We start from the raw sequence: 112,662 nt of genomic DNA, 5'->3' as shown, positions 1-112,662 counted from the left end.
TTCTCTCTTAAAAGCAACAACATTTTTAAAAATTCATTAACCAGGGTCTAATACACATATCAGCATGTGAGTGCTGACTGACACAATTTGTAGTACACCACAAAGATGTCTCTGTATCCATTACATTTGCCAACAAAAATGAGGCAAGTTGCAAACAGAAACCATGTGCTAGGCTAATTGAAACCAAGTATGCCCCAATTGCATCCAGTGTGCTTATTACCCACCCACCATCCCATCTATCGCTAAAGCTAGCCATACATAGGGAGATTCACTAGTTTGGCAACATTGCCAAACGAGCAGATCTCTCCCCAATATGTCCGCTTTTAGGTGGGCGATATCGGGCTGATTCTATCATGGGCCCTAGGGCCAAATGATGGATTCACAATGAGAAAAATATGGGAGGGCAGATCGAGGGCTGGATCAATGAACCGATACAGTCCTCGATCCAACGGGATATTTAAACCTGCCCAATCGATTTTGCCAGGATCAGGGAAGCGCATTGGAGAGGCCCATACACTGCCCAATAAGTTGGCAACTTAATCTGTTGGCAGTTTATATCCTGCCCAAGTATTGCGTAATGAACAATAGCCTCAATAGGCGCCGGATACTGCTGAGACCTATGTATAAAATGCTTCTTTCCTTTTATCACAGAGAATTTTGTTACCTTGCACCCGCATATTGTTAAAAACACACACACTATAGGAAAAGCACATTTCTCTCCTCACACCGTGAAGCTTTCTTAAAGGCCAATGCTAATTTGGTGGGTTTTCTTTCTGCCCTACAAACACTTTCCTACTCAGTTACATTTGATACATTAGCTGATTTGTCTGATGCTAAAAAATGTAGCAAGTAACATAAACAGATTTGAAACTCAGAAATTTGCCTTACTGAGCTGCTAATGGGAAATATGAGAGGAAGTAAACACAATTTTTAAAACTTGTATTTAAAAAAAATAGAAAATAGTAGTATTTTAAGATATCACATTTTTTGAAGGTGATATGCCATGTATATATTGGCAGTAAATGTATTATCTGCATGCACAGGAAACCTGGTGGGAATTATAATGAATTTAAATGCATCTAGCTTATGGTTGATTTCAAGAAGTTGACATTCATGAGGCTCTTACAATAATACATATAAGAGGCCCAGTGATTGTATAGTAAACAAAAAGCGCTGGAACCAAGTCTATTTAATGCACCTGCAGTAAAAGAATTGAGTCATTTAATGTACGAGCATTTATTCACTCATCTGTGAAATGGACCTGCAATTGATGGTATTTTATATACTGGCATTGTCACTTTACTTTCTAAAGGAATTTGTCTGATCAATTATATGAATTATATAATTTCACTAACATTAATATTTGATTGTGAAATATAATGATGCTTGTATGTAATATTCATGCATTTTTGTGGAAGAGGAGTAGTGGCTCTTGCCTCAATTACTTCGCCATGGGCAAAGTTTGCATGACCATTAAAATAATGGGGGCCTAATGCAAAATGCATCAGAACACTCCAATGCATTAACCACATCGAAAAAAAAAATGTTCTGTAAAGTTTATTGTTATTGCTACTTTTTATTACTCATCTTTCTATTCAGGCCCTGACCTATTCATATTTCTGTATGTTATTCAAATCAATGCATGATTGCTAGGGTAATTTGGACCCTAGGAACCAGATAACTAAAATCGCAAACCGGAGAGCTGCTGAATAACAAACGAAATAACTCAAAAAACACAAAATAAAATAAAAAGAAAACCAACTGCCCAATTTCGCGGAATATATCTTTCAATACCATACTAAAAGTCAACTCAAAGGTTAACAACCCCTTTGCATCTCACTATAAACAGGCTGGTAAGAGGTGGGTAGGCTTGCTAAACCTAGACTGTTCAAGTACAGGCCTACGTGTCTGATGTATGCTTCCAAGATATTTTTACTACTTTTGCCCCCAGCCTTCCTATGGGCTCCAAAGACTTCATTGTGTAACATTACCATTTTACTTAAAATCATTAGAATTGTTAATCAGTTTGGCACCTCTTTTGCCTACTGTGCAGACAGTATGTTCTGTATATATCTCTAGAGACTGTTGATATAATGGGCAAAGAGTTTTCTTTAAAGAAATTGAATTGGAAGCAATCCATAGAGTTTCTGAAACGCAGAGTTTCTGAAATACACAGTTTCTGATAGCAATTATCAGTAACACCCATATGAAAATACAGAAGTGCTAATTATCTGAACCTAAAAAAAGCTCTTTGATGTTATCCCAGTTTCACTGTACCTCCGCCTTGATATATAATCCCAGTGTTTGTGTGCTCTTGGTTGCTGTGATATTACAAGATTTTAATCTCAGACAACCTCATGGCACCAGTTTAACCAGGGTTGGGCTTTATCCCATTTTTCTTCCTGCTGTCACAAATATGTTGTGACGTTTGGTATTTGAGCTCTTAATAAGGTGTTGACAAACTTTTAGGCCTTGTTTACAGCATTTAAAATGATATGCAATTATCACAGTTTAGCTATCATATCATTTCAAAAGGTTAGTTTACACAAATTAATAAACTATTCTTAAGAAAGGACTCCTTAATTATGGCCAATTATTTTATTGATTACATTTTTTATATAAAGATTACTGCAGCAATTCTTGTTACTGCAGAGCAGTTACGACCAATTACTCATCTCCCATGTGTTTCCTAATTGGGAACATCTATGTTTAGCAGCAGTTCCAGGTAGTAGCTTTATAGAGGCTTATATAATACATGATTTTATTAACCTTTCCTTTCGATTAACAAACCAAATGCAGAATATCAAGGCTGATGATAGCGTGCAGGCACCTCCATAAACTAACATTAGAAGCACTGACTCACTACACAAGAACCTACAGTTACGCAGGACTTTGCTACAGACATGTCTTAATTATGTTCTGAAATAATGTCTGTAAGGAATAGATTTGAAATTCACATCCTACCAACAGGCCATAATCTCAGTGTCTGTCCCATGTGGCTTTATTGCTTGCCTCCACTGGCTGATACACCCAGCATGTTACTCTCAATATATATCTTCAAATGTGCCCTGATGAGGAGCACTGCAATTAAAAATTACTATGTATAACTGTCATGCCTTTTTAGAGCAAAGTGCCAGTATACCCAGCATGCCATGTTGCAGCAACTTCCTAGTGCAATCAGAACTTATGTGGCATGGGAGAGATAATAGACAAAAATAGAAGCCTTTAAAACAGTCTCTGGCCACAAATAATAGTAGTAATATTTGGTGGCTATAAGTGTGTGTGCTGGGGCGGAAAATTTTATATGTACTGTAAATGGGGACTGTAATATTGTGATCCTTTAATTACTATTGTATAAATCATTCTGCTTTATAACCAGTTTTCTTTGGGATGTAGAATAAAGTGAAACTCATGTAATCTCCTGGAATGTCAAGGCACATACTGTCAAGGACAATAGTCTGTGTCTTTATATAGCAGGTGCACTGCTACTATAATCATATATCCTAGATTAAAGACTAGGTATGGACACCTTTTTTCATTGTGTTCTTGGCTTTGCTTCTGTCTGAACTAATATCTTATGGGATTTGAAGATATATGTGTAAGTATATATTTATAAGTCATATCAGTGGTAATTGGGCTTACACCATATCATTTGTCACCTTATCACCTGAGCTGGCTTAAATATGTATAAAGCCCATCTCTTCAGCTTCTCTTCTCACAGCTGCACAAGCATTCAGTCTTTTTTAACCACTAGTATGGTCAAAGTGGCCTGTGAAAATACAGCTGCATTCTGAGTATTGTTGCTTATCTTTACTAGTATAGTTATATGGTTGAAAGGTGAAATTATATTTCCATTTGTCTATAAGCAAAACCTTTAGCCATAAAGGTCGGCTGGTGGTTTCCAGAGGATGAACACCATTGCTATGAATTTTATTTTCACACTATCAGGTGTTCACCTCCCTGTCAAACAAGTGGTGACTGAAAATGGGATGTCCTTCATCCTTGTTGTTTATTCGGTTAGGGATTCAGTGGCAGACATTTTATTTTGGATTTAAACAAAAACAGTTTTTAGAATTTGTCCACCCTCTTTCTCCCGAAATGTTTGCACTGTAGAAAAGTGCCTCTGCAGCCTCCCCTAGTTCAAGCTATGCAGAACACCTATCCCTATATTCTTGTTGTTTGTATTAAAGAGAGCCAAAGGAGAACTGTAATTATGGCCTTCTTTAATGCAGGACTACAGGTTATAATTACAGTAATTATAGCTCCACAGGACACTATGATTTATCAGGGGAAATATCTGGTATCTTGCCCGGGAACTTAGCATACTGCAACCCCCTAATAGCTAAGTCCTAACATTTATTCAAATGTTGGAAAATGTACATCAACTTTGTGCTAAATCAGGAGCTTATTTACATTTACTTAGCGAGCTGTCTTATATAGTCCAAGAACAGCCATCCTTTGTGGCTGAAATTTGTAGATAAATTAGAGGTGGTTTGCCTTTATGTTAATTTTTAGTATGTTATTATAAGTATGCTTTAATTGGTCTTCATAAGACTGTAAACTCTACGGGGCAGGGACCTCCTTCCCACTATTAATCTAACCACATAGCACTTAATCTCTTTGTCCTGATATGATTTCTGTGTATATTTATTATGTGATTTGTCTTCCCTGTGTATACTTTTATATATATTGTACTTTTATGCACTGTACAGCGCTGTGGCTTCTTAACAGCGCTTTACAAATAAAGTTATACATACATACAGTACATTATTTATTTTTCTCTCTATTTATTTTTCAAGCAAAGAAATACAATCGATAAGCATTTACTAATATCATTGTCATAAACTACTAAACTTTTAAGAGGTGCTGGGACTTCATTATTTATAATTTATTTAATTATCTGCCTTTTTCTTTTGACTCTTTCTAGCTTTTAAATAGGGGTATTTGCACAGAAGAGCAAACTGAAAGCCTGCTAAATAATAATAATCATAATGCGGGATCTGTCGAATGGGTATATACTGTACAGATTATTTCTATGAATGACACTTGTAAGCTTTAACAAGCAATGTATTCAAAAATGAGTAGAACAATAAATATCCTTTCACCTTGAATACTTATTGCTGACCCCAGTAATTCAGTTTTGAATTAGAAAACCACTGCACTTGTGGCCATTGACAAAAAATCTGGTGTATATACAGTATAATTACAGTGAAATGCAGAGCCAGACCCACAGCTCTTGTTTCCTTGGTGAGCTTCACTAACAAAGCACTTGTATTATTACTGCAGATAGGAATACAAGCACAGGAGAAAACAAAGTCCTATTGTAATCACTTTCCAATGTGAAAAAGGAAACCTGTTACAGCCACAGATAATAATACTCTTACGTTTGGGGAAAAAAAGCATAAATACAGAGTTAAACAGATAGTTCTATAATAGTAAACGGTTGTTACTTCTATTACAGAATATGCTGGCTTCAAGGGAATATTTATGGAAAAAAATACATTTAATAATGATGATAAGTAGCACTAATATGGTAGGTGATTTGCATCAGCCCTCTGACTTACACGTTTCGACAACAAAGTGGTATCCATCAGGGGAAAAAATACAATAGCAAGTAAAAAAAGAATTAATGAGTGCTATGTCCATGCAGATTTTATGCCTTCATAGTGTATGAGTAACATTCCTTTGGACCCGATCACTCGGTGATGTGACTTTATAACCGCTTTCTGTTTTACAAGTGGAGTGGAAGAGCTACATAGCTCATGCTGGAGGCTACCCAGTAGAATGCAAATGCATTCCATTTGTAGTAGCTCCTATATCTGAACTGGAATGCAAAAAGTCCTAGTGCATTCCAGAATGTGGTATCAGTAGAATTATACGCAGTGCCAATTGGTCTATAACTACAGTGATTTGTTCTAAATATTAACACATTACAAAACACAAAATGAGCGAACAGTAGCCAAATAATACACTTTGAAGTCGCTGATATAAAGTCACAAGGGGATGCTGTCCCAACATATATGTGTCTTTTAAATGAGAAATGCATAGGGCTTACTACAGTACTAATAATTTGTGATTCATTTTTTGAATAGAGTGTACAATCCTGTTTTCTTAATTGTTATTGTTCTCTCCAGAGACATTAATGGTCAGCCTCCACTGGATTTGCACCTCACTATCATTAATTTGAGTGTGCACCTTCTAACTCTATTTTGTCTTGTCCCTCTGACTTGAACTGAAAATCAAGAGCAATGCTCTTGCCATGTCCATCTCTGGTTGCTATGGTCTTTGCAATGAAACACAGGTCACATAAGATGCCCATCATCATCACTAGCTCTAAGTGGCCCAAGCTTGTGGTCTTAAGGAAGTGACACACAACATAATCAAGATAGCGTTAGAAGACAATCTTTGTGGATAAGGTAATGTGTATGACTTTAAAACATGGGGATAAATTCTACACTGACAATCAACATTTTATATGCTTGCTGCAAAATTTCAGATCAAGTGTACTCCAGTAGTCAATAGGTATGCTCCAGCATTTTATTTGAGTTTTATGTATTTTAGAAATATCTGTGATGTTAAAGGTAAAGGAGAGCACCATGTGGTACAGGAACCAGCATGTGCCTTTCAAATATGTCTCTGCCTTTACAATATACCTTGCTCTTGGAGTCCCCTCTTCTCTATCTTCAATAGGAGATCCTACAGAACACCATCACATTTCTCACATGCAGTAGCCTCCCATTTAGCAAAACCTCTGCCAATTTACTCATGGGTGATGCCTGCAGCATCTGTCATAGGAAGTATGTTTCCCATTCATTTGAATTAGAAATGAGAGCAGGCTACCAGGTATTGGTCCAATTTGGTTACACAAATATGCAGTAATTTGACCATGCAAAATTGCAGAGCAAAAGCCACTGGTTGAGTAGTGAGATCACGAGGTGAAAGCACAGACTTGTGTGTTCAGGGATCAACCCCTGAAACCTGCATCAAATTATCTTATTTGTGAATGAAGTTTATTTATTATTTTTTTGGAGCAATAATGGCTTCTACCAATAATATGAATGCATTCTAATTTGCAGGTAAACATAAAATGTATCAGAAAATACATTAAATTAGAACTAGAATACTTTTGACCCTTATAGAAGTGCTATACTGTATAATGTTTTAGGGTTCTGTACTGGTTCAAGGCAACCACTTTCTTTTAGCAGCGAAGAGCTCTGCCTCCAAACATGCCCCTATAGCTCCCATCTACTTTTCTGCTGATTCACAACACAAGCTCTGTTCTGCTATTGGTTACTGAGCTAAGGGACTGACTCAAAATATACTGTATATATGAATATAAGTGTAAATATACAAGGCTGATAAGTAATTTACTCAGAATGTAGTAATCAGTCCTGTAGCATCAGCCTCTATGACAGGTAGACCTAATTTTCTGTTTGATGATTTGCAACGACTGGTAGGTTTAGCTTCTCAAAAGCTGCCCAGAGCTCGCTGAGCAAGTGCACTATCGCTGACATTACTAACAAAAGATGGGGAGCTCCTGTGACAACATTAAAGACCTGAAGCATTACTGTTACAGACATTCTGAAGCTTTCATCTGCAATGCATATTTAAAATATGGCATACCTAGCCATATTAATTTATAGGGTTCAGTTCTGCTATCATACAAGTATGGGATCCCTTATCTGGAAACCCACTATCCAGAAAGCTCTGAATTCCAGTTAGGCCTTCTCCCATAGAGTCAATTTTAATCAAATAATTCACATTTAAAAATCATTTCCCTTTTCTCTGTAATGATAAATCTGCACATTGTGCTTGATGGTAACTAAGCTGCATTAAATCATATTGGCGGCAGAACAATCCTATTGGGTCTATTTAATATTTAAAAGATTTTTAGTAGACTTAAAGCGCCATTCCAAATTACAGACAGACCCCTTATCCATAAAAATCCAGGTTCAATACCTGTACACCCATTGGAACTTGCATAAGGTATTAATACCTAATAACACAATAATGCTCACTTTCATCTTATAGATATGACTTGCCTTAAAGTCCATGGCAGTTATGTAAGGCCAACTGTGTCAATGACACTGCACATGCTCAATGTATTCTGGACTGCTGTTGAGTTTAGGGGTTGTTAGTAATCATCCAAAGGTAAAAGGAGTGGTTACTGAAGGTTACTGTTACTGAAGGTTATTCTACAGGGCTTATTATTAATTTATTCTGATGCAAAATGTAGTTTTTTATGATGCATGTTATGTGAATCTTAATTAATTACTAATTAATCGTATATGGTGAATTGTATGTTGTATCTACACTTCATATTTCAGGTTGGCCCCTAAGCTCAAATAAGATAACTTAGTGAGCTTAAATATATACTCATGTGGGGTTATTGCATGTTTAATGACTTTTATGTGATTCCAAATAAATACACTGGTTTTTTTTGAGCAAGCCCTAAGGTAAAATTAAGGGTGCTTTCTTACATATCTTTGGGTCTTTAAAATAAATTAAGCAATTTTATATATGTATGCAGTCTTATGTAATATTAAGGGCACTTTGTCTTGTATTTAAAAAAAATACCTAGTGCAGCTTCCATTGCAAGAAAGTACATCCACATGCCTGTAATGTTTGAGGCTACTCTGGTATACTTCCACTTCTGTCAGACTGACTCAGCCAAGTACCGTGGCAAGGGTGAAAACAATGTACACAGCCAATATTTCACAAGAATGGTTCTGCTTCTACTTAGGACAGTTGTTGTATTGGTTACCACACGTTGGTAGGCAGATTCTGGATATTTGGATTACTACTAGCTACTTTGCTAAAGGTTGCCAAGCCTCTAAAGCTGGCCACATACAGGTAGATATAAGCTGTAATTCCGCCCCTTCACAGACCATTCGCAGGGCAATTTCAGCCCCCCCCCCCGAGGATGCCACATTGATGCCACCACCCACTCTCCCCCACTCTTAATCTTTAAACAGCCAAGTGATGCAAGAGGACGACACATTCTAGTGCAGAGAGAGCACATGCAAAATTCTGATTTAAAAATAGAAATTTAGCTCTTTAAGTTACCATGAGCAGCTGGGGGACACGTCTGTCTAAGTAAAGTTTCTCAACTTGTGTCATGGTTGAAGTGCCCAATCTCAACTGCCTCCCTGACTGGTTTGAAAAATCTTCCGGGTAAGGACTGCATCAACACGTAGATGCTCACCTCTCTTGACAAGCCTGCATAAGCCTCACTATATCCGCCCTTAGGACCAGCCATCAGAATGGCACAATTTGATGCCAAATAAGCATATCAAGCTGTGTATGGTCAGCTTAAAGTGGACCCGTTACCCAGACACAAAAATCTGTATAATAAAAGTCCTTTTCAAACTAAACATGAAATCCAATTTCTATTTTTTATTAAAGCATTCATAGCTGTTGTAAGCTCATTTAAAAATCTCAGCTGTCAATCAAATATTGTCTGCCCCGCCTCTATGCCATGGGCATAGAGGCGGGGCAGACAATTACTTTCACTTTCCATTCAGCACTTCCTAGATGTCACTGCTCTCCCCACATTCCCCCATTCTCTTTACGATTTAATTGTGTAACCAGGGCATCGGGATGGACATCGGGTCCCCTATTCTGGTGCACAAATAAGATTCTGAGATGATACAAGGCTTGTCTTAAAAACAGTGTCCACAAAATGGCTGCTGCCTGCTTGCTATCATTTTGAAATCCCAGACTGAAGGAAGCAAGATTCAAATAATTTATATAGTGTAATTAAAGTTCATTTTGCTTGACTAATGTGATAAAATCGGATTTTGAATAATTTTTTTGGGTGACGGGTCCCCTTTAAAAGTGTAAGTGGCCATTATCAGAACAATTTAAAAAAAAAATACTACACCATGTTTTCTTTAAAGGCGGGTTCAGCTTTGGTTAACTTTTAATATGTTATAGCATGGCTAATTCCAAACAACTTTTCAATTGGCTTTATTTGTATTCTTCTTCTGACTTTCCAGCTTTCTAATGGCGGTCACTGACCCCATCTAAAAAATGCTTTGTAAATCTAAAAATGTATAGTTATTGCTACTTTTGAGTACTGGTCTTTCTATTCAGGCTCTCTCCTATTCATGATTATTCCAGTTTTTTTCATATCAGTGCATGGTTGCTAAGGCAATTTAGGTCCTAGCAACCAAATTGCTGAAATTGCAAACTAATAAAAAATGAAAACCAATTGTAAATTGTCTCAGAATCTCACTCTCTACATCATATTAAAAGTTAATTTATGAGTGATCCACATTTATTTATATATTTAATTAACACTATTTTGGCTGATGGCCTGCTACCACTCTGGATTATTTTCAGATGATGAAACTCAAACTTGGCTGGACAAGTCACATCTCCCTGGAATTCCCTATAGCAGGGTTGCCAGGTTGGCGGTTTTTCAGTCAAATTAGGCTACTAATTTAAAGCCCAGGCAAGTTTTGAAAGTACAAACTAGCCAAGGTACGGATTTGGGCTACTTTTTGGGCCTTTGGCTGGTTTGTACTTTGGAAACCAGCCAAAGTTTTTTCTTGCCCTAATGTGCCAAGCCTGCATCTCCCAATGCATGTTGGATAATGTAGTAGTTTAACAATTTGCCAAATGCCAAGTTTAATGTAAGACTGCAATATGTAAGACTGCAATACCTAGCATGCAACGGGACTTGTGTAGAAGTCGGGAGTTACCAGATTTTGGATTCTGTACCCCAGTCTCCTGTCACGCTTAAGTATTCTAACATTTTCAGGTGACTTTAATCAACTTCAGGCAATTTTGGGGCAAAAATCTGCTGGCCACCAAAATGTCTAAAGGTTAACCTGTTGTACCAATTTTTATTGACATTGAATATGTATTACAGGCCCCTATACCTCCTGGGGCTACCTCTTTAGTTATGTCCTGGGTGAAGGGGTGAATCTGTCCCATTTTGCTTCATGGTAAATATTTGCAAAACAGTGAAAATTTGAAAAAGTTGTAATTAGACTTTTTTTTTTTACTGCACATATTGTGTTATTTTTGGCCTTTGAAGTGCTTCTTGACTAGTTTTGGCCTGGTTTTAGCTGCTTTTGAAAATTAGACCTGGCAACCCCTGCTCTACAGAGAACTCAGAGAACTCATTGCTGGGAAAGTCATCGTGTATTTTGCACTCATGCGCCTTGTCAGTAAAGTTTTCTCTGTCGCAGCGAATGACGTCAGTCTGTAATGGCGACTTCCTGCCAAACTACATGTGCTTGAGCTGCGGAGATCGACGGATTGCTGTACCTGTAAGTACGGATCAGTTTGTACTTGTTATATTTGGTAAGAGATCGTGCAGGTTGACATGGTGAACATTAGATTTACTTATGATCGTCGGTCTAGTCATCTAGTGGCAGCGGGGCTTTCTGCTTCGTCTCTGCGTGCGGCTGCTTTGGAGCTTCTGTTTCTAACCCTTATTGTAATTCTTAGTTTTTTTCTATACACTAAAAGCGACTGCAGTAGAGGAACATCTCTAACTATATTTATGTTTTCAGGTTTCAGAAAAATGAAGACGCAGAAGCAAAAGCCGCGCTTTAAGTATCGCCCTAAAGTCCAAAAGAAAGGAATCAAGATCACAGGACAGTGGAAACCGGTGACGATAGATCCAAATCTTTTTGCTGATGAGAAGCTAGATGAAATCGTCTGTTTCGAGGAACTCACAGATTATGAATTTGTGAAGTCTTCTAAAGAGTTAAAGAAAGGTTTCAAGAGAAAACATGGAGAAGTGGAAGAAAAGTTAGAAAGTGATGCTACTTCAAAGAGCAAGAAAAGAAAAAAACAAAAAGCAGCCTCAGAGCCCTTACAAGAATCCAAAACAGAGGATGCACTGCTGGAAACTGAAGATGAACACGAGGAGTTTGACGTGGGTGTTAAAAGTGAAGATGATGGTGAAGAGGTAACCAAAGATCAGCTCACTCAAAAAGTAAAAAGCAAAAAGAAAAGAAAAAAACGAAAGAATAAAAAAAATACCAGTGCTGAAGAAGATGCTCCACCGCCCCACTCTGCAAAAAAATCCAAGAACTGGTCTGAAAATGCTCTAGCCCACACATCTAGTAAAAATGCTGATGTTTCTGCATGGAAGAATCTGCATGTACCAAAGGTTGTTTTAAAAGCGCTGAGCTTCCTTGGGTTCACATGTCCAACTCCTATTCAAGCTTTAGCTCTGCCTTCAGCTATCCGGGATAAAATGGATATTCTGGGTGCTGCGGAAACAGGTAAAAAATAATGATATTTATATATCTCAAAAAAGTAATAGTCTGACGTTTTGGTCCTTATTAGGACCTCTATCAAGGATCGTACACAAGTGTTACACTGTTTTATAATGTATATTAACAAGTCTGAATGTTCTCCTGTAAATTATCTGTTTGCTCCTCACAGAGGTCTGTGTTTATTTTAGGCATCTGAAATACCTTTTAAAATTTCATTGCACTTACTTGCTCACCAGCGGAATTGTTTGACTTTAAAATAACCATTTGCAAAATTTCGATAGATGCTGTATATTTTTGTGGTGGTATACAGTTTAAAAACCCTTCATGTATATGCAGCTTCTAATCAAATTTTGGACCTCGAAAGAGAAGACTGAATGGAAAAAGTCCAACACATGTTAACAATATTTTTTAACTTAGATAAGTCGAGTGAATATTAAATGAAGTAGCTCTGACAGTCGCTGGGCAATTCTCTTGCAGTCTGCATATTTGCCTGTAAAAATGATTGCATGGTGTTGGAAAGAAAACCTTGCTTCCTGTATGTGACCAGAAAGGTATGATGAAATTGCGAGTACAGGGTGCATAACATTTGTATATTACAAACACACAAAGTAGTGCTACACAAACCTCACCACTTTTTGTAGTGTCGGGTGCCAACTGTGACTTTGTCTGCTCAGGTCCGATCCATACTTCCAAAAATATTTCAGCAGCACTCCGATATAGTGAAAATTCAATGTTTCAGTCTTAACCAGCTGTTTTTCAAGCTTGATAAAGGGCTAGTTAAGCCCAAAACATTGCTTCACTTGCTGCACAAATAAATTGAATTTTCACTGTATCGGAGTGCGGCTGAAATATGTTTGGAGGAAACATTTGTATATTAAATACATTCCTCCTTGCCTGGTTATGGTACTCCATCACATTATTTTTAAAAATATTTACTGGTGGAATTGTCTTTATAATAGTTTTACCAGAATTGTGCTGCTACATCTAAATATTTCAGCATCTCTAGGCAGTGGAAAGTTGCACAGCTGCCTGTGCTTAAAAGCAACTGCTCTGTCCATTTCTATTTATTTTTTTTCATAGGAAGTGGCAAGACTTTGGCTTTTGCTATCCCCATGATACATTCAATATTGGAATGGCAAAAAAACCAAGAATCTGGAGCAGCAGAAGGTGAAACCGAAGAGGAACCAACAACAAGTGATGTGAATAATGAGATTGATGCGACAGAGAAGCAAGAGCAGGATATGAGTGAGAATGAAGATGTGGAACAAGTAGAGGACAATGATGATGTTGTTGCAGAGAATTTTGATATTAACTTCAATGATATGTCCTCCAGTAAAAGTGGCACTTGGGGTAAAGAGAGTCCGTTGCTGGGTCTTGTGGTAACTCCTACCAGAGAGCTGGCTGTACAAGTTAAGCATCATATTGATGCTGTTGCCAAATTTACAGGTGAGTTGATGGATCTGGTAATGTTTGAAACACACGTCGAACTGCAGTGCAAACAGATCAATATAAATGCTATTAAGAAATACAGACAGTTGGCTCTTGTCAGTGACCTCGATAAACAAATATCTTTTCCACTTCCAGGCTGGGAATAGGCAGAAAAAGCACTACTAATTTAGAATGCTTACAAAAAAAAGTAGTTATACTAGAAGGTTGCATAGAATAGGTCTCTGTCTGAATGTCGCTTTTAAGTTTTTGGTTTTTAAAATTGCAATATATAGCATTGCATGTTGGTAAGAAAGCGAGGTCACTGGCCCACCCTACATTTACAGGGGGTCTCACCTATTTTCTCTTTACCTTGCTTTCAATTTTAGCCAGTAAATTTGGTGTATTTTAAATGTATACGTGCATTACTACATGCAGATGTGTGCCCTTGCTTTAATATCTTGGTACCCCACATAAGTGTCATGACATCCTTTGCAGTCAGAGTAGTAATGGATGACTTACAAGTTTTACTGTAAACTCATCTCAACCTTTCTTCCTTGCCTAGTACAGAATGCATCGCTACCCTCTTATTTACCAACCTATGCTGAATTAGTCATTGTGTAGTGGTTTTTTGTGTATAAATGCTTTATTATGGCTCGTTTATTTTATATAATACAGTATGTAATTAGACAGAGCAGCAGTGATACTGAATGTTGTTTTAGGCATCAAAACTGCAATCATTGTTGGTGGAATGGCCTCTCAGAAGCAGCAAAGGTTATTGGGTAGAAGGCCAGAAATTGTGATTGCAACACCAGGCCGCTTGTGGGAGCTAATTGGAGAGCGACACCCCCATCTGTGCAACCTTAGGCGGCTAAGGTATGATACTTTATTATCCCAATTACCCGCCCCCCAAATTTTTGATAAACATGGTGTTCAAAGGTCTGTAAAAATTTTTTCAGGTGTCTTGTTATAGATGAAGCTGACAGAATGGTTGAGAAAGGCCATTATGCTGAGTTGTCGCAGCTCTTGGAATTGCTGAGTGAAGTTCACTACAACCCTAAAAGGCAAACTTTTGTCTTCTCTGCCACTCTGACACTGATCCATCAGGCTCCAACTCGTTTGCTGCAGAAAAAAAGGTTCCAAAAAGTTGACAAAGACAGCAAACTTGTTTCCCTAATGGAAAAGATTGGCATGAAGGCCAAGCCCAAGGTAATTGATTTAACGAGGAAACAAGCAACTGTAGAAACACTAACCGAGACCCGAATTCATTGTGCCACCGATGAGAAGGACTTCTACCTTTATTACTTCCTGCTGCAGTACCCAGGCAGGTCGATGGTCTTTGCAAACAGCATTGACTGCATCAAACGTCTGACTTCTCTTCTTACGATCCTAGAATGTAACCCACTCCCCCTGCATGCAAATATGCACCAAAAACAGAGGCTAAAGAACCTGGAGCGGTTTGCTGAAAGAGAAAGGTGAGACCTGGTCATTTAAAAACTTGTTGCTAATAAATAAAAGGTTTGTTAATGTTTTTTGTGCTGTCGATAAACCAATATTGCAGCATACGTTTGAAACCATTATAGCCAGAGAAAGACTTGCTGACATGTCCAGAAGGGCAGTGAAATTCAGCATTTACTATGCAAGTGTTAACACGTCTAACTCGTATAAATTAAGATACTAAAGCGATTCTGACACGTTCCTATAAAAATCATAGGAACGTGTCAGTATGAAGAAAATGCTGCACACAAAATATTTCCTGCAAAGCCCCCCCCCCCCCTGCAAGGCCCCCCTCAAATACGCCCCCAGCCCTGCACACCTTTCTCAGCCGAATCCCTCCCTGCACTGACTGATCTTCCGGTTGCTTCACTGATGCAGTGCTGGGGGCAGAGCGATCCTTCCATAGGCTGAAGTCCTGTTGTGATACATAATCAGCCAATGGAAGGATCGCACCGCCCCCAGCCCTGCGTCAGTGAAGCAACCCGGAAGATGTAGGAAACAGTTGAAGAGATTTAGTCAGCATTTGAATTCAGTTGAAGAGATCTTTTAGGTGGGTCGGAGGGTCGGGTGAGTGCGGGTTTGCGGGGCTGGCTTTACGGGGAAATATTTTGTGTGCAGCAGTTCTTATGATTTTTATAGGAACGTGTCAGTATCACTTTAGGTAACAATACACAACAGTGGTTATATATTTGTCCCATGCTGCCCTCCTAAAAACCTGCATCTAGTCTGATGCAAAGAGCATTAGGCCAAGATCCTAGCTTACTCAGGCAACATGATTACAAAGTATGTCAGTTAATGACTAGGATTCATTGACGTTATATAACGGCAGCACAGCTGAAACAGCAAATAAAGCATGCATCCATTCTGCCAAATCTACAGTCTACCTGTGCTGCTAGGAAATATCCTCAAAATTTGCTTCATTGTGAGTCCTGAAAAAAAGTTAATAGATAATGGGGTCCTCATCATAATTTAATAAAATAGTGCAAATATCCAAAAGAAATGCTTGTTTTGCTTTCATTTCAGTTGTGTTCTGCTGACTACAGATGTTGCTGCTCGCGGCCTGGACATCCCCAATGTGCAGCATGTTATTCACTATCAGGTACAAGTGTTTGTTTCACTTTGTACAGATTCTAAGCTTATATACATATACAGCCCATGTAATTTCTTTCTATATTAACATATTTTCTATATAGATGCTCAGATTAAATATATATAGCCTCCTATATAACTTAACGTAAAACATTACATTAAAGGGGTTTTTCATCTTTGAAGGGATACTGTCATGGGAAAAACATTTTTTTTCAAAATGAATCGGTTAATAGTGCTGCTCCACTGAAATCCATTTCTCAAAAGAGCAAACAGTTTTTTTTATATTCAATTTTGAAATCTGACATGGGGCAAGACATTTTGTCAATTTCCCAGCTTCCCCAAGTCATGTGACTTGTGCTCTGAAACTTCAATCACTCTTTACTGCTGTACTGCAAGTTGGAGTGATATCACACCCTCCCTCCCCCCCCCCAGCAGCCAAACAAAAGAACAATGGGAAGGTAACCAGATAGCAGCTCCCTAACACAAGATAACAGCTGCCTGGTAGATCTAAGAACAACACTCAATAGTAAAAACCCATGTCCCACTGAGACACATTCAGTTACACTGAGAAGGAAAAACAGCAGCCTGCCAGAAAGCATTTCCCTCCTAAAGTGCAGGCACAAGTCACATGACCAGGGGCAGCTGGGAAATTGACAAAATGTCTAGCCCCATGTCAGATTTCAAAATTGAATATAAAAAAATCTGTTTGCTCTTTTGAGAAATAGATTTCAGTGCAGAATTCTGCTGGAGTAGCACTATTAACTGGTGCGTTTTGAAAAAAAAACATGTTTCTCTGTCGTCTTAGGGGGACACAGGGACCGATGGGGTTAAGCTCCATCCTCCAGGAGGCAGGACACTTGATAATTAATTTAAGGGGCGTGGCCTACTTGGCTTAACCCCGCACACTGTGCTCAACAATCAGTTTTTCAAGTGTCCTGCTACCAGGAGGATGGACTTCCCTAGAGTGGGAGATATTCTACGGTCAGATTCGCTGACACCCGGGGTGAAACCTGGAGCAGGGCTGCCTGCATCCTCAAGGTTAACCCCCATCATGGATAATTTCACCGGGGTCACTTTCTAGCGTAATAGCTATAACGACCATCCAGACAGTGCCTGCGTCCATTGGGTCGACAGAGGGTCTGGCCGCAGTGAAGGTACAGTAGGTGAATGGTTTCTACAATGGCCATTATGCTATTGTTGCTCCGTTTATCACAGGGGCCCCCCCCCCCCCCCCTCCTTCCCATTCCTTATCCGCACCTAGCAGCTGCCCTCCTAACAGCTTCACTTGTCTGCTTCACTAGGGGAGGATATATATATATATATATCTCTCTTTCCTCTAGTCGTTCCTCATAGGCAAGCTAAGCAGCATACCTTACTGGAGGAGTTCCAACAGAGGCTCCGTGTAAGAGGAGAATCATGGCGCATGTTAGGAGGAGGGCTGAGGTTGGCTGGCATCGCGGCGTTTTGGCGCTCAGCGCCATTTTGGATCCGGTCCGCAGTGGAACGCAAATGCGTTCCAGCGGCCATTTTGGTTCCACAAACGCTGCGGAACACGCTACCAGGAGCGCGCTCACACACTCCAGAGTGCTAGCAAGTGCAGGGAAGTGGAAACGGAACCATATTGGCCTGTTGTTATATCTGCTAAAGCACAGATATCTGCTGTTACAGTAGCTGCTACTTGTTTCAGCCCTGCACACTGTCTCACCTCTCAGGTGATTCCATGGCAGAAGGTAGGCCAGTGGGTCTATTTACCAGGGCGGGGGGGAGAGCACCCACCACAGCACAGGTAACCTATTTTACTTGTACAAAATGTCAGACAAAAATTGCGGGGGGTCAGAGTGAACCGCTGTGCAGACCTTGTTCAATGGGACAAGCTAATTCAGCAGCTTCAGGGGACAACCTTGTTCCAACTGGGGCACAAGAAGAGAACACTGAGTCAGGAACTCCCCCACACCAGCCAGGGCCCAGCCGGGTGCAAGATATGGCGGCCCCTCTCTGGGCAGTTCAGCTTTCACAATCCCTAGCATCTCTACAAGGGCTTCCAGCCATTGCAGATAATTTAGGAAAGGCTTTGGCTAAGTTCAGTCAGAAACCAAGCACCAAACGCAAACGCTCTGATGATTCCAAAGGCAATACCCTAGCGGATGCATCACCAGACGAGTCGTCTGTAGATCAGCCTTCTTCCCAGTCAGAAGGCGAAATTCTACCCTCAGATGTGTCCTCAGGGGAGGAAGAGGAGAATCAAGAAGGTGACAGAGATCGTGATTCCCAACATGATGTGGATAAAATCATTAAAGGGGTGATCGAAATTCTCAATATTTCACAAGCACCAAAACAAACTGAAACATCCAGATTATTCAAGAGACAACATAAATCCACAATAGTATTTCCATCACACGAGCAGTTGATGGATATGATACAAGACGAATGGAACAATCCTGAACGAAAGTTTCAAGCTACAAGAAAGTTCTCAAAAACCTATCCCTTTTCCAAAGACCTAGTGGAGAAGTGGACAAATCCACCTGTAGTGGATGCTCCAGTATCCAGACTGTCAAAATCCACCACTCTGCCAGTAACTGACGCGGCTGCTTTTAAAGATCCATCAGACAGACGGCTGGAGGGGTTCTTAAGAGCAATCTACTCGTCCTCGGGTTCAACCCTGAGGCCCAGCTTAGCATCAGCCTGGGTGTCCAGAGCTATTCAAGCATGGGCGGAATCACTGGTCAAGGACATCCAAGAAGGAGTACCCAGAACTGACCTAGTGTCTTCTGCTCAAACTATTGCAGAAGCAGCAGCCTATCTCAGTGACACCACCCTTGACACCTCACAGATCACTGCTAGAACATCAGCCCTGTCCATAGCGGCACGCAGAACATTATGGCTTAAAAACTGGTCAGCTGACCTAAGTTCCAAGAAATCACTAACTTCGTTACCATTCAAGGGCCAACGGTTGTTTGGAGAGGAACTTGAGAAAATAATTTCACAAGCAACAGGAGGGAAAAGCACCTTTCTCCCTCAGGCGAAGAATAGATCCACAGGAACAGCTAGACGTGGAAAATTTTTTCGTGGCCAAAGCGGACGTTACTCACGTAAAAGCAGTCCACCGCAACGTTCACACTTTCGGAGCAAAACCAATGATAAGGGCCGTCCTCCATGGAAGGCCAACAAACCCTTCAACAAACCCACAGGAGACAAGTCTGCCTCAGCATGACGGGGCATTCCTTCCGGAATCGCTAGAACAAATAGGGGGCAAACTACTACGATTCCGGGAGGTGTGGATCCATCACTCTTCAGATGCATGGGTCAACGAAATAGTCACAGAAGGCTATCACCTCGACTTCACAAAATTACCCCCCAGGAAATTCCTTATGTCCAGAGTACCATCTCATCCCAAGAAGGCTCTAGCCTTTCTACAGTGCATTACCAAGCTGGAAAACACTGGGGTAATTATACCAGTGCCACAGCCGGAGAGATTCTTGGGGTTTTACTCCAATCTGTTTATAGTACCGAAGAAGGACGGGTCCTTCAGGCCGGTCTTAGATCTCAAACAGTTGAACAGGTTTATTCGGTCCATTCGTTTCAAGATGGAAACACTTCGTTCAGTGATACGAGGAATGGAGCACGGACAGCTCATGATGTCGTTAGACATCCAGGATGCATACCTCCATGTTCCGATTTGGGCACCTCACCAGAGATATCTCAGATTCGCCTTTGCGAACCAACACTTTCAGTTTGCGGCACTTCCGTTTGGACTGTCCTCAGCGCCCAGGGTGTTCACCAAACTCATGGCGGTATCGGCAGCAACCTTACGCCTACAAGGAATATCGGTGACACCATACCTGGACGACCTTCTTCTGAAAGCCAGATCAGAAGAGAAGGCCAAGGAGGATCTAATCAAGGCAATTCGACTTTTGCAGAGCTTCGGCTGGACCATCAATTGGTCAAAGTCCAATTTACAGCCCAGCTACCAGATGATATTCCTAGGCCTGGAATTCAACACAATGACACAAATTGTATGTCTTCCACTAGAGAAACAATACAAGATCAGAGATCAAGTACAATCACTGATTTCACACCAGAGGCCGACAGTCCACATGGCGATGAAAGTACTGGGACTGATGGTGTCGACCATCGAGGCGGTACCGTTTGCACAGATTCACCTACGAGCCTTGCAAGAGAACATACTCTCAGCTTGGAAAGGAGGTCTCTTGTCTCGAGTAATACGTCTCTCTCAGACAACAAGGGAGAGTCTCCAGTGGTGGTTGATCACGGACAATTTGACCAACGGTCAATCCTGGGCGACTCCAAATTGGGATGTCATCTCCACAGACGCCAGCCTAAAAGGCTGGGGGGCCACATGGAACAACCTATCCGCACAAGGTCAATGGTCTCTCGAGGAATCCAAACTACCCATCAACATCCTAGAGTTGAGGGCCGTAAAGCAAGCGCTACTACATTGGTCTCACCGTCTTCACCAAAGACCAGTTCGCATACAAAGCGACAACGTCACCACAGTGGCGTACATAAATCGTCAGGGAGGAACACGCAGCAAAGCAGCACTGAAGGAAGCACAATTGATTTTGGGATGGGCCGAGACCAACCAAGTCCGATTGTCGGCCATTCACATTCCAGGTGTGTCCAACACAAAAGCAGATTTTCTCAGCCGCAATCAGGTAGAACCGGGCGAGTGGGAACTTCATCCGGAAGCCTTCATGATGCTAGTGGATCTCTGGGGCCAACCGCAAATAGATCTGATGGCCTCCAGAACAAATCGAAAGGTTCACACGTTTTTTGCTCGATCCCGAGACTCACTAGCGGCAGGGGTAGACGCCATGACTCAACCCTGGTCATTCAACCTGGCGTACATCTTCCCTCCGCTTCCAATGCTACCTCGAGTCCTCAAGAAGATCAGACAATCCGATATCACCGTAATCGTGATAGCTCCCTATTGGCCTCGAAGAACATGGTTCTCCGATCTACAAGATCTGTCGATAGACCAACCGATCCGGCTTCAGTGCAGACCAGACCTGCTCAGCCAGGGCCCAGTAACACACCACAATCCCGGGCTGTTCGCTTTGACGGGATGGCTGTTGAGGCATCCATCTGGCGAAGAAAGGGGATAACTGAAGAAGTTATATCAACAATGCTAAGAGCACGGAAACCGACTTCTTCCAAGTCCTATCACAGGGTGTGGTTTTCCTATTTCACTTGGTGTGAAGAACTCGGGTTTACTTTTCTGGAACTCAACATTCCTAGGATACTTTCCTTTCTACAGCGAGGCCTACAACTAGGCCTCAAACTCAGTTCACTGAAAGTACAGATATCGGCATTGTCTATTCTGTTCCAACACCGGCTCGCAACAGATGATACCATACGGACCTTTCTACAGGGAGTGACACATGTAAGTCCTCCATTTCATCCGCCTGTTGCAGGTTGGGATCTCAATCTGGTGCTAGAGGCCTTGCTTGATCCACCGTTTGAACCGATGCATTCAATTTCTGATACCTGGCTCACGTACAAGACTGTGTTTTTAGTGGCAATTTCGTCTACCAGAAGGGTGTCTGAACTGAGTGCTCTATCCTGTGATCCGTCATTTCTGGTATTCCACAAGGACAAGGCAGTTTTACGAACAGTTCCTTCATTTCTACCCAAGGTGGTATCATCCTTCCACATTAATCAGGAAATTATAGTTCCATCATTGTGTCCAGATCCCAAGAATGACAAAGAACGACGTCTCCACAATCTAGACGTTGTCAGGGCACTTCGGTGGTACCTTGAACGGTCAAAGCCCTTTAGGAAATCTCAAACACTATTTGTTCTTCCAGTTGGTCCTCGTAAGGGCCTTCCAGCTTCCAAGACAACCATTGCCAGGTGGATCAAACTAACCATCAGTCAAGCTTACCTGTCTAAAAGAAGGACACCACCACAGGGTGTCAAAGCTCATTCCACAAGAGCAATGGGAGCATCATCGGCATGGCGCAATGCCGCTTCCTTGGATCAGATCTGCAGAGCGGCTACCTGGTCCTCCGCTCATACTTTTACTAAATTTTACAGACTCGACTCAACATCTTCAGCTGAGGCCGCTTTCGGTCGCAAGGTGTTGCAGTCTGTTCTACATTAATTACGTTCATTGGCTCGTCCCACCCTGCTGTTCTGGGACTGCTTTGTTAAGTCCCCATCGGTCCCTGTGTCCCCCTAAGACGACAGAGAAAATTGGATTTTTTTGATACTCACCGTTAAATCCATTTCTCTGTAGTCGAAAGGGGGACACAGGGCTTCCCGCCCTCGGACGAGCCGTTGACCAGATGGTCGTGTCCAGGATAGTCCCTGGCTTTCATTCTGTCATAGTTATTAATCGGTTATAATGTTCAGTTACACATATAGTTAAATTTGGAACAAACTGATTGTTGAGCACAGTGTGCGGGGTTAAGCCAAGTAGGCCACGCCCCTTAAATTAATTATCAAGTGTCCTGCCTCCTGGAGGATGGAGCTTAACCCCATCGGTCCCTGTGTCCCCCTTTCGACTACAGAGAAATGGATTTAACGGTGAGTATCAAAAAAATCCAATTTTTCCGATGACAGGATCCCTTTGAGTTAATTTTTAATATGATGTAGAGAATCATATTCTGAGACAATTTGCAATTGTTTTAATTTTTTATTTGTGATTTGAGTTTAGCTTTTTATTCATCAGCTCCGGTTTGCAATTTAGTCTGGTTGCTAGGATCCAAATTACCCTAGCAACCATGCATTGATTAGAATAAGAGACTGGGGTATAATTAGAAGAGGGCTTGATTAGAAAGGTGAACACTAAAAAGTAGCAATAACAATACATTTGTAGCCTGACAGCGCATTGGTTTTAGATTGGGTCAGTGACCCCCATTTGAGAGCTGGAAAGAGTCAGAAGAAAAAGGCAAATAATGAAAAACTATATAAAATAAAAAATAATGAAGACCGATTGAAAAGTTGCTTAGAATTGGTCTTTCTATAACCTGCTAAAAGTTAAGTTAAAGGGGAACCACCACTTTAAATCTATATTTTATTATATTAGCAGTCTGGTGGCTGGGCATAACAGCAGAGGGTGCTCATGTGGCATTTCATATTGCTCATAAAAGCACTCTTAGTATAGTGTATTTCATCTCTTAAAAGAAATACAAAGTGTGAATAAATAGCTTGTAGTCAACAAAAACATAGTTCATGTATAAATAGTTTAAAACCACTAAATAATACATGGTTTAAGTGAGTGTTTTACTTCATCCCATGCACATTGTAGTTCCTTAAAAGTAATTCTGATTGTAACAAACATACATTCTCATTATTTTCCAAATGTATACAACTAGGATATTGCTGCCCATCAATTCATAGAAATAAAGGGGTGAACAGCACTTGTGGGGAACATATTTCTGATTGACATAGGAACAGGGAAAGTAAAGAAGTCTGAAAATGCCCATGATATTAGTCAGCCCTACATGTTCATAGTGTATAGCCAAGAAGTCTACAGAACTGGAGAATGAAAGAAATTTGTTTAAAATCTGCACTTTAATGTTTGCTGTTTAACATGCTTAAGCTGTGTTTTTTTTTTCCTGTAGTTTGATTACCTACGCCTGTAAACTTTTCTTCTAAATTTGTCATCTATCACATCTACACAGGTTCCAAGGACATCCGAAACATATGTGCACCGAAGTGGTAGGACAGCTCGGGCATCTAGTGATGGGCTTACCCTACTTCTTATAGGCCCTAATGATGTGATCAATTTTAAGAAGATTTTCAGGACCCTAGAAAAAAATGAAGAACTCCCAATTTTCCCTGTGGAACCCAATTGCATGTCTGGCACAAAGGTAAAATAAATCTCAACCGCTCAAACTATAAACCCAAATTTATAGTGTGGGGTGAGATTTTTGGCAAACCGTAAATTAACTCGCTATTATATTTACCAATAGGAACGTGTTAGCTTGGCCAGAATGATAGAAAAGATGGAATATTTCAACTGCAAAGCCAAACAACAGAATTCCTGGATCCAACAGGCAGCAGAAGCACTGGAATTAGACCTGGATGATGATGCTTTAATTGGTAAGGTTATATGCCATCTGCTAAACAAAGCTATGTGTTTATATCATGAAGTACTGACTTTCTGCAGTCGGACAGTTATTAATGTCTTGGTTGGTTCCTAGGGGGGCAGCAAAGTGAAGAAGATGAAAGGATTAAACAGAAATCGCTGAAAATCATGAAGAAACAGCTAAAACAACTCTTGTCTCAGCCGATCTTTAGGAACCTCTTAAAGACCAAGTACCCAACACAAACTGGGAAGCTAGCCCTGCCCATTCTCCCTGCAAGCCAGTTAGAAACTGCTCTACTCACCATCTCCAAACAGAAAGGGAAAAAAAAGAAAAGTAAATAGATGCTCCCTTTATTGTTTTAGGCTAAATAACCGTGTTTTGCACGACAATTTTTATGATCTCTGGAGCTGGGACTTAGACACATGAAACTGCTCGCCTCTGTTTAAAAATACATTTCCATTCAACAAAGGCTTGATAAATGCGCTCAGATCATTGCTGTAGTGGTGAACTGGGCGTATTGGGGTGTTTTGATGCAGTTTCCCACAAGTTTTGGTCACCACACTGCTGAAATCTCCCTATGCCCCCATTGCCGTCTTAATTGTGACAATTGTGTGTAATAATGTGACTGCTTTTTCCAATTCAAAAAATGCCTTGGGCAACACACAAAAAAACCTTTTCATCATTTTTATCTTGTTTTGATAGAGGAAATGAAGATGTAATTGTATGTGTCTGAAGAACTTTCTCATGTAAATCAACTGCAGTTCTACATTCACATATTGCTACAAAACAGACTGGCAGATTTCATCTATGAGGATTTATTCTTTAAATGCTTAAGTTTAGCAGGTGGGGAGTATTCCTGATCCTATGTAGATCCAACTATGTTGTATTTACATGTTTCATGTAAGAAACAATTGAATACATATTTCTGTATAACTAATATCTATTAAAAAACATCTGTTTCTCACATTTTTGCACTCACTTATTGATATGTCTCAAGTGACTTTCTTGATGGGAAATGAGAAATACAAAACAAATAACTGCATGTAGGATACAAAGCAGATGTCTCATTCACTGCAGGTTTGTTAGCAACTTGTCTCATCAGTCCTCGCTTAGAATAATAAATCTATTAGAATCTGATGGGTCTTTTCACAACGTGTTAAATGGTAAATCTTTGCTGGTGTCTCAAATTGGATGATCAGTCATTGTACAAACATCCCAAAAAGAACTTTGCTATGATGTGTTTTCGAATTTGTGGTTTTGCGGTAGTATAAGGGTAGGCATATATTAACTATTGGTAAATGTGAGCACAATGAAAGGAATACAAACACAAGAGGAACAGATCAGATGAAGGAAATGAATGTGGTTGATATGTGATTTTTTTTTTTTTTAATAGGAATAGGAAATATACTTATGTTCTTATGTATGAGTCACAAGATAGGGAGTGGAAGATGCCTATGTGCCTCCCCTCACTAATACAGTGCTAACACAGTCAGTTCTGTACCAGCAAAAGGGAGCCAACGGTCTCTGCACTTGTAAAATGTAGTTCAGAGGCCTCTGGCTATTTGCACAGTGCTCCACGCAGTGGGCAAAGTGCAAAAGAACTCTATTTTGAGTTAAAAAACCATGCAGCTGTCTGCTCAAGACAATTGGAACAAATGTTATGCAGACTTTATTATGAATACTGTAAAACAAGTTAGGCATATTTAAAGGTTATACATCCCTGTATAAACAGTGCATGCTTTATGTGCTGCTGCAGAGCCACTGTATTGGTAGATCGTTCATATAAAGAGCTAGACTAGATCTTTATACACTCCTGTTATACAAATTCTATAGAAAGTTACAGGAAAAGAAAGCCAATTCTGTATGTAACAAACCTGTGCACAGAGATCTGCAACAGTCATTCCTCCTCTAATAAACTGCTGGTAGAATTCGTGTGGTTCCTAAGTCAGGCAGAAGTCTCATGTACTGCACAGCACTGTCTGAGGAGCACTGCTGGTTGAAGGCTGTTAGAAGGCTGGGAATAGACCCATTTTGTTCTGCTGTTCTAACTACTGCTATATATTTTTTGAAAGACTTGCACCTGGCACAATTTATACAGTTCTCAACTTGGCAGTATGAATCAGTAATCTACTGAGTTTTGTTCTGACTAAACATTAGTTCTAGACATGGAATGGCGAGTGCTATAGATTCTGATAGACAGAGTAAAAAATATCAAAATACTGTGCATTAAATTCATGTTACACGGTTTTTTAGTGCAGTTTGACATTACTGACAAGTGTTTTCCTAAAGCAAAATCTGTTACTTTTATCATTATTCTAATGTACTAAATTCTTGGGCACATTCAGTTAAATGAATACACCCAAATACATATTTCTAAAGACAAACTAAAAAGAGCAAGCCCTTGTGGCTGTTTCTGTTTTGCTTTTAATTTACTTACAGTTTCACAGTGTTGTTTAAAGAAGTGTTCTTACAGGTAAAGTTGCTGTTCCGTGTTAGCCAGTAAAAATGTTACAGGGCAACCCTTTTGAAATAAAAAAAAATAAATAAAAGAGGTATACAGACGATACCTTTTTGCCCAGGAGAAATTCCAGGTAAGCAAAGCAAAGGCCTATGTAAAAACAGTTCCCATCTGCTTGTGTCTTCCTTACATTTTGGTACTGGTTTTGAAGATCTTAAGAAAAAGTTTTAAATGGAACTTGGTTTGGATTTACAAACCTTTCAGCAGATGATGGTGCCATAGGCTTAAACTTATACACTTTGAAACAAACAAGTGTACCAGACCCACCATGTGAAGTACTACTATAACAGTCATAAAGAACACACAAAACAGTAAAACATTGAGCTTGCATATAGAGAGACATATTGCTCAAGGAGAGAATACAATTAACTTCATTATATAAGAAATTATACAAAAATTTTAGCTTATTATATTGATACAACTTTTAATACATATTTACAAAGCTTGTTATTTCCATGAGATGAAACTTAATGTTTTTCATTGCTTGAAGTTTGGTGCAGTATTGGAGTAGGCCACTAGATAGCAGTAATTCAATTTAAATTCTTTTGTTGGATCATACACACTTATCTGAAGAGGCACCTGTTAGGCTATGACCTCTGTTTAACTATGCACCTGATGAGTGATCTATAAATGTACTTAATAAAAAGGTGTCAATTTCTCAATACATTAGAGATTGCCTTTTCAATGAACAACCCAGAGAAACCAATACAATCAGATGTGTGCTTTCAAATACTGGACCAGTAAATGTTGGTTGTTTAATAATAGTTACCAGATCTGCTGCAAATTTACAATCTTATCACATTACTCCAAGACCAATTTATAGCATTCAGTGATTATTAGCCCTATTTTGCACACCGTGCCTTCTGCTGGACTGCAAGGAAAGGAGAGACAGCCATAAATGTGTCCTGCCCATTGGAACAGTAGCTAGAAGTAAGTAGGCTTTTTAAAAGAGAAGGAAAGTCACCAATCACTGGGGTGCACTCCCCCTGTGATTGTATTTCCTGACCTGAGACCAGCAAGCACCACGGCATGATTGTGACTTTCCTAGGGTGAAGACACAGAGCTATTAGTAGCAGCTACAAAATGCCAAAAAATACACTGCCATAGACAATACTGAGAATTGCCTCTGCTAAAACACACGTAATATCTTAACAAAGCCAATAATCATTATTTTCTATTTTGTAGCTGTGACAATTAGATGCTACTGGTAGCTCTGTGTCTTCACTAACAGTTATGTTAACAAATGCTTTTCAGCTAATTAATTTCCAAAATATTGAAAGGACGTTCAGAATTGCTTTATCTTTCTTTAGACACTTATTTTTGCATTGCACTTATAATTACTCCTTCTGCAGAGTCACCAACAATTCGATATGTAGCGAAAACAAGGCAAAATAATGGTAAATAGTTTGTGGACATTATCCAACAATGCCTGGTGCTCCAGCTTGGGATTGGTATAGACCCAACATACTGTATATGAAAAGGAACTGATGGATGGGAAAACACAAGTATAAAAATGAAAATCTTTTATTGCTTTGGAACAAAAAAACAATTGTTTCATGTAAAATCAAAACATCAAGGCTGTTCTCGATTGATGATATTCATTAAAGGTATCCTTAACGTGGTGGTAATTCAACATCAATAGAAGCAACAGACTTGCACCCAGAGAATCACAGGCTAATGCCGTGTTTAATGCTGAATAGCAGGAGTGACACCTTCCCATGAACATTTTAGCCACATTAACAAATACTTGTGGCAGACTTAACACTGCACTAACACTGGAAATATGGGAAAAAGACGCCCTTCTGGGTACAAACATTGCAAGTTGTGTCCAAAATAGCACGTTGGTCACTGTATTTAAAGGGGTGGTTCACATTATTACAGTTTGGAAATATAAATAGATATCATTATTTTCTTTAATTAAAAAAAAGTGTTGTTTTCATAATAGCTACCTGCAAAGGTAATAATACACAAAGACTATTCTCTGTGCCAGCCAGGGGACTAACATTGGAGGGAGGCACAGGCAACACATGTTACTGCACATGGACTGTTACTTGCCGTTAAGGCTATTCATTGATCAAGTTGGCTGAATTCCGTCAGACAATCAGATCACAGATACACAAATGAATGGAGTATGTGCATTAATGATCTATGACTACACTTCCTCCACTTCTCACTGCACTGCTTGCAACCTCATTCTGATGTGGACAGGACCCAGTGTCAGACTGGAGCACTGGGGGGGGCACCGGGGGTGTGACACCAAGGACCCTCCTGTCAGCCACCGGTGGCCCCCTTTTGAATCCCAAAGTAACCCCCTTGTGTGTGCCGTTGCACAGTGTCTTATCATGCGCCGATAATACTTACTTCAGGGGGAAGTCGATTGGAGGAGCAGACATGGGTTTTTTCCCAGTGTCCCATCAGCCTAGTCCGACCCTGACAGGATCTTACACAGCCAGGAGGATGGCGATCCCCTTGGCTTGGGCAAGAGGAGAGAACTAAAGATCTAAGCAGCACTACATAGCTATTTTGAAAACAATTGTTGTTTTTTTAATTTAACCAACTTGCAAATATGATTAAAATGACCACCCCTTTAAGTAAATGACCCGTATTGCCTGCTTGTATAAATCAAGTGAGGTCTCTAGAAAAAGACTGCATTTACAAACCTACTGCAAAGTAGGCCTATGATATTCTTTTTTATCCCTTTACAATAAAGCACTCAAATATGGCTTAACAAAAAAGCATTCCCTTCCTGCTTAACAGTATAAAACCATTATATAAAATAATTCAAAATTAGGCATTTCAAATTTGAGACACGACAAGTCCTAATCCAGGAGATGAAGCCCATGCAACAAACAACTATACTGGTAAGTGCCACTGATAATTATCAAGGGTTTCCTTCTATACAAAATAATCCATTACATTTTGGCATCAACAATGGATACTCTGCGGTTATTGCTGTACTTGTTTTCTTGATTATTTTGTGCTGCTGAAACTTTCATTTTGAATGGCTGCTTAGAAGTCAGTTTGTGCTTTAGAGTTTGATCATCAAGATTAAATATGGAAGTTCTTTCCTCTGAAAGCTGTGTTGCCAGTCTTTCCACCTGACTTTTTTCCAGTATGAATTCCTTAAAAATTACACAGAGAAGACAAATAACCGATATTATCAAATATAATGCAATTCTTTCTCTGTACTCCTGTTCCTAGAAGAATATTAACACAATGGCTTAATGACTTTTATACACAACTCTTGCTGTGTATAGGTGGGCTTATTAATTTGATCATTTTAATTCACTGTTTTAAAACAGATCAGAGCAAGTAAAAGTATGATGCCATGTTAGCCCTTCAAAAATCACAAAGAGTAACACTTTTGAGAGCACTTTTAATAAATAAACAAAAAGATGCAACTGAAGAGCCACAGGTAAAATTTACCCAGATAAACAATTAACGGTATGTAGGTTAAATCAATGTCCACAGGCATGTGCCTTGGTTGTCTGATGCAGTATACAATAAATATAGAGCTGTATTTTGTCTAGGGACATCAACACGCATTTCACATACAAACATTAATAGTTGCTTTTGTACACAGTTCAAGCTTGGAGTGCAGAGATAACTTCCTCCTTAAAGCACAATGCATGTGTATGGAGTATATTATAGTCAGCCATACTGTATAGTTCAGGCCTCAACTACAGAGGATGTGCCTAAAAAAGGCAATCAGTCCCTATGGCATTTCCTTTTTCAGATCCCATCATATTTGTTTACATTTGAATAAAGCCTCATACACGCACCAGTTTAATTTAGTAGGTAGTCTAAAATGTTTGCAGCCATTATGCTAGTGGCACATGGTGCATATTTTAGTTTACACATCAACTTAAGGAATTATGCCCCAAATTGCCCAATGCCACCTCCTATACTGTTAAATTATAATAATTGAAAAACATGTTGCAGCATGAAAAGCGTTTTCAGCCAGAAGCAACACTGCTGGAACTTTCACGCAACTGCCATTTAACTAAATGAGAGGTTTATCCACTCAAAATAACAAAATAGCAAATCCTTTGAAATCTGTCCCATGAGGCTCAAATACAAATATATTTTTTAAGAATATTTTATATTTTAAACAATTTATGGCAACTGCACTTATACAATACATATATTTGCATTCATAAAGACCTAGTACCCTAGGACTTAAAAGAGAATTCATGATTTTTCGGAATTTTTTGTGACTTTTGGCGCATGCGCAGTTGTTCGAGACCAGAATATTACAACTATGCATTTGTCGAAAATCGAAGAAAATACAGAAGAAAAGAAGATGGTGTCTGTGAACTCCAGAGGACAGAATCTGCACAGAGGGGTAAGTTAGGGGCATTTGCCCGGGGTACCAGGTAGGCTGGGGGGGAGGAGGGAGTGGGGTCTATTTAGGGTAGGGGGGTAGGGTTTTTTTTAAAAATTCTCCTTTAAAGTCACTAATGATGCTTACCTTAATCATTTCCAGTTTCTGTAAAAATTCAGCTTCATCTATTGACCCAAAATGTTTCAAATGACACTGTTCAGCAAGGTTTGTAATGGACAGCAACAGACTTGCAAATTCAACGCTCTAGCAAGTAAAATAAATAAATAATGGATTAAGCATTAGTTCTAACAGGTATGTACAGCTGGGAACCACTTGAACTTGTTATCAATGTATCGATCACATAAATCACTTCACTTTTTTTTTTTTTTGCATTTTTGTACATTTCTATAATATAATACAGTATGATGTAAATCATAATGCATTGTTCTTACCTAGCATTATGTCTTGTATTTTTTGCCCTATTCTACAATGGATGTGCAACCGACATAATGACACATTATTAACATATATTAACATGTATTATATAGCTCCAACATATTGCGTAGCACTGTACTGAACATGGTGCAAGTACTATACCATTGGCATTTTGACTGGCTGCACCTTGTGAGAGTAAATGAGCCATATTGTGTACACTGCATTTATATTTAACAAAATACTAATTTACTAATTTGATGTGCTTTATAAGTAGCTTGCTGGGTTTTTTTTTAACTAAAGTAAACTTATCCCTACAAAAAAATTTATTCCATACATTTCAGTAGCACTGACTGCACAAGACACACAGGAAACGAAACAGCAATCACAAACTAAGGCATCCAAAATAGCAAAATATAGCAGATTCACCTGGTTCCTAAATTGACCTTTGTCCAGGTTAAACTTCAGCTCGAGCTGTTTGTTCTTCTCCAGTAATCTATCATAGTCCATATGAAGCTGAGAAAGCTCACTGGTCATCATCTGAATAAAGCAAGTGCATAAGGCCGTTATTTACACAGTAGGAAGAGTTTACATAGGGTTACCATAACTCCAGCTTAAAGAAGGACAAAAACGTTGCCATGTGACTAAAATGATGTAAACACAGCATGGTAACCCTGATTAATAATCATACAAGCTATATATTAGCAAATGCCAGTACATCAATGGCAGAATATATAAATGCTTGGTTTTGATGACGCTTATGGGCATATTTGTCAAAATGTGAAAGCTAACCACAGAAAAACTCACCACTTTCTATTCATTCGTATGGGATTTTTAGATGCATATTTATGAAATGGTGATCTCTATCTTTCACCCAATGATAAATATGATTCTAAAAATCCTATAAGAATGAACAGACAGCAGGTGAGTTTTTGATAAATCTCATATTTTGATAAATCTACCCCTAAGAGTCTCCCTTGAACAGAGTAAATATTGTGTGTTTGTATGTGAATCCAATTGGTTTAATGTTGCTGACCAGAAACCCAGCGCTACCAAAATGAGCTGCAAAAACATATTTTTTTAGGAACATTAAACATTGCAGTTTATGTCTTCCTAAAATAAATACTGTAATGTTTATCAGTATTAATAGATGACATTGCTTTGGGTAATACAAACAGCATTTGGATATGTACAGTATTATTCAGCCCTTGAAGTAACCAATATTCTAAGGTTTCCTTCACTTTCTAGGACAAGCCTACTATACTATACTAATAATATATATATAATATATATATACAACTGATTCGATATAATGGGTCCATAAGATATCAAATTATCTCTGTTGTCGTCATTTCCTGCTGTAATATTTGACCACATATGAAAATTCAACAGCAGTGACCAATCAATCAGGAAAATCAAATCCCCACTGAATCCTTCTAGAGCAATACAGTTTATACTCGTATACACCCAATGCATTACTTTATCTGCCAATTCAGTTAGAAATTGGATGGACCTGCACATATTTCATTGTATGATTACCCCAAAATGTATCTAACGTTCTGTAAAATCCTTTGCAGTGCACATAATTGTTTATACACTAATATCTTCAAGTACCCAAGCAGTAAATGACAGAAGATTACCTGAAATGCAATGACAAACCTTTCTGATAAAGAAGAGTTAATGTGAATGACAAAGCTATTTTGCATTACTGAAACAGTATTTCATGGATTTAATTACATATGTATAAAAAAGCTTTTGTGAGATAGATTGCCCAGACATGAATGAGCATTTAATAATCCTTTAATTGAAGGCATTAACCCTGTACAATAGGAACTTCTTGTATTGCTGGCAAGCATCCATAGCACTAAAAATACACTGCACAGGCTGCCTACTCATTCTTATCTGTAAAACAAAGTGTGCTGCACTAGCAGTTTACAGTTAATATAATTTGTTAAATATGCTTATTGTTATTGCATATTTGTTACGTTTGTATTTTATTATAATGCCACCTAGGGACCAAGGCCATACATTACAAGTTATTGAATATCCCTTACATGTCATACTGTATGTGCACCTCCAGGGGTTAGGAAGGGAAATATTCCTTTTGACCACCAACATAAGTTCATCCACCCTAAATAAAGAATATTCATGGATCCCAACTGAGATCTCACTACACTCACTACACTACAGCAACTGGAGTATGTATTCAAGGAAAGCCGGATGTTATGCTAAGAAATGCTGCAAGTTTAAGTATGTTCATCACAAGCCACATTCACTAAAATAATGTTGAAAAAAGGGAGTATACTGCCCATTTAATGTTGCTATTACTGCAGACTTGACAAAGGGGTATAGCCCCGAAACGTTGCTTTTCTGCAAATAAAGACGCAAGGGACCTCCCTGCTTGAACTTGCCGTGAGTGCCAGTGTATTTGTACAATTGACTCTTGGGGAGGGTGCCGAGGCTTCTACTTCTGAAGGCCAGGGTGTGCGAGCAGGCCATATTGTCCAATACTTCTGCAGACAACATGCATACTCTTCTGGGTTAGCTGGGAGTTCCCTTTATTTTAAGAGTCCAATGTGCGCATGATCAATGCACAATTTGTGTCATGAGAAAGGATGTGCTCATGTACAGTGAATATAGTAATGACGTTTTTTGTGGGTTTTGCAAAGATGTCCTGATCACCTGCTTCTCCAGGTTCACATCTCTGATAAAACAAAAGGATTACTAAAGGCTGTGTATCAAAGCAAGATATATGACTTACAGTGTGTTTATGGCATCTAACACTGATAAAATATTTGCAGATTTCATACAGATGGATATGCCTAGAGATACTATACTGCAGGAGGGTCCAGCACAAAAATGTTTAGAGGACTGGATTCTGGCTTCTCCATCCCAGGCTAATTTATTTTGTACATTAATTAGCAGCCGATACACTGGCACTTTTCCCAAGGTAAGGTTAAGACAGTTATTGTGACTTGTGCTGACATTACCAGCTTTACTGTATCATGTTGCTGCTGCAGGTTTTCCAGCTCATGCTGTTTGTTCTCCTGTTCATCAGCAAGAACAGTCAGATTGTTCACCAAGCTCTCATTAGTCAAGGACAGAGTTTCATAGCGCCTTATAATTGCTTTGACCGGAGAGTCCACTCCATATTCAAGGTAATCTACAATAAGAAGGGAGATAAATTAAAGGTCTGTTTCTGTTATCATTTATATAACACTGATATGTTATGTATCAATTTACATGTATTAGCTTTCACATCAGCCTCAGTTCCAGTGGGGCTTACAATCTAAGGTCTGCAACACTGTAGCAATATGTATTTCCTATAGTTATTCTAAACCAATTTTGTACAACAGCATCCATACAGCCACTATATGAGACAACCAATAGCATCCCTTAACAGCCGAGTACATTGTTTATCAGCAGCTGCCAAAGTTCTGCACATTGGGCAACATGTTCTAAACTCTTCAGTTACAGGAAACCCATTGGAACCAGGCCCGGATTGGCAATCTGAGGGTTCTGGCAAATGGTAGACGCGCTACTGTAAATTTCCAGTCCATTTCTCTAGTAAGTGGGCTGGTGGGGGGTCTATTTGGGCCTCTTGGAATGCCAGGGCCTATTTTGACTTCCAGTCCAGACCTGATTGGAGAAAATAATAAGTGGAAGTATCTCGATATATTTATTGCAGCCCCTAAGGAAGCATGTGACTATATACACTTACTTTCAGGTACAATATCAACAGTTCTCAGTAGGAATTCTTCAAAGAGTTTAAGTTTTTTCACTTTTTCGTGAAGTTTCTGTTGCCTGTTTGCACAAAAATAAAAATAAATTAGAAACAGGTTAAAGAGATACTGACACCAGAAAATTACCTTTTTTTTATATCCATCATAACATTATCTTTGAATGCTATTTATAATTTTGCCATACAAGTATTTGCCTGATGCTTTTACATTACCTTTCTTATCCCCATGTTCCTCTATGAAGGGGCTGCCATATTTGTGCAGCAGTATTCTTTGTGCATTAGAAACTAACTGACAGGCTGAGATGGGACAGTCAGGTTGGCAAAACAGTCAGGTTTAGCAACTTCAGGTAATAATTACTTACAAAAGCAGAACTATCAGCAAAATACGATCAACGTGACCTATATATAACTTTTAATGTAAATTAATATTTTGAAAATATTTTTTTAAGTGTCAGTATCACTTTTAATATAGCTTAAGAAGAACAGTGCCAACCAGTCAAATGTTCACAAAAAGAGAGGTTATATGTGGGCCAGTGCTATGTATTGTTCCATCTGTGAACTAGAAAAGAACAGTGATGTTTTGATTCTTATGCAAGGTATTCCAATTCTGACCCAACTGCATATAGAGTGCGCTACCACAAGAACATAATCCCAACTTCCTTCCTTCATTTTCCTCTTTTCCACGCACATAGGGCAGGGGGGAGTCAGTGTATGGCTCTTTGGTTACAGGCTAGGCTAATGCACCAAAGCAGTTTGTTTGCATACTGTGAATTTGAAATGCAGCAAATTTAATGTCTGATTTTGATCAAATATTTTAAATACAAAACCAAAACCAAGGGCATATATCCATACTGTGGATTTGTAATAGCCTCACAATAAATCTGTGTTTAATTTAGTACCACCCAGTAACTGTGTCTTCATTTGATCACTTAATGATGGATGGAAACATGCAGACTGACCAAGAGAAGCTGTGTGTTTGCCCACAACAATAACTTATTCACTGCCTGACAAGCCAGCGGCTCCATATGTCAGTGCTTTGTGTGCTTAATGCAGAAGGTGTTAGGTTTCTGGGTATGTCAGTACTACACCTGATTTTCTTCTCTTCCAGTAGCTTTACTAGTTTATTGATTTCAATGTCTCTTAATTCGTTCTGCTTAGACTCTGTCTGATACTTGAGAATAGCTCGTCTTCTTCGAACATCGCTGTCCTGCAGAAATTTCTCAAAATTGGTAGCTTTTTCTGTGTACTAGAAGGAAAAGGAAAAAAAATCAAGAGTGAGTAAAACTCTGTGTATTGCATCTTCACTTTATGTCTGCAGGTTAGTCATTGTGGAACCAACTACAGCAAAAACTTCAAGTAACAAGATTTTTCAAACATTCTTTATTTTCACCTCACTCTGCTTCTGTGAAAATTCCTCTTTCCTCACATCCAGTGCGTGCATTCGATCACTAAATTCCCGTCTTTTAGCAAGCAGCTCCTGGCTGACTTGGTCATACGCAACCTCTTTCTTCAAAACAAGGGTTCTCTGCAATGTGTTTTTACTGGTCTCCAAAATCTTGCTAGCAGCCTATAGACAAAATTAGGAAAATTATATTTATACACCTTGAATATCCTGTAAAATTTATCCTTATAAATGGTGCTTACCAATGTCATCACTTCTTACTGAAACTTAGGGGCCGATTCATCAAGCTCGAGTGAAGGATTCGAATTAAAAAACTTCGAATTTCGAGTGGTTTTTTGTGCTCCTCGACTATCGTATTGGCGTAAATTCGCCTGAGTAGAATGATTCGAATAGATCGAGCGCAAAAACGCTGTGACTATTCGCCCATTCGATAATCAAAGTACTGTCTCTTTTAAAAATACTTCGACTGCCTACTTCGGCACATAAAACCTACCGAACTGCTTTGAAAGCCTATGGGAAAGTCCCATAGACTTGTTTTCCAAGTTTTTGATCGAATAAAAAGGCATTCGATCGAACAAAAATCCTTCGAGCGAATATTCGATCGGGCGCCTTTTCGCCTGGCGAATATTCGCCAATTCGACTATTCGCCAGCGCGTAAATTCGCCCGAATTGCCTATTCGATTCTATTCCCCAGTCGAATTTCGAGGGATTTAACCCCTCGAAATTCGACCATTGATACATCTGCCCCTTAATGTAAGATGTGTCATATATCTCTTTGAAACCTGTGTATTATAAAAAATAAAGTATTTTTTGTAAAATATGAGGATATTAGTTCCATGACCTGTATAAAAGCCTCCTGACTTTGCTTGCCTGCCATTGAATTGCAAGGGAATACTGCCTGTAACCAGTGAACAAAACACTGGGGGTCATTTATAAAGTTTGCGCAAGGCAGATTGATTCGCAAAGTGAATATATTTGCCCTGCGCATGACTATATTTATAAAGCTGAATAAGAGTGTGCAAACAGAATTGCTTTTTTCTATGTCAAAATTTGCAAATTGCGAATATTTATGCGCACACTCTGCGACTGCTTTACGCCACAACTTTGGTGTCGGAGAAAATACCCGCAAAACTGTTTCACAAATTGTGAATTTAAGTTACCGTCAATGTTATTTTCATGCACAACAACCTCGCACATTGGGTGTGCTCGCGCAAACTTCCGTCTCATTTGCGAGCCATGTGCGAAAATTTATTCACTATGTGAATTAGCAAAAAAACAGAAAGACAGTAAGAGCAGTGCAATATATTAGCGTTCAGGAAAAAATATGGGCAATACAACCATTGGCGAATAAATATGCGCTGCGCGAACATTATAAATAACCCCCACTGTGTTTGCCGTTAACCTAACAGGTTGTAGGTTAGTGTGTTTGCGAGTGTGTGTATAGCGTTCATAGTGTAGGTGTGTACATACATATTGGAAAAAATATTAGAAAAACAACTATATTAGACTATAAAAATTAGAAAAACAACTATATCAGCTAAATACAGAAGAATACTGCTTTGTGCTTGCATATATTCAACACCACTTAAGGAAATATTTAATCTGACCTCTTTTATGACAGGAAATTGTGTAACATTTTCCTCTTCTTCTTCTCTGAAAAAGGAAGAGTATTCAAAGAACATGATTAGACAAAAAAAGACACGAAGGTGCATGTAAATACTTGGCAATTCACAAATTTTCTGTAAAGATTTAAGGCCAAGTTGTGCTGTAATCAGTAGAGCACAATGATGAGCAAAGACAGCACAAGTCAGTGGGCAGATGTGTATGAGAATTTAGTCAGGCAACTGAGGGCCAGAGAGACTAAACTCAGCCCTGGTTAAATGTAATAGATTTAATGGATTTGTTTTAGGAGACTCAAATAAACATTTTGGTTCCCTGGTCTTTTATTTCTTTTTTAGGGCGAAGACAGATTATTTACATCTATGAATGTGTCAGTGTAACATAATAAATTGTACTTTTTTACCTGTTCAGCACAGATAGTAGCGCAGGGCTAGGACAGTCTTTATACCGCAACATATTTACTCAGTCAACCCTACTAGCACAGGTGGCTCACACCTTTTTCCTAACATAAGTCCCTAGACCTAGGAGGACTAGAAGAGGCCAAAGTCAGGTTTTTCAGTTAAATGCTTGGATAGACGGCCATATATACAGTATGTTTATTTGGCAGAACAGTAAGAAACACACTTCTGTTCTGTACATATCCTTACACCTGCAAATTACTTCACCAGATCCTTTGTGTTACTCTTTAATATTAAAGGGGCTGTTTAACTTTAAATGAACTTTTAGTATGTGGTAGAGAGTGTTATTTCTGAGACAATTTGCAATTGGTTTTCATTTTCTATTATTTGTGGTTTGTGAGTTATTCAGCTTTTTGTGAAGCAGCTCTCCAGTTTGCAATTACAGCAATGATCCTAACAACCATGCATTGATTTAAATAAAGAGACTGGAATATGAATAGAAAAGGGCCTGAATAGAAAGACGACTAAATAAAAAGTAGCAATAACAAGACATGTGTAGCCTTACAGAGCATTTGTTTTTTAGAAAGGGTCAGTGACTCCCATTTGAAAGCTGGAAAGAGTCAGAATAAGAAGGCAAATAATTAAAAAAAAACTATATAAAAGAAAAAATGAAGGCCAATTGGAAAGTTGCTTGAAATTAGCTATTCTATAACATACTAAAAGTTAATGTAAAGGTGAACCACCTTTACCATAATCCTGCAACAAAAAACAAGGTTTTTTTTTTCCTTCGGTCCATCTCACATGTCAGCTTATTTGCTTTAGTATAATTAACATAGTATCTTACAAAGTAATTGAACATTCCATTAGTGCTAATATCAGCAGTTGGTTACAGGGTAATATCATCCAGGGTTTCCTCATAGTCAGATCATGTTACCAGTTACACATTGCTGGATACTGACACTGCTTAACAAGCACATTCATTCCCTTGGTGCCCATTGCTGATGCATTAAGCCATCCTTGGGTTTCAGCCAGCAATAGCCACCTGCACATAGAATAGACTACTAATTTTTAAGGTGGCCACAGACGCACCGATAATATCGTACAAAACTAATTTTTGTATGATATTCGGTGTGTGTATGACGGGAGACAAGCCATATTGGCAGAAGACTTGGATATTGGTCAGCTCATCTATTGGGCTGGCTGGAAAGTTTTGATGGGGCCAGGCCCGGATTTGTGGAGAGGCTACCAAGGCCCGGGTCTAGGATGACAGGTTTTTACGGAGTGGCATGCTGCCCAACCACACCCACATTGGTTCAGTAACCGTGGGGATGTGCAGGATTTCCCATGCGCCAATCCCGATGATGAAAATTTATGTGAATAAAAGGGAGGGGACGGGGCAACAAACAAATGTAAATCCAGCTTTGGATGGGGCGCCTGCGAAGGCACCCAGACATCGGCCACTGTAATTAGTCTTCAGATACAGATATAATTCTATTATTTCTACCTGTATATCTGATGATTCAGCTTTACCATGTCTGTACTGGATGCAAACAATGGTCCCACCAAGAAAGATAGTAATTGTTACATCTATGGCCACCTTTACACTCAGGGCCGGCCTTAGGCCTATTGGACCAATTGGGCCCAATAGGGCCCCGCACCTCTGGGGGCCCCGCACCACAGGGCAGCACAGATAATATTTCCCTCAGCACATAATGCTGCCTGGCCTGCCCCCAACTTTGAGAGTTCAGCCCATCCCCAAATCCATAGGTCCAGCCCACCCCCAACTCTGATAAGCCAGCCTATCCCCCAACTCCATAGGTCTAGCCTGCCCCCAACTGTCATAGGCCCAGCTTTCCTCCAACCTTGATATGCCCTGCCTGCCCCCAATCCAACCAAGCCTGCTCCCAAGCTGAATCGGCCCAGCCTGCCCCAAACTAATTGGCCCAGTCCACTCTCCTATTTCCTCCCTCTCTCTCTTACCCTGTGTGCCCCTATTATGTGCCCCTATTATGTGCCCCTATTTCATCCCTCTCACTCTCTTACCTTGTTTGCCCCTTTCCTTTCTATTTTGTGCCTGTATGCCCTTATTTTCCTAAATACTTGATGTGTCAGTAGCCAGCAACACTTTGTCTAGGGGCCCCGCCAACATGGTCCCAATTGGGCCCCACATTTGATAGGATCAGCCCTGCCGCCGCCATCAGGGGGGCACAGCGGGGACAGTTGTCCTGGGCCTGGCAAAATCTGATGTGAAAGGGAGGGCCCGGCTGTGCAGAGCTGCACGTGCACATATGCAGACCCGGAGCGGCAAAAGAAGCTGTGGAAAGAACCAAAGAGGCAAAGGAAGTGCCGAAAAAGACCTGAATAAGTGGAAAGACACGAAGCGGCAGAAAGATCCGAAGCAGCAAAGGAAACACCGGAAAGACCCAATGTCGCTGAAAGGAGCCGAATGCTGTAGAAGAAAAACAAAGAATTTGCCAAAGACAAGGAAGAAGAACCTAGGTAAGTTCCACTGGCCACCAATGTTTTTTTTACATTTTCAAAGGGGGTCCCTGATCACCAATGCTTTTCTTTTACTTGTCAGGGGGGGGCCTGATAACCAATATTAAATTTTCTATGGGGCCCCTGACCACCAATGGTATTTTTAAGGGGGGGCTTGGCCACCATTTTTTTAACTCTCTATGGGGCCCCTGACCACCTATGTTTTTTTTTTTAAACTTGCAAGGGGGGGACACTGATCATTATTTTATTTTTTTTTACTTGTAAGGGGGGGCCCTGGCCAACTATGTTTTTTTTTATTATTTGTAAGGGGGGCCCCTGACCACCAATATATATATTTTTTAATTTTCTATGAGGCCCCTGACCACCTATGTTTTTTTAAACTTGTAAGGGGGGGGGGCCTGGCCATCAATGTTCTTTTTTTAACTTGTGGGGGGGGGGGAGAAAACGTTTTAGTACTGGGCCCCGTGAATTGTGATGGCGGCCCTGTTTACACTTCCAACTAGCTAGCAATGTAACACTAAAAGAAATGGACATGTGTCATTTGAGAGGCAGTGAATAACAAGTACCAGCGTTGCTGCTCAATAGCCAGAAGTGGAGGCAGAGAACTGAAAGTGTTCTGCGCAGTGTAACAATCACAAACAGAACTGTAACCGTTCTTTCTAAGAGGTTCTGCAGCAGCAGTATCAGCTCGGGAACTTTATCTACTGAATCCCTCCACTTATGTCCCGACTAAGTTTCCCCGCTTGCCATGAACCCACCTCGCTTCCCCTAACTGGGTGACGAAAACGTTCCTCTTCCTGATGTTGAGGCGCAGCTCATATGTGCCCTTGTCTCTGGTGGAGGCAACCCCGGACTCCCACTCTGCCATGGTGCCCTGCGCGCTCACGAGCCCTACCCTCACAGCCTGGTCTGCAGTTAAAGGGCGATTGCGGCCAGCGTTCTGTTTCTATAACAACGCGGACATTCCACCAATCATAGCTGTGTTACTCCTGGCAACGACCAAACGCCTTCCCACCACACACTACAGTGAGACGCTGGTCACACTGCCGGGGAATTACACGTCCTGCCAGTAGTTGGTTTGGCGCCAGCCAGGGGTCGTCTACTCTTTTGCGCCACAAAGTGCTAGTGAGGAACAGCGTACCCTAATTATAGTATAGTGCATGTGGGGAATCTTTACCCTCCAGCAACAGCCACATTAAAGAGGCAAAGCTCTTATTCCAAATCTGCAGCAGCCGCATGTTTACTGGAATTAAGTTGTTTCTCAGGTGGCACGTGGCAAAAAAATAAAAATAATATTTACCAAATTTATTTTAAGGCAAGAGGTCAAAGTCAGTTTTTTTTAGTTAATGGGGAACTCCGGCTTCCAAACCAAAATTTGATAAAGAGGCCCACATAACACAGAAACCCCTAATATGCCCATCACAGTTACCTGTTTCTTCAAAAAGAATGAATAAATGCCATTTTCTATGCTGAAATCCAGCTGTTTAACAGTTCTTCTGTTTATGCATGATTTGAAATCCTGGCAGGGAAGGAGGGACTTCTCCACTTCTCCACAACTTACAGACCATGCAGGAACTACATAACCCACAATGCATTGCACGTTGATGTTCCTTTCCTTATTGAAATCACATGTGCAGGGAATTGTGGGGTTTGGAGGATGCAGGCTGAGGACCCTGGCTGTTGATACAAAGTAACAGTAGTCAGCCAGCTCAGCAAAATAGTCAAAAAGATCAGCAGAACAGCAGGGGGCTAGGCTTAGGGAACTGTCAGAAACCATTAAAAATCATGAAAAGTGCATATATTTTAATTGATGCATATTGCAAACTTGCTTGAAATTATGTACTTTTCAAAAAGCATAAGTTATGTTTATGTGTAGTTCCCCTTTAACTGCCTGTAGTGGAGGCATGGTATGAATTAATTATGGCAGAACAGAAAATGGCTGTCTTGCTTCTCACCCATGGAGCTTAAGTCTAGATGGAACTGGTCTCTCAAATGGCCGCCATTCAAGAAGAAGGAAACGCATCGTACACTTGGCACTTGGGGGTGGGTGCCAAATCTTAGGCACCCCCAAGTGATTGTATAGTCTTACCTGAAACCCCGGGCCGGTGCTCCTATCAGTAGAAAACTGCACCGGCCTGGGGTTATTCCAGTGAGCACCATGGAGTGATCCTCTTCCGGCTTCCTCTTTCCTTCGTGTGGCTGCGCATGCACGAACTTTAACTAAAAAGTCCGCTATTTCATTCAACTGCGCGTGTGTTTGCCCCAGGAAATTTGAAGAAAGAAGACCCCGGAAGAGGATCACTCCAATGTGCTCACTGGTATAACCCAGGGCCGGTGCAGTTTTCTGCCGATAGGAGCACTGATGCGGGGTTTCAGTTAAGTCAATACAATCATTGGGGGTGCCTAACATTTGGCACCCCCAAGTGTACGAAGCCTTTCCTTCTCCTTTAAAGGGGTTGTTCACCTTCCAAACACTTTTTTCAATTCAGTTGTTTTTAGATTGTTCCCCAGAAATAAAGACTTTTTCCAATTACTTTCCATTATTTATTTTTTACTGTTTTTCCAAAAAGTTTAAAGTTGAATGTCCCTGTCTCTGAAGTTTGAGTCTGGCAGCTCAGTAATTCAGGCACAGACTCTGAACTGTTTACAATTTTGCAACATTTAGTTGATACAATTAGTTGATACATTTCTTAGCAGCATCTCTGGAGTATTAGCAACTATTGTATCAGTTTTAACAGGTGCCTGTAATGAAACCCAGAGATTCTGCTCAGCAGGGACAAAAATAAGAATTGTATCAACTAAGTGTATCCAGTTTACAGGGTCGGCGACCCCCCTCCCAGGGCTGCTTTAGAAGGTGAAAAAAAGACACTTGGCACTTCAATATCAGAAAAACAGTCACAAATAGAAAATAGAAAGTCATTGGAAAAAGTCATTATTTCTGGTGATCTATCTGAAAACAACTAGTTATTTGAAGGTGAACCACCCCTTTAAGGGGCTACAGTGTCCAGACCCAGTTATTCTTCAGGCCCTAAATAAAGGTGGCCATAGACGCAAAGATCCTATTTTCGGGCCGTGTGTGGAGAGTCCCAACATTTTTGTCCGGCGGAGATCGGTCGTTTGGTCGATCAGACAGGTTTGATTTTGTCCCGACCGATCCCGCCGGAGCCCATTGCGCTCTCATCGTAATCTGATCGTTCGGCCATAGGGCCGAACTTTAGATTACCCCTGATATAGCCATGCCCGTTGTTGGCATATCGGGGAAAGATCGGCTTGTTTGGCGATGTCGCCAAACGAGCGGATATTTTCATCTACGGCCACCTTAAGATAATGTTTAGGGGGCCCTAAAGCAGCAGTGTTTGAACCTACTGTTATAATATGTCTCACCCACCAACACAGTCACTTTAAATCCCAGCACAGCCTTAAAGGGGTGGTTCACTTTCAGGCTAACTTAGTATGTAGCTTAGTATGTTATAGAATGGTGAATTCAAAGCCATTTTTTAAGTGGTCTTCATTTTTTCTCTTTAATAGTTTTTGAGTTACTTGCCTTCTTCTACTTAATCTTTCCAGTTTTCAAATGGGGGTCGCCCCATCTAAAAAAAACAAATGCCTTGTAAGGCTACACATTTGTTTTTATTGCTACTTTATATTACTTATCTTTCTATTCAGACCATTTGCAATTCATATTCCAGTCTCTCGTTCAAATCAATGCAACCACCCTGATTGCTGAAACTGCAAACAGGAGAGCTGCTGAATAAAAAGCTAAATAACTAAAAAAACACAAATAATAAAAAATGAAAACTAAAAGTTAACTCAAAGGTGAACAACCCTTTTCATGTCATAAATGTATGAGGATCAAGTTTAAAAATGATATTTGTGATAGTGTTCTTGGTATCTTCCAAATGTCAGAGCCAGCAACCATCCCATACCTCCTTACATTTGGAAAATAGAAAGAGGGACAAAAACATTTGCCTTGTGGATTGCGGCCACTGCTGACTTGTTTTTACTCAGCTTCTAGGAACAGAAACAGATCTTGCCCTGTTTAATGCAAGAACTATAAAAAAGCATACATTTAAAAAATATACATTTTTGCAAAAGGCATGTTCCTCTAAAACCTTATTCATTGAAATGATGTTGAAAAGGGGGGTTAATATCGCTTTTTCGCGATTTCAAAAGTCTCTGTTCAATAACATGAACATCTTATCTGAGTCATATCCAGCTCTAACTGTTTACTTTGTATTTATAGCCTGTCATCTCTGTTCTTGGATGTAGTTTCTTAGGAATACACATACCCATGACTGCTGTAGCCAATCTAAGCTGGCCTCATCTTCAGCTGTGGCCCTTTATATTTTCAAATATCAAGCCATTAGTCCAAATTACCCTAGCAACCATGCATTGATTTCAATAAGAGACTGCAATATGAATAGGAGAGGGCCCGAAATGTGTAAGAAAAAGTAACAATAACAATGCATTTGTAGCCTTACATAGCATTTGTTTGTTTAAATAGGGTCAGAGACCCCAATTGGAAGCTGGAAAGAGTCAGAATAGCAAATTCAAAAACTATAATAAAGAAAACATGAAGGCCAGTTGAAAAGTTGCTTAGAACTGGCCTTATATAATACACTAAAAGTAAACGTAAGGGCGAACCGCACCTTTGAGAAGTAAAAATAAGGCTTGAATGTTAGGCATAACATACAGTATACAAATATATTCAAGGTCAATACAATGATTTATGTAATGATTTTTTTTAGACAAAGGAGAATACAGAGACAAAGGACATCTACTCAGATGGTTGGAAAGAAGATTTCTCCTCTAGCCTAAAAGGGTTGCTTTAATGTAAGAGCAAGTGAGGTATGGAATTCCCAGAGGGTGTTGCTGCTGACTGATACACTAATTTGCAAATGTTGGAATGATGTATGTACTTATAACAGGCAGTCTTTTCATGGAAGTGCTAAAACTTCAAACATGCTGCTAAGGGGGTTAAGTGAAGATCTACTGCTAGGTCATTCTGACAGAGTGCTCCGGTTACTGGAAGTATGCATGCCAATGCAGCACCATAGTCCCGGTGAAATGTTTGCATTCATGCAACAAAATTGCCACAAATCCATATGCAACAAGCATGCATTTTTTTTAAAAAAGGGACACTTTTTAACAAGGACACATTTTTGGGTTCAGGCAAAAAAAAAAAATAAGACTCAGATTGTGCATGTGTGAACAGAGAAACAGTATTTAGTATTCAACAACAAGTGTTTACAAAGATTTTACACATAGAAATTCAGTGTTACCCTAATATAAAACTCTAAAGAGAAAATCTAATTTCAGAACCCTGTCTTAGAAGCCCTTAATTGCTTATTGTTTGACACATAAAAACTATAGTCATTTATTTTCACATAGCTCAGTGTGCATGACTTGAGGCTTTCCAGACTCCTGTTTATTTTTAGCCAGTTTGAATTCCCAGTCCAATAGACCTTGTATAACAAGCATAATTTCTGACCATGTGATATGTACTTGCACTTAGGCTAAACTTAGCTATTGCTTCTGACCCCGTGCAGTGTAAGATATCAACTAGGCAAGCAGCCAAAGATAAAGGAGAATGTAAATATTATTGACTTTAAGCTTAACAGGTACACAATGTGGGGTAGCTACAATTCAGGAACAGTTTTGATTTTGATTCTATGGTATAAACACACACAGACACACACACATATATATATATCTATATATATATATATATCTCTCTCTCTCTCTCTCTCTCTCTCTCTCTCTCTCTCTCTCTCTCTCTCTCTCTCTCTATATATATATATATATATATATATATATATATATATATATATATGATTTGCGACCCTTGTAGATATGCTTGAATATGTGATTTTGAAAGAACAGTACAAAGAACAGTACAAGTGCTATTTTTGTTTTTTTCATGTTGATGTATATGTTACACAGGGATCACAGGAACATCACAAAATACACCACTGACAATGGATTTGTAACCCTGCCCACCAGGGACATGATGTGTCAGCAACACTCTATGCTTTAGGCCATTTGTCTAAAAGGAATATTACATTTCAAATCTTCCCAAAACAGATTTGCTGTTAGCTTCTAGCTGTCAAAGTCATTTATTTAAAAACAAAACACTTGCTCAGTGTGTTTCCCACCTTGTTTTCTTTACTAACATAAATGGTCGGCCTCAGTAATAGATTAAAATGGTGGCATCATTTTCGGGACAATGACATGGTTTTACCTTACAGTGAATTAACATGAAGGGAAAGTAGAAGGTCAGAAATCAAGAGTTTTAAAAATGGGTCAGAGGTTAAAAGCAGATATGTTAGAGTTGGATAACAGAGGTCAAAGAGAACCTGCAGTGCTATTTGACTTAATGCCCAGCTGACATTTCATTTCAGGAGAACAGAAAGCAAGTTTCACCTTAGCCCTTCAGGGTCAGGAACTGGATATTAAGTGCACACCATAATGTGATGATTTGCCATTCCTCCTTGTTTAGCTTAAGCTTGTATAAATGACATTGGCCAATTTGAAGAAAATCCACATCTGCCACTACAAAACATTTCTTTGGGGTTATCTTCAAAATAGTCTTTTCTCAGCCATAGGATGTTTTCGTTCATACAAAGCAGTGTTTCTCAAGTAACAAGGCTAGCCTCACTTGTCAGATGCACTTTCTGATCTGATGTGATCTTTCCCATACTTGCATATTATAAACAGAAAATGGGAGAATATAATAAAAATCGCAAAGAGCTAAACAATTTGCACAAATAAGAATAACAATTTGCATTTCACAATGCTTTGCAATGTGTCGTAATCTTTTGGAGCAAACTTTTTCAGTAAGAAGTTTTATTACTTTCACTGCACACTGGCGCTAACTATAAAATTCGCAAACCTTCTTCCCCTGTCGGAAGTGGTCCCTAAACAGTTTCCACGTTCGCAAAAGCTATATTAAATATGTGCAAAGGCAAATTTATTTGCACAAAGGTGCCCCAAAATCGTCTTAAACACTTAAACCTAGGCTTAAATATAGCTGTATTCCACTGACTACTTGTTTCCATAGGCTGATTGATATTGTACTTTATATAGAACTTGGCCAGATGCACACTCCAGACCAATCTATTCAGAGTAGTGAAAGGAGCAAACGCTAATGAATTGGGGAGCGTTAGGTGTAGTCAAAGGCTTGTGAGCTTCAAATTGCAATGAATGCAAAAAAACTGATTAATGGGGTGGGGATAACATAGTAGCAAGGAAAGTTAAGGGAAGGGAGGTACAGTACAGTATATATCTAATTTTTTCATTTTGGTGTCCCCATTAAGGGGACAATATATGATAGTTCGTGGAACGTTTGTTTCTCCAAATCATAATTATTAGCAAAACAGAAACAAACACTTTTTTCGTATAGTTACTTAATCCACAATATTTTCGTAATTTATAAAGTATAAAAACCATAAGATCCACAGCAAGTAAAAACTATTGAGGTCATGTAGAAGTCAGTGGAAGTTCACTTTCTTTTCTTGCTCCTAGTTTTGCTCCTAGTTTTAGATGTTTTCTGAGATCAAAACATTCATTGTTGTTTACGATCGCCTCGTCTTTGTGGTGACCAATCTCCCCAAACGCCTTCCCTCACTCTGTGCCAGCTAAAATGAAAAAACACCGGCGCTAATCACACGCGTCAATTCGTTTTCCGAAGTCATCCGAAGTTTCCTCGTGAGGCAACTTCGGGCGACTTCAGAAAACGAACCGCTGCGTGTGATTAGTGCCGGAGTTTTTTTTCATTTTTAGAGTGAGGGAAGGTGTTTGGGGAGATTGGTCGCCGCAAAGACGAGGCGATTAGTCGCCAGGCGACTAAATCTCCCCAAAACGCCCAGTGTGGCCTAACCCTTAACCTCCAACTAAAAAAGCTGTTCTTTAATTAGTGTCAGTTTGGTATAGGTTTGTTTGGGGTTTTATGTCTTTTTGTAAAGAGCAAAAGACTAAAAGACTAAAACTTATAATTAGATAGTTACCCCTATGGTTGCTTTAATGACACCTGTATTGCTACACCTGCAGACCAAATTCCAATTCCCATAATAATTCCCAAATATCAGAAGATGAAAATGAAGAACTGTAATATTTGAATATACCTGCAACCCCATTTATAATGGTGGTATGAGGCAGATTCAGACTGTAAGGTGTGGGTGTTGGCTATGGCTATGTTGAAAACATGTAACATCGGTAATATTTGATTCTTTTGGCAGGTCATAATATATTTTCATATTTTGTTCTAGTCTTCAAATTCACTTTGAATATCCAAAAAAAAAGAAAAAAAAGAAAATAAAACTCCATCTAGGAGAACATGAATCAGTCTAACTATTTACAATTGGTTACAGGTGAACTCACTACATCTCAGAACGTATGTCTAATGTAAGTGTCAACAGATGAAAGCTCAACTGTGCCAGTCTGAATAAGCAGATCTAATTCCTAGAACCCGCTATAACTGGGTCAGAACTGCCAGTCTACACAAGAACAAAAGTCTGACTTTAATAGGCTTCCTTCAGACTAGACAAAATCTACTATCATAAGCAGGACAGAGATTATTTAAACCCATGGTGACTATACATTTCCTTTAATGTTTTCTTATTTTTTAAGTCACTGCTCTAACCCAAAATTAATGTAAAAAGCAGAGATATATTTAGTTTTAAATAGCAGACAATGCATTCAAGTTTCATTGCCTAGTTGAATGCAGCTGTTCTCTGCCATCTCTAACCGGAGTCAGGTTTCCTTTACAATAGCTTATTCTTATGCAACAGTGGATGACTTTCAACAGACCTGTCCACAATTGCTTTCAGGGCATAATGAATCCAACTTTTAATTAACTGAAGCAGCTAAGTGCCATTTGCAGCTCCAGTGAATGGATCAAGATTTGAAAAAAACAGTATATACAGTAAAGGAATTTAATAATTTCACAATTACGTTGCTGTTTAGTTATTTGTTAATCGAGATGTGCATTTTTCTTAAAACAAAATATTTTAGAAAATGGTTACCATTTTATTTCTCCTGCTTATGATTGTTTTATCTTAATTACTCAGCTGACTAATGAACTTTAAGGGCAATGGCTCAAATAGCCTTTTGTTCTCTTCTGCTAAGAAGAAGCATTCGAAATGCAGAGGATTGCCATGAGCAGCTTCTAATTAACAACAATTGGAAGCTTCATGAGGAGCCTTCTTCAAAGATGACCATGTGGGTGTTTTTACTTCCTTTCACATTGCTTTCCAAAGCTATGGAACATGCATTATTCTACTGAACACAAAAGACCAGATGGGTTCTTATTTAGGCAACTGGATTGAAAGATGTTTGCAGACACCAAAGCTGTTGGCAAACATCATGCAATAAAACAAAGTTATCTGCTTTAAAATAATAATAAAATAATAATATAGATATATAGCATAACAATTACTGGTACAGGTATTTCAATTCAAATGAATGGCTTTCATTTCTTTGGTGTTACTAATCATTATCAACATAAGTTCACTGTTTTATTAGATTTTTTAAAATTTTGTATAACCTTATTGGTGTTAAAAGATTAATTTTGTCCATTGTTGCATACAAATGATTATGTATAGGATATTGAAAAATACAGGGGCATAACAGGAGAGCATCTACCTCCTCTCCCCTGTGGGGTGCTTGCTCAGACATGAGCGTCAATTAAAAGAAGAAGAAAGCGGCAGGGAGGGGGATTTGAATACTATAGAGGAAACAGAACCTGCCGGTCAGGGCCCCCTTTTCCCTAGGCCCCCCACGGGGTCTGCTTCTGAGTATGGTTGGCTTAAAGATTCACTTTACCAAGTGACACACATATAGGGCATCTAAAGGTGCACTGCAAAGGAGGGACCAATATGGGTGAGTTTAGAGTAGTTATATGCATGTGCATCACCAAGTAGGTATCTATGTCAGCTGATTTACAGGTACATTGCTAAATAGATACCCAACTGGCTGATCTTGAGGTGCTTATAAAGAGATGGCCCTTTGTGTCATCTAAATGTACACTACCAAAGCGCAATGCATATGGCAGTTCCCAATGCGTTATTACTAAGGTATCCATATTGGTGATCTAAAGGTCCATTGCCAAGGAGGTTACAAAGAAAAATCCTGTCTCACTTGTACTTTACACCAATATTCCCATTACATTTTTATATAGTTTAAGTACTATTTAGCTGCACATTTCACAACTTTCTGTATAATGGCAAAACAGCCTTGCAAAACAGTTGACTACATTCTCGCATTGGGAAAATTTGTTTTATCATCTGCATGGACATCATTTTGCTACATTTACATTAAAAGCTCTTAGGCATATGTAACACAAAACGTGATTAGCTGCTACTTGTAGATGACTAAAAATTGATTCATAGTCTACTTTTTAGTCTAGACTTTTTGCACATATTGTAAAAGTCACAGAAAACTCCCAAACTGTTCCAGTCAGGTGCACTTCTGAAACAAATGGACACACTTGCATGTAAAAAATCAAAGGTATATGAAACTATTTGTGCTTGTACTGTATATTCTGTAGCATCGGCAGTCATTGTCTTTCGACGAAAGGAGGAAATTCCACTGAAAAAGCTCTCAGAATGGAAGGTCTACTTGTGCAAAAAGAAACTGCTTCTTTAATGCTGCGGAACAGGACATGTAGCTGGAATTTGTATTTTAAATTAATTCCAGTCATATTCAAATGATTACATAGATTCTTCTCAACTGTACACAGTTAACAGCAACTTGTAAATTTATGCTTTTCTTTTACAACCAGCTATTGTATTTTTTTTTTTACAGGATATAGATTAACTGTGCTAAAAAATGTTACAGTTAAAAAAAACTGTACGTAACTAAACAATAAAATCTTTCCAACTGTTATTGCATTCCTGCTGGTAGAAGGAATAAAAACATATATTTATATGGCATGAGTCTGGGAGCATGCCAAATAATTTTAAGTGTTCACTTGGAAATCATGGACTTGTTGCAAGGGATGTCTTTGGCTCAGATGCCTCTAAGGAGGAATAAACCAAGTTAATTTCTTTTTTCTTAAGAATGTGTCCTTATAAGGCCTATTGTCAGCATGTATAAACAACGAGGCAAGCGTGGAGTGAGTCCCCTGTGCAAGTTCCCCACAGGATCCCATATTATCTGCTGCAGGCCAGTGCAGCAGGGAATATATTCTGCATGGATTGACAGAGTTTGTTCTTCTAATCTCTGCATAGGAAATCTGAGATACATGACAGAGTTTTGGCTTGTCACGTCTGATCATGCGATGCTCCAGAAATAAACTCTAGCCTACAAAGTCTGTGTTACTGGGCAGTTTCGCAGAGGCAGAAGCAACCTGCTGCAGAGGAGGAAGAAGGTGCAACTTATGGGCTGTCTTTGAGCCCTAGAAACTCTAACAAGCTCATTTCATTCACTTGGAAGTATAAAGGTAATACAAGCATGCATGCTACCAACATCCTCAAACATTGCATTGCTTTATATATATGGTATTCATTAAAGCATATGGTGCATTTCAGAGGAAACATACAAGAAGGTGAATTCTAGTTAGAGCAAACATTGCACTACTAGATAAGTACATCACTCATATAAAGCTAAAAGGGAGCCTTTGCTCTGAGGGATTGCAATCTTCTTATTGCTGTTTTTATTATGTATTGAAGGATTCCAAAAATGCTTCTCTTAATTAATTAGGAAATCATTGTAGTCATTTTATTTAAAATGCTATTCATGCATTTAATTTAGCTTCGGCTACCTACATCAGTGGCAAACCCAGACAGAGAGCAGCATAAAGTCTTAACCAAAGGGATGGACATTGGCAGTGATTTGCAATGAATGTAGAAGTTTCCAGTACTCTGAAATGCATATTATCTTGAAATTTTTCTTCAATTGAAAGCCTTAAAATCACATACAGCCTTGCTATTTCTCTCAAGAGTAATAAGGTCACAGAAAGGATCCATATTTAGGAGAATCGTGATCAGATTTAATATAATAAAATAATATAATAAAATAATATCAATAATAAATAAAAGAATGTAAACATAACATAAAAACAGTGACACTTTTTTCCCTATTTGTAGCTTTTTAGTTGATGAACTACAATTTTAAACATGAAAGGCTGTTAAGGACCACTGGTGGATGTAGTCAAATGATATTTGGATTAACACAGCCTTTCTAACATTGGTTTACTGTGTGGTTGCTCTTCATTAGCAATTTGACATGTACTTTGGTCCAGTACAAGGTGCAATGACATTGCTTTAAGATTCATGGACATGCCAAGCAAAGTCAGGGTCATTGCTCTAGACAGACAAGCTGAATTCTGCCATGGAACTGCAGCTGACCGAGATGCTTTTACATCTTATGATGAATATAAGGTGTTCTGATGGCCAATTATAGTTCACAGGCAGTTTTATATAGACTGACAGATGGTGCTGCTCTGGATTTGTTTACTTGGTAGGTTTGATCTTTGGACGATGCCAATATCAGTGCTTGAAATGTAGTGCCCTTGCATAAGTAAAACATATTATTATTATGCCTGCCTGTTCATCTATAAAGAATGTGTTGCTTAATCACTGTGCAGTCAGCTGACAAACCCTGTAAGTAAACATCAAGCAGTTTATCAGATCATATATCATTAAACCTAATAGAAAACTTAAAAATAACTACTGAGCCGGACTAATTACACTATAGCAACATTTATCATGTAACTTTTTTTATAACAACCAGGGAACAATGCACAAGCTTTGCAACAGGATCCTGCTTTTAATTACAGCGATGAATGAAATTAAATGGAAGTTGGCAGTTGCTCGTATTTGAAAGAGTGTTGTATTTTGCAAGCTTCACACTGTAAAACGATCTGTACTGTGCTGAAGTGCTGAGCTTGCTTACTGGGATCACTGCTGGGAAAACTATACCAGCCTCCAGAAGAACAGCCTAGGCAATTTGATATAACTTCAGCAATACATTTACATTTCTCGGTCTTATTTAACAGAATGCTTCCTCACAAGTACATGTTATCAAGTTTCAAAACACTAGCTGTAAGTGGCTGAGACAGTAAAGATAGCTATGATGTTAAATGTGTTGGGAACAACTTATGATGTTATGGAGTTCTGTTATTGGGGACCATTGCTGTTCATGTGGCCAGTTAAAGGTTGCAAAAAATGATTGATTTGGCTGCAGGCTGATTAAATGGTGCTTTATACTGACGAGTTACAGAAGTTGACCCGTTGGAAACCCGTTATCTAGAAAACTCAGAATTACGGTATGGCCATCTCCCATAGACTCCCATAGAATATAAACTTTTAAAAATTGTTTCCTTTTTCCTGTAATAATAAAACTGTGCCTTGTACTGGATCGAAACATATAATTTGTGTATATACACTGTAAAATATACACAGACCTCAGTACAGACAGTCCATATTGGAAGCAAACTAAGCCTATTGGGTTTATTTAAAGGGATACTGTCATCAGTTAATAGTGCTGCTCCAGCAGACTTCTGCACTGAAATTCATTTCTGAAAAGAGATTTTTTTAATAGTTAATTTTGAGATCTGACATGGGGCTAGACATATTGGGGGTCATTTATCAACACTGGGCAAATGTGGCTCATGGGTAGTAACCCATGGCAAACAATCAAATTGCTTCATTCATTGTTTTACTTGCAGCTGGCTTTAAAAAGCAAATCACTGACCTCATTGTCAGTTTCCCAGCTGCCCCCAGTCATGTGACCTGTGCTCTGATAAACTTCAGTGACTCTTTACTGCTGTACTGCAAGTTGGAATGATATCACTCCCCTCCCCCCCCCAGCAGCCTAACAACAGAACAATGTGAAGGTAACCAGATAGCAGCTCCCTAACACAAGATGACAGCTCCCTGTTAGATCTAAGAACAGCATTCAATAGTAAAATCCAGGTCCCACTGAGACACATTCAGTTACATTGAGTAGGAGAAACAACAGCCTGCTAGAAAGCACATGACCAGGCAGAATGACCTTAGATGGCTGCCTACACACCAATATTACAACTAAAAAAATACACTTACTGGTTCAGGAATGAAATTTTATATCGTAGGGTGAATTATTTGCAGTGTAAACAGTGTAATTTAGAAATAAAAACTACATCATAAAAATCATGCAGAATCCTTTTATTGTTTTCATGATTTTCTAGTAGACTAGGTATGAAAATCCAAATGACTGAAATAGATTATCCAGAAAATCCCAGGTCCCAAGCATTCTGCATAACAGGTCCCATACCTGTACTGTTATGGGCTGCCCATAGTTACACTGTTAATACAGTAGATTGAATTTAATAACAGCTTGAAAGATAAAGGTGATTGATCTCATCTATATTAATAAGTTCACATATATAAGAATCTGTACACAAAATAAGCAAAGTGAAAGTAAATCTTACTTTATAAGGTCTTTTACATTTAAAGACATTTTCTTCTGCAGGTGTTTGTGTGTTTAGACTCTTCTATACTAGACTCTACTCTGCTTAACTTGAAGCTGAAGTTATATTATGACCTGCTTTCTCACTGTGCAGCATGTGTTCTTGAGTCAAGTTTGCAGCTACAGAAATATAAATAAGATAAAAGAAGCCCCCAATATGGTAAAAAAAACTATCTAGGCAGCTAAATTTTTAGAACAATTATTTTACATATAAATTAATTTGCAATGAGAAATATAATACCGAAGGGGTCATTAACAAGTGTAAGTGACATATACAAAGTGCAGTTTCCAAAACAGTGTGATTTTTACCATAATTCCAGTGTCATGTTCAAAACTGCACACAATGAGTCAATTGTGCTTGTGTTTTTATACAAATCAGGTACAAGCTGCATAGAGCAATTCAGAGTAAATGATGCATTACCTCCAGAACGTGCATACAAAATAGCATTTGCATTTGATTCAGTGGGTGCAAGTCTGATGCACCTATTGATGTATCCTGCTGTGGGAATCATGGAGCTAGCGCCAGGTCCAGGGTGGCAGCAGCTCCAGGATCCACCAGGGTCATCAGGTGTAGTTGCATAAGATTCATCAAAATGGAAAAAATTTGTACCAATATGGAAGGGCAGGAACAAGTACCTTTCTGTATTGTATCAATATGGACTCTTCGTTGTGTCCATTTTGGGTGCCACTGTAAAATAATTACCCTTGAATAAATATTACAATACAGTAAATAGACAGGGAATAATTCCTGTCAACAACCAGGAGAAAGTCATGAATTATGGCATCACATAGAGACTAATGGTTCTTTTCCATTCATTTCTAACAATGTATCCCCACTTAGAGTAGATGTTTTCAGTGTGACAACTATGTCATGAGTGTCACCTTCTCTTGCTGCTAACAAACATGCTCTGAGAAGCCATATATAATCTTCAGCAGCAAAACATACCATCAATAAGATTGCCCAGAAACTAAAAATAAACACTGTGAATTTCATCAGATGTCTTTGTTGTTGTTATTCATAGGCAGCCACTTTATACTCGCCAACAATTTGCTTCACTGTCATGTGCATAGCTACAGTGTAATAGGAGCTACATTGCAACTGTGAAGTCCATAAACATTCAAAGAGTATGTGTGTGCAGAACATTCTACCCAAAGCAAGATGACAGCAGTTCTAAATGGGTGATTTATCAATGCCTACTAATTTTAAATACATATGCTATTGCTATACATAGTAGCTATTTTCCAGTACCAAACCTCCCTGGAGCTTCTGTAAACAGTAGTAACTTTAAAATAAGCTGTAACATAACTATTAGGTCATATTGCCAGTAAACAAACATTCAGTGGTACCTTTGGAATCAATTGTATCTAAAATATTCCAAGTGTTTCTTTGCAACTTCTCGTAATTGTAAAACCGCAATAAACCCAAACCAAACACATATATGCCCACCCTGGTTTTTAAAAACATGTAGGCCTTTTATCTGTCCTTGTCTTATCTTGGAAATATTAGAAATATCACAGTCACAATTAAGATGGATACAACTGGGTAGATAAAGGTAGTGGATTGGTTGATTTTCATTCATCCTGGTGAAGTGTTTGGGTAAATGAACAAAGGGGAACTTTACTGATTCAGATTTGGAAACAACAGGTGTAGCAAAATTGGCCAATGATCTACCATGTGTACCAAGCGTACACATACACAGACTAGTGGTGGGTGTTAGTATAGCAAATGCTGAAAGAGCTAAATTTACTTATACAGGGACACATTTTTAATACAGTTATTTTATCACTGTAGGCATATTTTGAGGTGTAATTGTTTATTATGGTATGTACTTTCTAATACAGGGTTTGACACTTTGACACACCCATTTAACAAATGCAAGACTTCCACACAAGTTTCCCTATAAGTGACATGCCCCTTTATAAAAGCCACCATATAACAGTGTCAGTTTAGATATATGCAAACTAATTGTAACTTTCTAGAGATAAATTGGCTAAAATGCCCTAAATGTATGTGTGTAACATTGCTGCTGTTACCCAAAATAACTTCTAGAGATACTTACAAATTCCTGTAAAGCCACCCTCTCTCATTGACATTAGGCAGCAGGATCTGCTCATCTGACCCTTGCCCACATATCATTTTAACTGTAACTGTCTCTTGAGCCTCATTAGAGAAAAAAAAACAATTATATCATCATATATGCCACTCTACTTTCCTTCTACCATGGTATATCTAAAGGTCGTTTGTTGTCATAAGGTAATTATACAGTGTAAGGTAAAAATGATAGAGAATGACAGACCTCATCCTACAGAGGAAGTGGGCCCTAAGCTTGAAAGTTGTGTTTATGCAGGTTTGAGAAGAAAAACACAGACAAGTTTCCCTTGTGGTGGGCCCAGGTGATTCACTGAGTATCCAGATATGTTTTCACTGTAAAGCTCTTTGCATATGTTTTTTTGTCTGTCAGTCTTTGTCAGTAGGTATGTGACTCCTCAGTTTCTACATCATCAACACACAGGTCCCAATATATGTAGGGTTGACAAGTTGACCTGTTTTGGCATCAGTTGGCAACAAAACCACAAGGCTATCACTAGGAATTTCCTCAAAGGCTCTGTGCAATTGCTTGATCACATTGCATGTCTCCTACTAAGTCTATTCTGCACAGACCTTTGGTGGATCACAGGTATGTCATTGAGAAGATACATCTACAGTAGATCGCTGATGACACACTAGTAACAATCTTGTATTCTTTATTTCATAATGATTTATTATCATTATTAAACACTTGAAAGATTCTAAATGTTTGTGAGGGTGGTCAGCATGATATCATTCCTTAATAAAAGTGATCCCTCAAATTCAGAAAGGAAGAATTTGTTTCATTTGTTTCTTGAGAATACATGCTGTATTTTTAAACGGATTTTTTGAGCACATTATTTACATTTCATGTTGTTCTGCCTTAAAATCTTAAAATCAAAATGACTGTTCCCATAAGCAATATTAGGCAAAGAGCCCTCAGGACTTTGAGAAATTATTTTCTTTCTGCCTGGGGCGCATCAGCAACTTGTATAGCAATGTGCTGCACATGTAAGGATTTATTTATCTGCTCTAAGTCGGAAAATATAAATATGTTTCCACCTTATACTGATGCTCCTTGAAAACATGCAAATTTCAGAAAAATTCAGGGGCACTTCTAATATATTCATGTGGCAGGGATGTACTGATTGCATTTAAAGTAAATTGGCATCAGCTCAGTCCTTCTAGCAGGATTCGCTCGACATGTCACTAAATTTAAGTGATCTGGAAACCCTAGTATATTTTATACATACCTAATAACATTTAAAAAATAACAAATCTGGACATTTTAGGCCATACAGCTATTCAGCCATGACTATGTCTCTATTAAGCATATAGCCCACTTCCAGGTAATTCTTGAACCTTATGGAGTCTGCACTTCAGAATTGTCCCCCTAAATGTAAATGTGAGCTGCCCTACTTAACTTATCTGCTAGGATAAAATTAAATATCCTCTGACAACAATAAAGAAATGCCCCTGAGGCCAGATTAAGATAAGCAGTGGTTAAGTGCCTATAATGCTCTAATTTGAACAAAGTCCTCATTGATAAGTAAGCGTCTCTGTTTACTGATCATAAAAATTGACATGCAGCAGCATAATCTATGTTTTGTAAAATCAGTATTTGGTCACTTTTCTGTCTTATTTTAAGGATACTATTATGCCAAAATGTCCCTCTTTATAAATTTCGGTGTAATTTTTATGCATGTCTAATTAGTGCTGAGTAGTTTAAGGTTAGTATATATACTGTATATATATATATATATATATATATATATATATTCACTTTTCATAAACTTACATGTTTTGAAAATGTCTGTGATTTATTCCTGTCTTATCTCAGTCACTCACAACACACTTAAATGCACCTGAGAAATGAAACCCATGTGCCATCAGCTTAAATGTAACTAGAATCCCAACCTTGAAGGATGGCAGCACTGCTATTTTGCATTATCAATACTAACATGTATTTATAGAGCGCCAACATATTTCGCAGCTGCATGAAAAATGTCCCTTTAGATTGATAGCACATGTGGTACTTTCCAGCCTGCTGTTTTCCAGGTGGTTGAAAAGTACACAAAATTGAGTATTTTCAGACTGAAAAAAACAGTACTGATGCTGTCAGGTATATCTCGTTCAAGTGATTGGGAGCCACAAAAGATGTTGTGCACTTTAAAAGCTCCATATTTCTGTTTCTGTCTGTATATGTAATGTGTGTATATGTTTAATTTGCCACTTTCTGTGTGACCTTGTCCATGTCACAATGGCGTTTTGTATCACTAAAAATAACAGCTGTGTGAATCATTTTGGAAGGCAAGGGATGAAAAGAATGCCATTGTATAAAACAAGACAAATAGTAACATTGAAAACTCATGTGCAATGTATGGCACTTCAAAGTAAATGAGACATTTAAACATGTCACATAATGAGACAATACATTTTGCTACTTACTGCTTATGTCAAGGTTTTATTATATATGTGAGCAATGTATTTTTTCCCTGTAGAACTTACAATGGCGACTCAGGTTTCCAGCTCCCGTCCTGCAAGAAGCATTCTGGGCTCAGAGGAGTATAGCCTGTATAGCAGTATGAGTGAAGAGGAACTGATTCAGATGGCCATTGAACAAAGTCTTACGGAGAACAATTCTGGCCCAACAACTGCCCACACTCATCAGAAGCTGTCAGCCAGCGTCAATACAGAGGCAACAGCTGCCTGCCGCAACAACAGGCCCACTGCTAGACAAGCACCCATGGCAGCCAACACTAGGAACAGGTGAGAAAACACAGGTGAAATAGCAACTTGGTGAAAGTAGGACCCTAATTGCTCAGTGTTAATGTACCTTCTTATTATGATAAACATTAATAGAGAACTTGTTAAATTATGAAGTTATCTGTTTTTCACTTGAAAATCAGTCTCTTTGATCTAGGTTCATCTGAAGGTTTCATCATTTTACAGTGAAAAAAATGGCCTGCCTCCTAAAATAAATCAATAAACAGTAATGGCATTAGGTTTTCTCCCCGTGTATCTTAAATGTGTACAATAAATAGATAGCTAGAAAACTATACATCATCAACGTGTTAGCAAGTTACACATATTTCTGCAGTTGCATTGGTGACTTTGGAGAATCTCCCTCCTGAAGCAAGCAGTAGAGCAGCTCCAGGTCTATGCAAAACTAAAAATATCGCATAGAAGTACAATATGTATATTGTTAAATCTCATTTCAACTGTCCATGTTTGTGTGCATACATATGAGTACATAGCAGTGACTGACACATAATACTGACACATTATATATGCTCAGTGCTCTGAACTTCTGTCAGTGAGGGTAGCAAGTATAAAATCAATACAGCAAATCCCAAAATCCCATGGAAGCTGCTGGTAAAAGGTGATTATCAAAAATATGTTTATTCAGTAATACTGAACTGTACTAAAAACCTGCCTTGGCAACCCACATACAGACAAGGAGTACACAGATACAACATTGATATTGTAGGTCACATATGTTCATCATTCCAAATAATCATGTTCTCTGAGAGAAAGGCTATGAGTGCATGTATTTTGTGCTTCCAACATAAGCCAAAAAACAGATTACCCCCTTAAATTATCTTTATTGTGTTCATATTTAATTGTAGGTTTAATGCTAACACATACTGAATGTGTCTATAATTGTATATTAACTGCTATAATTTTGCTGAAGAAGATATACATGGGTTGATTCAAATCTAGGTGCTGCAAAGCCCATGGGAGAAAATTAAGAATGGTCTAACCACAGTCTTTATCCACTGGTTTGCTTTTTTTCAATGGCAGTTGTCCATGGTCCCCCTCCTACCACCATCTAAGACCTGCTACAAACTTTGTACCTTTTATTACATTACAATGGAAGATTTAATTATTGTTCAAATTCAGTCATACTGTAAGAAAGGCAGTATGCAAAGTGCAAACAAATGGGCACATGCCAGGCAGTAAGGGCAGAGTTGGCCAGCACCCCAAATGCTGCACAGTGTGCGCTGTGCTGAATTTTTTCACAGATCCACTGAAGTGCTTTGTGGATCAGCAATAAGCAGCCTCTTTTTGGAATAGTATATGACCCCCTAAAATGTCCAATCAGTGAGAAAGATGCATATGGAATAAAAACACTAACGTAGAATTTCCAATAAACTGCCACAGTAACAACATCTGTATATACATATTTGTGGAAACACACAGATGAAACTGTATGAAGAGTGGCTGGAGGTCATAAGCAAACAATGCATGCACTGTTCTCGCAACTTCAAGATTACAGGCAACTTTGGGCGACTATTGAAAACGCATCGCCGCGTGTGCATTAGCACAGACGACTTTTCATTCTAGCCTATGGGGAAAAACGTTGAGGCAGTTCTGGGAGATAGTCGCTCAAAAGACGAGGTGATTAGTCGCCAGTTGACAAAATCTCCCCGAATCTCCTCGTGTGGACTAGCCCTAAGGCAAATGAAAGCTCCTTTTATTATAACGTTTTTTATTATGCATTTGATGCATACATGCACACTACAAACCAAAATAAATACATTCAGGAAGTTGGGGTTCCATTTTCTCTACAGTTATGTTGCAGCTGGTGAAGTCGAATCACTCTGACCTATATGCAAAGTTGTCTTATCTGCTAAGTAGCTGATAGCTGCTAATCATTGCCTTGGAAATTGGATAGCTGTCAATCATTTGTGTTGACCACCTTAATAATGTTATAAGGTGCATTTATGGGAGGTTTTTGGGAATCGGGAATGACTTACAAGATCATGCCTTGGATACAGATGTGGCAACCAGAAATGAAGAAGCTACTTAATGTTAACGCAAAGTAAATCTTTATGTTTAAATCATATCACACAGTCTTGGTTGAGCATGACCTATGAACAGGTATTATTTAGGACACAGTGCATGCACTGGGCTAAAATGGTTCTGCATATCTATACCTAAAAATATCTATACCTAGAGTGTTTCAATGTTTGCTATGGAAGCTTAAAGGCTACTGGCCTCATGAGAAACTTAGCCCTTAAAGTACCTGGCAGACTATAACATTATGCAGTGTTTGACTGGGACACCAGGGGCCCACCCAAAAACCTTAGACCAGGGGCCCACCAAAAAAACTTAGGCCAGGGGCTCACTCTCAGTACTAATATTCTTCCTCTTCTCACTCAACCTCTATTTGCCTATTCTGGTTTTTTTACATACTATAATCTATTATTCCATCTATTTAGCCTCTGTTCTCATAGAAATAGGAAATGGCAATGAAATCGCCCAAATATTTAGCAGCACAAAGGCCCACAGACACCTGGGCCCACGGGGAGTTTTCCTGGTATCCTGGTGGTCCAGTCCGACACTGACATTATGTGACCCTGTGTCGAGAGTCACCCCATGCCCTCCACAGCTTAGCAGAACTATATCCTGCTGTTTGCATAGTGCAATCTCTCAAAGCAGTACAAAAGTCTTTGTGGCACTGGCACAACAGTAATTCATCTACTGGTATGAATATATTCTTACCATTTCTTCCATTTGCACAATAGAGCAGGAGGTTTATGCTTTGTACATAAACACTGATAACAGTGCTTGTGTTAAGATTGGAGTGCAGTAAAAAAGGGCAGCACAAGTGAAAAACATTTGAATTAAATTCTGGAGATTTTCAAGACACAGTTTGGGGACCTAAAGCAGTGTACTCCTGTCTGTAGTGTCTGTGTAACTGCTTGGAAGTGAAGATGAATTGTAAAGTCATAATATCAACAACAAGAGTACATTTTTTTATATTTACTATTTGTTATATTATTATTTATTATTATTATTTGTGTCTGCTTTTGAATAATCTGCAGCTTTGCAGAAAGGGAGAAAATATGCCACACATTGTAAAATGATTACATGTTCTGTTGAACATGAATATAGATATAGGAATGACTGCTTCCCAAGATGTTCTGCAGAAGCTGAGCCTCACCGTCTAAATGCATGGTGTGGCCATGGAGTGGCACAAATACAAGTTGTCCTCATGTCTACAAGCAAAGTGCCATCCAAGCCTCATGTCTGTGGCTCAGCGGCACCCAGCACCCAATCTGTGGTTTCCTAAAGGTGAACCCTTGCCCCCAGGACCTAGGGATGCTGAGAGAGTGCGTGTGTTTTGCTTCACTCCTGTCTTATTTGGTCATTCAAATCCCCTGACGTTTCCTCCCAGGGCCAAAAATAATCAAGTGCTTGGAGCAGCTGAGAGCACAGTCTGAACCATCTGCTTTCATTCAGCTGCGGGAAGCTTCATTATCTCAGTAGCAGCGACGGTCGCATCCAGCTCCCTCTGCCTGTGCATCTCTCCGCTCTCTCTCTCTCTGGACATGGTCTACTTCTCTTACTCTGAATATTTCTCTTTATTCCATGCCTGTCGCCACAAACGCAGGGGCCGCCAGCCTAGTGCTGCACCGCCGCCCACCCCGGGGTCAAACCGGAGCATCAAGAGGTATGATGGTAGTTACTGCAACATCCCACTGCCCGCGTAAGTCACTATTTCATGCAGTCCTTTGTGTCAGTCTAGCCGTGTGCCTATGTGCTATACTGCTGAGTCTTCTGTCGCACTCGCACGTCCCGTGTGTCCGCAGATCATAGTGGCTTGTGTCTGTTCACTTATGATCATGTTGAAGTCTGCAGCCAGTCTGCTTAAAGCGCCAATCTCATTTCAAAACAGAAGTGCCCTCATTGACCTCCCTGCCTACTGCAGAACAGTAATCTCCTTTCTTTTGTTTCCATCTAAATATATATTCTCTTGTTTCTCCATATCAGTGTAACCCCATCCCCCACCATTGTGACTGGCTGCAGACCCCCTGCTTGCTGCGCTGAAAGGTGCATTTGCTGCTGTCACATGTGTCTGCGCTGGGGCTTATTGTCATTTGATAACCATAGTTACAGCCTCTAATTGGGCAAAATAGCCTGTATTATTATATTAATGCCAGAGTAATTGCTTTGCAAAAATGCTTCATTTTCTAAACACCAGCACTCATACTGTAATAGTCTGCTGCTAATCAACTGCTTCCTGTCTGTACAGTGTTGTTCAGTTTCTGTTCCCAGTTGTTGGTGTATATAATAGTATGTATAATATAGTATAAAATAGTGTGCTGATTGTACTCTATACACTTGTGTACATGATCTTTGTCAAATGCTCTGTGGTTCTTAATTTGGCCCAGTCAGGTGGAACTGAGGGCAGTCTAGACTTTTTGAAAAAGATTACACTTTGGTATTACCTGCAGATCTTTATATAATCTGTGAGTCTTGTAGGCAATGCAGATTGATCAGCGATCATCCCATAGGCCAGGTCTAAACTAAAAATCAAAATAGGCCCTGGTATTTTAGGTACACACAGCCACCCACTAGCCCAATAAATAGTTACAGTCTATGACAACTTACAGGGCATTTGCCAGGACCCACAGATTGCCAGTTCAGGCCTGCTGTAGGCCATGTCTGTGATTTTGTATGTACTGTATGCGCACCAGCTGTGGAACACATGGACTATACCAGTACTGATGAGTGTAGTGATGCCTGAGTGTGAGCATGGTACTGGGCCAGGCACATCAAACCAATTCACAATATCTGTCAGTGATGTTAGGACCAGTTTTTTAGCTGCAGGAGCATCACGTGTAGAAGGTATAAAATTGCCCATGCATTTAAAGGGATTCTGTCATGGGAAAAAATTTTTTTTTCAAAATGAATCAGTTAATAGTGCTGCTCCAGCAGAATTCTGCACTGAAATCCATTTCTCAAAAGAGCAAACAGATTTTTTTTATATTCAGTTTTGAAATCTGACATGGGGCTAGACATATTGTCAATTTCCCAGCTGCCCCAAGTCATGTGACTTGTGCTCTGATAAACGTCTCTTTTGAGAAATGGATTTCAGTGCAGAATTCTGCTGGAGTAGCACTATTAATTGTTGTGTTTTGAAAAAAAAATGTTTTCCGATGACAGGATCCCTGTAAAACATAAATTAAACCCAAATCCATCATGATTTTAGCAACAAATGTGCCCGAATGGCTGCTGTCTGCTGGGATGTGTGTGTGTCTGGTGGTGTTTACTGTTCCAGGTGTTCCTACTATTATTGCTAATAATTAGAATGCTTACCGTATATAAGCCGAGTTTTTCAGCATCCAACAGCGCCCTCTGTTGGTTATATGAAAGATTAACAGTGACTGCAATATCACACAGCGCCATCTGTTGGTTGTATGAAAGAATAACAGTGCGCCCTCTGTTGGTTATATTAAAGAATAACAGTGACTGCAATATCACACAGCAACCTCTGTTGGTTATATGAAAGAATAACAGTGCGCCCTCTGTTGGTTATATGAAAGAATAACAGTGACTGCAATATCACACAGCACCCTCTGTTGGTTATATGAAAGAATAACAGTGACTGCAATATCACACAGCGCCCTCTGTTGGTTATATGGAAGAATAACAGTGACTGCAATATCACACAGCGCCCTCTGTTGGTTATACGAAAGATTAACAGTGATGGCAAAATCAAACAGCACCCTCTGCACATGGTAGTGGGACAGTGGGACAATGCACACAGTAATCCGTTTGGCAATTCTCTGTCACCATCAACTTTGCAAAGAAGTCCGGTTGATCGCTGGGGGGTCGCTTTGGCAGAATGTGCGCTGCTGGGAGACAGGGCTGTAGTTGTGTCTAGGCTTATACTAGAGTCAATAAGTTTTCCCAGTTTTCGTAGGTAAAACTAGGTACCTCGGCTTATACTCGGGTCGGCTTATACTCGAGTATATACGGTACATGTAGTCAGGTTCAGACTGAGAATTAAAATAGGCCCTGGCATTTCAGGTACACAGAGGCCCAACCAGCCCACACAAAGGCCCAAAAAAGCCCCCACAGCCCTCTAAATAGTGACTTAATATGGCACCTTATAGCAGCCCCTCTGGCATTTGCCAGAACCCACAGATTGCAAGTCCTGGCCTGCATGTAGCACAACCATATATCCAGGGAAATGGGAACACTGTAATGTCTGCTCAAAGGGGGCTGTTACTGCACCTCCAGTTTTGAAAAAAACATATTAATAAAAAGCCCACAGCCTTACATATGGCCCTGTTTATTCTAATGTTAGTGCAAATACAACATGTCTGAATAATACTGCAAAGTATTCAGTCACATATGCTTTGCAGCACAGATTGTTCCTGTCATTTTATATAACGCTTTAACTCAATTAAGATAATGGAACGGAGAGATGTTCTTTGGATTGTCAAATGTGTAACAATCTATTATAATATCTCTGCAAAGAGGATCTGGTGTACACAGGCTACTTCCACTATTCTCAGGGGAGATCAAACCTATAACGGGGGCAAGAGTTCATTTGTGAGACACAACGTGACCACAGAGCTTCTTCACAGAGGAAGAGGATGTCTGGTAATTTCACAAGAGGTTTTGCAATAGCCAATGTCTTTCAGTTTCACAAGCATGTTTGAGAGGTTTTCACTCTTGTAAGAGCTTCTGTCAGCAAGTCTGCAACTGGAACTCTACTCTTCCCATCACCTCCCTCACGTCAGACACGGATATCTTTTCAAATATCACTCTGATATAGAAGCAACAGTATATATTAGAGCATCCAGTCTCATTAACTGACATGTGCCAGTAGTGATAGCTCCTGTTGTTTCTTTTAAAGTCCATTGTACCAGTTTATGGCTCAGTCAGTTTCCATCAAAACCATAAAATAACCATCATCAATCCCATCATAACTACAGATGCACCGAATCCAGGATTCAGTTCTGGTTTCAGAGAGTATTCACCATTTTTCAGCAGATTTGGTTGAATCCAAGCACCTGGCTGAACCGAATCTGAATCCACAGTTGTTGTCTTTGGCCGCCGCCTTTCTGATCCTAAATTGAATATGCAAATTACGGTTCGGTTTCGGGTCGGTATTTGGCAACATATTTCACAAAAGATACCGGATTCCTTCACTATGCTCACCCAAGAGTGCACCAAAATGCTAGCAAGATGATGCATATCATACGTAGGTGAAACTACTGTTCTGTGATTTAGTTCCTTTTGAAAAGGCTGATAAGTATGAAAATTCAGGTGGTGAAGTCAATGCTACAACAGTAGGATGAGCTGCTAAAATATAGTATAAAGGGAGGTCTGATATTTAGTATGCTCATCTTCAGTGTAAACATTCAGGCCACCCCTTTCAGAGCTCCTTAATTCATACAGGATTGTGCAACCCAGCCCTGTGCAAAGAAAAAAATAGTTCAAAACAAGCAAAAAGAATTGCAATCACTGCGTTTATTTTTACCATCTCTTGGCTTTGTAACAGAATGCTAAAATACTTTGCATCTAGGGTTTTTTTCTTAGAATATAATATTCTCAGTCATCGTGAAAACTGACCTCTTCTGATTAGAATATTCAGCAATGTAAACTGGACTTGATTAGGAGAAGCAGGATTAAGCAAAGCTTGTTTCAGGCTGAACACCAGAAATATAGACTTTTTTTCAGTTGATTAAAATTTTTGACCATTTTTAAAAGTGTAAACTTTTCTGTCCCTCTCTCTGGTGTCTCAGTCTGTAGGTGCAGACTCTATGGGGTAATGGGGAAACCGGATGTTTTGTTGCCCATGGTAGTGAAGATTTACGCTGCTTTTTGGGTTTCTAAAGTAGCTCAAAGTTTCCTATGCCAACTATGAACCACATATGATTCTCCATTGGTCATTTACATTTAAGCCAGTCAGAAAAAAAAAAAAAGGAACGTTTTGTCGCCTGTGATAGTGGAGATTTATCGTATGTAACAAAATGTCCTGCATGCCATTACCCTGAACTTTTATGATTTGCTACATTAGTTGTTACATTTCCCAGCTGCATCTATTATCACGTGAAACTAATTGTAACAGCTGCCTTATGTCCAGCATTTGAAATATATCAACTAATATATCAAATCATAACAGGTTACAGAGTTGGTGGCGTCCTTCTCAAAGCTTCTCCAGGGAGACACAAGAAGGTGAAAAATGAAACGTTAACGTTATATATAAAGGTCAGCTACAAAGTTGTTAACATTACATCTCTCAACAAATTCCTAAAAGTTATTGTTAAAGCTGTATTCCAAATGAAATGCATCCTAAATGCTAGGCTAAACTTCATATTTTGCAGAATTATAACCTCTTGACATTCATTTAGGATAAGGAGTTATTAGATAACCTATTTAGAATACAATTTTAGAATTTTAGTAATGAAAGGATAGACTTACATATTATTTATGGCGTTCTCACTTCTCTCTACACTCTGTTGAAAACCTTTATGTAAATTGTAGGCCTTGTAGATCTGTGATCTTTATTGATTATATATTCATATAAATATATTTTTTTCCTGAATGGGTCAGTAGAATGCTGTCAAGGTGGCAAATAATTTTGATAAATGTGCTTCTTGGTCTGCTTTAAGATGGCCACAAGTACAGCTATATCATATATTTAATGACATTTTGACATTGTGATCAATCTGTTTATGTGAAAGTCAGCCAGATATCAATTATTAATGTGGTCTTTATTCAACAGGCTTCCATATAATCCAGTAATTTTACCAAGGTTCAATGATTAGATAAACCCAATTTTGGCCCTGTATGTAGATTGCCAAATCAGGCTCAGATCCATTAGTTTGGTGACCTCACCAAACGAGCAGATCTGACAATGTATGGCCACCTTTAGGTCAGCACTGGATTGTATTTCTAAGTTTAAAGTCTTGCTACATTTAAACATTGGGTTTAGGAATAAAGGACAATCATTACAAAAACAATCACTTCTCTATTAAACTTCTATATTAAACTTTTTTGGCACTGATTTTATGCATGATCATTTTCCTCTTGAATAAGCATTTTCAAGAGCAGAAATGGAAGCCTTTTAACCTTTTTTGTATTACAGCCTGTTTTAATGATGTATTGAGTATACCAAATAGAATGTCTCATTATCACAACAAACAATAGTAAAATATTAGTTTCCTCCAACATCTGGGCAGAGATAATAGGGCTCATTTATAAACGCCAGGTAATTTTGTCCATGGCTGGGCAGTAACTAATAGCCACCAATCGTTGACTGGCTTTTTTTCTGCCAGCTGCAGATTGAACAATGAAAGCAAATATTTGATTGGTTGTCTGCCCAGGTTCAAATTTGCCCAGTGATTATAACAGAGCCCCAGAGTGTCTGTCTTTCTTTTCTGTGAAATTGCATTTTGTTTTAAACTAGTTGGTAGAAAAGAAGCATAAGGCTGAGAAAAATATTAATCTAAATCAAATATTCTTGCTTCAAGACATTTATTCAGAAATATTGTTTTCTTAGCAAGAGGTAAAGTACGAAGCCTCCTTAATTGTGTATGTTGGAAGAGTATGACTGAATGTGGAAACCTCGGCAGCTGAGTGATGTTTTCTGACAAGTGTTTGGAATAACAAAGATTCAAATGGCAAAGAAAGAGAGTGTGAAACATTGACACGTGCTTTGAGGAATCATGACAAATACCTTTTTGTTCTCTAATTAACTCCAACCTGTATATATATATATATATATATATATATATATATATATATATATATATATATATATATATATATATATATATATATTTCTGATGCTGACTGTCTAATCCCAACATGTCTCTGCTATGTTAAAAGGTGCTGGTAGTTTTAGTTAATCTACCCCTCATGTAAACCAAAAACCAAAAGTGTCAGATTTTTGGCCCACTGTTTGCTAAATGTCTGATCTAGTATATTTCCAGTTTCCTGCCAGGCTGTGGGTTGCATAGACTGCTTGGCATGACATCATTATATTATATAATCTGCCTCTTGAACATGTAATGTGTCAACTAATCCACTAAATGGAAAAAGTTGGATAGCTCTGCTTTAGACTGATCTGTGGGGTTTTATGGAAGTTAACATGGATAAAATATTTCAGGATCCTTTTACATCCTCATACTAAGGGTCAGATTTATTAGGGATCGAATTGACATTTTTATGTTCAAAACTTTCAAATTCTAATTGTGAATTATAACTCGATTGGAGTTTTAATTTGAATTTGAATTTCGAGATTTATCATACTTTGGCCCTTTAACTCCATTTGACTATTCGCCACCTAAAACCTGCCGAGTTCATATATTAATCAATGGGAGACGTCCAGGGACCAATTTAGACATGTTAGTAGCCTTCCTGACATTCGATTTTTTTTTGGGGAAAAAAATCAAATCGAGTTTAGTTGAATTCGATTTGTGTTTTCAAGTCGGCAAAATTCGTCCGAGTTTTAGATATTAAATTTTTAACATAAATTACCCCCCAGTCGAATTTCGAATATATTTGAATATAATAGAGTTTTAAAAAAACTCACATGAATTTGAAAATATGACCGTTAATAAATGTGCCTCTTAATGTATCTCTCTGATTGAAATAACCTGCGATCCTGTCGCTGCCTCCTTCCCTTTATGAAGATGAGCCCTATGCCTAACATACGTCTTCTGTTTGCTATGACACAAAATTAACTGTAACTCGTGCACACTGATTTGGGAACCTACATTAAAAAAAATGCATAATTTACATCCCCTTGCAAGAAAAAAATGGATTTTATACAATAACTTTAGCAAAAGCATGTTTATGATCTATGGCTGGGATTTTTGTTTAAATGCTGGTTTCGAATTTCTGTATGTGTATAAAAATTTACTTAAGAAAGTCATTTTGGGGAGATATCCACTGGGCCTACTTGGGCTGAAAATGTTTAGTTTGTGTAACAGCATATTGTATAAGAATATCAGGCACAAGACTCATCTTCATAAAGAGGAAAAGGCAGTGATCTGGTGGCAGGTGTGCGTTGAACCACCTGTGCCAGAAACAAAAATATTTTACTTGGGCTGTTATTCAGTGTTTGTCATGGACTGTGGTTATCCCTCACCTGTCACCAGACATTTTTCAGTGCAGCCTGGCACATAAACTTGAGGTCAGACTGCTTCATAAACACCAGTGAGCACATGCTCTCAATGTTCATTTGACAGTGGGGATGTGTTCTTACTTGAATTCTAGCAACAAAGCAGCTCATTAACTACCTCTATATATAGGGGGCAGGTTTATTAAAGTTCGAGTTGTTTTTTGGTCAAACTCACATTTTCGGTTTAAAAAAAAATTGAATTGATCAATTTGAGTTTTCGGGTTCAATCGAGGTAAAAAAGAAAAAACTCTATCACTTGACCTCTGATAAATCAGCCCCATGATGTAGATTTAGAGTGCCCTTGGTATTTTAAGTATGACTGGCACAAAAATGTGCACATAAGTTACAAAATATATATAGTGCATGGGTCTGAATAGCCTTCCAATCTTGTATCTTAGGATCCTTGCAAATGAATCCAAAGGTCTTCCTGATTTATGTTGTGATTTCAAGGCCCTTTAAGGACAATTGCATCAAAACATTCCCTACATTTTTGATTGTGATCTCAGCCAAGCTATCTTTAGAAGCACCTTGGCATCTCTTGCCAATCAGGCAATTGTTCAACACCAGGAATACAATAATATACATTACTCTTTACTTAGCTGTATTTGGAATTAAAAGCAGCTTTGCAGTGCTGAATACAACCATCAGAACCTGACGTGTATTTTTTTTTTTTATTTCATTCTCAAAGGGAGGAAAACATTGTTGAGGAGGCAATCATGAAAGGAGATGTAGACTCTCTAAATGAAATTATGAAGTCAGGGAAAAAACTTTGCGAACCTAACAAAGACGGGTGGCTTCCCTTGCACGAAGCTGCCTATTATGGATCCCTGGGGTGCGTTAAATTGCTGCTGAAAGGTGGGTTTCATCTTATTATAAAGCTTTCTTGGCCAATCCTGTGGACTACAAATATCTAAACTGACTATGTAAAAGTGCAATCTCATAGAGTATAAGGCTAGAACTACATTGTGCGCATCCTTCTGATCTGATGCGATGAGAGGAAGCGCAAGCGTCACGTCGGATGCGCCAAATCTAATCTAATCTAATGCACATATATAATAAAAAAAATCAAGCTTTATTTGAAGGTAAAATAAAAGGAAGATAGATGTTCCTTACAAACAGAATTTATATATCTTTTACAAAAAGTTGTGTTTATTATCAACTTTATGATTTGATTATGGTACATGCAGATAACTGTTGCCTTAATATTTTGATGTTCTTGCTTTGAGGTGATAATTGCCTGTTTGTGCCTTAGCCAGAATGTTTAGCATATACTTTTATCTGAGACCTTGATAGAAAGAGAATAGGTCCAGAGGCAAAACACCCAAAGCCTAATGTGGCATAAGCCTTATAGTACTAGTTACAATTATTGGGCCATTTATATTTTTTCAAATTTTTTCCTGACTTAATTGCATTGTATTTTCACAGCTTATCCTTCTACTATTGACCAACGCACGCTGCAAGAAGAGACAGCACTGTACTTTAGTACTGTGAGGGGACACATGGATTGTATGATTCACTTGCTGCAATCTGGTGCTGAGCCAGATATTGCTAATAAGTCCAGGGAAACTCCACTTTACAAAGGTAAAGTCTGTGATGGTTATGTGTAATGTGTCACATAAATGCATTTTAATCCTGGGTAAGATTAGACCAGTTGGAATGGTAGATACTATACGTGCTTTTGACTGGGGAGTCCCATGATGGTGTGAGTTCTGTGTTTTCAACATGCATTGGTAACCTTGCAGTATTTCCTACAAAATGATCATTTTATTATGTTTAGGTCCTGAGTATATAAGACAGTATTCTGGTAATTCTGATTAGAATTATTTATCAGTGACTTGAGGAGATATCCCCCAAACACTCAGCCTTGTGTCTTGAAAACTATTTTCCCATAAAAGTTGTTGGTTGACTACATTTGGGGGGTTATTTATTTATTTATTCAACCTAACATGAATTTGGCTAATTTACTGATAATTAAACTCGAAAAAATCGGATTAAAAAACACAAAAAACTCAAGTTTTTATAAATACCTTGAATCGAAGTAACATCGTATTCGATCGAATTTGATTCAAAGTTATTTCTAAATTTTTTTAATTAGAATTTTTACTTCGACCCTTGATAAATCTGCCCCTCAGTGAAAATTCAGTGTTGAGTAGATTTTCAATAAACCTACATGTTGATCTGTGAGAAGAGCTATCAAAGCATTTATAGGAAATTATCACTGTGATGTGCAAACCAGTGGGGAAAGCCAAAGGGCAATTTTTTACATTGCCAAAATGCGATATAAAAACCACTGCAAAAGCAGCATTTACATTTCTGCTGCTTTTTAGACAGTTGTATAAAATGTGACTGTTGTAGATCAGCCCTGTGGATCTGTAGAAATGTAACACATTTATAGATAGCTGAACAGTAGACTCTACTTTCTGGAATGGTGTATTTGCCCAGTGTTTGCTTACATAGCATAGCGTGACAGATGTATTTTTAATACTGGCATTCACTAAAATCTGTCAATAAGTTCTTATGTTCTTAAGTAAAATAAAATAGAATTATTGAAATAGATATTTAACAGTACTGGCAAGTATTGTCAAGGACCTTCATATTATACAAATGATATATGCTCTTGCTTAAAAAAACTCACAACAATACCTAAAAATGAGCCTCTGTGGACTAGAATAGGTAATGAAATCATACAGACAGGGCCGTATTTGACAGACAGGTGCCACAAGGCCAAGCCCCCTTGGACGGACCTTCTGCTCGCTGGCTTCTGCTCCCCTTTGAGCATACACACTCCTCTGTTTTAAGGACCACAAGCAGAAGATTATGAAACCCTCAGTCTTAAAAAATATACATTTACATAAGTATGTACATAAGTATATTGCTACTTTATTGCTATCCTAAATTACATTGTTTTTCCTACGCAGCCTGTGAACGGAAGAATCCAGAAGCTGCGAAATTTCTGGTCGAATATAGGGCAGATGTGAACCATCGTTGCAACCGAGGTTGGACAGCTCTGCATGAGGCTGTAGCAAGGAATGCTATTGACATAATTGATGTTCTGGTGAAGGGAGGAGCAAAGATAGAAACAAAGAATTGCTATGGTATAACCCCTCTGTTTGTTGCTGCCCAGAGTGGACAAATGGAAGCATTGAGATACATTGCCAAATGTGGTAGGTACCATTTCTAAATATTGTAATGCTTGACTGCCAAACGCAAATAAACTTGAATAATTATACATTATATATCTGAAATGCTGCTTACTTGTAATTTATTACATTCTGTACCCAAGAACATTATGAAACATGCGATATAAATATTGCTATCTCAAAAATGGCACCCTAGCTTTTGTGATCTACACCTCCCAGCATTCCTTATCAGTTTAATTTTATTGCAGAATACTCTGAGTTGTAATTCTTGCAGAAGGACAATGGCTCACAGGTCATTTTATTTCTTCTGCTTTATATTGCGTTCCAAAGGTAGATAATTTCTTACCGACAACAACAGGAAGTGCTACGGGTAGACCTTGAACTCAGATTGTTTTCTGAATAATGCATTTTCAGGCAATAATAGTGAGCCAAGGAAAGGAAAGGTGAAAAAAAATATGTTTGAAATTTCAGCACAAGGTGGAATATGTTAGAGCTTTATAAAACTGTACATAGGCTCATTCTTGTGCATATTTTTAGCAAGTATTTTTAAAGCACCAGCATTATTCTCCAGAGCTGTGCAAATGTATAACATGAATAATTGTAGATGCATAATGACTGATTGTGACTATTAAATATGACCCTCATTAAAGCTTACAATCTAAAAGAAGCATACAGTATGATTGATGTTTAATTTTAATTTTATGACAACCTTAAAGGAGAAGGAACGCTATGGAGGCATTTTATTGCCAATAGATTAGCTGCAATAGTGCAAGCTAGAATGTTATATTTATTCTGTAGAATGTTTTACCATACCTGAGTAAAAAGCTCTAGAAACTCTCTGTTTGTTTAGAATAGGAGCTGCAGTATTAATGTGGTTTGACATCACTTCCTCCTGCCTGAGTCTCTCCCTGCTCTGGGCTCAGATTGCAGTAGAGAAGGGAGGGGGGGGGGAAGAGGAGCAAACTGAGCATGCTCTTGCCCAGGGCAATGAGGTTTAAGCTGAAGGCAGGAAGTCTGATACAGAATCCCATGTGTACACAATAGAAGGTAAGAAATGCAGTGTTTCTTTTGACAGGGGACTCAGAGCAACATTACTTTGGGGGTTTACTGGGAAATTTAGATGGACCTTTCTGATAAGGCTTACTTAGTTTTAACCTTTCCTTCTCCTTTAAGAAGCTACGGTTCAATTTCAGATCCCACTTCTTACCTTATTATTGCTGATGTCCTGTCCTTCATGACATCATGTGCACTCAGTATAGCACCTACACATGCCCACTAGACATTTAAATGGGCACCGCTCTGTGGCCTAAGTGAAGGGGAGGTGGCCGGCAAGAATATGAATGATAACTGAAGGTATTTAGAGGTGTCAGAAGTTTAGCTACATAGGACTGATGTTATCAGGAACTCATAGAGCAGCAGAACTAATTAGTTTCAATGTTTATGTGAATGTTTTTTGCAGTTTCTGCTTACCCTTTCCAAGTACCACATCATCCCTTTTGCATTTTCCTTACACAGACAACATGGAAGTTTTCCAGTCTTGGAGACAAATAATTTTAATGTGAAATTCTCTGATGAATGATAAACTTATCTTTTTAGGAGCAGACATCAACACACAAGCCAACGACAATGCCTCAGCTCTTTTTGAAGCCAGCAAAAATGGCCATGATGATATTGTGGAGTTCCTTCTGGCACAGGGCGCTGATGCCAATAAACCCAACAAAGATGGATTACTACCTATTCACATCGCTGCTAAAAAGCGAGACAATGATGAGTAAGTTATTTTCCTTTCATGATTAACAGAGACCATACACATATTTGTCATTGTGAGACAAACGTGATCAAACAGGCCAAAAGGATAAGTCTTAAAAACATGCAGATAATGAGTCATTCTGGCACTCATAATACTAACAGCATTCTCCTTCTGAAGTCTTGCTAGGGTCTTACTTCATTCTTCAGGAATCCTTGCTTTGTTGAGATATATTACTGTGCTTATTCCAAGTAGAGTCTGTGGCATCCAAATAACAGAATAATTGTATTAAATACCCTTCTCCTGTACTATTGGTAGTGTAAAATGTAAAATTTTAAGGGGGCTCAAGATTCTTATCATATTCCTCCTTTCTATACTGATCCAATGCCTTTGCTTATGTGTTTGTTATTAACATAATTTTATTATTAGTAAACATGCTAGAAAACAGATTCAATTGTTTAAAGGGATACTGTCATGGGGGAAATTTTTTTTTTCAAAATGAATCATTTAACATTGCTGCTCCAGCAGAATTCTGCACTGAAATCCATTTCTCGAAAGAGCAAACAGATTTTTTTATATTCAATTTTGAAATCTGACATGGGGCTAGACATATTTTTAATTTCCCAGCTGCCCAAGTCATGTGATTTGTGCTCTGATAAACTTCAATCACTCTTTACTGCTGTACTGCAAGTTGGAGTGATATCACACCCCTCCCTTTCCACCCCCCCAGCAGCCAAACAAAAGAACAATGGGAAGGTAACCAGATAGCAGCTCCCTAACACAAGATAACGGCTGCCTGGTAGATCAACAACTCAATAGTAAAAACCCATGTCCCACTGAGACACATTCAGTTACATTGAGAAGGAAAAACAGCAGCCTGCCAGAAAGCATTTCCCTCCTAAAGTGCAGGCACAAGTCACATGACCAGGGGCAGCTGGGAAATTGACAAAATGTCTAGCCCCATGTCAGATTTCAAAATTGAATATAAAAAAATCTGTTTGCTCTTTTGATATGGGAACTGAAAACCCTGGATTCCAGTCAAAATGATCCTACATCCAAAGGCTGTCACTTATGAGATCACAGTGACAGCCTTTGGATGCAGGAATTGTAGTTCAGATATATCTGGAGGGTCTCCTGCTGGCGACAATCAGTTTAGGAGGTTGGTATGCTTAGGTTACAGTTGGGACTTTTGGTCTCAGAATTAAAATGATTTTTTTGTGCAGAATTCATTTGATGCAAATCTGCTGAGCCTATTGATTCAATCCACTGTGACAACACTGGAATTATTGCCATATTTGGGGTGGTGGTAGCTCCAGGATTCTACAACCTTATTAGATGAACGAACACATAGCACAACTGTACAGAAATACATCCCATTTATTGCGACTGCACTTGTAAATGAGCACTCTTGTGTGCATTGTTGTTGGATAAAGACCTGTACAAATGTTCTTACAATCCTCTTATAGTCGCCATAAACAAATGTTATACACATTTTTAATGTAAGAATTACATTTTCTAAGACTAATACGTTCATAGAAAACATTGTTGCAGATGTGTAACATGGGATACATACAGTATTATATATGCTTATACTACACAAAAGCCATGAATATCTTGTCAATTATATACTTAATTATTTACCAAGTATAAGACTAGTGATATCATCAGTTATAATGGTGAGTAGTGATGTTATTTTTGTCACATGCCTCACTAAAACTTTGTCATATAGCAGCATGATGGATCTTTGCTTTATTAGTGATAGCAAACCAAAACTTTTCCTGTAACTACAAATTATTACCTGTATATTGATTTGTTTTTGTATGCATACAATCTAACCTAAGACCCTTCTAGATTTTGACTGCAGTGCTAAACAGTATATTTCTTAAAATGCATGTTCTCTTCTAGCATCGTGTCAATGCTCATTCCCGTGACCAGTCGTATCAGAGTGAAAAGAAGTGGCATTAGTCCTCTCCATATAGCTGCAGAACGCAACAATGATGATATTCTGGAAGAGCTCATCAACGCAGGCTATGATGTCAACTCCACGCTTTCTTTTGACAGAGCCAGATTGTATGAAGACAGACGCAGTACTGCTCTATATTTTTCTGTCATGAATAATAATATTAACGCAACCCAAATGCTCCTGGAAGCTGGAGCTAATCCCAACATAGATATTCTCAATCCACTGTTAATCTCTATTCGCCATGGGTGCTGCAAAACTATGAAAATGCTTCTAAATCATGGAGCTAACTTAAATACCTACATCTCTACGCATCCTACATCTTTTCCTGCCACCATCATGTTTTCCATGAAATACGTGAGCTTGTTGAAGTTCCTTTTGGACCTTGGATGTGACGCAGACTCCTGTTTTAAATGTGAATATGGCAGTAGACCCCATCCTCCCGTTGAAGAAGCCACACGTCACTATGATACAACTTATATCCCAGAGCGTAAACAGCCAAAAATTGTACAGGTACCTTCAAAGAATTTCATCCACCTTATTTGCTTATTATTAACATGAGAATGTACCATGCTTAAAAAACAACAAACTGTGTGATATTACTGTTTTACATACAAAATACAGACATATATATATAGATATATATATATATATATATATATATATATATATATATATATATATATATATATATACTGTATGTATATATATATATATTGACCACATTTACACAGCTCTGTTTCACAGCTGTTTTTTGATTAGGAAACATTTAATAACAATAAACATTCCTTTTTCCAATGTAATAAAAAGCAAGCCATACATAGGGGTGGAAGAGCAATGTCATAGATGTAAATACTAGAAAAGGTTTAGATGACCATATATGAAAAGCAGCTTTGCTCTAATGATAATGTCACACAACATGATTTCAGGCATTGACACATTTTGGCCTGCAATTACTAGTATTTTATGAGGGGCAGTGAATTGCCTGAAACTGCCCCTATCGCCTGCTATGGCACGCTACTGAAAGCATAAGTTCTTGTCAGTTGATTTTCACTTAAAAATGTAGATAAATGTAGTGTAAAATTGCCCCCACTACTTCTAAAGTGAAAATGACAGGTACAGCTAGTTTTTTCACTATATCTATCTGAAAACATGCTTGGCAATATTAACCAAAAAAATTGACTGCATGATCAGTCTCTATTCTCCCCAAAAACACTATATTGGAATATGTTTTGTGTTTAATTACCCCTGCTAGCATGACTGCCTCCACTGCTCAGAAGCGTATTTATACAAATAATCTTGTAGCTCTACAAGCAAACGTTTTGCACCTGTAAGGTTATAATATAATATATATAAATGTATATGAAGCCCTTTAATGTTACTTGTTCTTAAAATGTGCTGTAGCTATACCCTGTCTGTGTTTGGTTATGGTGGATGGTCAAATTCTGCAGTCACAGTGATACCTTCTGCTCTTGTAATGGACCTGTGGAAGAGAAATTCATATATTGTACCAAGAAAAACACATACACCCTTACTTTAAATCTCTAGATTTAAAGTAGTCATAGGCACAGATGAAACTGACACATGTCCTCTGCCAGGGAATAATCATTTGTATTTATGTGTCAGTGAGGCCTGGCTGAATTCCAAGCCATCAACTTAAAATATGCCTGATTTTCTCTCCTAGTTCTGTGAAATGATTTCTACACCAGAAATAAGTCGTTGGGCTGGTCCCATCATTGATGTTCTTCTGGACTACGTTGGCAATGTCAAGCTTTGCTCGCGGTTACAGGAACATTTAGACAGCTATGAGGGGTGGGCTTGTATAAAAGAGAGATCACGTAAGTTTTTTTTAGAGAATTCCAACTGATTATTAATGGTTGCAGAATATGATGATCTCAGTAATTATCAATGATCAGCCACAAACAAACAAAAGTTGGGTTCTAGTGGGTACTGTGGCAGAGCATGGTGAGTTGTTTGGCACAGTAACATTTTGAAAATGTAAAGCAGGCAGTCATGAAAGAAACATTTCTATAGGATCTTTACAGTATTAATAATCAAAGAGTCAAAATTAACTTTCAACTACTGTTAGCCGATCTTTAAAACTCCTGTATAATTTAATTTAATTTTCACTCTGGCAGACTGTGGCGAGCTTTGATTTCATTATTTCATAAATATGCCCCAAAGTCTACATGTAGGGATAGAGAGAGAGAGATTGCTGAGAGAGTCATAGTAAAGAGATTATTTTCATAAACAGTACACAAGTCTTCATTGTTTGTATTTCGTTTGTTTATTTCCATGAGATGAAGTTTAGATTACATTTTTGTATTCATGATAGCTTCACTTATCACTCATAGCATTTTTTTAAATTGGTGCAGCTGTTGGGATCTACAGCTCTCATGATGGCAACCTTAAATTACCATAGAGTTATTTTTAGAACTGCCATAAGTATTTGCAGCTGGAGAGGTGGAAAGGTAGTGGTACATGAACTAGGCCTTGGTCACAGTATTTCAATTTATAACTGTCCATGGTCATTATAATTCATTGGTATACAAATTAAGATATTAATTTTGCTGGAGGACCAAATACCAAGGGGTTCTGCAGCAGAATGTACCCTTTTGTTCGCATGAATAATCTTCACCTCCCGTTGCAGGCATGTAAATGCCTTATAGGTTTTAGTGCCAAATATATATATATATATATATATATATATATATATATATATATATATATATATATATATATATATATATATATATATATACATATATATATATATATGTAATAATAAAACATGGATGCATATTTTCCTCCCAACAGTCCCCTTATAATTGTTTAGTGTTAGTAAAAGGCACATATGCTTGCTTTTAGCCACACTATTAGGACATATAAGTGTACTGTTCAGGCATTCACAGCATCTTCCTCTTTTGTCTGGCAGAGCTTCCTCGATCTCTTTCTCACCTGTGTCGATTAAAAGTCCGAAGCACTATTGGAACAGACCGCATCAAGCTGATCCACACATTGCCTCTTCCATGCAGAATGATCCGCTATCTAACCTATGATACATCCAATCAGTATTAGTACTAATTTGGTGACCGCATACGTTTTTACTAATAATAAAAGCACAATGAATGGGGAAGAGTCCTCTGAATAAGTGACAGCTGGATAGCAGAATTGTGCCACAAAGACAATGAATGCACTGGACCTGTGTTCTTTGGAATATCTTGAATGAGAAATCTGATGTTCATATTGAAGCCACTTGCACCAATGGACTGCAAGAGAAAAAGCAAATGCTTGAAATGGCATAAAATGTAAAGAAAAATTCTAGGGTAGGAAGGGAACGGTTGTGACCTTCTTTTGTTAATGGTTTTGTAAAGTTAATAGAAGTGGGATGTCTCATTGACATAGGTATGGGATCTGTTATCCGGAAATATGTAATCCAGAAAGCTCCCAACTACAGGGTGGCTGTTTACCATAGAGTCCATTTTAGCCAAATAATCCAAATTTTTAAAAATGATTTATTTTTTTCTTTGTAATAATAAAACAGTACCTTGTACTGAATCCAAACTAAGATATAATTCATCTTTATTGGAAGCAAAACCAGCCAATAAAGATCAAAATTACAGAAATTAAGTAAATGACACTGTCAATGCCTATACTAAACTAGGGTGTTTTGCTTTAAAGACATAATGATAAAAGCCTTTGAGGGAAAATATGTCTTTAGGCAAAGTCTGACATCTGATCATGGCGTTACATTGAAAAAATATAGAGAAAATTGAATTTTTCTTTTTCAATTTTTCTTTTAACTACAGAATCATATTCAAAAAGCATATGCACTCCTAAACTAGTTTACACCACCTCTAATAGGATCCATTAAAATATTATTCCCTTTTATGTAGAAATTGAGTTAATTTGCACACTCCAGCCTAGCCATTCCACACAAATATATTGGCTAAAGATTTTAAAATGAAAGCCCAGGCTACGTCACAGTGGTTTCCACTAATTTATGAAAATGAGAGTGCAGTGTCTGCTTCACAGCCTGCCATCCAGCTCAGTTCTGTATAATAAAGGCAGAGTCTGGACACAGCTCATTACAATGCTTGTTTCACAAGAGGTTTCACACTATATATATTCAGCCCAACAGTATATTTTGGCTAAATATCTCGTAATCCTCCAAACCTAAAATGATACTGATGCTATTAAACTACTCTTCAAAATATTAATGTATATTAAGGAGATTATTTGATTTTTAGAGGAAAAAAACTTTGAAGTTTTTAGCGGGGAAAAAAGAGAATATTTTAGATTTATTATACCCCAAAGCTGCAAAAAGTTCAAATCCATCTCAAACCTGTCTAGGTCTTGTATAAGTCAATGAGAGATGTCCCTTTTACAATTGAAGATAATGTTATCTGCGCTAAATTTCGTCAGATAATCCGAAAAATGTTATGTTAATGAATGCAAAGCTTGTAGAAAATGCAGCGCAAAATCACAGGACCTGCCTTTAAAAATATTTCTGCAGTTGTCACCTTAAATGCAATATGCATGCCATTCTGACACAGGTATTTTGTATAGTTTTTTTTAGTTATTTTTGCAGGCTGTTCTCGGACTTTTCAACTATATAGCAAAATAAGAATTAGGGTAATCCTCAGTTTCAAATGTCTAGCACTGTAAGCATTTAGCATCCAGTTAATAATATAAGAATTAGGATAATCCTCAGTTTCATAAGTCTAGCACTGTAAGTATTTAGCAACCAGTTAATAATACAGTTTTGCTGTTTTACTTCTCTCAGCATGATCAAAGAGTGCAGTTATATGGCATGTGATTAGCTATAAGTAAGTAGATATAAACTGTAAGTAAATAGATCTTCATTTGCACAGATGTGTGACAATCAGTTATGTTTATTCTCATTGTAATCGGTAACATCTTATCTGAATTATAATGTTCCATTCAGTCCATACTGCCAAATTAAGGCACGATGGGCAGAAAACAATGCCAGCAAATGCGTTCAAATTCCTCTTTGTTATATACAGTAGGTCAGTAGTGACAAGAATTTAGGCTATGCATGTTTAAATGTGTGGTTTATTAACAGTTAAATTGTCTTTGGCACATGACAGGCATTGTACATAATTCCATTCTTGTTTCTTTCTCAGACATCTTCTATAAAATGTCTTTATTTGGTACAGGGCCCCTACATTTGGAGTTTATTATGCTATTAATTCTGCATGTGGCCTGTTAATGGTCCCTTGCTGAATCACATGATTAGCGCTCGCTAATTCCACTTCTGTCTCAGAAGTCACATATAGTTTTTCTGAGCCGTCAGTACAAACAGACAGCTTTTCTCAGAAAGCATTTTTACATGAATACTCAGAATATTATCCTATAAACAGATTTTAGAAACATTTGTTCCACTTAAAGAAATGACAGTTCTCGATGTTTTCATGAGGAGATCGAAAATGTTTTAGGGCTGGTGCATCCAGCTAAAGTTAAGGTTCTGGATTAGGCTGCCTACCTTTTATGGGCCAGTTCTGTTTTAACTATTATCTATCGGGGCACTTTCATTTAAAATGAGCCATGACCATAATTATATGAATTTATTTGTACATTTATTTATGCTCTTCTGGAAACGTGAACACTACCAACACAGGCAGAAAAACATGCATTAGAACCCAGGTTCTTCTCCTGTACTAGTGTTATCAGACAGTTCACTTTTTCATAAGACCAACTGCTTGAGGATCAGTTACTTAGGGGCAGATGTATTAAGGGTGGAATATCGAGGGTTAATTAACCCTCGATATTCGACTGGCGAATTAAAATCCTTAGACTTCGAATATCGAAGTCGAATGATTTTGCGCAATTCGTTCGATCGAACGATCGAAGAAATAATCGTTCGAAGGATTCGAAGGATTATTATCCATCGATCGAAGGATTATCCTTTGATCAGAAAAAACTTGGAACGCCTATGGGGACCTTCCCCATAGGCTAACATAGACTTCGGTAGCTTTTAGGTGGCGAACTAGGGGGTCGAAGTTTTTTCTTAAAGAGACAGTACTTCGACTATCAAATGGTCGAATAGTCGAACGATTTTTAGTTCGAATTGTTCGATTCGAAGTCGAAGTCCTAGTCGAAGGTCGAAGAAGCCAATTCGATGTTCGAAGTAGCCAAAAAAATACTTCGGAATTCGAAGTATTTTTTATTCTATTCCTTCACTCGAACTTAGTGAATGGGCCCCTTAATGTACATTTACTTTGTAATGGGATTTTGACAGTTGTACAGTGATTTATACAGTTATGCAGTAATTGTCAACCCTGAAATTGTATGTGATATTGGGAGATTCAGTAAATGGCACTGTAGAAAAGTTGGGCAGTGAAATAAATAAATAAATAAAGTATAGTTTGCAAAGATTTGGACCTATTTGTTGCAGATACAGGGTGAAATCTGAATTCCCACGATGGTGTTTTCTACACAGTGCTATTCCAACAGGCACTATAAAGTGTTTCTGCTGTGCTGTATCCAGCAGGCAAATCACTGACGTAGGTGTTCCCATTCGTAATGCTCTGAAGCAGTGTTTCCAGTGTGCAGTTAACAGTTGCAATATGCAGTAGAGTGTTACAGGGTTTCCAACATGCAGTTAATGTTGCTATTCAGCATTTCACCGTTACAGTATTAACAGTGAGCGAAATGGCACATCTAATGTACATCCCAGTGTTACTTACTGTACATACAATAAATGAATGGAAATTCTAGTTTGTTAGGGAAGTACCAGGGTACAGTGTACTCATGAAGTGTTACAATTGAAGAAACTTTGTGTTACGTAGAGCCAACTGTCCAATTATTTAAGCCATGAAAGCTGTATCCACAGATTGCTTATTTTCTAGTATATAAAACGTGCAATTTATTTGTTTTACCACGAGCACTTTTTTTGTGTGTGTTTGTATTATATTAATGGTTTTTTAACAGTTTGCTTTTCTATTGTTTGTTTACAACTGTGAAATGGAATAAATGTTTACAAGGTAAAACAGCTGTCGAATTCTTGTATTCGATCCTCCCATGAACACCAAATAAAACTGTATCACAGGCTCTGGCAAACATAGAACCATCTGCCTGTTTCAGAATAGTAGATACTGTGTTTATTGCACTGGGGCAGTTTAGCACCTGTCTTAGTGAATAAGCTATCCAAACCCCCCATCTCAAATACAGTGTTCACAGCAGTACAGGATTTCACACATTTAATAGGATCATGGAGTAATGAAAAAGAGTAAGCTAGGCTGAGCAAAAAAAAAAAGAGTAGTTTTAAAATATCTAATTTTATAAAAACTGTGATGATAGTTTTACTTTTTTGACAAATGGAATCTGCTTCAGAAGAGGTTACAAAACAAAGCATTGCAGGAAAGACTTCAAGACCGTTATACAGTGTAGAACAGAGAAGGGGGAGAGGTGGTTGAAATAAGTCATATTTTAAAAACATTGAAACATATCAAGAGGCTAACATAGTTCAGAAGGAAGTATTTTTCAGTAAAATAACACTGGCAAGTACCGGTACTTTTCAGATATTGTAGAGTCTAATACAATAATGTAGCTCATGTGTGGTATCAATAGAAATCAATTCTGTTCTCCTAGCAAAGCCAATATTTTTACAAAATTCACAATGTTTATTTAAAAAGGCATACTTTACTTCTATAAATTAAAAATGTTTAAAAACAATCCTGCTTGGTTTATACGCTGACACTTCCAAACAAAATATGCTATTTCATAATTGAACACATATCATATAAAAAAGAGTCACCAGTTCTAAATAAATTAAAATTTACTACAAAACCATGCTAATATTCTATACAAATATCCTTCTGAAAACATGTCCAGCAAAATGAATCATTTGTGTAGCTTTTCATACTTACATGTAAACAATGCACGCTTTCTTTACAAATTTTCCAAATCATTGCAATTAATTTATAGTTGCAGATTTATCAGTTCTCGCTGTAATGATATAAAGTTCATATTAACATTTCCCAAAAACAAATTATTTAATTTAATTTATATATGAACTGCATGTGGGCAAACAGTTCTGAGTACGAGCAGCTTAAGTTCCTTTTTGTGACAATTGATAAGCAAAAGGCTTGTGTTATTGTACAATATTATCCTCTGCCATTCTGTTCATCAGGTTGTAGATTGGATTTCCCTGATCACCACAAGATATAGTATGCTGATGCTGTGTGTTAATCCAGGATTGAAACAACTGCAGGATCCAGAAAGGTTGGCACTAAATATATCCAAAAACATTAAAGAGAGAGCTATGGACAGCTGGTTTTGTAGGAATTGGTTTTAGGACCACATGTCTATAAATCCTTTGGCCTGACTCCTTACAGAGGTGCTGAATTTCTAAAGTGGGCACAGTGCTTTTACTCCACAGAGTCAAAGCAGTGAATGGGTTAGGAGACAGTTCTCCAGGATAATGTTGGTACATAGCTTGTCCATGGTACTGAAATGGACAGCAGCTACAAGCATTCACCAACTCTGTAAGGGAAGCCACAGAGGGCAATTTTCCAGACTCCTTGTCCTCAGAAGGATAGAAACAGGCAGAGCTGTTGCTTTCATGTGTCATTAAGTTCTTGCCTCTCTTGGTTTCATAAAGAGTTAGTGAGGCATCAGTACTCTCCTTATATATGATATCAGGTCTAGAAGGACAATGTAGTTCCAGAAGACTGGAAGAAGGTCTAGGTTCCTCCCAGAATGATGCAGGTAGCTGCCTCTTTCGCATGGGCACCTGATCAGGATTTCCAGCCTCAGTAATATTCTCTTGGGTACAAGTGACCTTATTAATGTTTTCCTCGGTTTCTAATGCATGTGTGGCTTTTTCACTCAGTCCATTGTTAAGGGTTGTGGTGTTTTGTCTGTCCAGCAGACATTTCCGCAGGTCTACACTTTTGCTTGGTGTGCATCGTGGCAATCTGGAGTATTTCTGGGAAAATCTTTTCAACTGCTTCTGTAAATATTTTCTGTGGTCCACAGACCTCCGACAAGGGGCAGATTTATCCAAAGCTGCTTTGATATCACAAGATGCTAGGTTCACAAAATTTAAAAGTGTCTTCACTTCACTGTCAGATGCCATGACTTTCAACATACCAGATTTCCATTAAAAAAAGTCAATACAGGTTATTCCATTAGACAGTATTATCCAACCTGCTGGAAAAAAATAGAAGCAATGAAAATTAAAGCAAAAAAATATATTGTTACTTCATTATATATATTATGCAACATTCGTTTAAAAATATTTTACTTTGAGGCAAGGATGGTACCTATAATAACCTTAGAGGAAACATACCTCAGCATATCAATCCATTCTTGCTTATTTCTAATTATTCCACCTTTACATCCCAAGAGTACAACTTCACTGTAATCCAGATCAGAACTAATCTTGTTACATTACAAACCTGCAAGTGGAGTCCTCTGCTTAGGAGAAAAGTGAATGAATATAAACTACTGCTAGTTAGGAATCATTTAGCCCAATCAGAATCCATTTTGCAAATACAAAGCAGTCCAATCAGGGAGCAGACTCTCTGTTCCCACATTCTTTTCACTTACAAATTATCACCATGGGGACACCTACAAAAAGACATGCAACAGATACCATCAATTCTCTGCTTTTTGCCCATGTCCCATTTCCCTCCTTCTTCACATCCCCACAATAAAACATGATATGCTCATGATAAGTGAAGATAGGTAGACACTCTTTTTATCTTTAAAATAAGCGAATCTGTCTGGGAGGCTGGAGGTAACCATGCTTGAGTGACATAGGACAATGGCAGCATTACTGCACAGCCAAGCCCACTTTTAACTGGTCAGGGTTTTCTTTTCCCCTTTTCTCCTCTTTTTGGATGAAGGGGTGATGTCAGAAAGGTAAGAAAGAAACAAATCTCTAAAGAGATGTGCAGATATCCATGGAAAGGAAGCTTGAGAGCTCAAGAATCTTGTCTTTATGTTTGCCCCCTCAATTGAGCCACACAAAAGCTGAATTACCCATTCAAACCTCATGGACAAAAGGATTGAGTTGGATAGCACTCTTGCATTTGTAGTCAAACAGTTAGAGACTTAAATCGAGTCGTCATGAAGGAAAAAGACTTAGACAAAGCCCATAGAATTGCCATCAGCAAACATTTTCCTGTGCCATATTAGTGAGTCTCCATGGTATCCCAAGACCTATGGACAATAGCACAGGCTTGCACACTCGACTACTGTCACCTTGCCAACGCTGGCAATGAGAAGAGACAGGACAATCCTCTTAACCCTACAAATGCTGCATGGCTTCTACACTGAACCCACATGTGCATAGTGGTAAGTTTTTAAGCAAGGAAAGAGTTATCAAAGTAGCAATGTATACTCTGGACAAAATGAAGAGGGAGAGAAAAATGCAAATTAAACATCTTCTTTCACTGATTTCATTTGTGCAGGTCAGAAGGATGTCCTAGCAGGTCACAGTTGAACAGAACTGATTTTCCTATACTCTCATTGTACGTGTTACGACTTGTAGGTTCTGTAGAAAACTGTTTCAGAACTGTAACTGCAGAGGCAAAGTGCATTCCAGTATAGTCGCTTTGTACCACGAGGAAAGTATTTCCCATTATTTATGATTAAATCTATTAGAAATTTTAAACATTCCTTAAAATATATGTTTAGAATTAAAGGCAAACCTTTATGTGTCATATACAGTATTATATATATATATATATATATATATATATATATATATATATATATATATATATATATATATAAATTTTTTACTTAGTCTAAAATGGTACCGAAGTGTAGACATAAATATATTTTTGTGAATATTATTCCAGTTTTAGCACTGACACAGCAAAAAACAATTTGGGCAGCTCACTCATATTCGTATGATGGACCGTAAAAAGAATTACGGGCCCTTAATTTCATTAAGGGCCCTCAAATGAACTATGAGTAAATTATTATATAATGAAAATCTCAACAAAATAATAAAATAAAACTATGGGACTCATTTACAAAGACAGGTGCAAGTATTAGGTACAAACATGTATTCATGTGCAACTGTACTAAAAATCCATAAACAAAGCAGTAGTACTAAAGCTTTTCAGGTGTTAATGTGAATACGGTGGAAGACATAAGGCACAGGGGTGCAAGGGAGTCCTGTAGTTTACACCTAAAATGATAACAACAAACAGATATGGGTTGGGGTGCGACACTGGGTATTCCTGGGGGCCCTGCCTTTATCAGCACATGTATGACCAATTTAAGAATGAGTGGCATTGGCTGCTCCTTTGTACATTTAGTGGTTCATGTGAGCATCCTGGGTGTTAGGGAAAATTTGAGAGGCAATTGTGGATTTATGTTACCTCTCGTTAAGTGCAGCCAACCACACATCACATGATTTTCAGATAAAAGGCTGGTTTATAAAGCATCCGTACAATGCCTTCAGATTTACCAAGCTTTTTTTTTCAAGATGGAATAAATTGAGCTTGTTGGAATTGTTAATCCTCACATGAACTTGCTGTGGGGATTAAAGCTTCAGAAGGCCATTCGAGAACACCATTGCAACTGAACTCTAACACCCTATAGAACAGAATGGCGTTTGCCAGTTTTTGACAAGTTGCGACAATTTGTAAATGTTGCCATTTAATAAACGCTTTCTTAACTGCCAGGAATATTTTCCTTACAGTCAGGAAACTGATTAATGGCTGAGAATAAATTCTTCAAGGATCCCAAGTATGAATATTACAGCCCCTAAATACCCCAAAGATGCAGTGTGAGATCAATAAACACACACACAATGGGTTTAGGAAACCATATTATTATGCAATATTTCCAGTTGTGATGAGCTGAGCCAGGACATCTCCTTACATGCTGCAAAACATAGCACACAGCTGGATGGTAAATGATCATGTAGCATTTTGAAGTTGCACCTTATTTCATAAAGAGCAACCATGGCAGCTTGTCCTGTCTATCAAGAGTTTCTATGATTTTAATGAGAGATTGACAACTTCCATGTTATGCCAAATGATTAATGCCAGTCCTGTGTGTGGGCTGCTTCTTCATGCTCCAAGCACAAACAGCTCTCCAGAGGGCTTTCTACCCTTTCAGCAGGTGCAGAGTCTGACTGTGACTACAGTTATGCTAATTGTATGTCTGCCAGAGAGAGGAATGGAAGTCCAGGTCTGTGCAAGGTCAGACTATGGCTGGAGTGTACAAGCTCCTCATCTCTATTGTTTCCTTGCTCTCTGTCCATGTTCATCACAGTGCACATTTGAAAGAAACAACTAACAAAAGAGCTTACCACCCCTCTAGCTTTTGGTGCATTTTGATGAAAGCAGATAAGTGCATCATGCAGACAGCCCAATTCTTTCTCCTCACTGTATATCAGTCTAGCAGTAATGCAACTAAGTGGGCTCCAGAATCTATATAATTGTCTCTACGGAATTCATTACAATCAGTTTGTACAGGGAAGAGAAGTTTGAAAGTCCTGCAGCTCATTAACATACACCACAATATTCCTATGGGATGAAACTGAGCATTCTATTTATCAGGATAAGGAAATGTTATATAAGAAATGATGTCCTTTGCGATGTTCACTTCCTGTTCAGCAGCTATATATCTTTACCTCTTAGTTTCTGCTGCATTTTTAATGAACGTAATGTCAGGATACTGACAATACATTATTTTCTCTTCTGCTTCTGGCAGTCTAGTTATGACATAATAAAGAAGGGTTAAATCCAAAACCCCTGAAATTTGCAGCACTACTAGCCATAAAGAACCAAGTTCTAGAAGCAGAATGTTAATTAATTTATATTACTCAGAAAATGCATTGGCGCTGACAATTTATAAACACAAACAATACCATGATTACATGATATTCATTTTTGTCAGGCCAAGGAAACAACCTTCAAATTAACTTTCCTTTGCACAGTTTACTTCCTGTTTCTGACTGGTTGTAGTGTGGTTTTGATTAAAAGTAAATCATACAAAGGAAAATTGTTCCTGCCTGCTTAAAGAGCCAAAAGCAGAAATGGATGTGGATATTCTTTATCTTAACAAGGCATAGAAAGAGGAGCTATGGAAAGCAAGGCAACAATTACAGAAACCGAAGTTTGCAGGAAAAACAAAAAGATATTCAATGTATTTATTATTATTATACAGAGAAAGTTTGCCTGATGTCCAGAATGATGACATGACATGTTTAGATTAAACAAAGTGAAAAGTACTGGCACTCTATAGCAATTGCAAAGGGGTTACCCCCTACGTGTTTATTAGGTCAAACAAATGCACAACGTTTCGGGGGCTTGCCCCTTTGTCATGTTTAGATTAAAGTCATGGATTCAAGCACAATCTATGCACAGCCCTCACCACCAGAATATTGCTGGTATTAGAACAGAATAATAGTTAAACCTATAACTGCAGCATGCCAACTCGTAAAGGCTAACCCCATATGACTTTCCACCTGAGGAAGATCTTATAGCACAAACCTTTGTGTGTACATTATGGTACCTAAACCAAGCAAGTGTCTTAGGTAAATTAATATTGAATCAATACCAATTAAGATTTTTTTTTCCCCGCAGTATTAATACCCTAACTGAAGAAAAGAAAGGAAAATGGTAAATTTGGAAAGTTTGCATATTGTAAAGTTTAAACATTATTTCTGGTGTGTGGATCCATTAGAAATTATCATCACAATTACGCAACTTACAGTAGCTCTTTCATGCCAACTTTTTGCCCCCCAATAATTTGAGAAGATGCAGGTTTCATGCCCCTCCTCATGTTGTGCAGGGAAGGAGAGAGAGGAACTGGGGCTCACCACGTGTGTTCTTAGGCTAAATTTGCACAAATTGCAAATATGTACCTGACTGGACATGGTTGATAGATGATAGAACAAGATCACGTATACACGTTCTTTGTTGCACGGTCACGCAATGGAAATGCCTTTTAAAACAGGGCTTCTACCAGAACTGCCATTATATACAATGGTACAAACCCAAGTGAAATTGCCATTTTGAAAATTCAAATATTAAGTTAATACAATTTGCCTGCTCTGTTATAAAATAACCAAATGGAAAGTTAAAAGACATTGATTAAGTGGCTTGTGCTCCTGTGCAGCAACTCCTTGGACCAGAGCATAATTTGTATTTTGATGTGAGTAGATTTGAGTCTTTGAATAGATCACAGGCAGTTAAGCTATGATAGGGGAAGAGGAACATTACTTTCTAGTATGTGGATAGTTTACCTACCAGTATATCCAGACAAGAAGTGAGATGAGTTAGTCTTACTAATAGAGGATGAGATGTTTTACCTTAGAAAGATGTGTCATTCTATAGCCTCGAGCAATTCTAAATTACACCTTTAGCAGAAAAAGTTAAAAAACTTAAGAAAAACCCTAGAGGGCAGTGAATAGAACATGTTTTAGATCTCTCTCTGTCTATTTTAAAAGTTTGCCATTTGATAAATCTTTCCAGCAATTTCACAATGTTTGTATTTAGAAGGATATTTTCTGTAACATCCTCTCTCCAGCAAGGCAACTCATTCATGCTCTCCCAGCATTGTTACTTGAATAAGAAAGGCATCCAGTGGCTGGGAAGGTTGTTAGGGGAAAGGAGATGGGAGCGCAGGAGATAGGTATTTGTGGGAAGGTTCCTGCCATTCAGGCAGATGGTGGAATGAGTTACTTGAATAGCCGGTGTCAGTCTCACAGAGAGAACTTTACAATTCAGGACTGTGCCGGTCTTGTGTGATGAATGTCGTTCTGAAGCAGGCTGCAAGCACAATGCAGCTGGCAGTTTAACCCTACACCTTCTGGGTGACACAGAGCAGCAGTTTATTTCATTGGTCATTTAACAACAAGTAGTCTGAAATTGTATTTTACTGGTAAATATATAAAAGCAATTACTTTTTCCTGTAAAATGGGCAAGCCACCCCCTAAATAAATAAATATTATGCATCTGAATACCATTGGTAAAATTAAAAATAAAAGAGTACAAAAACACTTTTCTTACATGAAGAAGCCTGTTCCCTAGAAAAGATGATTGCCTTTTTTTTCTACATACTTGCTCTACTTGATCATAACTTTTACTCATCAAAACCAGTGTGGTTCAAGTTTAAAGGGCCAGTCATCAGACTAACTTGAAGAGCTTGAAAATAAAGTAAAAAAAAATAAGGGGGCTAAATCCTATACAACAAAGCATTTGTTGACCTATTCAACGAGTAATACAGCATCATTTTTATTCAAGAGCTATAAAATGTATATATGAGCTAAGGCTTGGATTGGAGAGGTGTGCTGATTACCAAAGCCAAGAACATGGGTGACAAGAACAGAAAAACAGTGGAAAGAAAGAAATCACAAAAAAATCTGTGTACTATTTATCAAAGGGGTGGTTCACCTTTATGTTAACTTTTTGTTATAAAATGGGCAATTGTAAGCAACTTTTTAATTGGTCTTCATTATTTATTTATTTTTATAGTTTTAGAATTATTTTCCTCTGAGTATTTCAAGCTGTCACTGACCAACATCAAAAAATAAATACTCTATAAGGCTATACAGAGGGGTACTTACTAAAACTTGAATTTAGCAATTTTTTTAGTTTAAACAAAGTCAACCAAACTTCCATCCAAGAATCTAAATTTATCAAAAAAGCAGCTCAAAAAGTCGGTGCAGGAAAAGTCTCAACAAAATTGTGCAACAATTCAAATCATATACATTTTTCACCAAATCGCACGATTATTTTCAAGTTGTTGCCCAATAACCCCAACTTTTACTTCAGATTATTTTACGAAACCCAGCACAGATCACAATATCAAAAAACATCTTAGAGGACATCTGTCATTGACTTTTACATGAGCTTGACAGGTTTTAGCTGTAGTATTTTTGGATTAGGATTTTTAGCAGCTTTGCAGTATAATAAATCTCTAAAAATCTGAGGTTTTTTTCTATAAAACTTTGAGTTTTCCCACTTAAAAACTCGACCAGTAAAAATCGAGGTTTGATAAATAGGCCCCTTATTGTTATTGCTCCTCTTTATTACTCATATTTCTATTCAGGCCCTCTGCTATTCATATTCCAGTCTCTTATTCAAAGCAATGGAAGGTTGCTAGGGTAAGTTGGTCCCTAGCAACCAGATTGCTGAAATTGCAAACTGGAGAGCAACTGAACTTAATTACTCAAAAACCATAAATAATAAAAAATGAAAGCCATTTGCAAATTGTCTCAGAATTTCACTCTCTATATTATACTAAGGGACGGACATCAAATTGTCTCAGAATTTCACTCTCTATATTATACTAAGGGACAGATTTATCAAATTCAAAAAGACCAACCGAAATTAAATCGAAGTTTTTTTGGCCGAATAGGTCAGTTTTCGATCAAATGGGTCAGTTTTCGATCGATTTCAAATTGTACGAATCAAAATAATAGCACATTTGAATCGTACGATCCAAAGTTTTCCCAAATAGGTTCTAGGAGGACCCCATAGGCTAAAACAGCAATTCATCAGGTTTTAGATGGCGAATGGTCAAAGTCTAATTTTTAAAGAGACGGTACATGATAAATTTCAAATTTTTTTAAATCCAATAGAGGTCCAATTTTTTATTCGAAGTACACAAAAAATTCTCTTGAAATTCGAATTTTCTTAATTCAAATTTTCACTTCGACCTTTGATAAATCTGCCCCTAAATTAAACGAAGTATGTATCATAATTTATATGGTAAATATTAGCAGTACCATGAGAAAGGTGACTTAAAAGCATATTCAGTTTTAATATGTCAGTATTGTTTACCCAAATATCTCTAAACAGACAAATCTGACCTGTTAACCTTCACAATGTCACAGTTATATTGACCATTACCTAAATAAATCACTACCCACGTCAAGAGCAGCCTGTGGCTTATCTCTGCTCAGAAATACAATCTCATACAGCATGAAGCAATGCACTTTTTACTGAATTATACACATGTTCCAGATTGCTTTGGATGTAGTTACTAGATATAGATATAGATAGTCAAAGTCAGTGACAATGCTGTTGAATAAAGTGACTAAAACTAAAATTTGCTACATCAATGCTTTATCTTGTGCACCTATTATCTTATACACGGACACAAAGATTTTCTTTGATATTTAAGCTTGCCAAGAATGATTGGATCTGAACGCCTATAACTAAATTTATACTTGACAAAAAGATAAATCTTCAAGGTTATCATTTACATGGGCCAAACTGATCTTTGCACTCAATATGATAGTAGGCGTTATGTGATATATATATATATATATATATATATATATATATATATATATATATATATATATATATATATATATATATATATATATAGTTCCACAGGTTGCCAGCATCTTTTTGCAATATATATATATATACCTAAACCAAGTCATATATAATAATAATAATAAAAATAATAATATATGCATAGTTTCCATTGCAAAAATGTTAGACTGTTTTCCATTTCCAGAGACCCTGGTGAAAGTGTTATGGAAAATTCTGTTCAGCAATGATCAAAGCACAGGAACAGATACTAATTTTTATATTTAGAAGCTATAAGTTGTTTTATTTTTGTTTCTCAGTGCTTTTGCAAGAAAAGTACATGTGAACATTTTTGTGATTTATGCAAGCTGCTACGTTTTAGGATTGCAATGCGAAGAGGGGATTGCTGAGTGAGCCCTGCAGATAAAATTAGAGAGATTATGCTGTCCCTTTTTGTATGATGTAGACAATGCTGATATGGTGAGTTAAAAATGGACACTTTACCCTTTGTGTGTTTGTTAATTATTTTAAGAATGATATTAAACATGAATGTAATATTTATATTTTGCCAAGTCTCAGCATTGCCTATACAGAAGGGAGAAACTTGATTTCCATACAGGGTGCGCAAAAGGACTGCGTCTGAGACTTGAAGGGCAACTTGGGGGGAATGGGGATGCCAAAGTGAACCATAGTCTTCAAAACCTGGAGCTTTGTGCCTAACCCTTTGCTCTTCCATCATAAATGAGCTTGTCCGCATGGCTGCAAGTTTAGGAGCATGATAATAACAACTTGTGAGGGTGAAAATATAAATTGCAAAATAGAAAATGATATAATTCATAATGTACATTAGTGTTCCCGTATGCAGATCCACACTCAAGGCCCTGCAGGTCTCCAATTCAGTAACTATACTTACGGCCACGAGGAGTGCCCAAGCAGCTTTCACACGTAGCTCAAGAATGCAGCCCTGAGCACACAACTTTCCATACATACACGCAGTGACATATAGTCCTGTTACAGCTCCTGTTATAGCTACACATACAAAATCACACATACGCTGCCTGATACTTGCACAGAGTATTACATACCTATGCCGGAATAGACATGTAGGTAGCCCTGCTCACTGATATCAGATAACAGCATCATGTCCATAAATTCTTCTAGTGAGAAAGGCAAGTGACACATACAGCAGTATGGACATCTCACTGTATATTTTATTATACACTTAGCAATTCTTGACTTTAAATTAATCAATTTATTAATATATTAATTAACTAGTCTTGTACTGTATATACCAAGCTAAGTTTGACACATTATTAGATGAGTTTACTTTGTTTGTGGCATTGTGTTTCTTCATGGATGGATGTAGCTTTTATCGTGTCTGACTGCTTTGTGATGCAGTCCTCTATGCTGATATGTGACCCCATTATCCCCTTCTCAGTTGTATAAAGCAAACTGCTATGATTTACTAACACAAACCTGTCTTTAACTTAGCGTCTAGGCCACCTGTATTAAAAAGAAAACAAGTGCTGGAACGACTTTCCAATATACATAAATTAAAAAATGTAAAAGTTATTTGCAAATTTAATTGCAGCGGAAAACAGTACTCATTTATCCAATTCTCTCTGCGTATGACACTTAAAACAATGTAGCAAAAGTCGGTTTTCCTCTAGGTCTGTAAAGCAGCTACATTGTTTCAGGAGAGAGAACCAGAAGTACACATAATATAAACAGCCATATAGATATTCCATTCAATAACAATTATGTTTGCAAAGGAACATCTTTAAGTAACATATATTGGAAAGATGCTTAGATTTGTATTTTCTTTTATAATTAAAAAAAACAAAGTTTTGGGTAGGAAATTCCCTGTTATTTGATACAATTCATACATGGAGTGACTGAGGTGCTGCCCAATGTCAGTGAGAAGACCAGCCCTGTCTTTAACCCCTGTGACCTCTGCTGCTCTCTAACTGAAGAATCATTCTGACAAGTAGGGATTGGGAGGGGGTAAAACTATGTAATAAAAGTCGTAAATAGAAAAGAAATTGTATATATGAATAAAATGTGCAACTTTGCATTCACAATGTAATTCTTCATAGACAGTTATTACATTACGAATTTTACGATATGCACATTAGGGTTCAGGTTCGGTTTGGTATTTTGCCAAATCTTTCAAGAAGGATTTGGGGGATTCATCCGATTCCAAAATAGTGAATTTGGTGCATCCCTACAAATTTCACAATTCCGTGGTATCATAGCAGTATATACTTATATACGTATATACGTCTTCGGATAAAAAAAAGATTGCAGAGAGTTTTGCCCCTAATATTTTTTTTATTTGAACAAAATAGCACAGCCCTGCTAATAAATAGGATTGGATCATCCCTGGCTAGTTGTTCACATTGATCTATTCATGTTTTAGTCTTGTTCATCTTTTAGTGAGGTTGCTGAGATTTAAGGGAAGTGTAATTGACTGAGAAATTCCCATTTATCAAATGTATTTGCTGTCAGTGTGCTAGAAACTCCAATCACTGAAAACAATTGCTGGCTACTAACAGAAAATCTTTTAAAAGATTGCCTTTAAAAAAATCTTCCTCTTAGCAATCATATACAAAATTCAGTCAAATGAATGGCTTATTTTCTTAGGAATGGCTGTTTGGGTTGACTAGGATTAACGAATATGTAAATCTTAAAAATATGAATGTAAATTCACTCAGCATGCATTATTGTTTTTGTTTCAAAGCTATTTGTACTCATTTAGGAGCAAGCAGATGGAGAACACGAGTATGCAACTTGTTGTAGTGGAACACAGGAAAGATCCACGGCAAGGCAATGCAAATTGAAAAGCCTGTGTGTTGCTGTGCCAGGTCAAGCTGGCCGGGCGCCCTAGGCAACCTTGCCGACTACGTCACCCCTGCTCAAGCGTGTGCGCCAAGGATACCAGAGATACTGGCAGTAGTGGGGGACACAAGACTCCGAGCACAAGCACGTGTGTTTGTGTATGAGTGGAAGGCATGAGCCAAAGAGATAAGAGAAGCTGTTAGAGGTGGGAGATGGCAAAAGAGGTACCTGCCTTTGTACCCTAGGCACGTGCCTATTCTGCCTTCCCCTAGTTCCGACCCTGTTGTGTTAGAGCCCTTAAGCCAATGATCCCCAACCAGTGGCTTGCGAGCAACATGTTTCTCACCAATCCCTTGGATGTTGCTCTCAGTGGCCTCAAAGCAGATTATTTTTCAATTCCTGGCTTTTAGGCAAGTTTTTGTAGCATAGAAACCAGGTGTTGCTCCCCAACTCTTTTTGCATTTGAATGTGACTCACAGGTTGGGATGTCCTGCCTTAAGCAGTTTATAAACTGCTAATAAAATGAATTTCACAACAACAGCACCCCCTGTTGGTAAGTTATTCCTACTGTACAGTCAGAAAACCTATTCAGAAGGAAACAGAGACCTGTTCTGATGTTGCTCTGCTCAAGGAAGAGATCAGAAATCTTAGATAGCCTTTCTCACTTCTGAGTTTAGAATTTTTCTTGATTTCTCATAAATCTGCTGCTTAGCATGCCTTGGCCATAGCAGCATAGGCACAATGGAGCTATTTAAAGAATGCCCACAATGATGCCCATGTACTTTGAGCACTATTAACAGTGGGATGGACCAGTATTGATACAAACAGTAGCTGGCATTTAGCAGCAGTTTTTTTTACAGTGACAACTGTGGTGACTTGTGCATAGTTTTGCGATTTTGCACACTGTCAAATTAAGTAAATGAAGCCTATAGTTCATTTTACATAATAAGTTTGGTAGGTTGAAAAAAGACAAACATCCATATACCTTTCAACTCTATTTTAACCTGCCTGACTGCTTGTTAATCCAGAGGAGGGCAAAAAAACATTTATAGCCTCTCCAATTTGCCTCAGAAGGGGAAAAAAAATTCTTCCTGACTCCAGAACTCCTGACTAGTCCCTGGATCAAAACAATTTTCTTTCTAGCTTTATACATACATCCTGTGCATTCTTTATATTAATTGACGTGAATGATATCTAAGAGTACTCTGACTGCCTTCCTTGGTTCAAAGTTGCTGGTGTACCACTTAAGCATAGCATTGCATAGCCAAGCATTCATTGATTTCATAAACATACAAAAACAGCCTATATATTATTAAACAATTGAGTAATAGCCACTTCACAGATATATACAGCCAGCATCACTTCACTTATCTTGGCCTATTTTAGGAGAGACATTTGCCATTTCTTTGCATCTGTGGCACAGAAATTAATGAAGTAAAAGGAAATGAGGGAAGCAGCTAAATTCTGGGCATAAACCATAAACACTGGAGCATGGGAAAAGCTACTGAATGTTTGACCTTAGCATATTTTTTGTTACTGCTATATGCCTCAGTTAATGCATGGAAATTTATTTGGCATTCTATGGAAAACTTTAATGTTCAAAGGATAATCTAACATACCAGGATTCTAGGAACGTAGAAAAAAAACTTTCCTTTCGTTACACTGAGCCATAGTACTACATCATAAAAGCTATATGCACAAAATATTGCCTAAATATATGGGATCAATGTTACCAGGCTCATTTACTAACACAGGTGCTAAATTGCAATAGCATCCTAGCACATAGCAAGCAATCATATCTTTGCATTTATTTTCTAACTTGTATTAGACAGGTCAAACCAAATTGCTGACTGGTTCCTATTAGTACCTTTACTATTACTGTACCTTTACCTTACTACTAAGTTGATATCTCCACATGTAATATACCAGCATTCTATGCAGCTAGACCCTGTATTTAAATACAGATATGGGGCATGTGATGCAGAATGCTTGCGATATGGGGATTTCCGGATAATGGATCTTTCTGTAATTTGGATCTTCATACCTTAAATCTACTAGAAAATGATGCGACCATTAAATAAACCCAATAGGCTGGTTTTGTTTCCAATAAGGATTAATTATATCTTAGTTGGGACCAAGTACAAGGTACTATTTTATTCATTCAGAGCTTTCTGGATAATGGGTTTCCGGATAGCAGATCGCATACCTATGTAATGGAAGCTAAATATAGCTTTGCTGTTTGCAATACTATTTATGAATTGTCTGGTAATATTCTGATGTTTATGTGCCACGCTAAGTCTGTCAGGAAATGCAGGTGCCACCGTATAAAAAGGTTATTTTTTATGGGGAGTGGTATATGAGGGCATAGTCACATTTCTTTTGTATTTATACAACTGTAGTGAAACCAACTGGCCCACTGCATCAACTGGAACAGTCACAACATTACATGCACATGCACCAATCAGGTAGGAGAGTGGTACTCAACCTCCCCTTAAGTCATCTACTGGATTTAGCCACAATTGTTCAGTGGCAGACAGGTGGGGTTTTTGAAATATGCAGAATTTTTTTTTTATGAAAATAAGGCCCTGCGAGCTGCCCTCTTATTAAGTATAGCGAGAGAACAACCAGACAGCAAGAACAACAACAACAAAAATGTTTTGTGTGTGGTATAACAATATTAATATTGACCTGAGTGTTTTTTTTCCAACTTTATATCATAAAAAAACCCCACAAGATCAATGTCTGACTTGAGGAACTAATATCCACACTGGATAAATCATAGCTAAAGATATCAAGCATTCATGTATAAAGATAAAACCATATCATTATTTATTAAAAGCATCGTACAAATAGACCCGAACCCTTAAAACCATTAGGTCCCAGGGAAGGAGGGACCGTTCCACTGATCCAAAACTGGAAAGTTTAGAACTATTACGTCTCCAAGTAATCGAGATCTTGAGAAAACCGTTATGATGGCAAAACAGTCGCTGAAGTGATTTATGGACCAAGGTGAGGCAGGGCTCCTCCATTTCTTTTAAATCAAGTGCACTGTTGCTGGAGATGTCAAATTGAGTGATGGGATCAGTGGTGACCGCTTATGACTTTTTGCTGTAACTTACACTTACACTGTAACTTCTGATCTATACTATTGACAACACTATATTTGGGTTAACCTTTTGGATCTAACCTTTTATATCAAACATAATCAGCTCTGCTGCAGCATTAGTTTGCAGTAGTTGTCGATTAACCATCATTAGTCTTAAGCATACAGTACGTTTACCATTTTCTTACGGCTGCATGTATAACCTGTGAGTTGGTCTTCCTTATGTATATCTGAGATTAACATATAGCACCTTCTTTGTGGTATGTAAAACACGTGTGGAGGCAGATTGATTAAAAAAAATCACTCTTTTTATAAAATGCTTGCCTGAAGAGTCAGAGTGGTTAGTAGCTAACTGATTTAATTATTGGGAGCTCTGTTGTTTATTTCAATTAATCTCTGGATGAGCGTAGGGTCCTTCTTTATAAACTTTCCCTGGTACCTGATGGTTTTAAAGGTTAGGGTGTATTTTTAATGGTGCATCTTATAAATACCTAAATTGTTTTATTTTTATACATACTGTATATATTTTAAATCTCTGTCTATGATTTAACCTGGGTAGCTGTTAATTCCTCATGTCAGACGTTGCTCTTGAAGGTTTTGTTTACAATATATTAATGTAGCTAAGAAAACAGAGATGCAAATTTATTATAATTAGAAATGACTGATGTTTTCTGTCTATTCTTATAAATGCTAATAAAAACTATTGAAACATAAAATGTTGTTTCTTTCTATCTTTGTGGGTTTTTTTTAATTCACTTTTTTATATTTCTATTCTGCTGCCCTTTCTAGATATAAAATACTCACTTCTTACCAAGGTCGACATTGACTAGTTGCTAGAATGTAGATTCATGATCAGGATCTATTTTTATTGTAACTATGATTTTTAGTTGCATATTAATTCCCATGTTTTTACATAATGCCTGTCTATTATGGAAAGTTACTATCTACCGTTGCAACTTTTCTCTAATCTATAAACTATTAAAAAGGCAAAGGGGGATTGCCAACAGCTGTAAATGTTTGTATTGATACTGTTGTTGTTTTCCCTTTTCATATTACAGCCACCAGAGGGATGCAGTGTTCCACATAGAATAGAAAAAGAGAACAATGCTTTCCTACATTTTCCCTTTTATAGCTACTCATGCCTACAGTGCCTTGTTTTCTTTCAGTGTATTCTTTTATTCTTTTTTTTTTTTTTCATTGTTCAGTTGAAATATTTATACATTTGAATTTGAGAGACTGGATGGTGCTTATGGTGCTGATTCTAACATGAAATAGAGAAATAGTAGAAAAATAATTACAGAGGTCATTATGAAAAATAATTTGCAAGGTGCCACTGTAAAATGTATTTGAGGGGCAAAATACTGTGCAGCAAACAGCTATTTGACCTGCCATTTGACAAGCACAGATGCCACTATCTTAAAGGACAAGTAACATCTAATAAAAGAGTTAGGCCCATTGGAGAGGCATACCTCTTTTGTGATGTGCAGTACTGTCGATTCTCCTTTATTTACATCCATTCAGCAGTTTGAACGGCACACATTAGAAAAAAACGAGTTAATGAAAAAATTATCCCAGAATGCAGCTCTCCTCCACTCAGACCAAGACCACGAGCATGTGTGTTAGCTAGCATTTGTGTGTAAGCTTGTGAAGGCATTTTTTACTATATATATACTATACTATACGTGTCCTCTGTGCGCACCAATAGCAACCGAATCACATGACGAAAGTAATATGACATACACTGATCAACAGTGTCCTGTCCTGCCTTGCCTGCAGTATGTTGTAACCAGCTCTCAGCTAGAATCAATGACGCCTTACACTACAGCGCTGCAAAATATGTTGGCGCTATATAAATACATGTTAATAATGTTAATAATAATACACTCACACGCAGAGTAATTACAGCGGGCATGTTATTTACATAACATAAGCAAAAATGGCACCCACGACGGACCTTTCTTACTATAACTTAGGAGATGTCACCAAACGAAAAAAAATTAAAGTTATTCTGCAGAAAAAGGTTAGCGGTTAGGTTCAGAAAAGGGTTCCCTATAACATAGTAAAGTCTTATGGCAAAGAGTTCCTTGTCCTTTAACTGAATTTACAAAATTATATAATCTTCAGGTTTCTTTTTTTATCTTTTCTTTATTCCTCATTTAGCAGGCACTGTCAGTTTCAGGACACCCTCTTCTGTGAAATAAAAATAAGGGCATGTAGGGAGAAACCAAAACAAGTGCCAAACGCATGAGCTTGTTTACAACAGGATTGATTCTCCCTTTGTATTGCCAAGAGAGGAATTATTTGAAAAGGATTCGCCACCTAAGTATTCCCCTGTACCAAACTTACCAATGCGGGAAAATATAAAAGTAAAGTATGTAGTGATGAGTGGAATTTTTCACCAGGTTTTGCCATGAAAAAACACCCATAGATTCTGAAAAAAAGTTTGCGTGGTAAAAAAAAAGACTTTACATATATTCATTACTCACACGCGACCGGTCCGCATCTACCCTCGTGGTGGCCCTCAGTCAGCCGGACTCCGCTCCTGGAAAATTGGCAGCATCCAAGACAGCAATAGATAGACTGGAGCCATAACCACAAGATATTAAGATAAAAAAATGTCTTTATTTCCAAGCATCTTTAAAAACACAGACAGGCATTCTCCTGAGACTGTTCAACTAAACCATGGCGTGTCTAGACACCTGACGCGTTTCGTGCCTCTCTTTGGCACTTCATCAGAGGTGGAGTCTGTTCCTAGCTCTCTGCCTTATATAGTGAGTACAATTAAAACAATACACCCATTAAAATTAGCATATTACACTTATGGTTTGTTTTCAGGCTATATTTTCACTAAGTATTTATGGGAATGTTTGGTCAAAATTTGTACAATAGTCAAAGTCCAAGTGAATAAATATTATCCTAATATTTTTAATTCACTTCAATTTAAAGGAAGCATGAGACCTCCCAATCACTATTCAACCCTTGTGGGAGGCGTGTTTTTAATGTGAAAATCCAATATACCTCCCTTTGATCTATCTTTTTCTGCAAATCTCCTCCTCTCACTCCTATTTTAACTAGTTCTATGCCTTGGAATTTTATTAAGTTGAAGTTACCATCGTGATTTAACATAATATGTTTGCTTATAGCTGATATTCTCTTATGGCTATAACTAGTGTATGCCACGAAAAACCACACATTGACTGTAATGTGTTTTTAAAAAATTTTCAGCAAAGTGAAATGGGACACATTTGCTCATCACTGGACAGTAACCCTTTTAAGAAAATGCCATGTTAAGGAGCAGCATGTATAGCTGAAACCCACATTATCAGGGTGGACAAGTATAACTATTTTCCAAACACATACAGAATTTTCACATTTTTTTCCTCCTAAAGAAATCAGAAGTTTCTTATTTTTTGCACTTTGCCCACTGCATGGAGCATTGTGCAAATAGCAGTGGACTGCACCAAGAATTGAGTGTTGCCTTGTTCCATTCTAAACGGATGGGGGGGGGAGAATCCTTCCCTACCCACCCCTACCTTGCATGTTATTTGCACATGCAAGTTAGGGAGCAGAAGGAGGCATAGTCTGCATTGGGGCCCTTATATCTCCAGATGCTGCTCTTTGCTGGATTTTCAATCTGGTAGAGAGCAACAACAATGGCCCCTCATGTGTATACACTTAATCAATATGCTATGGGTCAGTAGTCTTGCATGATATAAATATTTTCTAGTAGGCCAAATTATCTTTGATAACTCCCGTACCCTTTTTTATTGAAGGCTCTCTCAGACATAGGTATAGAGGGGGGCGGCATGCAGCCAGCTGCATCGCAATTGGTTTGGAAACACTAGGGGACATGCGGAAGATTGCTAGCTGCTTAGGGGAAGGAGGGCAATGACTGGTCCTGGCCTAGGAGCTCCCTAGGTATAAATCTGGCCCTGGACTTTTGGAATATTATTAACATTTTATATGCTCTTCTTTTATTAATATGCTCCCAAAAGGTTATGCTTACTGTATATTTAGTTTAGACTTCATTGAATCATTTGTCTTATTTATGTCTTCCCTTACTGTGATCTGTAAAGTGTTTTATAGGCTATGGCATTAAGTAAATATAATAAGCAATCTATCTAAAAAAAACTGCAAGCATGTCTCCATGTATCATATTTTACTGCTCATTGAAAAAAAATCCTTAGGAAAGAAAATTAAAAAACAGCATTTGGAGAACACAGACACCCCACAGACTTGAGGCATTTACAAGATTTATTTCAACAAAAGCCCCATTGCTCATTCATTGAACCACTAGAAGATAAAGCCCAACTGTCAGCGTGCTAATGTTCTGCTTTTTTATGTGCTGTCATATTTTCTAGAAATGAGTTCTGTTTCTGAAAACATGTCTGCTTTTCTGACAAGTGTTTGTGTTAAGTGATTAAGTGGTTTTGCTGTTCTTTCCAGCTGGTACTTGAAATAAAACATTTTGCTGTGTATAAGTTATAAAATATCCATTCTCCTATAAATGGACTTTTATTTTTTATAGCCATCTCAAAAATCACTCATGTAAACAGCAGTGTCCATTCTCTGTGTACCTTGTATAGCATATGAGATGCAGATTACAGAAGATGCTTTCTTCATTTCAGGAACATAGATTGTTAGCTCTTGGTGTATAGTGTAGGGAAAGCTACCCTTCCTTCCTCCAGCTGCTGCATATGAAACACAATGATTGGTTTCAATATACCTGGTTGTTTTGGGGAGCTGACATTTAGCAACAACTGGTGAGCTAATGATGTGGTGTTGATAGTTTTTGATAATTAATTATAGTATATATTGGTGTTTCAACACAACATTGTGTATTGCGTCACGAAGCTATAACAGGAACCTTTCCCCCCAAACCGAATATATATATATATATATGTTGGGAATCCTTTGTGGCTGTATTATTCCAGTGCAGAAAAGAATTGTCTGAATCCTTTCCCCTGCATGCAATTTGAACACTATGCTACCACCCCACATTAAGAGAATTGTGTTCAATCAGTGTTACACATTATGACTACTTGACACAGGTATCGTCTTTAATAAATGTCTGTTCTTTCCTGATAGTCACCAAAGTTTTGATAAATGGGGGAAATCTTTAACTGTTGGGAATCTTCCAATCTGCCCCTGTGTGTAAAGGTATGATAATAAAAATCACATACCTTTGGTATATCAGTATAACATATATATTTTGGACCGTGTAACAGGGCCACCATCAGTAATCATGGGGCCCCATACTATTAAGTTTGTTGGGCCCTCCCCCGTTGGGCCCTCCCCCCCATGAGGCCCAATAAGAAAAAGAATTCCCTCTACATGAATGGTCATACCCTAATCCACCCCAAACCATTGTACCTTAACCCTGCCCACAATCCATTCAACTTCCGTTTATTACCCTACAAGCCCCACCCCCTTTGTGACCCATAAATCATACTTCAACGTCTCATGGGCCCCCCCTCTGCCATGGGGCCCCTGTACAAACCGCCTGATGGCAGCCCTGTCCTTAATCACTAAAACTGGACATTTGTAGGCACAAAAAAATATTCACCCATGAGCTGCACTATTGACAACAGATGGAAAATGTAATGACATTTACTGGTGCTAAAATGGTCACCAACAATGTTTTTCAAAAGTGTGCACAAAAGATCATTTTTTTGAAAAGTGCAATTTTGGACATGATTCATCATGTTTCTACCCAGGATGCAGCATTTTTCCCATGATTCTAGTGTCATTTGCAGCACTTACCGTCAAAATGACATCTGCATGGACCTACTGGTGCAAAATGCAAATATATGAAGCATCTTTGGTCACAAGAACCTTTAATATAACAGGCAGGTTGTACAAAAGTCTTTTTTATACTGATCTATAATACATTTACCTGATTTTTACATAATTTTTTTCTTGTCCCCTAAAAAATTTAAAATTGGGGTTCTACTGTAATCTATTGAGGCATCTTCTGGGTATGCTGCTGCAGTGGTCTCAGTTCACTACAGGTTCTCGAATTGTATGTGCTCTTTGGGAAAAAATCTCATTCAACAATTTATATATACATATATATATATACAGTCAAAAAGGCTGTTGCACAAACAGGGTCTTGCAAAAACTTCAAACTTTATTTACTAAATCAACGTTTTGACCCTCACCGGGTCTTTATCAAGATAATCTTGTTTTTGCAAGACCCTGTTTGTGCAACAGCCTTTTTGACTGTAATTATATGTTCTGTTAGCGCCAAGGCATTTTTCCCTTGATAATGAGTGCATGAGTACATAAGGCAGTTGAATATTTATATATATATATATATATATATATATATCTATATATATGCACGGCCAATTCTCAATCATATAATCAAAATCTGGAATAAAGCATTCCTGGGCCAGCACTTCCCTTTCCCTAAAGGGAAGTGCTGGCCCAGGAATGCTTTATTCTAGATTTTGATTATATGATTGAGAATTGGCCGTGCACCCCTGAGATTGCTTAATTGGAGTGCGGATACTGAAGATATATAACTATATATATATATATATATATATTTATATATACATATATACAGTATATATGTGTGTGTGTGTGCACAGAAAGGCGGCACTCACAGGGTTGCAAGTCAAAAATAAAGGAATATTTATTAAACTCAATGTTTCGAAACGTTGAGTTTGATAAATATTCCTTTATTTTTTACTTGAAACCCTGTGAGTGCCGCCTTTCTGTGCATATATACTTACCTTTCTTGGCTGGCACCCAGGTATGTATCTGAGTAAAAGTTGTGCACCTTTGAAACTATATATATATACCAGATTTATTCAAACTGGATGATTGATTTTTTTACCACATTTTCCTGATTTTAAGTATCAGGAAAGTGTTTTAGAAATTTGGTAAACTTACCAATGCATTTTCTGCTTAGTTCAATTTCTCAGTTTGACAGAATGTGTTACATTGAACTCTAACCCCCACCCCCCATATTGTTGACTTTGAAAGTGAACTTGATGCTAGTTAATGGAAGCAAAGATCTAGAAAAGCTCTCTTCCATTCTAATCATTGCAGGGAGTTTTGTAAAATTAGTCGTATTGACATTTTATATCAAGGTACTCATATTTTTTTCTAAAAGTTTTGGTATTTTTTTTTCATAGACACATTTGTTATGTGAGCCTACATAGACATACTAATATAAAACACACACACATACACACACAAACACACACATACAGGTATATATATATGTATATATAGATAGATATATAGATATATATACTTACATGCAAAAAAACATATAAGCTTACATGCAAATATAACACACACAATATATAAACATACAGCTGGCTATACTGTAAGCCTGTCGTTTTATGTAGCATCTCCCATATGTCAAAGTGCATCTTAAGAGGTTTAATGTGATACTGAAAATCCACAGATGCCAGTGCAGCCCAACTGTGCATTTTGTACTTGTCTTCATTATCATCTAATGCTGTTTTCAAACTCTTGTGTTTCAGACTCTCTGATGGAATGAGCAAAATCTCTGCCTTACAAGTTTATCTTACAAATTGGCTACATGGAAAACAGGGAGAGGCCGAATTAATTTAACGTAAATAAAGTAAGCTGGAGAGTGTCAAGAACGGTAAAATGAGCGTATCTCTGCTGCTAATGATCGGCTTGTTTTGTTATTAATACATGTGTAATTATATTATGCTTCCCATTTAACCCAACAGACATAATGTATCTTGCTTTTAAAATGGTTTTCTTGGAACCCAGCTTAATACTGAATTACTCTTCAGTTTCTTCCTTTTAAGGTACATTTGCAACATTGTGCTAACCTTTCCTTTACTCCTGTTGTATACGTTCTTAATCTTTTAATACTGAAATTCTCGCACGTCACGCCAAATATTTAACCCCTAATGTCTACAACTGCAAATGTTTTCCATCATCATTTACACTGTAATGGCTGTATGTGCTCTAAGAATAAAGTGACCAAGAGTTGAGTTAATGTTCACAATGGTTAATGTGTCCCAGCATCTCATTTATATTTCCAAAGAAAGTAGAGTATTTTATTCCATTTCATGCATTCAAGGGTCAAGGGGAGCTAACTCTGAATGACTTGCAAGTTAGGGGACCTACACCCTTCCCCAACCGGCCCCTAATGAACACAGTGCTGAGAAATGCAGGCAGAGTTGTATTCATGGGGCAAGAGCCGGTTCTTAGTCTCCACAATGGAGCAGGGAATTAGGTTGAAGTACAGTAATCCAAATATTTCAACATATAGAATGTTTAGTGTCATTACGGGGCCGATTCACCAAGGGTCGAATATCGAGGGTTAATTAACCCTCGATATTCGACTGGGAATTAAAATCCTTCGACTTCGAATATCGAAGTCGAAGGATTTTAGCGCAAATAGTTCGATCGAGCGATCAAAGGAATAATCCTTCGATCGAACTATTAAATCCTTCGAATTGAACGATTCGAAGGATTTTAATCCAACGATCGAAGGATTCCCCATAGGCTAACATTGAGTTCGGTAGCTTTTAGATGGCAAACTAGTGGGTCAAAGTTTTTTCTTAAAGAGACAGTACTTCGACTATCGAATGGTCGAATAGTCGAACGATTTTTAGTTCGGAGTCGGAGGTCGGAGTAGCCCAAAAAAAACGTCGAAAATTCGAAGTTTTTTTACTTCGAATCCTTCATTCGAATTTGGTGAATTGGCCCCTACATCTTTATATAAATACACAGTTTATTTGGACCACATTGTGTCTACATTTGCAGTTTGTATCCTGCTCTGCCTAATTGTAAATGAGACCCTTAATCTAGATCCTTAATAGTTTAAATTTGCATTTATTTAATATTTCCAAAAGACAAGTTGAGCAGAGCTTGCTTTTACTTTTGCCCAAGGATAATCAATGCAAAGATCACATTTTATTTTACCAAAGATATTATGAACAGGTTGCAAAGCATTATTAAAACCTGATTATCTGGCAGTTTGGCTATAATTATTATGATAGTTTTTCCTGTATTTAATAAAAAAACTGGGTTGTACAATAAATATTTGTTTATTTATAAAGCATTAGATCTTGGAACATAATTAACATTCCATCACATTACAAGCAGTACTGATGTGCACCACTCCTAAAGATGCTGATCTATTTCCTATGTTAAGTTTTTATTTCTAGCATGGAAAGTTATCATTCCAGTGTAGAAAATTATTCTCTGGATCCTTTTCTTCTCACATGAGATTTACATTGTGGTGAAGGATTTTCATCCCTGAGACCACTGTTCTATGTCTTAGTCTAAATAGCACTGACTAGAGCATATACAATTAAAAGTGTCTATTTCACCTACAGATAATTCAAATGATTTTAATGTAACGTTTCACAAAATGTCCTGTCTCTAGTTGTACTTAACATTAAGTTTAAATGAACATTCCATTTCATATAACAATCTGAATTTCTGGCTGTTCCAGTTAACTGAACATTCAGTTGAGTTGAACTTTCTGTTTCACGATACCTTCTGTGTCACTGAACTTTCCATTTCAGTACAGATTTCGTTTGGCTGTACATTCCATTTCCAAATCTATTACAATAACCATTGAAACATTCTGTTTACAAAATGTTTATATTTATATAAATGAAGGATGAAGTCATGCTCAAATATACTGAATTTTTAGTGAAACAATATGTTAGATTACAACAGTGGTGGTAAATGGAACCAGTGTTTTCAGTGGAATACTGCAGGGGTCTGTACTTGGTCATTTGCTTTTTAATGTGTTTATTAATGACCTAGAGGTGGGCGGGCATTGAAAGTACTGTTTCTATTTTTGCTGATGATACTAAATTATGCAGAACTATAGGTTCCATGCAGGATACTGCCACTAAATTGGAAAACTGGGCAGCAAACTGGAAAATGAGGTTCAATGTTGATAAATGCAAGGTTATGCACTTTGGTAGAAATATTATAAATTTGAGTTATACATATTTTATGAAAAACGTGAATGTCTAATATTTGATCGAAAAGTCCTGACTAGAAAGTAAGGAAGGCAATTAACATATTCAAATGGTTCAACGGACCTCTGCCATTGACTTGTAAATGAACTTGCCAGGGTTTTAGGTGGCAAATATTAGAGTTAGAACTGTTTCCATGGTGGAGGTGTAATAAATCTCACATTCGAGTTGGTGCTTTTAAATTTGAATTTGTGAGTTTTGGCACAAAAAAAATTTGAAAATTCTAATTTACCATTCCAACCTTAATAAATCTGCCCCTAAATGGCAATGTGTTGGGGGGTTTTTTAATTGAGAAGAATCAGGGGATTTGTGTAGATAACAAGTTGTCTTATTCCAGGTAGTGTCAATGGCATTAATTCAAGGGATAAAACATAATTTTGCCTCTTTATTTGTCCCAGTAAGGCCTCCCCTGAGTATGCAGTGCAGTTTTGGGCTGTAGAAAGTGCAAAGGTTGTTCTCTCTGGAAAAAAAGGCACTTGCAGAGTTATACTTCACTTCTTAGGGCAAGGGCACACAAAAAGAAAAGAGAGGGGTTTGATCAATGCACGTTCATGGTCCCCTGTTTTACCAGTGATTTAAGGGATTATTTAATAAAAGGCACTAAGTTTGCCCAGGAGCAGTAACCCATAGCAACCAATCAGCAAGTAGAATTTACTGGTCACCTGTTTAAAAGCAAACATCTTAATGGTTGTAATGAATTACAGCTACTGAGCAAACTTAGTCCCTTTCATTAAATATGAGGAAAGTAGATAGCATGGAAATGTGAAAGCATGCATTTTTGCACAAATAGTCTAGCTCCACACAAGCCGATACCTGTACTGCCTATGGAGCTACAGGAATGAGTGCATCACAGCGGATCTACTTTTCTCTGCTTGTAATAAAAATACAGGCAGAGCAAAGAAGGATTCACTGTGCCCT

The 112,662-nt window shown here is 38.0% G+C and overlaps 4 protein-coding genes across 8 annotated transcripts; 2 read left to right on the top strand and 2 right to left on the bottom strand.

Annotated features, from left to right (window-relative positions):
- The first annotated feature begins 11,186 nt into the window (after positions 1–11,186).
- Positions 11,187–25,268, top strand: ddx24.L (DEAD-box helicase 24 L homeolog). Of its 3 annotated transcripts, NM_001088931.1 has the most exon segments (10): positions 11,255–11,279; positions 11,526–11,807; positions 11,810–12,245; positions 13,320–13,685; positions 14,387–14,540; positions 14,624–15,139; positions 16,185–16,260; positions 23,897–24,085; positions 24,188–24,317; positions 24,419–25,268. In NM_001088931.1, coding segments are annotated over 9 exon segments (2,124 nt in total). In that variant the 5' UTR covers positions 11,255–11,279; positions 11,526–11,777; the 3' UTR covers positions 24,646–25,268.
- Positions 25,269–28,330: 3,062 nt separating this feature from the next.
- Positions 28,331–42,242, bottom strand: LOC108698731 (coiled-coil domain-containing protein 42 homolog). The gene is made up of 9 exons (XM_018230453.2): positions 41,998–42,242; positions 38,330–38,375; positions 36,711–36,887; positions 36,409–36,566; positions 35,300–35,382; positions 34,569–34,741; positions 32,008–32,118; positions 31,294–31,410; positions 28,331–29,944 (listed from the first exon to the last, which is right to left on the bottom strand). The coding sequence occupies exons 1-9, from the start codon at positions 42,105–42,107 to the stop codon at positions 29,735–29,737; spliced, it is 1,185 nt and encodes a 394-aa protein (XP_018085942.1). The 5' UTR covers positions 42,108–42,242; the 3' UTR covers positions 28,331–29,734.
- Positions 42,243–52,475: 10,233 nt separating this feature from the next.
- asb2.L (ankyrin repeat and SOCS box containing 2 L homeolog) lies at positions 52,476–84,374 on the top strand. Of its 2 annotated transcripts, none has more exons than XM_018230451.2 (10): positions 52,476–52,679; positions 60,260–60,527; positions 64,159–64,218; positions 72,383–72,549; positions 73,120–73,275; positions 74,613–74,858; positions 76,431–76,605; positions 78,487–79,054; positions 80,226–80,379; positions 81,477–84,374. In XM_018230451.2, the coding sequence occupies exons 2-10, from the start codon at positions 60,268–60,270 to the stop codon at positions 81,617–81,619; spliced, it is 1,929 nt and encodes a 642-aa protein (XP_018085940.2). In that variant the 5' UTR covers positions 52,476–52,679; positions 60,260–60,267; the 3' UTR covers positions 81,620–84,374. The 2 variants fall into 2 exon arrangements, with proteins under 2 accessions (XP_018085940.2, XP_018085941.1); XM_018230452.2 differs by having other exon boundaries at positions 52,482–52,679; positions 64,159–64,254.
- A 1,790-nt stretch (positions 84,375–86,164) lies between these two features.
- On the bottom strand, positions 86,165–88,222 carry fam181a.L (family with sequence similarity 181 member A L homeolog). 2 transcript variants are annotated; one of them, XM_018230450.2, is made up of 2 exons: positions 87,858–88,222; positions 86,165–87,715 (listed from the first exon to the last, which is right to left on the bottom strand). In XM_018230450.2, exon 2 carries the CDS (start codon positions 87,654–87,656, stop codon positions 86,796–86,798), a length of 861 nt encoding a protein of 286 aa, XP_018085939.1. In that variant the 5' UTR covers positions 87,657–87,715; positions 87,858–88,222; the 3' UTR covers positions 86,165–86,795. The 2 variants fall into 2 exon arrangements, with proteins under 2 accessions (XP_018085939.1, XP_018085938.1); XM_018230449.2 differs by having other exon boundaries at positions 86,165–87,718; positions 87,858–88,221.
- Between the last annotated feature and the right edge of the window lie 24,440 nt (positions 88,223–112,662).

The sequence above is a fragment of the Xenopus laevis genome, chromosome 8L (genome assembly GCF_017654675.1).
Source record: "Xenopus laevis strain J_2021 chromosome 8L, Xenopus_laevis_v10.1, whole genome shotgun sequence".
NCBI lineage: Eukaryota > Metazoa > Chordata > Amphibia > Anura > Pipidae > Xenopus > Xenopus laevis.
This window is presented reverse-complemented; position numbering and strand designations above follow the sequence as displayed.

What these genes read in the sequence shown, in the direction of transcription:
- ddx24.L (XM_018228728.2), top strand. Translation starts at nt 11,202, where the DNA reads ATGACGTCAGTCTGTAATGGCGACTTCCTGCCAAACTACATGTGCTTG. An exon ending in TCTGGGTGCTGCGGAAACAG is followed by an intron (nt 12,246 to 13,319) that starts GTAAAAAATAAT and finishes TTTTTTTCATAG; the next exon opens with GAAGTGGCAAGACTTTGGCT. An exon ending in GGATGATGATGCTTTAATTG is followed by an intron (nt 24,318 to 24,418) that starts GTAAGGTTATAT and finishes GTTGGTTCCTAG; the next exon opens with GGGGGCAGCAAAGTGAAGAA.
- LOC108698731 (XM_018230453.2), bottom strand. Translation starts at nt 42,107, where the DNA reads ATGGCAGAGTGGGAGTCCGGGGTTGCCTCCACCAGAGACAAGGGCACA. An exon ending in CTGGAAGAGAAGAAAATCAG is followed by an intron (nt 35,383 to 36,408) that starts GTGTAGTACTGA and finishes TTGTGCAAACAG; the next exon opens with GCAACAGAAACTTCACGAAA. An exon ending in TGTTGATATTGTACCTGAAA is followed by an intron (nt 34,742 to 35,299) that starts GTAAGTGTATAT and finishes TTCTTATTGTAG; the next exon opens with ATTACCTTGAATATGGAGTG.
- asb2.L (XM_018230452.2), top strand. Translation starts at nt 60,268, where the DNA reads ATGGCGACTCAGGTTTCCAGCTCCCGTCCTGCAAGAAGCATTCTGGGC. An exon ending in GCAGCCAACACTAGGAACAG is followed by an intron (nt 60,528 to 64,158) that starts GTGAGAAAACAC and finishes CCACAAACGCAG; the next exon opens with GGGCCGCCAGCCTAGTGCTG. An exon ending in GAGATACATTGCCAAATGTG is followed by an intron (nt 74,859 to 76,430) that starts GTAGGTACCATT and finishes TTATCTTTTTAG; the next exon opens with GAGCAGACATCAACACACAA.
- fam181a.L (XM_018230450.2), bottom strand. Translation starts at nt 87,656, where the DNA reads ATGTTGAAAGTCATGGCATCTGACAGTGAAGTGAAGACACTTTTAAAT.